At 38.4% G+C, this 144,179-nt stretch overlaps 4 protein-coding genes across 4 annotated transcripts; 2 read left to right on the top strand and 2 right to left on the bottom strand.

The window, feature by feature from the left end:
• The first annotated feature begins 10,092 nt into the window (after nt 1–10,092).
• LOC104479174 (opsin-5-like) lies at nt 10,093–18,483 on the top strand. Its single transcript, XM_010119756.2, has 5 exons — nt 10,093–10,180; nt 12,857–13,019; nt 13,757–13,884; nt 14,414–14,748; nt 17,872–18,483. The coding sequence occupies exons 1-5, from the start codon at nt 10,093–10,095 to the stop codon at nt 18,481–18,483; spliced, it is 1,326 nt and encodes a 441-aa protein (XP_010118058.1).
• Nucleotides 18,484–79,014: 60,531 nt separating this feature from the next.
• Nucleotides 79,015–112,458, top strand: B4GALT6 (beta-1,4-galactosyltransferase 6). Its single transcript, XM_086742283.1, has 9 exons — nt 79,015–79,600; nt 94,428–94,544; nt 94,880–94,993; nt 101,263–101,387; nt 101,917–102,033; nt 103,542–103,729; nt 106,476–106,598; nt 107,466–107,567; nt 108,831–112,458. Exons 1-9 carry the CDS (start codon nt 79,486–79,488, stop codon nt 108,976–108,978), a joined length of 1,149 nt encoding a protein of 382 aa, XP_086598409.1. The 5' UTR covers nt 79,015–79,485; the 3' UTR covers nt 108,979–112,458.
• A 1,013-nt stretch (nt 112,459–113,471) lies between these two features.
• On the bottom strand, nt 113,472–119,856 carry LOC104485598 (transthyretin). Its single transcript, XM_010128005.2, has 4 exons — nt 119,726–119,856; nt 118,307–118,437; nt 115,567–115,702; nt 113,472–113,805 (listed from the first exon to the last, which is right to left on the bottom strand). Exons 1-4 carry the CDS (start codon nt 119,792–119,794, stop codon nt 113,698–113,700), a joined length of 444 nt encoding a protein of 147 aa, XP_010126307.2. The 5' UTR covers nt 119,795–119,856; the 3' UTR covers nt 113,472–113,697.
• A 1,971-nt stretch (nt 119,857–121,827) lies between these two features.
• LOC104485599 (transthyretin) lies at nt 121,828–129,402 on the bottom strand. The gene is made up of 4 exons (XM_010128006.2): nt 129,246–129,402; nt 128,303–128,442; nt 123,518–123,653; nt 121,828–122,110 (listed from the first exon to the last, which is right to left on the bottom strand). The coding sequence occupies exons 1-4, from the start codon at nt 129,312–129,314 to the stop codon at nt 122,003–122,005; spliced, it is 453 nt and encodes a 150-aa protein (XP_010126308.1). The 5' UTR covers nt 129,315–129,402; the 3' UTR covers nt 121,828–122,002.
• Nucleotides 129,403–144,179: the final 14,777 nt, after the last annotated feature.

The following is a 144,179-nucleotide window of genomic DNA, read 5'->3' as shown; positions in this document are numbered from 1 at the left end:
TTAGATTCCTAAGAGGAAGAGAGACTGATTCTTCAGCTGTTTTCTTTGCCCTATTTTTGCTACTGTAAGGAACAGCAGCTTAAGGAAGATGGGACTCTGGCTTGGCAATGAGATGAAAAAGCTGTTCTTTTGATCATCTTTTCCTGATGTTTTCTGAAATATTTTTCTGAATTTTTCTGAATGAAAAGTTGCTCTCAGAATGTGGACTACAGGAAGTGCAGGACTTCAACATTTACGAAGTGTCAAAAGGAAAAAAAGAAAGTGCAACCAGCTAAAATGAGGGTCAGTGTCAGCTCTCCTAGTGCCTGTCTGTAAGAGGGATCTCCTGGAAGTCTATCCACTTGATTCTGTGTTAAGTGTGAATGTAAGCACAATTTACCAAAGTGTCAATATTTTCACTAAGTCTGTCCTAGAGTGAGGGACAACAGTCCACCCCTTCACAGCACCTTTTTCACAATACACTGCTGGAGTGACAGGGAGTTGGAAACCAATCTGCTGTACTCTTGAACCAAAGATAGGCCTTCTTTTCTCCCCTCGCCTTCACCTCTTCCCTAATCAAGTTCAGTAAAATTCAGTGCTGTGTGCGTCACATTCCCAGTCATTCACACACAAAACCACCTGGAAGGGAATTATAGTGCTGCTAAATAGGTTGATCTTTATTTTTTTTTTTGACAGAAGCAACCTATTGTAGAAAGCCAGACAAATATGTGTCAGTCCATCAATTCACCTTGCTAACCAAGGCAGACGCCAGGCAGGGAAGGGGTGACAACGTCTCATGCTCCCTAGTCTGAAATGTCTTTGAGCTCAAATCACTTTAATAAACCCAAGTCTGGGAATTTTTCTTCTGAGGTTCTACATTCTGTTAATATTGTAATTACATTTTTTTTCTGTTTATCTGCTGAATACATTTGGTGCCAGGGAGCAGTTGTCTCTGCCATAGCAATGAACCAACTCCTAGACAATCTTGAGCTTTTATTTGCTTTCCTATTGTTTCATCTCACTTCCAGAAATGATAGATGACTTAATCACTTTAGCTTTTATATATACTATTCTAGTTAAACATGCCCTTTCTTCTTCAAGCTCCATCAGACCTCTCAGGGAATGCTTTTGTTAAGAGGCCTGTTGTTTTGTTGTTCTTGTAGATTCATACATCCTCATACATTGTTATCATACATTTCTTGTATGATGTAAAGTGCTGTGTGTATATAATTGGAAAATACTCTTCCTCAGGCAGAGTTCCTTTGGCAATTATGTTTATATATATTCCTAAAAGTTTATGATCTTCTGTGAATGTTACTAAATATCCAGCCATTAATAGACCACCACTTGCTGATTAGAACAGAAAGTTCTAAGAATTCCTGTGCTCAGAGAATAAGATTTAGCATTATTTATTTAATAATTTAGCTGTAATTCATGTTTTCTCTGAAGACCAATAGGAGAAATTAATTTCCTCAAGAGAAATAATTTTTTTTTAGGCCTCTGTATCAAACAAATACATTCTGTCATTAATTACAATCTCAGATAAAGAAGGAAATAACAGTAGGATAAGCACTATGTTTTTTTTAACCTTAATTTTTAGTATTTTGTGATATGGCAAAGTGCAAATAATTAGAAAGGAAAACTTGACAATTTTTTTCTTCTGCTTACTAGGAGACTGCAAGATATTCAAATAAGTTCCCTACTGAAATTAGTTTGGAGAATTCTTCAGTTGATACTTCTTGGAAGTGCAGTCCACACTGTGCTGGTTAAATATATAATCCATGAAGCATTGTTCCTATTCTTAATTGAGCATAGCAATTTTATGACATAAAATGGAAATTTAGTAATTAAAATTGCAATTCAGTATTCTTTTTATGTAACTCATTTATTGGCCAGGTCTGCCACTGATCTAGTGCAAGCAGGTAAATGAAAATACTGAAGTAATTTACTGTAGCTATAGAAATAATCATCTGAGGAAGCAGCTCATATGTTGCTGCTTCTAAGAATTTGTTTCAGACACTGTAGTGCTTTAATGTTTGTGGGAAACAAAAGAAGACACTCCAACAGAAATACATGTGAAAGTTCGTTCAGAATTTTGCAAGAGTTAAATTATTTCTTGCACAGTGCACTGTTTCATTAAGAGCAGCAGGTACTAGGGCTTGGTTCTTTAGTAGTACAATCTGGCATACGTGTAGTGACTTTCCTAGGAAGAACAGTAGCTTGAGTAAAAGAAAAATCAATGTAGAATGCATTAGGTTCCTAAAATGGTTATCAGGAAGTACATGAAAGGGAAAAAGTACATAAAGGGGAAAAGAAAAAAGCATTGTAAGCAGGATCTATCCATAGGTCTGCTCCTGGATGAGAATATGTCAATTTTTTAAATATTATTTAGAAGAAATCTTTGCTTTGTTCTAAAGAAAGAGTTGGGTCAGTCAAATACAAAGACATACATGTAGCATAAACCAGGCCAGAATATTAAAAGAAAAAAAGGGCTTAGCAGCAGCAGTAACTTATGCTTGACCGATGAATTCCCACTGTGATGCTGTGACTGAGAAGAAGTACTATGTATGCATATCTAAATTGGGGAATATTAAGTGGGAGAAGTTAGATACTGCACTCATTAAGTTATTTTGGGGCTAGAAGGCTTATGTCCCAGCAGGAGAAATGCAGACTGAACAGTTGGGAAGGAGACAAGGAAAGCTTCAAGAATGATTAAAAAAAAGAAAGTTCCATCATAAGAAAATTAAGAAACTCAATTTATTTTACTCAAGTGATGAATATGACTCATGAATGAATGAATATGAATCATACTTTGCAACTATGCATTTTGGAAGTAGATTCCTGGTACTGGAGGGTTTTTCAGTGGAAAATGGTACAATGTGAGTTAGTGGTTGGTAGTTGATAATAGACAAATTCAGGTTAAAAATGGAAATAGAAACATGTAAAAAAATCCGTATTGAGAATAATTAACTTTTAGAAAATGTTGGCTAGCGATATTAATCTCTTAAGTTTCTGCAAACAGAAATTATAATGTTTATAACTGAGGAGGTTAGCCTGGAGGATGGTAGTCCCTTCACTGCTTACAGTATTCGAGCTGAACAAATTTAAATCAGATGAGGAATTAGCTTCTATATATAAATAGATACTAAAAGGCATTCTTATGCTGAGTATGGAACATTCCTGCCACAGGTTAACAGTTTTTTTTTTCTCACATAGTGTTGCACCATGTTTTTTTTTTTTTTTTTGTCTGAGAGTCCTTTATCTTCTGATAAATAAAGCAGCAATACACAAACAAAACATCTGTTTCTCAACCCCTCCTATTTTGCTCAGTTTGCATATATAAGCAAGGTTTATGAAGCAATATTAAACTGTTCACTGCCAGAGTAGGCATAAGTAATTTCACCTGTAAACTTTATGTTATAAATTGATTGCAAAAGAAAAAAAGACAATGAGGAGAAGAAACAATGAGGTAAGGGAGAAATAACCTTACTTTAGAGGGATGTCTTACCTGAAGAATAGAAAATGAAAAAAAATGGGACTCTTCTAGACCAGAACTTCTTTGTCCCATCCTATTACTTTATTACTTTTAACATGAGATAATATGATGTAAGGGCATATGCTTAAGTCATGGCTTCTGTACAAAGTCTACTTTTTATCTCAAAGTAGATGATGAAAACTTCTGCCTTGAAATAAATAAAATTATTAGTGCAAATGCAGACCAATTCATTATTTGAATTGTCATAATAGGCATTAGTAGCTGCACTGAATGGGCAAATGCAAGTTTATTTTGTATTTTACTTTTAAAGTGCATAGCAATAATTATGAGTATTTTTACTAGCCTTATAACTATGCAATATTATGGAAGTGTCTGTAATTTAATTTAATTTTTCTTCATAGTATAAGTAATTGATCACATTAGCTGTTCTGACGGAATGAGCAGCAGTTCATCTTGTTTAACCTATCTGATCTATAAATGTCCAGAGGAAAAGGAGAGCAATCCATATGCATCTCTAAGTCTCAAAATCTTACGAGAAATCTAATGAGTTGAGATGCTGGCAGACTGATAGGGAAATGAATTCAAGAGTCACGGACCACTTGCCACATTGGCAACCATTCCATGTGCTCTAGAGCAATGATAGTAATGAACAGCAGTTCACTGCTACCTAAAGGTCTTCTTGCAGGGAGGGAAGAGACTTTTCAAGTAATCAAATTGCAAATATCTAGTCATCCAGAGAGTATAAAACCATATGGAGTGTAATGAGTGACCTGCATGAATCACAGACACTGAGGTAAGAACTTTGCTATTAAGTACTTTTTCAGTTAATTTTGCAGTGACGGAAAAAAAACAGTTGAAAAATTTTGCACTGCTCTGTAATTTTGATAAAATACAGCATTCAGCTTCCAAATCTTAGGAAAAATGAAGTAAATCTGGAGGCAATATATCAAGCACCATTAGATTAAACATATTTCATTAAAGTATTGTCCCTGGGTTTTTTTTTTTTTGGTTTTTTGTTTTTGTTTTTGTTTATTAACTGGGTTAGTAGGAAAACCATGTGTTTTTTGAAAAAAAAAAAAAAGAATATTGGGGTCAACTAGAACATTTAATAAGATTTTATCAGACATTTCACACAGCTGTAGTTAATGTGTTTGAGGATAGGATTTTGTGCCCATTGTAATGAAGCCACTTTTCTCATCAGCTTCTGCTTCTTGCTTCTCTTCCAATGTAGCCTAGTTTGCTAGGTTAGAACTGAACTGATAACAGTAGCAGCATATATTTGTGTGAGTAGTAACAACCATTTCACTAGGTAGAGGTGAAATAAATTCTGTTGGATCCAGTTGTTCCCTGGAAACCTATGACCTAATCAGGATTAACGAGACTTTTTTGTCCTGTGAACTTGAATCAATTCTGTTTCACTTCTTCAATTCTTTGTTATTAGTCAGTTCTCTTTCTATCAAGCAGTAACATTCCTGCTGTATATACTGATAATTTATTTTTAAAACTTTGGAAAGATGTTTCAGCTTAGAAGACATGGCAGTATAGCAAATAGTCTTCCTTATGACCTCTTGAGAGAAAAAATTAGCAAGTTAACTCCTGTAACTTCTAATTGAATTGTCATTGTTTTATTCTGTATATCTGCAGCATTTGTATCTCTACATCTGTGATCTGATCAGCTTGCACAAACCTATCCCTGGTCACAAGTGCAGGATGTGTTCAGTAGAGTATTATGAATTTCTAAGTTTCTCTTTGTTGATTGGTTAAATAAAACCTCCATTCATCACACAGAAACAAAATTACAGAAAAATTGTAATTAAACCAGGTGGACAGTTTGAATTACGTTATTTGTTAATATTCTACACTTAAAGTTAATATTTGTGTATTTCTAATGTTCAGGAATGTTTTCAGGTGCTCAGTGGGAATAGTTTGATTGCTGTAAAAGCTGAAAACAAGTTCAGAATATAAAGAGTAGTTGTAAGATTTGTTTCCCTTTTTTGCTTTACTTTTTTACTTATTAATCCCAATCATTAAATTTTTATTTCATTTTACTAATCTTGTCCTACAATCAAATACTGAATGCTGTTTATACTTTGCTTTGAACAACTTCAGCTTTCTAAATAGAAAGTGACTGAATTATAGTAGTTGAGTGTGAAAGCTTTCAGTATATGCAATAGATTTATAGCATGAATAATGATGCGCTACAAAAAATGATTTTCCTTTCTGAGAATTACCTCATCCTCTGGAAAGGGCTACATCTAGGAAATGAGACTGCACACTGCACATTCCATTTGCATAACACCTGTGTTTCTGGAAAGTGAGGGAATATATTATGTACATCCATTCAAATTTGACCCCTTGGGAGGCATCAGATCTAACATGAATTCAGGAATATCATGGTGGGCAGCTTACCTTGCCAGTAGAAATTTTGTGTCTTGCTCAGGTGGGAAGGTTGACCATCACTTCCCTCAAATATCAATATTTTAGTCTGAATGCATGTAAGTGAGGTGGAAAAGAATGACTCAATTAAACAGCGCTAAGAGAGGGCATGGGGAGTGTCCAGCTTTGATGCATGAGCTGCGTGAGTCCAGCTAGACTGATGCCCCAGCATTGGGCAGGAGTAACTGCAGGTGAACTTCATGGTTTTAATGACCTGATGCCATTTTAACTTAATCAAGCTGTAAGATCTGCTGATTTCTCCCCTGGAGTAGCCTTTTCTCAGATTGAATGAAGAGCTGAACTCATTCACTACACAGTGGTGCTTCAACCAGGGGTGTTGGTGGAAGGACATCTTCCATCATTGCAGTGATGGAAGCTTTTGATCTTGTAACTCCAGTTACTCAAATTTGCACTAAACTTTCCTGTTGTTGTGATCACATTACACTGCAGCTCAGAAAGGAGAATTCACTGAATAAAAGTAGCAGTACAGCTACACTGGGGCTTAGGGATTTGTCTTGTCACATTTCATTCAGAAGCACATAGGTTATCATTCTCTTTGTACAACTTTTCTTGTCTTAATATATTTGATTCATGTGGATGCTTTTAATGTGGATAAATAGAAGCACATTACCTGGCATTCAACATTTGAAGAAAAAAAGAGTAATTGAAGGTAACTTATTGATTTGTAATATCAGAATGTTTGAAATGTATCCTTGTTTTTTGTTGCAGGACTAGCCCTTGTACATTCATGGATAAGCTACTGCACACGAGATACCATGCTCTTCAACTTCTAATTAGTTCTTCCAGCAATTGTTATTTATAGAAGGTGGAGTGACATGATGTTGGAGATGAGCATGATATCAGTCCTGTGCTCCAAAAATACAGCTTTCTATAACCAGAGCAAAAACCAAATTAATTTCCAAGAGGTTGAACAGTGATAGGACCTCAGTGCATCCATGCATACATGCAGAGCCAGCTCACTTTACGATTGCACGCTGAAATGGCAATGGGAGTAAACAAAATGAGAGAGTAGAAATTTGGATACGCAAATGTTTATACATACACGTGAGTGAATGATTGTGGTCTAATACAGTTTTGCAGTAGTTAATGACTTCTAAAGTCTTCACAAGCATGGCCATGTCAGAAAAAGAAAAAGTTCCCATGTTTATTTGTAAAGGTCTCTAAATGCTCCTTATTTCAAGAGTCTTTCATGCACTATGAAATGATCAAAGTTACTGTGTGTATCTTCTATTGTTTTCTTTTTTTTTTTTGGTCAGAGTTACTGAGGAGTTAATCTTTTTTTTAAAAAAAAAGATTTCTGAGATATTTTTTAAACTGGAGCACAGCAGTTTGGATAATGGATACAGGTGATTAAAAAGAGTGCAGAACTCCTTCCAAAAAAGCTTCGTATAGGACTAAATATAATGCTTCTTAAGTATAAAAATATAATAATTACAGAAAGTTCATTTGGAAATTTTTCTACTTCAGTTCCTTCTTAGTCATATATTGATGTCACTAAACTGATTTGAAATTCAATAATATCTACCAGTTATCACAAATACTTTACATTTAATGTTGAATTATTAGTCTATATTCATTTATTGGCTTTACTTCCTCCTACCCTGCTGCTCCATCTGCCTCATACTTTTGCTACTAGGCTATTTTCTGCCTACCTTTTTAAGCTAATATATACAGCGTGGGGAAAGAGCAAAGCAGTGAATACTTAGGGAAAATGTTGTCTGAGGAAGATGGAAGAACTGAAGTCAATAGAAGACTATCTGAAGGGAGAAAATGAGAGATTTGTGACCTATATTAACAATGACAATAGTTTAATTCCTCTTGAGTGAACATCTGGTGAAGAAACATGTAGCCCCTTTAGTTTCAGTGGAAGTTTCCTGGATTATAGCAACTGAGGAAAGAGGAGTTTGTCTAGAAAGAAGCGATAGACCACTGAGAGAATAAGCAGCTTATAGGAAGCTGTAGGGAAGATGGGCAAGCTGAATTTAGATACCCTGTCCTATTACACTGACAGAAAGAAATGCAGCTACAAGATCATTATTTAATGTGGATACACACCAGTTAGCTAAAACGCAGTGTGGTTAAGTGCTATGTGAACTACAAGCTTTAGCTGTTCACTAAGATAACTTCATTACTCCAGGTGCTTTTTCTCTGCCATTTCACATGTTGCCCTCAAGCCACACATGTAAAGCTGTGCTGCTGCTTCGTTGTGAGCTGCTGCTGTGCTGGGGATGGAGCGAGAGCCTGTTCCTGTCCACAGTGGTCAAGCAGCAGACAGGAGCTTTCCCTTTGCAACAAGAAACTCAAGGGAAACAAAGAGATAGTGAGAAATGACCAGTAGTGGAAAAGTATTTACCATTACCCAAGGCAAAGGCCTGTGAATGTATCTGGAGGATTTTGCTGAGCTTGTGTCATCAAATTTTTGGGGTAACTTTAGTTTACCAAGAACAGCTCCAGATAATCTCTAATATTGCTTAAGACAATATAGCAACAGCAGGACAAAAAGCAAGCAAACAAACAGATTAGCCTTAGCTAGATGTCTCTCTTTCTTTTTGAGTTTGTTAGACTACAACTCCACCTGAGGGCTTTGCCTTTAAGTTGTATGATGTGTTAAACCCTGTACATGAGAGTGTCTATGTGTCTGGGTTTGGCTCTAGTAGGTGTACAGCAGTTTTATCACACATTACTGTCCTTGCTTTGGCCTTGCACTCGTCTGCATGGGCAGTAAGGTTTGGACTGCATTACAGGGCTGGACCCATAGCAGGCTCCCTGAGTACAGGAATGGCAGATGACAATAAGTGGTAACTTTGGCATTTTTCTGAGTTACGCCAGTACATATCTCACATCAACATGGAGACAGCTGACAGAAGCTCTTTTTCATTAGTGTAACTCTCTTCACAAAGGATTTTGCTAGGAAAAGCTGAGCAATATCCCACTGACTTGACTTGTCACACAGTCTGTTTCCAAGCTGAAGACTTTCTACCAATGCCTGTGGTTATGTTCGGAATTGAAACACAGGATACCTGAAATATAGACTCTTTTAGATTTTATAACCCACTTCCTGAAATTTGAGAAAGTTCAATCTGTTACATTCTAAGGGAGCTGGCAGGAGCTATAAACTGAAGGAAGGACTGTTGAGTTACATTCATATACTTTGCTAATTTCTGGACTGGAGAAGCACAAATTTCTATAGACAGGTTTACAAATGTCCTCAATGAGACAGATTCAGAAAGGTGGAAGGCAGGGATGGGGAATAGAAGTGGAATGCTTGTGGAAGACAGAAAGAAACCCTATGTAAAGTTGCAAGTTAAATGGTATAAATAAGTTTTAGAATAAAGTGCCTACATACACATATCTCATACATTCTTGTCTGTACTTATGAGTTATTCTGATGCTCTTCCTACATTTTTCTTTTTTGTAGGTTTTTATGGGGGAAGTGGGTTTTTTTGTTTGTTTGTTTGTTTTGTTTCACGTTTATATTTGCAGTTCTGTACTCCTTGTTGTTAACATTTCCTACCTTAGTTCCTCTGGTTGTTGTAAAAGGATGATGGATAATATTTTGTAACAAACTTTACTGAGCCAAGTCAAGTTTCCTAAATTAAATGCACCCTTGATCACCAATTAATGTTGTGACATTCTAGTATTTAGATAAATCCCTCCAATTAATAGAAATTGATTTACCTTAGCATCAGTTCTAGGCTGCGATTTCATCTGTAAATTACACAGAATCACAGAACGATTGAGCTTGGAAGGGACTGCTGGAAATCTTCTGGTCCAACCCTCTTCTTCAAGCAGGGCCACCTGGAGCCAGTTGCCTAGGACTGTGCTGAGATTTTTTTTTGTACTGTCTCTAAGGATGGAGACTCTACAACCTCCCTTGGTCATCCTCACAATGAAAAAGTTTCCTTATGTTCAGAGGGGATCTCCTGTGTTGCAGTTTGTGCCCATTGGCTCTTGTCCAAGCACTAAGCATCATGAAAAAGAGCCTGGCTCCTTTCTCTTTGCATCCTCCATACAGGCAAATTAATTGTTAATTCAGAAAATAAAATAAAATTAAATACTCCCTGTCCTTTCCCCACCAAACAGCTTGTAGCTTTGCAGAGAGTTCTCAGGTGTCTGCTTGGATACTAAATGTCTAATACTATGTCCTGTTTTGTTTTCAGATGCGTCCATCTTTTGAGAACTCATCATTCCAGTCCAAAGTAACAGAAGCAGCTGATATTGTTGTTGGAATATGTTATATGGTATTTGGTAAGTGTGATTTCACATTACGTGTGTTTACAGAATTTTGGCCATATTTGATGTGGTAAGGAGACTTGACTGTAAGTGACAAGTTTGTTTCTGACACAGATGAACTTGTCTATATTCATAAAAAAGAGGAAAAAAGTATAGAGTAAACCAAAAGTTTTTTAACCTGTGATTTATGTTAGGTATGAAAAGTTTATTTGATATTAGGAGCATAAAGCTAAACAGGAATGCTGGATTTTGAGACCCTGGCTGTTCTTGGCATCTGCATGATCGTTGTTAAGTATAAACAGGAAAGCATCTCTTCCATACATCATTGCAAACCATAGAACAACATATCCTGACTCCTCATAATGCCTAAAGTAAAATACCAAAACCCATAGCTATAACATGTCTGGGAAAGGTGCTGGAAATATCAGGTTTATGTCCAACGTCCGGTCACTGTGAGATTTCTAGGGAGCTGGCTATGCTTTTAGACAGGAGACTAATTTATCCTCTGTAGTCCTGATCTGACTGAGAAGAAAAATCCATATCCAATCCTGAAGGTACTGGTCAGTGTAACCATGAACCAGAGGCCAGGAAAGGCAACCCAGACATCTGGGAGAGCAATGGCTAAGTTCAGTCAGTAGGCATGGCTGATGTCTGGTGCTTCAGAAGATGGTGAAAATAAAAGCACAGAAGCCAAATGAATGCCCTAACAGGAAAAAAAATCCTCCTTGGAATTTTCCTTCCCTAAGGCAACCAATACTAACCCTGAAATATGAGATTATTGCAAAATAAATATGGCACTAACAAAGAGTGAACCTGTGTCTTTTATCCCCATTGATTGTCAATAAATGTTGGCATCCTAGTGGATTCAAAGATTAACATGCTTTATTAACATTTTGACTGAAAAGTTTAAATGAATGTAGGCCTATTTCTTTTAGAGTGTAGCTGTATATGGATAGCTGAGTTTGAGAGGAGACTGACTGGACAATGCATATCAATTTAGAGACTCCTGAATTTGCAGAGCTGGTTCAGCTAACGATAAGGTAATTTCTCCTCAGAAACCTCATGTTGTTTTCCTTCTGCCAAATGGACTTGAAATTTTCTGGTGTAGCTTTATTTTTTGTTCTGGTGTTTTCTATGTGTTATCATCAACAAAATCATACAAATCTCTTTAATGACAACACTGCTGATAAAATAGTGAAAATTTCATCTGTGTCTGTCCCATGTTCTCCTCTCCCATCTTTGTTCAGCTAATCATACAGCATAATGTTGCCTCATAACTTTGTTTTTAACTTTTGCTTTCTGGACCCTATGATTATCAATCACGCTCAAATCACTGAGTCTCTTTTCAGGATGTATCTGTAGTATCTACTGTGTCAGTTGTGCCAAAGCTGTTGAAGAGCTCTGCTTAGATGCAGTATGTTCACAAGGCCATAGAAAATGGAGCTTGGAGTGACACTAACAGAGCATTTTGCACGTTTGCTGAACACTTACACTGTTCCTGACCAAAATTCGGCAAGCCTTCTCTGAAAAACTTTCCATGAACTCACTAAGCAGTTTATTCCAGTGTTTGCTAATATGAGGAGGAATCGGAAACGTGGAAAAGAGGTTGCCAGTAAGTGGTATTTTGTAAAAGTTGCACAAAATATTTGAAAGAAAAAATATATGCTTAAAATTGAATTATTTTTTTTTTTTATGAAACCTCTTTCCATCTCTCCCTCCAGGAATTTCACAATGGAAACATATGTGAACAGGGATGGCTTTGACAGTTCACTAGATCCCAAAGTGACTGTGATGTATGCAGGAACAGGCAGTGAGGCCCACAAAAACTCTTGGTCTCTCTTCAACAGTTTGACTTTGCATGGTATTAATTAAGGGACCCCCCCATTCATTAGGCATTCTCGGACTCATGGCCCTCCGAAGCGTTTATGTTTGAAAGTGTTCTAGTGTGTCTACAAAAGGCTGCCTAAAACCTTGGGTTTTGACTGTTGTCTGACCTTCTAAACTGCCAGTCACCTAACTCTTATCTAATTTCGTGTATCCATCATAGGTTTTGATCCTGTTAGTTTAAAGTAGAAAGCAAATTGCTTGTCTTGTACTAAACAACTTGCAGCCTTCTTAAGTTTCTTAGCAGGTCTCACAGTAAAAGTGGCATTTCCATAGAAAACAGTTCTATCTACACACAGTAGAGACATTACTCAATTACTTTTTTTGTTTTGTTTCATGCATAATTCAACATACTAGCTATATTGCCTATTATTACTAGGAACTATAATAGGCATCTCTGAGAAAATGCTTTAAACAGAAAGGAAGAAGGGTTAGTGAATGGAGAGCTCTAGACGTAAAATTGAGAAAATGTGTTCAGTGTCAGATGGATATTGTCTTTGGCTTAATTAATGCCAGCTTCCTGCAGGAGAAATGGGTTTTTTGGCAAGTCATTTAGTTTAATGGATAAAATTCTTCTTTAGATCTTTATAGGTAGTTTGATGGACAAAACAGGAAGAAACCAGGAAAAATATTTTATAAATTAAAAAAAAATTGAAATACAAAGAAGAGAAAACCACAAATACAAATAAGTGACATGTTTATCTGAGAAATGCTAGCCGTGATGACAATACATTATTCCTGTGTGGGAAAAAAAAATAAAGGATAGCTGAAAGTAAATTTTTCCTCATATTCTGTGTTTCTCTGCAGGAATATGCTCCTTATGTGGGAACAGTATTCTCTTATATGTCTCCTACAAGAAAAAGAATTTGTTGAAGCCAGCAGAATATTTCATTATTAACCTTGCCATCAGTGACCTTGGTATGACGCTGACATTGTACCCTCTAGCTGTAACTTCCAGCCTTTCACACAGGTTTGTTCATTACACACGTGATCTAGTCAGGGGAGTCCCTGCTCCTTGCAGGGGGGTTGGACTAAATGACTTTTGAAGGTCCCTTCCAACCCTAACCATTCTATGATTCTATGATTCTATGATATTTGACATCCTCCACAGGGTCTGGAGCTCAGTGTTTTACCACCTTACTTTCTGTGTTGAAATATTGCTAAATATAGTGACTAATGGAGATGATACCTTGAACATGTAGCATGAGGCTTTTGATAACTGCTGCTGTAAGTTATGTAGACGTCTGAATAGAAAGGGAGGAGGTATAGTGATTCAGATAAAAATTTTGTTCCTCTGGAGAACCTTCACAAGTGAATGTGTTGATTTTGATGAAAACTAGGTTTAAAAGTATGCATAAAGATAGCAGCAGTAATATAAGCAGTATTAATTTATGACATACCCCTACTACTGATGAGTATTTTAATTTTTGTTTTCAGAACGATTATCATTGAGATTAACTGCTTTGTTTTATAAAAAATGGCTTAAATATGGATCATAAAAATAAAACAGAATATTACTACTTTACTAGCTGTAAGTTTTTAAAATGAGAATATCTTTTGTAGTTGATCATTGACCAACAAGTAATTTCATCATGCATTTTTGTTGAATTTTTAAGGCTACAACTATAAATAAATTTCTGCCATTTAGTATTACATTTAAAAAAGATGGATAGGATCTAAGAACTAACTGTTTGGTTTTTTTGCCAGGTGGCTGTATGGGAAACAGATTTGCTTATTCTATGCATTTTGTGGGGTGCTGTTTGGGATCTGCAGTCTCTCAACACTGACACTACTAAGCACTGTGTGCTGCCTCAAAATTTGTTTTACAGCTTATGGTAAGTGAGCGTTTCTGTCTTAGGTTACTCATTTTTTTTTTGCGTGAACATAGATCACAATTTCTGAGTTGCATATCCTAGAGAGTATTTTTATAGAAGTGATCTTCTGTTTCTGTGATCATCAATAATTAACTGTAGGGCTAGATGTATGCAACAGATTACTTACAAGCTCTTTTAAGTGAGGGTGATAATTTGGAAGCATGGAATAAGAGTTCTGATCTGAAAGCAAGGCTAGCCTGAGTAAACTATTTTTTTCAGAGTTTATTGCTACATTTTGATAAAGATTTATTCGATACAGATCTATGTTGTTCTATGTATACTAGATGTATCAGAGAATTCAGCTACCCATTTTTTTTTTGCAAATTGTTGTGAACCATGCCCTATTCTTATAAACTTTCAGTATACCATAATATTTTGAACATCCATTAAAGTTATCCTTCCTACTTATCGTGTTCAGCTGCCTGCATATGGGAAACTCCATTCAGACGTGTCAACTATGCTGAACTTCAGATTGTTTTGTGTCTTCCAGGGAACAGGTTCAAGAGAGAACATGGACAGATCTTGATAGCCTGTGCTTGGACTTACGCAGCAATTTTTGCCTGTTCTCCCCTAGCTCACTGGGGAGAATATGGAGCGGAGCCCTATGGTACAGCCTGCTGCATCGACTGGCGCTCCACCAACGTAAATGCCGTGGCCATGTCTTACACCGTAGTCCTCTTTGTTTTCTGTTTCATTCTCCCTTGTGGAGTAATTGTCACTTCCTACTCTCTTATTCTGGTAACTGTGAAAGAATCCAGGAAAGCAGTGGAGCAGCACATCTCTGGCACCACCAGGATGAGCAACGCGCAAACCACAACTGTCAAGGTATTTGAAAGTTAGTCTTTTGTAAGCCATTTTTGGCACAGGTGGGCAGCACTATTTAAGGACGATGAAAGTTCCTGAGAAGGGAGTAAAGATGGAAAAGAAAATTGGTCCTTACTGCATTTTCATTTCAGACAACAGTATTGTCTTGTGCAGATTCGCTGCATGGCAATGAGTTGCTAAACATGCAAACAGTATCTGTGTTGTTTCTGAAGAGTGATAATTAAACTTATAGAGCTTCATTACCTGTGAAAATTAAGATTTCAGACTCTTGATCAAAAGGAAGGTTGAAAATTGGAGCACGATGTAGAAGTGAGTTGGGGTCTCATGCTCTTGAACTATTGCTTATGAAAGCCAGTCTGGTTTTGGGTGAGTGAATTCTGTTTGCCCAGCTACAGACTTCTGAGGAGATCCAGGCTTTAGCTTTATATAATTAAAGACTTTAAATAGTAGTGTACAGATCAAATTATCTTGTATATTACTGAACAAAGGACAAAAGTCACAGAAAAGTGAATTTCTGTAAATACTTATTGAACCAAAACCTCTGAAGGTTTGTGTTTCACTAGCTTATACAGTAAAATTAAACCTATGGTTGCAGTATTTATTATGGAAATTGTTTCCTGCTGCCAAACTATGTCCCTGTCCTTTCCAGGAGAAAATAAGCATCTGGTTTTTTAATATACCAAAAAATAAGAAGAGGAACTCCATAGCTAACATTGTGTGCGCTTCACTCCTTAAACTCCTTACCTCTTGAAAGACATGACTGTTACCTCTTGACTCTGTTAATTATCTTCAGTGAGAAAATCTTTGTTTTTTTTCTTAATTTCAATGACTGTAACAGTAGTTTACCATTTTTACTTTTTTCACTCTTTTATGCTTTGTTGAATGCAGGGAGGAGTAAAATTCATTACATGAATTTTCAAAGCTTAATCTGTGAATTTCTAATTTCTTTAATTTCTTCCTCTATTTTATCAATGCATTGGCTCACTGGCTTATTATTTTTCAGAAAAACAAAGTAGAGGTTGTAATAGTCCCTTGAGGCATAAAAAATCAGTGGAATTAATTTGTTGCTTATAAGTATGCATTTGGAGTAAGTCTCATAGATTTTGAAAATAGTTGCATTTACCCTGTCAGAAACAATTTGTAGGAAAAACTTTCTATTCTCAGCAGAATAGCTTCACCCATAGCAATTCCTTTAAAAGTGAAAGGAAAGAAGAAAGTATCATTTTATTGGCTTTGTCATAACCTTATCTAATTACCTTCTGAGAGCCCATTTCTCCTTCTTTGCAGCCTCTGGGAATGAGAGTCCTTTACGGCTGTGCCGCGTTAAGCGTATCACATAAATAAATTGAGAAAAGTTAAGCACTTGCTGCAAATATTCTCTTCTGTTTTGCAGACAAGAATGAATTTGACTGCCAAAGTAAGCAAAAAGTTCTACTGAAGAGACAAATGGTGGACCATATATGATTCACAGCAAGGACAACATGTAGTCCTCTTAATTTAAATTACATAACCTCAAGAAGGTTTGGTTCTTCTAATTCAATAATGCTTAAGAGACCTTCTTAAAAAAATTTTCCAATATATTCATTAAGAAGCAGAAAATTTACTTCTAATTTTGTATTCCAAACTCTCTTTATTGTTAAAGTGAAGTATCATTTATTAATGATTTTGTAACAGAAACATCTACATACTGGCAAGGTTCTCTGTTGTATGAAGAGATACTTCAAGTCAAGACATGCAAGATGCTGAATACACTGAAATGCCACTTCCCAGCCTATTCCTAGCATTGGCCTCGGGCATGTTGGATGGACTGGCCCTGACAGCATGCAGGTTTAGTTCGCCTGTGCCTACAGGCTAGAATCGTTCATAAAATCGTTCATAAAAGATCCGTAGGGGCACAGAGTTGTATAACAAGGCCTAACTCAAAACTATCTTTCTTGAACTTGACCAAAACCTCTCCTTTCACACTGCGTCTGTGTCATTTATGTAGGAAAATGAGTGATATCACCTTGTTTTTCCAGCAAGAAAGTAATAGCATTTGGAGGAGCTCTCTATGCCTTAAAAGGGTCTAATGTGTGTTCCCTTTCATTCTCACTTTGATACAACAATATCATGTCTCTTAATAAAATAACCCATGATTTTTGCAACCTTGAATCTATAGCCAGAGCCTCACTGAGAAAAGTGCTGGATTTGCAGTTATCTGAGCTAGTTAGGAGACCTGTACTCCCATTTGCAGAGGGCAGCTCAAGCAGGTGGTATGATTAGCAGCTGAAAACAAAAGTACTTTCCTTATCTATTTTCTTCTGTTCCCTTGGATCCAATACTACTCTAAATAGAATGGATTCTCTACTTTCTTACTTATTTGGAAACACACACTTTTGGAGAAAAATAGACTTGTGAACCTTCTTCAAGAACATGAATATTCTTTTTTTTCTGTCTTTATATATGCATTTCAGTTATAAGCAGGACTCAGAATGATGCCTCGCAGGTTAGCCTTCTTATACAAGCTGATGCTTACAGTTTACTTAAGATTTCTTTAGTTTTATGTTTATTGCAGATCCGAATATATTCTTGCATTTTATGTATCTCTATGATAACTGATTAAAAAAAAATGAATTTTTTTTTCAAAGGCCTTTCAAAGCCTCTTGATAGAGAATTGATTTAAATTAATGCATTGATTCACTTTCAGGATTAATCTAGTTTTCTGCTGTCAGATGTGTGTGTGGCTCCAGTTGAGCACCAACAGTAAAATTATGGAAGACATTCTTTAGCCAGGAAGACCAATATTGCTTATGAATTGGCTTTGCAATCCAGACAACTGTTTCCCCAGAATGGCATCTTCTTCTTTAGGCTGGCTATCTTTTTGGTCTAAAAAGAGTTTCCTTGTCACTTTAGTGAAGAGGAAGAGAAGTGTAGGAGCTGATAGATTTTAACTGAAGTTTCAGGCAGAACTAAGTTTCAGACAGAATTAAGTTGCTAGACAGATACACTTTTGGAAAGCAGTTGAGAAAGACTTTTAACAGGGGGGTTCAATTAGGTGGTATTTCTATGCATATTCTATTTTGTTGGCTGTTTTTCTCATGCATGCAATTTTTTAACTCACTGTTTTCTCTTTTTCTCTGCAAGCTGAGTGTTGCTGTATGCATTGGATTTTTTGCTGCCTGGAGCCCTTATGCCGTCATTGCCATGTGGGCAGCTTTTGGATCGATAGATAAGATTCCTCCATTAGCCTTTGCTGTGCCAGCTGTCTTTGCAAAGTCCTCCACACTCTACAATCCAGTTATCTATCTCCTCCTGAAGCCAAATTTTCGAAACACCATTGCCAAAGATTTTACAGTTCTTCAACAGTTATGCATCAGGAGTTGTTTTTGTGTCAAGGCATCGCAGAACTACAGATCGACTTTGAATATCAGCCTGAGAACATTTAAGGGCAAAAATGAATCCAGCTGTAATTCTCTGCCAACTGCGGAAGAATGTTCTTATTTCCCCCGTGAAAAACACAGTGATGCTTTCGAATGCTTTCAAAGCTATCCAAAATGCTGCCAGGAGAGGCTCAGCACTATGGAATGCCCTCCTCAAGAAACTGTGTCCTTGGAGAGCAACTTGCAAGCAGAAGGGAGTCAGGCCAGTAAGAAGTCAGTGAAGGTGGTTGTGCAGGGAGAAAAAGGCGCTGAAATCGATACCTTGGAAATCTCCTTGGAAGCAGAATCTGCACATCATACACTTACAGACCTCTAGAACTGCTTGCATGAAGCCCTCTGATGGTACTGTTATTATACTGGATTTATGAATGTAACTGTTTCTGAAGAGTCCTTCTACTATCCCATTTTCTGGACTATTTTCCTATTTTTCCTCATACTCTTTGATGGGACACATGCTACAGCATGGACATGCTATAAATGCTCTGTGACTCTTGCCATGTCACCTTAAGTATGTTGTGCTAACTGTGTTCACATCATGAACTATGTCAGACAAATTGTGTCTGCATTTCATAACATCCTTTCACTCCATTTTCAAGAGAACACACAAACCATTTACAAGTTTTCCATAAAGCGTTATTACTCTTTCTAGACTATGTACTCTTCTGTCTGTTCAGAAGAAATAACTCAATTTAGAGTTTTAAAAGGACAAGCTCATGCTGGCTTAATTGTTATAGCAACTGAAAAGGTAAATGCTAACCAAAATGCTTGTTTTCCAAGAAGCAGTGGTGAATGACAACCTATGTTGCTGTTGCTAGAAGGTATAGGTCACTTTGTTCCTTGCTTTGAGATGAACAGGAAGGTTCTGACCTCGTTCCACATGAATGAAATTAAATATTTCTGGTAATTCAAGATAGCATATAACTTTTGTTTATCCGTTGGTGTAATTTTAGAACTTGCCCTAGGACATAATTTATTATTCTCAGTTTCCTGTATAGGATTTTGAAATTAGGAGAATGAAGACCTGGCCCAGAAATACCATAAGAGGCAAGAGTCTATACTGGTACAAACCACTGAAATCTGTGGAAACAACCCCACATGAAGATATTAATCCTCCAGGAATTCTTGAATTTGACTTAGAAGGAGAGTAGAATAGATATCGCTCTTCTTTCCCTTGTTCTTGGGCTCCTTTTATTTTTTTTTTTTCCCTTGGAATGGGAAAGAAAATAAAAGAAGGGAGAAAGGGCTTTTGAAAGGGTTGCTTCTACTGGTTAGGGAGTATTTGGTTGAACTGCTGCTCTGTTTCATAGCTTGTCAGTAAGAAGCACTATATCCTCTGCTGCTGCCATGAGAGCAAGGGCACAGGCTTTTTGGCCAGGCTACAGCCAAAATTACCACAGGTTTGTTATTAAAAGTGATTAGAGCTTTGCTTTCCAGCTGGAGTTACTCTGGGCAATAAGGCAGTCCTCCCTGCAAGGACTTTGCCATTTGCAGGGCCAGGTTATTCTCCTCTCCCCAGGAGACGCTGACAAAGCCTCAGGGGAATACGTATATCTTTATCATGATAATGATTCAGCAGCAGCATATTTTGCTGCTGTTTCTGACGTGACTTGAAGAAAAAGTACCTGATTGCAAAAGGGACAGAGGTATAAAACTCTATTAAAGTCTCCAATTAGACACTTCAAGGGATTTTTGGTTGCTGTGAGTGCATTTGGCATATTTACTTGGGACATAGAGTTGTCTGTCCTGTTTTTAAACTGCCCTCACCCCCATCCCCAAGCCTCCTCTTATCCTCAGTGTTTTTGTATCTGAACAATAATTAACATACATTTTATTGGATTTCCACAGATGCATTTATGTTTAAAATACATGACCTAACAAAGGCAACAAAATATTTACAGGGCATTAAAGAAAGACATCCCCCTCCTCAAGATGAAAAATACCATGTTTCTTAAGGAACCCTGAAAAAGCAATCGGAAAAGACAGATAGACTTTGAATGCTCAGAAAGTCCTTTAACTGCGTGTTTTCTCCAAGACTTCCCAAGACACTTGGGTCAGTGGTGCAGCAGAAACAGGAACCTAGTTCTGCGGGGCTGCAATTACTGTGACTGCTGTCTCTGACTTCAGATGAGGTGGGATCAGGCTTTGAGGACCTTTAGGCAATGCTGCCCTTTTCAGATGGTGAATCAGTGAAAAATAGGAGTGGAGGCTACGTTCAGAGGTCATCTGGTCCTTCCTGCTCCAAGTCCCATTGACGTCAACGCATAAAGCTGAGTATGTGAATAAATCTCTGGAGGACTCACTGACAGAGGCATGTGTTCAGGGGTTTTAACTGGCATATCATTGCAAAGCCTAAAAATGTCACGCTATCAAAAGACAAAAAACTCTAATCTGCATCATGCAGAGGGGGTGTGTGCTCAGCTTCCCTACAGATGTTTGATATTCCAGCTGTAACATGCAGCTTTTTAAAATTATGAGAAGAATGTTGGGCATTTTTGTGCTGCGACTGCTCTTTGAGCTGTGCTGCTTGTTAGCTACATGGTGAGATAGTATTATAAGCTATTAGCCTAAGCCGCAAATATCATTTTTCTAAGGGATCTACATACACATCTTAGGAAAGTAAGAAAGTTTGGAGTCTCCATACCTGGATTATAGCCACTTTCAGTTTAGCATTCTCTATAGTGGAGGCCAAGGCTGACTTGCACTAGATGCTACTTTTGTTTTAGTGGAAAATACGTGAAGATATATTTACATAGTGTCCTTTTGTTAATGTCAAGAAAAAAAACCCACTGTATCTTCCTAGGTTGCTGCAAATTGGACTTGTCATTGGACTATCTGAACCTGCCTGTCAGCTCTGAGTATAGAGTAAAACATTTACATAGAAGGTCACATTCAATTTTGAGTAGAAAATGTAATGTTTTAAAAATTACTGTAGAATCCATGCCAGGTCCTTTTATAAGTTAATGGGAGTAACACTGTGCATTTGCAGAGAATTTCCCGTATATTAGATATTAAGAATGACGGTGCACTCAATGTTCCCACTATGTGGAGGGGCAAAGGTTAGCTTTTTCTGCAGCAACCACAATCTCCAAAAAACTTTTCAAATCTGCCAGTTTCTGGATTTTCCCATCTGTTGTTCATCATGGTTAGTCATATGTTACTGCTAGTAAGGGTAGGTGTAAATTAAACACCACAGATTGCAGAAGCTCTTTATTATTATGCATTAAGGTCTAATGAAAAAGTAAAAGGATTATTGGAATTAAAAAACCATATTCTGTTCTGTAGGCAGTTGATATAACATATTTTGGGAGCATTATGCGTGCTCTTTAAGCCATTTCATGTGCTGGGCAGTGATGTCCTTGCAGCGAAGGGAGAGTCTGTCAGAGGCTGTAGAAAGCAAGTGCATGAGCTGGCTACATCCCATCTCAGCCAGAAGAGCTGGAAATAGCTCTTCATAACTTTTCTGCCACCTTCTTGCTTGTCTTGTGGCACTGTTCCTTCCTTACCCTGTGTCCTTTCCTGCTGTGCTCTCTCATTCCTCTCTGCTGTGCTCTCTTCCTTCCCTCAGCTTTCTGTTTCTTTTCCTGATCTTTCTTTTTGTCCTCCCTGCTCCCGGGCACTCAGAGCATCCCTGGGGAGCTCTGCAGTAGGCACCTGGCATTGTCATTACACCCAGCAGAACAGTAAAAAGCTGTGAACTGCCTAGTTTCTTTGTGCAATGTCAAACCTTTGGGATTGATGGCTCTTGCTTTTCCAGTCACTGTCAGATTTGAGCTGGTCTGTGAAGGCCAGAAGCACAGGCTGTATGTTTCAATTTTTTCGTTCTTGTTGGCTCTCTGGTTTATTTTAGCAAGGTACCAAGAAAGCTTTTTTTTTGTAGCACATCTGCCAAGATGACATGTTCTTGCAATGGGATTGGAAGGGAGATTAGGCGATGCTCATTACTTTTTCCTCTTTAGACAAAAGTACTATCTGCAGAGAGAATTAGTCAAGGCATTACTATGGTACGTGCTTTTCATGCTGTGGTCCCTCTGTAAGAGAAATATGCCTTTTTTTTCTGGAGATGGGCTTTTATCAAAGAGCTCAGTGGTGTTCCTCCTGTCATGTCATGGGTAAAGGGCATCTGGAAAGAAAAGCCAGGAATACAGGCTCTTTGGACAGGAAATCTATGATTGACATGCTACAAGTTTAGGCCCCTAGGAAGGCTAGAAATAGATGCTTTGCTCACAATCTTTATATAAGCAAGTGAGAGCTGTACTTTGGACCAGTTCTGTGTGCTCAGGCAGTGGAAGTGGTCTGCCGATGAGATAGAAGGACACTGCACGCACCAAAAAAAAAAGGACTATAATGTGTGGTAGATGTTTTTTAGTGAATTGCAAAATGCAACTGTGAGATAGGTGAGAGCATTGAATAGTTTTGGGTGGTGGGGGGTTGGAAATACTGCTGGAAATGTCAAAACTGTTCAATACAGCAATTTTGAAGTGAAAGGCTTTGATTTTCTTGATCTGGAATTATAAGGGTGTTTTGGTACCATTCAGAAGGTGTCAAAACAGACTAATCCTTTGTCCTTGGGTGATCTTGATGACTGAGGGTGCCACATGGCAGCCCCACGGTCCAGGGGGGCCTGAAGCCTGCAACACACCTTGGGGAGCTGGAAGGGAAAGGATTAAAACTGCACTACCATGCACTACTACTACTACTACTACTACTACTACTACTACTACTACTACTACTTCATGTCCACTCCTCTGCAGGACACCTCAAAGGCCCTGAGACCACAGCTAGCCCCAAACCTCCTCAGTGAGCTGAAGGATGCCCTGGTGCAGCACTTAGGTAAGACCCATGGAGACCATCAGACCCCTGGAGATTTAGATGTGATGCTCCTCTGCTGAGGAATCACTCCTCTGCCAGTGCGCCAGCCTTGAGGAGAAGCAAGCAGCTGCCCAGGCCAGGAAAGCTGAAGAGCCAGCCAGTGATCCGGGCTTCTCCCTGGTCCATGGGCTTAGTGCAATGAATATATTTTGTTCCAGATGTAAAATATCTGGGGCCAATTCTGTCCTTCTTGCACTGTGGTGATTGCATCGTTATTGCCAATTACACTTTGCAGTTACTCATGGACTTTAATCTTATTGTTTTATGAACTGCAACTAACTAATCCTCTCATTCCTCTCAGCTCAACAGACACTATTGAGAATTGTCTGCATTTTTGTTTCAGATGAAGGACCACAGCAGAGATTTCAGGAGACTTCTCAGTGTAATTAAAGGAGTTAAGGTGCTGGAAATTGGTCTCCCGTCACTTGGAATCCAGGAACAGCTCTGGCTATGCATCTGTTATTTGGAGGAGTCACACCGTAAAATTAATAGCTGTGAGCTGAAATGAGGATGAGTCTTGTTGTCTTTTGTTTGATGTGTCTCACTTTCTGAAGAGGGTCAGGGCCAACCTATTCCATTGACAGAGAGACACTGGCAGACACTGTCTGCCAGTCAGTTGTTGAGATTTAGTTCAGAGAGACTGGCAGAAGTCGTCCTGAGTGCTGAAACATTTTACTTTTCAATTATCTTACTTCTCTGCTAAGACACTCTGCTTCCTATCAAGCTTCATGCCGAGACATGACTGTAGCTGAATGCTGATTACCTGCTGTTCAGGGAAAATGATGTTTTTTCTACAGGCAATTTTTCCAGTTCTACATGCATGAACACAGACAGCTTCTGTATGGACTGTGGTCACAGTCAGTGTATTCTCTGATGTGCAGAAATATACAAGGGAAATTACTATGCTGTTCTAAAATACTAGCCAAGTCTACATCTTAAAAATGCTTTGCTTTTCATTCACTGTCCAGTCTATGGTTCCGTCACTGTAGTTCATCACACTTGGATTTTAAACAGCTTTTAATGTCAGGCCAACTCCAAATGGCCCCAAACATGGGGAGGGGGTTCCTTGAATATGCCTTGGCTGCACCTCCAGTCGAGAGGCAGAGCCAGAAAACTGGAAGACAGAAAAAAACATTTAAATACTTTTGCAGGGAAAGTTTGGTCCAGGCTCAAGATACCAGGAAGCATTCTGCATAGCTTGATATAGGTGACATATCTCAGCTCATATCCTTTCTCCTCCCAAAATACTTTATTCTTTTCAGGTTTTACCTGTGTTCAAATCTGTTCCACTCCCGATTGCAAGTGGATTTTCTCCCTTCATTTTTACCTACAAAACCCACAGTCCTGAGTCAGGATATCTGTGGCAGCAAAACTGCATGACAGTTTTGTCATGCTTTTTTTTTTTTCAGTTTTCTTGAAGCAGTGACATTGCAACATCTGCTCTGAATGTGGATTTTCTGGGTGAATTTCGCCCGCCTTGCCAACTGGCCACTTTGCAAGGCAGAGGGAATCCTGCAGAAGGTTTACGCTCCCATGGTGCCTGCACCAGGGTGCTACCTGCTCAGCAGATCAAGACAAACAGCAGTCCCAGCTAAGGACAGTGAAACCAAGGTGTTAACCAAAGCATAAGGCAGAGTGATTTCCCAGAAGATACACCGTTAACTCCTATTTTCTTTTCAGTCTGGTCCCTGCCCAGCCCAGTTGAATGGGAGCTTATTTTGTTTTGCCTCTTTCAATTATCAGCTCCCTACCTACATCTGTGGTCTTGTGCTTGCAACTCACTCTGCACTGGCAGATTGCTGTATCAACCCAAACGCATTCATTGGTGCCAGCTTTCTCATATCAGTATTCAATGGACTTAGGTAAAAAAAAAAGTAACACAGAATTGAAATAAAGGAAAGATGTTCTCACTGTACAGACTGCGTCTGACATAGGAGAGCTTCATTATGGCTTATGTTACGAAACCATTATTTCTCTTTGTTGTAACACTGTGCATCTTCTGATGTTTCCAGTGAGTGTCTCCATAGTGAGCATAATTATCACCTAATTTTTAAAAGCTGTATATGCTACAACATATGAGGGCTATGATAACTGGTTATAAAGGTCGAGTAAAATGTAGAGCTGCTGAGTGATCTATATGATACATTAAAAATCACAAAACTGAAAATAGCAAAACCATTTTACTTTACTTATGTATTCACTATGTAGCTAGTCTTAAAAAACAAAAACTAGAAGAAAATGTTTTCCCCAGGAAATTCCTTTGGAAATATGGCTCACTATTCAGTGTTTGTGAGAGAAGTGAAGACAATGTCTTTTCTTTTGGCATGGATGGAGAATTTTAAACTTCCACCCTGTCAGGTGGGCTCTCATGTATAAAGAAAGAATATGTGAGATCTGCAAGGACATCAACAGGAATTTTGTCTTGGCAAGGACTGTGCTTTTTGCCTAAGCTGAGGACAAAACCCCTCTGCCTTTATGATCTGCCACAAAAACTTGATTCAACTCTTGTCTTTGTTAAATCTTCAACAATGTGTTTCTGATTTGAAAGCCCGGGGGTTTATGTGCCTAGAAAATCCCAATACCTCCATGCTGGGAAGACTAGAAAACTTGGCTAGTTCCTTTCAGTGGTAAAGGAGAGGAACGTGTCCTCATTCCCTTTCCAAGTCTTACAGAGTGCAAATGAGGACTATACTATTGTTATCTGCATGTTGATGCCTGAACATTCACCCTGCCTCTGAGACATGTTCCTGAATTTGTTACTTCTGTGTGAAGTGACTACTTCAGGCTGATACATTAAATAGGAGTGGATTTGGTGTCCAGTCCTTAGGTATGTGAATAGATGTTACGAACAAGGCAACTTAATTTACTCCAGAGATTTTGAAGGTTATCATAGGCCCATTGGAGATTAAATCACCCACATAGTTCAGACCTCTGCAGAACCATATTTTCCACATCATTCTGCCTATCACAAATTTTAATTGAGGGTTATACTGCAGGGACTCCAAAAAGACTGAATTGTAAGTCATTAGCAATGTTAATTGTTTTTATTTCCACTAGACTGCAAAGGATATGTTGACATTATTGAAGTGAAGAAAGAGAAGGGACCTTTTCCTCCATTGTGCTGCACTGGTTTTAGGCCATTGTAATTCCGCTAGCAGTAAACTATGATGGAAGAGGGGGCTCAGAGATGTGCATTTTCACCGCTCCATCACGCTGCTTTAGTCCAGGACACTGAAAAGATGCAAGGCTTTGGCATCAGGATCCATTTAGCATGGGAAGGGAGGGCTGTCTTTTTGACCCTCTGACTGTACTGATCCTCCTTAGTTTGGAGAGAGCCTGGAGCATCTTGGCAGCTTGGCTGGATTATATTGGCTGGCTCTGTCCCTTGCAAGACTCCTGGCTACTTGAAGATAGGCTTGAGTTGGTCAATGTTTGAAATAACCTAAGTATTTTGAAACCATTACTTTGAAATACTAATGACATCAGTCATGCTTTTTATTGAAATATGAAAGTAAAAAAAAATTGGAAACTTTCAGTTTCTAGTTGCCTGAAATCAAAACTTTAACTATTTTCGAACATAGGTATTTTAATAAAAATGTTTGTAGATATTGTTTGCAATAGAAGAAAACCTAATTTTCAAAATTTTAAGCGTTTTTAGAAGTTAGGAATTTTTTTCCTTTGACATTTAAAGCAGCTTTTTGGAGGAAATCACATAAATGGACTCTGGAGACTTTCCCTTCTGTGAGAGCAAGCTCCCAAGAGCTCGACGCCAGTGAGGAACTATGGTAATTCCATAAAAAATGTGGCTTGTATGATGCAGGACAAAAAGTTCCCCAGTAATTTATGCAGCATGGAATTGGATTTACACCAGGGGGACTGTTAGTTTATGTAGGATAGCTCAAGTCCAGCTGCTCTAAATAAAACATATTTGCCTAAGTCTCTCCTTGGGAAAGCTGGTGGCCTCCCTCTGCCACTGCAGTGTGCCCTGAAGTAATAGGTTTTAACTGTCTTTGGAGCAAATAAAACCAATGACAATTTTCTACAACAAACATAATTCTCAAAATGCTTTGTAATTATGCTGAATTTTACTACCAGATACTAAATTAGCATAATAATAAAAACAGTTTAAAGTTCTTATTGGATAATTCACTATGTGTGTGAAACGGTTCACAGAACATACAGATACTTGCATCTTCTGGGAAAATTTAACAGAGGGAGATGGAATAGAAACATATACAACCTGAGGTGATGTGGTAGGATGCTGCATGCACTGTAAAAGATGGAGTACCTAAGTTTGCTGAAACTGCAGCTGTTGAACCACTTCTATGGCATGGACAATGAGTAACTTCACTCTTAGTTCTTTGTAACCTTAATTTGGAAACAATTTGTGCTAGGTGACTTTGATGTCTCTTAAGCTCTGCACTAGAGATTATCACTTGGAAGTCATGGGATGGTTTTACTAGTGCAAAATTCAGCTTTGTTTGTTTAACAATGCCCCAGCAACACTTTGTGTACGGATACTACTAGAGAAGGAAACAGCCCTTCGCACAGATATGGCCTCTGGCTTGAGGTCCAGTGAGTAGCTCTCTGCTATTATTCAGTGGCAGCCTTCAGCATTCCTGGGGCACTAAGCTCTTTACAAAGCAGAGTTTTCTCAATTTCATGTTAAACGTGGAAGTTAGAAGCCAATGGATGTCCAAACTACTTTGTGTGTTTAAAATATTAAACACTGGATGTTCTCATGTAGTGAAAAAGAACCTCTTCAGAGACTTTTTTTTTCATTGTTAGCTAAATACGAATCTAGGCTAAAACAGCTCCCCTAGTTCTCTCACGTGATAAATCCCTCATTCCTGTTAAAGGGTCAGGAGAAAAATAAAGAGGCAGTGTGCTGGCCTTTGAGATGCCTCTACACACATATGGGAAATGGGAAGAAAATGGATTTAAAGGCATGACACAACTGGATCACAGAGAGGTGGGACAATCAACCTGCAAGATGATGGTCTTAGGGGAAGGAATGCCAGAAAAAATAAGGGAGGAGAGTTGTGCTTGCTCTATGTCAAGATGGAAAATATCTCCTTTTTATCTCAGAAAGAAAAAGCTTGTTGAAAGGCATTGAATGAAGGTAAATAGAAAATGCAAATATATAAGATTGTGGTAAGAAACTGGCTACAAACCACCTATTTGGGAAAAAGTGGAAAGTATTTGATTTGGTTAGGGTTGTTTGTTGTTTTTTGGTTTTCAAAATTTGACAAAGTAATAATAATAGAATAAAAAGAACAGATTTCAAAAAAGCAACACATCCATGAGGCTGGGAGGGAGGGAATTTTTTTGATAAATCTGAACCAAACAGACCTGAAAATCAAACCCATATTGTTTCAGAAGTGAAAACAAGCTGTGTTTATGAAGGAATAATTCAAGAATGTAAAGAAAGTGGAGGTGCACAGTAGACCTCAGATAGTAAGGGGCAAACAAATAGAAAAGATTCTGTCAGAAGTGGAAGAGAAACAAAGTACTGGTTCTTAGCAAAAAGAAAATAACAGATAAGAGGGGAAGCAAAGAATGTTGAAGAATTCAATTATTTCTTCACTTCAGTCTTTGCAAAAATTTAATGCAATCAGATAGTTTTAACTAGATGGTTATAGAAGGCAGATATGTTCACAAGAGGCTGAAGAGCAGAATCAAGTACATTTAGCTAATGTAGATGTGTTACAGTTTATTGGCAAAGCAAAATTAAAAAGCATCTTATGAGAGAACTAAAAGAAGCAGTCAATACAGTTTGTGAACCACTAGCACTTACCTGGAGAATTAATAGAGGGAAGGTCTTGGAAGAATGGAAAAGGATCAACATTCTGCATTTTTAAAAGGCAGAAAGTCTATAGCTTTCTGGTTTTTTTTAGGCAGCTGAACTTTGATCACTGGAAAGATTCTTCTCAAGTTATTAAGCTTGATTTGCAAGATTATAAAATGGGTTTATTAAGAACAGAACATAATAAAACAGTCTAATTCCCTGATAAGATGTCTGGCCTGGTGAATTAGAAAAATGTGACTGATGGACTCTGACTTGACTTAGTAGAGCTTTTGGCAGTGTCCTCCATGACATTCTTAAAAGGAGGCATCCTTAAAAGCAGGCAATATATATAAACAAGGTAGTCATCTAAGCTTACGATCACTGTGTGGAAGAATATAGTTCTCAAAGAGAAATGGTGAATTTATGTCAAACTGAGAAGGTATTTAAAATATGGAAAGAACCTGTCAAAATATTTTGTTGTTTTGAGTATTTTCATATCCAGGTTGTACACTAGTTATGGTTGACATGGTGTTGGGAAAGCTATTAGCCCTGCGGAGATGTTAACTGAGTTTGTGACTCCTCTGAAGTTTGGAAAACGAGTGAATTGGTATCATGCCACCAGAGGAGATGTTATTCCCCAGCTAAATTGTCTCATTATCTTTAGAAAACACATGCATTACAGTTTTGAAACATCACAGTTAGATATAGAGGCTACTGATTAATTTGTACAGTCAAACTTGTACTTTTTTTCCCCCAGAGAATGAAACATATATTTTTTGATATCCACTAAAACTTACTTTATCCAAAAGGTCAGTGGCTATGAACAAAATCTCCAGTCCAGAACACCTGCATATCAATCAATCTGGACTGAATTTTATCCTAATTGCTTTTTGCTAATTGTTCTACTTTTCCCTTATGCTCAATATTCCCTTATAGCATTATTTTAATGGACTGCTCTTCAAATGAAAAGCTATTTCATGTGAATTTTCTGATGTTTTTTATCCAACCACTTTACTTTTAAATATATTATCAAGAGCATGAAAACAGCCAATCTACCTCTTTAGCATTCTGCTAGGTAGTTTCAAACAGCTCATAGCTTGATACTTAACATTGATACGTAGGAGGTCTACAGATAGCTTATTCAAGAACAGATATTCATATCTGTGATTAAAATGAAAGACCGAGCAAGTAGAATGCTAATTTCCCTTCATAGTAGTTTTCCAGCATGCATTCCCAATAACTGTGTAATTCTCAGTGAAACAAAATTATTTATTTTTCCTGGAGTTGGGGACTAAAAATTATGACGACTTCAGCTCCAAGGCAGTTCAAATGGTTGGTTTACCTGGAAATAAAAAGTCGGAAGGCTTCCAGTCAATTCAGTACCCTGCCAAGTACGTTGGCAGGCAAGAAGGTGGAGCATGAAAGATGTCTTGAAAACACTTTTTCACTGGTAACCTGCCTGACTTTTAACTTTGAAGTTAATTGAAATTGACAGTCCTCCATAAGGTACTTTGATTTAAAAAATATACAACTGTAGAATATCTAATCAGAATTTTTCAAAAGAACAGTAGCTGGCAAGGAACATAGGAAGTCTTCTCATTTTCATTGTGTTCCTTGCACTATGCCTTTGTCTGAGACTTCTGATGTACAAGCTGGATTGAATGGAGAATGAGTTCCTCTTAAATTTCCATTGCTGTTTTCCAGGAGTGAGAAGATCTAGGACTCAGAGTCTACTAGAAGCATAATAAGCAGATACAGTACATGCACAAAAGTTAAAAAGATCAGATGTAGAAGTGACCTTTTCACAGGCATGTGAATTATCAAACTAAATACAGGTGCTTTTTTTTTCTTTCCTATGTAATGAATTTTAGATAATTTGTTAAAAATGGGTGGTTGAATACTGCCTAGCTCTTCTTATATCAGAACTTTTAATGTGAGAAGAATAGCATAATCTACCACAGCACTGCGGTGGGTGGTGTAAGGAAATAGGAGAGAGTAAATTCTCTGGCGCAAGGCAGACTATTTTATATGTAGTGTCCATGGATTAACAAAGTCAAAACATCTGAGTGCTGAACGGGAAAGGAATTGTTCAACTTGATTCAAGGCAGTGCATTTTACATGAAAAGAGATTTTATTAAGCTACCTTGAAACACTCCTAACAGTGAGGTTGAGTGACTTAGCAGAAATACATTTGAAGAAAACAGGCAGTTCTTTGCAAGAATCTTTCCTAACAAATTGGAATACTTGCAAGTGAGCTGGAAGATTACACGTGGAAAGCTTTGCTAGGTAGGATTTTATTCAACTACAGCAAGCTAAAAAAGACAAGAAAAGTGTAACCAACTCTCTTTTCCCTCCCTCTCACCTCAGATTTTTTTATGAGGCTGAGGGGTCAGAGCAAGGCCAGTTTGACATGCTACACCTTCCCAAATTCCAATTTCTCTGATCTAACTAACAGATGAAAAAGGATGGTGGTGTTTCGTGTGAGAGCTTATTTTCCTTCTGTTTTTTCCTTTCTCTTTTTCCATCTGATTCCTTAAGAGATTAAAAGCACCCCTCAAGATCTATTCGGCATAGTAGATTCTGTATGTTAGCTCAGGTTTAAAACAAAATCTCTACAACATATGCAAAAGGATTTGCCAAACTTGCTCAAACTCACCTTTGCATTTATGTACAGCACCTTCTGATTTTAAAATGTGAAGTTCCATTATATGATTAAACTGGACATGACCAAGGACATCCAATAATCTCACAGTCTTTACCATTTCCTCACAAACTCTGTTCTTCCCTTTTCTTATTAAATTTAAGCTAGCAACTTCCAAGGCTGTCTTTCCCAACATTCTTTAATAACTGGGCTGCTAGTTTTGCCTCTGAGTAAACATATTCCTGGCTTGAAATAACAGGCCTCTTTCCTTAATGTCAGTAAGTGACAGTGGTATTTGTCAATCAGGGCAAATGACTTCTGTCAGCACCCAAACACTGCTGTATTTGTATGGCTCTGTCACTTCTCAGTATTTCACCATGTATACTCTCTATAAAAATTGCCTCTGTTTTCCTGCATTTAAACATTCCTTAGCAGATACTGGTAGCATAATGTTTGGACAACAGTCTCAAGTTTGAGAATATATCAAAAGCTATTATTTTAATGAATAACTGGAAAATCTATCTAGCTACAGGGACAAATCTACAGGAGGTTATACATTTACAGGCAGGTGTTGTGACGGAGTACATGAGCCTGGGAGCGAGGGACATCCTCTTTGATTTTACTGCCATAGCATTTATCATGCAATGTACCACACTGAGTGGCAGTAAGTTCTCAGAGTTAAAGCAGAACACTGCCATCCATTCCTCATTTGTCAGTGTTGTCTGTCATTCATGCTGCAGACAAACAAGATCTCTTTTGTCTCTTTAAAACTTGAAATAATTCAAAAATGTTTGAAAGCATTTGTAGGGCAGAGCTCACTGGGGAATCACTCAGGAGACATCAGTCTCTAATCAAGTACAAGGCTTCACAGAGCCTTTGGACTTCGTAGTCTTACAAAAGAGTATGACTTCATAGTTATACGAAAGAATATGTCTGTATTCGCAAAATAGAATAATTAGGACTGATTTCCCCAGTGCCCTATCACCTATAAACACAGTAACACATTCTGCACAGTCAAATTCATAAAGATTCACATCTGAGAATTGCTTCTGGAGGCAGGGACACTGGCTATCACAACAACAATCCCATCAAGGGCCTTGAAGGCTTCTCCAGGCTGAGGAAAATGAGCAGTTAGAGGAAAGGCTGCTGGCACAGACAAGTGAGGTGTTGGTATTTGAGACAGAACAGGGGTGTCCTATCACAAAACAGGAACCAAACATCTCAGTCAGTCTTTTGGATGTTTAATACATCACAAAAAGTGTGGTAATAAGGTATTTTCCTTACAGTAGGAAAATTCCTTACATCAGCTTAAGGGCTCTAATATAATGAGCACTGTCAGACTTCACTGTGCTGCTCTGAGATGTTTTTCTCCTTAACTGGAGGAAAATCCTGGCAAAGATGTGGGGAAAGTGCACTGAAATGAACTCCAGCAGCAAGTCTTGGACTAACCTGCTGAAGTCAGCGATTGTGGTAAGCAGTCTTTCAATCTCAGCAGAAGAAATACCTAAGGTCCTTTTGCATTAAAACCCTGGCTGCATCTCTCAATAATGACTAGCAACTTGGCCCAAACTGGCTACCTAGCCCAGAGAATATTTAGGCAACTGTAGTTGTATTAAACTCTCAAGTGTTTCTTACCTGCTGGTTTTACATTCAAATGGTGCTACTTTTGTAGATAACATTGGCAAGAAGGGAAGAACACTGCTGAAGAATGGCACTTCTGATTGCTCTCTTGGGACAGGGAACATGAGAAAATTGCATCTCTGCAGGCCTGGTTCATCTGCCTGAAGTGTGAGTGGGGTCAGCAATGGACTCTGGCAGCCTAATGCACGCACTGGTCTGCTGAGGATGGAAATTTGCATGTCAGCTTTACAAAGGGATGTTTTCTCAAAGATATCTGAACATTGAAGTCCTGATCCCAGCCTTTCTTTTCCTTTATTCAGAAGGATTTTAGTCACTTAAACAGACAGGTTCAATAATGTACTAATAACACAATAAAGAGGAAAATAATGTAGGAACTCTGACTGGACAGACATATGCTTTTGTGTCTGTGAGAAAATAGATATTTCTGAGTATGAAGATGCGTATGGGTGTTCAGATACTGAAAGCATGCTGGAAATGCTTTCCTGACTCTTTCACTATTGCCGCTGTGCATTTACATTTGAAATATCGCGTCAGGAGATTTTAATTTTGGTATTTTAAAAGTGAAATTAACTTATTGATTTGAAACAGCAGTGAGAAGAAGAAGGAAAAAGATTTCAGAGAGAAGATACACAGGAAGTGTAGATGTGAAGTACCTCTCCTCTGGTGCTGGGTTGAATGCTCTGAAGCTGAAGAGTGGATGAAGTATCTGAGATCTGTGTGTCTCCACTATGTGTGACATAGCTGTTTCATGATTATGTCACCGTATCATACTAGTAAGTCAATTTTTATGATATGTTGGCGTTAATAATCATGCCTGCCAGAACCAACATACTGTGACTAAGCCTCCAACCAAACTCCAAGAGCAAGCACCCATGCATGTAATGTCTTCCTACAACATCAGTCATCCTGAAACAAAGAGTCTATCCAGCAATGATTCAAGTGGAAGCTGGCAGAGATGATAGGCTGAGATACACTCTTCAAACTTGAAGAGATACAACTGCAGCCTTAGTTTCAGTTAAAAGTGACAGAATGATCTGTAGTGCTTTGCTGCTAACCGAAAGTGTTATTCTGTGCAAAAGCACACTTCAAGTAAGCCAAGTTAGTCCAGCCAGAATGTCCCAATGTTGCTACTGTACAGTGTCTGTAATTACACAGTGCTCCCAGTGACCTGTGCTGGATCTACAGAAAAACTTGGGAGACATTTCTCTGGGAGACACTGTGCTATCTTAAGCAGCAAGCCTATCTGGAACATTCATCAAATGCTGTAGTGATTGATTCAGAAAGGGGGCAGGTGTAGAAACAATGTTGCCTTATCTTCTTTTACTACACAAAATTCAGGACAGAAAAAAATAGTGGTGTTCTTTTTCCACGCTAGTGCATGCTCACTTCCACAGTTTCACAGAAAATAGTGACTACAAAAGCCAACAGCCTGTTACTTCTTCCTTTCTCCATTCCTCAGAGTTTGATTCTGCCTTGAATACTACAAAAGTTTTAGGAAATTATCCAGTCTTGGTACACAAAATCTCGGAGTGCCAGAAACTCTGTCAAGAATGCCAGAACACAGTAAAGAAGTATTTTCACTGTATTAAATTAATTGGAAATAAAATGTATTATTAGAATCACACCTAAAACCCCCTCATAACATAAAGAAAAGCCTACAGTAGTGATCACAGTAGTGATAGGATTAAAGACGTGATGGGAAAATTAAGTGACACAATTTGTTGCTATTGAAGTTTTAAAATTAGATGGAATCTGATTAGTCCTTCATTGAATGAAAGGTGATGAATTACATATTCTGCTTAATTGCTTGCATTAGAAACGATTACAAGCCAGGAGAGATGTTATCTGCTTTGTTCTGCAGCAATGATAGCCTTTTTCTTAAGCAATGACAAAAACTAACTAGTCTCTTTGGTAATCAGTAACTTGTTTTGTAATGTTGTCAAGGTACTCTTGGCACATCAGTTTCAGTATTTTATAATGTGTTGACCTTTCTCTTCAAGGAAGATTAACTCACATTTTTTCTTCTCATTTATAATAACATGTTTTAGAACATACAGTACTTGTAAAGTGTTTGGCAGGTGACCAACTTTTACTTCTGGGCTTGTTTGGTCTTTACCTAAAATGGGGGGGATCCAGCTGTTACAGAAATACAGATCCATAATGGTAATGGATTTTTTAATTTTCTCCAGTGTTATGAAGATTCATTGTAGATCCTTTTAAATTGAAGCAGTGTTACAGGAGCCAAGTGTCTGCCAGTGTCTGGGCTCAGTTCCAGCAGCTTAGACTCTTAACTCCCTGCTAATACTGCTCAGCTGGTAAAACTAGTTATTACTGTGCTCTGTTCTAGTGAGTGCCACTGGATTAAATATTCGTTAGAAATGCAGTAGTATCCTTACAGATTTGCCAGCCTGAGAGCGTGCAGGCCAGTATCAGTCTGCTCTGCCTGCAGACTGCCACACAAGGAAGCAAGTCAGCTCTAATCTGTAGTGCAAGTGGCTGTGATACCCTGCGATAGAGTCTGAACTACTAACTCCATGCAAGGCTTATAACGTCAAGCTGGGTGTGGTAATACAACCATGGGTTTGCTCATCCCAGAGAAAACAATACTAAGGAGAGGTAGTTTTAAGTGTAGTTTTCAGTGACCTAAGAAGGGGTCATAGTGAAGATAGACTCTTCTTGGCAGTATAAAATAAGCAGACATGGGGGAATGAGCACACATTGCAGCAAGGAGCAAGGAAAATTCCAGTTGGACACAAGGAAAAAAAATGTTCATCATTAAAGGGGATCAGCACTGCAAGAGGTGTACCAGAAGGTCCTTGGAATCTCCATCCTTGGATACTTTCAAAGCTAGACTGGACAAGGTGTGAGCAACCTGCACTAACTTTGAAGTTGGCCCTATTTGAAACAGGATGTTGGACTAAAGGACCCCAGAGGTCTCTTCCAGTCAATCTCAGTAGCTCAGTGGGAAGGGGGCACATCCTACAGATCCTAATGTTAGACATATTGCCTCTTCCTCTGTCTCCCTCCAGCGCACTGTTTTTTAGGTAAAAATAAATTTTTTTCAGCATAGCAGTATTTAATGTAGAAAATGTTTTCTAATGGTAACCCTTCTTAAGGGTTGTAACAGTATGAGTGCAAAATGCCCTAACTCTAGGGTCCGTAATCCCCAGGGAAACAAATTTGGGAGGAAAAAGTTGTTCTTGACCCTCCTGTCATGCCACAGAATTTTGAGCTGGACAGCAAAATAATAAATGAAGTTGCTCTGCTGCGTATAGGGCATAAAGGAAAGACAATTGAAGCTGTTACAAGAATAATTACCTTTCAGGTCATCCAAGGAGAGAGGCTGTTTCATAGCAGATCTTCTTCTTCTCACAATGCTAATTGTTGTTCTAGCACTAGAGTCCCTTTGGAAAAATATAACTGGTTTTCCTGGCTACAATCTAGATCAGGGGTTTGGCCTCCCAACTGGGAGGTTTTTCTCTTTCCCTGGTAAGACTCAATGTTTTGTTGCCCGTATTCTGTATGTTACATAGCACCTGTCTGCAGAGCATCTTATCTTGCTCTGGTATTTAATCTGCATTAGGATCAAAAAAGCAGGAGGGAAATGACTTATATGAACTGGAAGACTGTCATTGCCTTTGTAGATCTGAAAGGCTTTCAGAATGACAACAAAATTGCTGATAAATGTAATATTGATCTTGAAATTTTAAACAAAGTATGTGTGAACCATCCACCTTTTCATCTTTAGGAAGACGTGTCTATCTGTATTTCTGCAGTGCAACAGTACTTGCTTTTCAACTCCTTCACTGACACCTTTAGGTACTGCCTCTAGCATTAGAGCACTGGTGGACCTTATCCAAAGGTCGGTATGAATATTTACATTCATTTCAGTGGACTATATGCAAAGTCAGTCAAGAAACGTTTATCTAATAGTCTTACGAGTCTTCCTCATCTGAAACAGCCTTCTTTTTCCTGCCAGCTGAACTGACCATTATCAGTAAAATGTCAGACATCAGCCACGATAAAGCCAACTGGAGCACAGATACATTCATTTCTACCTAAGTAATGTCTTTTTCCTGTATCTTTTCATGCAAATTGCTTTCACTTTAAGACGGTTACAATTTACAATGTGTATTTCATAAATTGCTTTAAATGCTGTTGGCTTGTCTGGCAAGAAATCTTGTTCATTTACAGAAGGAGAGGGTGGATACAGTTAGGAAATGGAAATTAAAAGGGGTAGCAGCAGATCTCAGTGATAATAAAATTTAGATATGTGAGTGTATGAGTTCCTATTCTTCCATAAACCATGACACACAATCTGTAGTGGTAAGTTGAAATGCTGCTTGAAAAAAACCAAAAAACCCCAACCCCAGGATAATGTTTTATTTCTCCCTACATTGGTACAAATTTTCAGTGACATGAATAGCATTGTATCTTGATGGGAAATGCAACCAAAGTAGAGATACTGCCTCATTTTACATGTTTCTTGTGAAGTCAGGCTGGACACACAGGTAGGTGCAGAGAGGGAAGATGGGCAGGATCCTTTCTAAATTGAATGCAACAGATACTTGCTCAGAATGCAAGCCAGTTTCATTAACTAGAGAAAAAGAGAAATACTAGAGAAAATATTGAAGCAAACAGCACCTGGACTGCAGGGAGATGCTACGCTTTTTTTTTGTCAAAGGGTAAATTTTTAATGCAATCCAGGTGAACAATCTCCTCATTCAAGTCCCATGTTTTTAACAGTGATCAGGATCAGGTACTTTAAGAAAAATATAGTAGGGCAAGTATATACTTCTGCTTTTCCATATCTCCTTCCAGTAATCTGTCTCTAAGGCAATTCCTAAGCCAGAGTTTGGATTTATAACACAGAGTTTCATAGCTCTTGATGGATTCTTCATCCATGAACTTGTCTAGTCCCTCTGTGAACCTTTTCACACTGGGTCAGCATGACCTGATGTCATGCTGATGCTGTAGCAGGGAATCCTACAGGTAAAAATAATTTATTTTTGTTTGTTTTAAATCCAACTACCCAATAAAATTATCTTCTGTGGTAAACTCATGTTTCATAGAATTAACTTGATGGAAAAAAAAAAATTCTATGTAGAGAGCATTTCATAACTGTCCCCTATGCAGGGAGAAGTTTTGGCTTTCCTAAATGAGTTACTGAAGTTATCTGGGAAAGCAAACCCTGAGTTTCTTATTAAAATGACAAAACCAGACATTTCCAATGGTCTTTTGTATCAGGAGCTCCATGGTAGAGTTTTGTGTAACTTAAATGCATTCTCTTAACCCATGCTGAGATTTTCACTGTCTCTTGTTAGGCCACAGTGGTTTCTGGGATGAGTGGAACAATTATACCAGCCCCAGTTCCTCCAGTGGAAATGCCAAATAAATAATTGCTGATATTTTTTCAACTTTCATGTCATAGTAGGAAAAAAATTCCATGGTGAAAAGATCCCTGTATGTGCTAAGAAGAGAAAGATTCCTGTGAAGGTTCAGGAGGGTAACAAACTCTTAGTGACACATAAGACTAACTTCTGATAGAATAAACTTTTTTTTTTTTGTAGATTCATATATTTTTCTTTTCCCCTGCCTTGATTCATCTAGTTCACTAATTTTTCTGCTTTCTTACATATTCTCACTCTTGCGATTTTCGCCAGCTTCGTTTCTCATGTTTCTTTTTTTTTCCCCTGCCTTTTTCCTAACTCCTTTTTTACCAGAAGCAGATCTATTGATAACTAGATATCTTCTTATCCAAGAAATGCACTTATTGGTTGCCCTTGGCAGTTGAACGCCAACTCTGACAGACTGAAATGGACATTATGACTCTTTAAAAACTCTAGTGCATCTTTGAGTACTTGAGATCATCTTTCTACACATACTTTCAAACTAATATTCATTTACTTGGCTTTGTCTCCTTGTATGACTGAAACACATTCATGGTGCAGGAATCAATGTGGTGACATCTTATGGCTGGCTAATACCAGACCAATGCTTGTACCTACTGCTTTCCTTCTGACTTTCAAACTTAATAAGAATGTTTGCATTATAACTCATCTCAGTGAAGTAATTATGTGTAATTGCATAATTAGCCGTTACAGCTGTTTGACTTACTGGCACTTATACTAATTAAACTAATGTGATGCACAACCACAAGTTAATTTAAACCAAGGAAACCATAGAACAAACCCTCCTGAGGGTGTCTACACAGGCAGCGGTACTGAGGATGAACAGAAAGTGAAATGTGGATCCTACATCTTTTTTTTTAATCTACTACACAGTTTACTTTTAATAGGTGACAAGGTACAGAACTAAATCATAAACTGTGTAATAATCCTAAACAACAACAAAAAAAATAAGGCTCTGGAATGAAAATAAACTCTCTCACTTAAGAACACTTGCCACACTCTGACTAGTAGGAAGTAAAATTTCTTGCAGGCATTGTTTATTACATTTGTTTATTATAAATATTTCTCAGTGGTGGCCAAAGCTAAACTTGGATTTAGCTCAGTACCTTGTGGTATGTTTTATGTTCCTCTAGCTTAAAATTAAGTATTTGAGTCTTGTGCTCAATCAACTATTCTGATATGCAAATAACTTTAATGGATTAACTATTTGCTTATACAGTGAACACCCGAATCGTACGGACAAGAATAAGATTCAGAATATGAACTTAAAAAAATAAAATTGAAGGATTAACATGATGAATACCAAACAGAATGCTGTCTTTAAATCTATGTTTTTGGAGACATTCATAATCCTACAATTACTTTACTGAAAAGAATGTGCTGCTTAGTTTTGACTTAGAAAACCACAATTTCTGTACTTACCTACTTCATTTGAAATTTGGTCTATGCATTTCTTCAAAGCGAAACATCAAAAGCCACTCTTGCAACAGATGAGTAAAATCTTTATTCTGTTTTTCCCCTCAGACTTTGCATACTATTGAATTTTTTTACTATAAATAGAGACTCTGGTCGCTGTGATGCATTTTATTCATAATAGGGATAAGCAGACAAGCACGTGTCTGCAGTGTACTCTGAAAATTTGAAAAACTTTCCTGTAGTGAACTATTTTGGAAGTCTAAATATTTCTCTGAGGAGGATAAAGCTTTTCTGAGTTCCTGCAGACTTCTGCCCTCTGGATTTGAGTCTGGTGTATATTATCACTTCATACATCTAGGAAGCAGGTTGCCCAGGTAGAAGACACTTCTTTTGAGAACTCTGTGCAAGAGAAACAGAAGCACTCGATTTCCTCTGGGGAGAAAATCCACGACCTGTAGTAAAATTGTCTGCTCTTTACAAGAAACTGTTCAAACAGTTCACTTAAAGAGTAAAAAAAAGATATAGATGTCCTTGAGGCCTAAGTTGCTTTTGTAAACTGAGAGTTGCTTGGAGAAGACACCAGCCACAAGAAAGAGGAGGCACCTACAATTTCATGATTCTTACATCTTATTTTATCTTGTATTATGCTTTTTTATATCTTCTACAGGTTCTTTGCCTGGATTTAACTGATAACCACCAGAGGGTATTAAAAACGTGCAGTACTTTTCTCCCAAGATTTTAGCCATTCCCCAAACTTTCCTTCACAGCCACTCTTTCTGAGGGGTAATTCAAGGCCTTCTGCTACACTTGTGTGCCCCAGATGATCAGAAGGTTTGAATGTTTCTTTTGGAGACAGAAAGCAAGTATTTTAATAGACTGCTTCAATCTGCTGTTTTAAGCTGAGAAATTCTAAGATGCATACCAATGTCTTTTGACAGTCAACTGCCTAATGCTCTATCAGCAAGACTTTTTATTAGCTAGATGTTGATAGTGCAAGTATTGATTTCTTTTTCAGTTTCTTTGAAAACTGAATGGAAATAGTCCTGATTGATAACATTGCAATTTAAGGCTGCTAAGACAGCAAAAAGAGGCAGCACTTTTTATCTCTGAAAAAAAAAGATTTTATCTTGCAATGAGCAGATAAAATCGTTCTAGTTTAGTGTATGAGAATCCAAAAAATTAATTTAGAGATCAGTATTTTTCTCCTCAGATGCAGGTTTTCCACTGCCAAAATAATAGAATTGACTAGATTTGTTTATAGAAGTCTAACATTTTTAGAATGTTATTTCATAAACTATTATATAAGCTTGGATTTCAAGTCTGTTGTAGTAGATTTCAATCAATGACATTATAGAAGTTTTAAAAAAAATTTGTACTATAACTGGGACTCAGTACAATGTTCATCACCAGCATCCTCTCCTTGAAAAACAGTATTTCTGCAGAAAAGAAAAATAGTCTCAAACCAGACTGCTGGTATGATGCATCAAATGTTGATTTTGTGTGTGTCTGTGGTTTTTTTTTTCTTTTTTTGGTTTCTTCTTTTTTTAATAGTCCTGAATTTTTGAACTCAGGAAACCGAAGTGTGAGCTTTTTCAATAGAAGGCTAGTAAACTGTAAACTTAAAAAAAAAAAAAAAAAAAAAAAAGAAAAAGAAAAAAGAAAGTGACACAAATCACAAATCTGCCAATATTTCCATTTTTCAGTTTTTTATTTGGTCTTTAGAAATCAGCCAGCTTTTGCTAGAGGCCTTCAGATTCAACAAATAGCTGAGATGTTCTTAATACACTTTTTAAATTAAATATGAGAATCTACAGACACTGAGCCTAAACTGTTCTCCAGCTTCTTTGCACTGAACTGTTGCTGCCATAACAGACTCAGTTCAGCCCAGTTTATAGTATACATGTAGTATTATAAATATTTGAACTCCTGTTATCCTGGCTTTTAAAATGGAGAATCCATATTAGTTCTTGCTGGCATCATAGTCTGCTAGGGCATATTAAAAGAGGCTCAGGGACTACTCATGTGAGATCTAACCACAACAAAAGTATCCGACAGTTACTGACCGTACAGATCCACTCTGGACTGGACTGCAATATCTTTTCTCATAGCTGATGGCTGGATCTATGAATCAACTTACAAAGACTATCTCAAAAATCTCCCCAAGTATATGATTTTGGCTGCTTCCATGCTGAGGAGTCCTCTCTAACTAGAGGTTGAAAGACTTGCTTGTATTGTGCAGATGACCTCTTCATCTTGATATTGAGGAGATAGCTCAGAGAGTTCACAAAGGGAAACGTCATCTTGTTCTTACCACCCATGACAGAATAGAGTGGAAAACTACTTTAAACCTAGAAGCTGCTTGAAGATGAAAAGGAAAGCTGCATACAAAGGATGAGAAAGTTTCTCTGGTCAAAGGGTTTCTTTTGCTGCAAAGCTTCTGCTACTTTGGGATTTTAACACCGTAAGGGGCCCTAATCAGCTTCTGTACAGATGCACATTCACTCACATTTTTGTTTGAATATATGACCATGATAAGTGCAGAAGAAAAGTTGCCATCAGCTTTGAGAATTAACTCTCCTGACACAGCCCAGTGCTTGCTTCACACCAAGTTATCAGTGTGGATTCATCTCAGCTTGGTCACACAGAAGGCAGTTGCTACTTCCTAGGCAACTGCCAACTTCCAGTTCCACCACTAATTCAGGTTATTTTATGCTGTGTGCAATTCCTGTGTTAGGAAAAGACAAGCAAATCTCAGAAGATTAAAGATATCGAAGAGCTGTCCCAATGGCATATATTTGTCAAAAATTATTGCACTCTAGCTGCTTGGTTATTGCAAACAAGTTAGTGCAGCCTAGGGATCAATTAACGTTCTCCTGAGAAAATACTGACATCCAAAACCGCTATATCCTATCCAAACCTGAAGCAAGGACAAGAAAATTTATGAGTTTTTTGCAAAGCTCTCACAGCAGGTTTTGCATAAGGAAGCTGCAAAGCTGGCACAGCTGTTTTTTGTAACTCTTCTTTTTACATGTCCTTAATGAACAAATCCTTCTCTGGGAGAAGTCAGGGACTTGACTGGCTGTTACATTACTCCCGTGCTGCTCCAGAAGCTAAACCAGAGGTTGGATCACCTCTATCAGAAAGCCATAAGGGCAACAAGCAGTCAAATATGTTGAAATTGAACTTGCAATGTCTTAAGCCAAGATTAAATGTTTTAGCATCATTAACAGTATTTTATTGCATAAATGCTATTGGCAGAGTAGCTGCAAGTCTAATGCAAACTTCTCCATAAGTAGAAATGACAGTATTCAGGACTGGATTTTTAAAATTTCAGCTTACTATAAATTTTGTGGGTTGTAGGCATAGCATTTTCAAAGCAATACAAAAATGATACTGAGCCCTGCAACTTACACGGGTTTAATAGCAATCATGCGGTTCATTCCATGATACAATATCAAAATGTTTTACACACCTGGCTCTTAATTTTGACTATGCAGTGCATTTTCCAGACTACTGGGCAAAGATTAGTACATTCAAAGTTATAGCTGCTCCCTTACATGCAGTTAAGTTTAACAGTACACATTGTATTGAAATAATTAGCATCAAAGCATCAATTTATTCACATTAAAGTCCTTATTAGCAATTCATTCCCATAAAAACTAAGAGTTTCTTTCTTGTCATTAAATTTCACGTTACTGGTATCCTTTCATATTTTTCCTTAAATGACGTGGAACACATAGTTTTAATGGGACTATAATTAGCCATTCTCAAATGGCTTGAATTTAGCCACACATACTGAGAATGAATCTGTTCTACGGATGTGTAACTCCGTATAGTTTGATCAACACAGAAATATTTTTTGCTTGAGAAACTATTAACCACTGAGTTCTTAAAATCACCTCATACTTCTTTCTCTGAGTGACAGATTTACTTATCAAAGCACTTTATTATGCATATAATGTTTAAGCATGACAATCATGCTACTAAAGTTATTAACTAAATTAGCCTGTGCTCAAGTGTTTGTCTGAATGTCATTTTAATTAGGAAAGCGGTACGTACAGGAGCTAGGTGACAGATGAAGTTTTCCTTGCTGCTAGCGCCTCATTTCTTCCTTTTCTCCACACTAAGGACAGGGCTTTGAATTGGCCTAAGATGTTAAAAATTCTGATATTGCCTGGGTGTAATAACAGTGCCAACACTCGCACAGTGAGTTTACTCTCCTGGTTGGCATCATATCTGTCAGACAGGGGAAGCATGTGAATGAACGTACTTTTCCTTTTTCAGATGTGAAACTCCTGAAATTTCCAAATTTCTTGGAAATTAAATACCTCTAAGTGTTCCAGAGTGAACTCCTCTTACACCTATCACCTTTAGGTTTCACGTGGACCTGAATATGCAGGGTAACATTCTGGCCTCCTTACAAATAGTAGGAGATAGGCCAATGACTTCAAAAAGGCCAAGATCTCACCTGTACTACATGCAATCCTGTTCAAACTGGAAGACTTCTGTGCTTGAATATTTAATCTCCTGAATATAGATTTCAGTAGTAACATATTAAAATTAAAATTAATCTATCATTTTAGTTCTCTCTGTAGAAGAAACTCACTTAAAGAATAAGAAAAGCATGGGTTTTCACTTTTTTTTTTATACACCATGTTATATCAGTTGGAATGGTAAAAATAGCTTTTCTCATATTTGCAGATGTACTATGAACATGTACTTTCCATGAGGATCTACAGTAGGTACATATTTTTTTGTGGCTAAATGTTTCTGTGGGGATCTACTCCTGAACTTTTCATATACTACCAAACATACTCTTCTTCATGAAAATGTCTTCAAGCTCCAGACGCCATGTGTGCCTACTGGCAAGCACTCCTTTTGTTATGCTCACCAACTGTAACAGGCTTATTTGTGGATTAGCTGTGTCTCAGCTGTAAAATTAATTCAGGAGCACAGCCTGCTGTTCCAAACAAACTTGCAACAGAAGGAAATGTTGTTTCCCTGAGTTTGTCTTTTAAAGACTTGTATAATTGGTTAATTCTGTTTTGTCTTTTTGGTTTTTTGGAGACAATTAATCAATACTTTGTCATGTGTAACTTTTATTTTCTATTTTCAGTACATTGCAGTATACAAACAGCAAAGTCAGATGATCATGTCCTCTAGTGTTCAAGGAACCAGAGAGCCCTAATTAACTGATCTTATTGTGGCAGCAGTTTTAGCAATTAATTTTGAGCTACAGACCCATGAACCAAAGATTTCAGTTTTCAGCTTTTTGGATTTTTAAAAATTTAAATCAGTTTTTGCAGAATAAATGTATATTTTCACTCTTTTCCCACTCTCAGTTAAATAGAAGACAAATGGCTCAGTGCCTAAAGCACTGCCTTTGCACTCAGGTGCTGCAGGCTTGGTTCCTTCATCAGCCTTTCCGCCTGACTGTGGGAAGCTGTGGGGAGAAAGTTGAGACTTCCTTTATGAATAGCTTCTTAATGCACCATGGATGACTTTTCAGAAACCCTGAGTCTGCCCTCAGTTTGTCAGGTATTTGCTTACTTTAGGCAAATAGAAGACAAGTGCTTTGCAAAGGGAACTACCTGCACTATGAAGGCTCTTCCTTTCTCTTTGTTATGTCACGCATCATTTTTACATACACAGAAGCCAAATGCATAATACTTGGCTTTAGAGGTACTTCCCCAGCTATCAAGTAATTTTCCTTTGCCTAGTTAACAAGTGTTAGATTTTTTCCTACAATTCTTCCTCCATTTGTCATATAGCCTGTACTAGGACAGAGACCCTGTACCAGCACAGTTGTGGAGTGAACCTTACCATTGAACTATGGCCCTGGTGTGATGTGATGTCCTTCCTAGCACACTCGGTCTTCGGCTTAAGCCAAAGAGCTACCATTTTTTGAAAAGCTGCTCCCACTTTTAGTCGATCCAGCCTGACAACTTTTATGGCTGCATAATCTTGAACAGTAATCTTAGCGCCATTAGGAATAATCTACATTGCTTTTTCTTGCAGTTCTATGAAAAGGAAAAGCCACTGCACAGCTATTTTACGGTTTCTTTCACTGAGTTGCTACAAATCATCACTTAAAAGAAAGCAGGTGAACTTCTAGATTGCCTTCAGGAACCAACTCACATGAAGTATGGAATTGTAGAAGAAGGAAAGGTGGGAGAAAGAGTATATAGACTGTCTAATGTATGTGTAGGGGGGCATATCCCTGGGTGGGCAGCTGAGGAGGTGGAGAGTAATTATACAGGGAGAGAGGGGACACTCAAAGCTCCTTGTATGTGTAGGGGGGCATATCCCTGGGTGGGCAGCTGAGGAGGTGGAGAGTAATTATACAGGGAGAGAGGGGACACTCAAAGCTCCTTGTATGAGTAAGAAGTTGAAGGAGGATACAGGGGAGTGGAGGAAGAGGGAGATAAGGCATTTCCAGTAGGATGCAAAGGGGTGGAATGAGCTGCAGTGTTTAGTTTCTTATGAAAAGAAACACATCAAAAAGTACACAGCTGTTCAGGCGATCATTCAATGGCAGCTAGCCACTTAATGAAAAAAATCTTAATGGCAAAGCCAAAGTATGAGCTAAACTTCCCCCCCCTCCTTGGCGTTTTCCTCTTAGATGGCATTTTTTAGTCTCCTCGTGTTCAGCAAAGGTACACTTACTACTGTGCATCAACAAAATGAAGGCATAATCTGATACTTAAGTGAGCCCCAATCCCTTGGGCTGCAGCAATTATATAATGATCGTTGGCAGCAGGGCTCAAGGTAATTTAACAAGAGCGCAGGGTACTCCGAGGTGAGTTATTAGAACCAGCCATCTTTTCATGTGCTCATTAATTACAAGTAACCATAATTTTGGCAATTATACATGTAGCCCAAGAGACTGACTGGATCTCAGGTGCACAGCAGGAAGATCAAAAGTTCTAAAGGTTTCACGCACATGCACTCACATACACTTTATATAAAATAAACCAGTGAAAACTGATTTATACTCTAAAGTCTCACTTGAGCCCTTTCCCAAGTCTTTAAACCACCTTGCACAAATAAACTTCACTTTATCTGACTGGCATTGACAACGTGGGAAATTCTTGCCCATCATAAAAGCCTGAATTTCTGCTCTCAGTACGAGGATTCTGGTGACATGGCTATGCCTGCCAGGACTGGGGAGAAATATCACTTCTTCCTACAGTGCTCAAACTGGGTGCTGTTGGCCTAAAACCTAGAGTTGTACCAGCTGCCCAGCAAAACAATGCCATTGCCCATTGTGCTTACAGCAAGGGTTATAGATCTTGTAGAGGTCTTGTAGACCTTGGAGAGGTAGAAGAGCTAAATGTGTGAAAAATTTTTTTCCTGCAAATATTGCATCTCCCCAACACAGCTTTTTTGGTACAGCTACACCAGAAGCATCTTCTCCGTAACAAGACGTAAAAATGGCTCAAAGCAGGGAAATCTGACCATGTTGAAGAATCCCATGTGTATGTCAGAATTTCATTTAAGCCTTAGTTAGCTTTAACTATGTGTAGGTGTAAAGACAAAAAATATTTTGTAGGCCTCTACAATTGCTAGATAAAGCCCTGAATTACACTAACGGAGAAGTTCTCTTTGCTGAAAGAATAAAGCTTTTGTCTGCCAATCGGTCATGATTATTGCTTGAAATTATGATTGTCTTTTTATATAGCACCACACTGATGGATTCTGTAAATTTAACATGCAATATTTCTGAGATACTTTCTATAAATTGCTGACACTTAAGTGTTTGGGGTATAATAATTTTGCTGCCAACATTAAATTGACAAAGAGTGACAAATAAAAATGTAAAACTATGCAACAATTCTACTCTCTCTCATTGGAAAATTATGTAATTAATCTCTTTGATTCTTGTTTAGCTTCTGATAACTGCTGTTAGGAGGATAATTTAATCCCAAGAATTTTTCAATAAGATTATGAATGTTATATCAAAGAGAAGCTATGACTTAAGAAAGAATAATTTAAGTTAACTTTGCTAGTTTCAAATTGCATGAGTGCAAGTCATGAAAGTTAGGACAATGGCTCTGTTTTATCTCATTGAAAGGCTGGGAGATAAAAACATCTCACTGTAACTGAAGGATTTACTTTTCTTCTTTGTATTTCTTGCCTTCAGACTCTCTGTTCCTTTGTTCCCCTTGCAAACAGCAGGAGAAACATTTTTATGTAATAGAATCTCATTTCTGTAACTCTTCCTTTTACAACCCTGAAATATTTCAGTGGTTCAACTAAGACAATTTCAGGCAGAACTGGGCATGGCCATTCCTGGCCAATCTGTTTTCTGGCATACACCACAAAAATCATAACGAGAATTTTAAGCTCAACCCCTGCTCCCCCTCTGACCCACACAAATGACTGGTCCAGTTGGTATGGAGATGTCTCCTTCCAGAAAGGCTGAGTCCCTTGTCAAGAAGGCAAAATGCAGAACACACCTTCCAGATGTGCAGCAAGATTATTAATTACCGTCATGCTCTTTTAGGAAATGCAGCACCTACCTCACATCTACCAGAGGAAATCCATAGAAGCAAAGATGAAAGGAAACCTCATACTCCATTTTCAATCACTAGAAGCAACCTCTAACACTCTGCAGGTTGTCTAGGAGAACCCTGTGTCCGACAATATTTGGAAATATAAATTATTGAAATGAAGAATTAGCTGCATGCATGAATAAGGTCTTTGCACCTCTCTAGTTTGAGACAAATCTATGAGTGCTATCTACCAGTGAGCTACTGTCAACAGTAAATTTGTGCTAATTTCTGTTGTAAAAATAATTATTAAACTGCAAGTTTTTATTTTCTACATAAAACATGACTAGGTTAGAAGTGTACCTTCCCTTACTGCAACAGTATTTTCTCCTTCATCTCCTTTATCATATGTCAACATGTATATTTTCATGGGAAAGGAGTGGTTGCACAATTTAAGAACTGAATAGAAATGCATAGGTTTTAGGCTGCCGCCACGTCCTCCATAAAAAAAAAAAAAATTAAGTAACTTTATGCGTAGAAATTTTTCTGCAGCAACCTAACTTCATGGACCTTCTAAGTAGCTGTAAATCATCAGGTGTCACACTGTAGGTTTGCAATGGTTTATAAAAATGTTTTTGTGTCTATATATAGATCTACTTAAATTATAAATTTTAAAATTGCAGTGACTCAAAGATGCCATATAAGCTAGTATAAGCTTCATTATATTTATTAGGCATTCTTTTTAACTGCTTTGGTCATCAGCTGGCACAAATTGTGTTCACTTCTAGAACAATATGCAATATAATATCTTAGAAATTAATTACATGGACACAATTGTTTACAAGACTCTACCCGTAGTTTAATGTTTCTGCCACTCTTTCTTGCTACAGTAGTTTATGGATTACCAGGAGAAAGATTTAATCTGTCATAAGACCGGCCAGAAACAAAAAATGAACAGAGAAGTAAGCTCTCAGTGTGTGAATTTCTCACTATGCTTAGTTCAGTTCACTTTTGGTTCATGTGACAAGCTGGGTTTTGTCTAGATGAAATTGAATTTTACAAACATTTTTTACAGAAAAGTTTTCTCTAAAAACATTTTTTTCTTTACATTCTCTGTGGGCAGTTTTTCTGTTCTTGATCCATGTCAGATGGAGCCTTGACTGCCCTCAGCTGTCCTTCAGTTTCCGATGCTACTCCCCACCTCTCTACAGACCAGCTTCTAGGAGACCTGCCTAGATTACCTAAATCAAAACCAGCTGGGTTTACTGAGCATTCTTTCATTGATTAGTCGATTTAAAATAACTGATTTTGATCATCATGGATTGCAGATTTGCACATTTTCTTCTACTGAATGGGAAGTAGGGGATAATTTCCAGTAAAGAGCCCTGAACAAACAAGGGTGGGAACTTCTTCAGCAAATACATCGGCTACTGATCTGTAAAGAGAGTATCCAGTCACGTGCAGGAGCTTAAGGTAATGTTTCAACAGGAGGAAAACTTGAGGAATTTAATGATTGCGATATCAAATAGATCTAGCTGGAAAATAGCGATCTTATACCATGGGGACTTCAAAGGGAAACGAATGAGTATTGAAAGCAAGGGGAAGAAGAAAGAGAAAAAAAAAAAAGAAAAATATTATAACAATGGGCTGGCCTTATCCCTGTCTTCATCCTCTTCAATCTTGAATCTGAGTACATGCTGACTTGCTAATGTCAGGTGCATGTTTTAGGCCATCACACCCACAACAAAATACCAGCATGCAGAGGAAGAACCTTAGGGATCAAAGAGCAAAAGCAGGCACCAAGAAGAGAATCCTTTTGTAGTGAGTTAAAACTGGACACCCTACAGAATGCCCTGCTGTTATGTCCCTGGCAGTGCCCAATCCCCCTCCAGCTGCAGAATGATGGCACCATGTAATGATGTTTAATTCCTCTGATATGCATAATTTGAAAAGAGATTGAATTATCATTTCTGAAAAAAACCCAACCTGTTATGGCTTTGTTTCTTGTGACTACTCATTGAAGTAGCATAATGGTCATCAAAGTTGCATAACATTGCTCTTGAGCTTTCCTAGGATGGCTGATACAATAAAATAATAAAGACTAATTCATTTTCAGGATGAACTTTCAGGCAGTATTCAAACATGCTAGAATTTATAAAATCTTTGAAATTTTGTGAACTCACAGTGGCTGGTTATTTATTGAAATTCCACAGACAAGTCAATGTAATGTATGACTTGCTTATCCTGTTAATCACTCAGCTCCAACAATTTTATAGATTTCTTTTTGTTAGAACACTGGAACACAGAATTAGCTGCAGCTGCAATGAACAGAGCTTGTAATAGAGCAAGCATTTAGCTTTTAAATGGAAACTCAAAAGACAGGTAGGTAGCAGTTATGGTAGAAAATGCATAAGTTCAAAGAAATTATTTGGTGTGTTAGAATGACATCTAGTGACTACTTCAGGTTCTAATGCTGAGTTATAAAAACAGAAACAAAAGACCTACTTTAATCTTCTGATTCTTTCTTTGCTGCCCCCTAATGAAAGACATAAATATAAAGAACTGCAAACCATAACCAGAGACAATAAAACTTGAAAGAAAATCAAGTTAAATTAGGGCTAAAGACAAACGGTGCATTAGTGTAAGGGGAAAATGTAATAAAAGACTTCAAGCTTCTGAGACTCTGGGAATTCAAAATTAGGATTGCCCTCCACTCTTCAATATGAATTTATTGCTCAGGAAATAATCTATCATTTCTCTTTTATATGGAATATATCCAGGGACAAATTTCCTTAAAGTCCCTTAAAATAGGCTCCTGATCAGGAACGGAAATTCACCTACCTTGTGAAAACACAGTTTGACAGAGGCCAAAAGACTCCCTTTTGAATGATAATCGGCAGTCCTCTTCCATTCAACATAATCATGCTACTGACTCACAGAGCAGGGTGCAACAGGGGGAGAGTTCATAAGGCATCTCATGCATGTTTAACATTAAGAGGAGAAAGACTGTATTTGGTCAAAACTAAGAAAATAAAAACTTTTCTTTTTCCCATGTCTAATACTGGAGACAGAGCTACAAGCTCTTGAGAATGGAAATCTGAGAGACAAATGAGATATAAGAGAGATAAAAAGTCACTTCTATACCTCAAAATAGAGACAAAAAGTAATTTTTACTCCGATTGAAGATTCAAATTATATTCATTACTTATATCATTTCATATATGGCTGAAAAACACTGAACTGTGCTTTTCTCACTGAAAACTGCAAGTATATTCATTACATTACAGATTTTTCCAATCAAGTTTCTTCCTCTGCACACATACCAGACCAGTGTTCCTAAATTAGGAGAATGCTTCCTTTATAGGATAGGACACCTGCACAGAGCCAAAGATTATTCTTCTGATGCTCAGCTTCACTTCAAAGAAAAAGCTTAAAAGCAAACTATGAGAACACATCAAACATAAGCATTACGTGTATATCCGACTGAATCTGTAGAGAATTGAAACAATACTGATGAGGTACAAATGTCAGTCATGATGTTCTAAAGAACATTGTTAAATATTTTTGTGCTCATTAAAGTATGGGGAAAAGAATACGTGAGGGAGCTGGCATTTTCTCATACCTATGCATGGAGTACTTGTGTCACAGGGAAAATGTCTTGAGGACAAATTTATAAGGCATAGGAAGGTATGCTGAAGTTACAAGATTATGAGGGTTGGTTTCATATTCCCCAGACAGTTTCTCCTAATTTCAGGCAATGCTATACTGTCTCAAACTTTGAAACACTCAGCTATAGAGCTACACCAGACTATTTCACTGGTGCTAAGACTGAAATGTAAGTGATCTGGTGGCATTATGAAGGTTTTAGATTTAGTACTTTGCCCTGAAATTGGTAATCTCTATGGCATCTAGATTTTACCTGGGGTCTTGCTTAGCAGGTAAAATATGTTTTCTGCTCTGGATCTCCAAAGCCTTTTGGTAATGCACCAGTATTCTTATCCTATGATAAACCTAATTTAATCTCTTCTTATTTGTTTAGCATGTGGAGATATTACCGGTGGCACTGGTATTGGCACATCTAGGGTGGCTCAGTGTTCAAGACTGCCATCAGCATCTTGTCTGCTCAGCGCTTTCTGGTTAGATTCATCTAGGAATACTTTGTGAACCCCAGCAATGTAAAATTCTTGGAGAAGCATTCAGCTTCTGGATCTCATTTTTTTTTTCTCAATATCTCAGCTACTTGACACTGGAAAGACTTGGATGATTTGGAGCATCCTCAGGAAAACTCAGTTAGGTATCTAGTGACCTTCATTGTACCAATTTAGTTATCTAAGGACTTTATGTGTTTCTAGGGCTAAGCAATACATGAGTAGAGACTCTAAATTAGGGTTTACACCCTGATATGGCTCCTAGAACATTTTGATAGTAAGTTCCTTTGGCAGATCTAACCCTTGCTATTTCTATTCCTCAAATTTCCATCTGCAGAGTAGAGGGAGTTGTAAAATGCAGGGGTACTGAGGATAAATATATTCAATATCATGAAACATTTGCATACAGCAAGGCTGGAGAGATAATATATGATTCAGATAGAAGGCATTCTGCATAGTCAGTGCACTCAAAACTTTTTTTTACCCTTATTCATTTTGTAAGTGACAGCAATGAACACTGCAATGTATGAGAGACAAAGAATTTACAAATGAATAGGCAGGAACACAGAAAACGAGATGTGAACTGGAAGCCTGGAAGGAATATATTGGAATTGTCTGTATTTTAATGTTTGCTTTGATTCACTTTGTGTGGGCATTGCTTACAAGAGAACCTGTCACAGAAAAGGTCAGAAAATGTCAGTGTCAGATAGTATGGGTCTGATCTGACAGGTTTTCAGAGAAAAAATAATGTTCTATGTTAAGGGTGAGGGCAGAAAAACTCTTTAAATTTTCAGTAAAAACATTCTAGGATAAGTTTCTGTTCTGTAAACCTGAAGCTGAACTTCAGTGGGGCAGATATGGAAACTGTTTCCCATGGCATATTAAAACCTGGTGATATGGATACAGACAGGGAATCAAGAGTTTTGTTACAGCTATTTTTAATGCCTACTACACACTGATTAACAAACATTTTTTTCTACAAAAGCCAATTTGTCTACACAAATTCTAAAATGCATGCTCAGCTGGGTATTTGCATGCACTGGCCGGCTTCTGTAGGGGTTTCATTGGGATAATAAACCACAAGGAAATGATGAAGACTATGAAAACACAGAGGCAAGACACCACCAAGCTGAAACTGAGATGCCATTCTGCTCGTCTCCTTACCTAATTGCCAGATAGGCTGGCCCTTCAGCTCACCACAGTGCTCAGCATTGCACTGATAACCAACCCCGCTCCATTTTACAGTATGAAATATTTTAAATAAAAGTTCAATTTGGAAATATATATGCAATCATCTATACATATACAATCAGTATAACGTCTTCTGAGGAACTAATCTTTGGCCAACCACCATCTGTGGTAATTGCAGTGACCAAAAAAATGCCCTATGCTGTTACTGTTTTTGGAATACCGTGAGTGTTTCTGGTCCCTTATCTAGCCCTTTTCTGAAGTATAAACAAGAGTATATGAAGAAGGTCTCAGAAACATTCAAACCTTACTTCCGAGCCACCAGGTACTTCCAGATTTTTTAACATATTTGTCTCCCAAAATATAAGCCTCACTATGCTGGCTCATGTTGGTAAAACTCAATTTGGATCACGTGATGAGGTCATTAAAATGAGATGAGGGAGCACTTATGACACAGGCCACACGAGGGAGTGAGCCAAGGCCCCTTTGAGAGCACAGCTTTCCTAGAGCACGTTGGCTGTACCTACCCGCCACTTTCTAGAGAGCAATGACCTCTTTGCTCCAACAGGCAGGGTTGTTCAGGGAACTGGCAGGTCTCCTGCATCTTCCTACATGAGAGCCGCAGACAGGCCGCAAGCCTGCACTGCACTGCAGCACACCACAGTAAGGTGCAGACGTGGGGGTGGTGGTGGTGGAAAAATGTAAGAATACAGGCAGACCAGTCAATCTCTCTTAAAGCTTGTGACGCCTGACAGGTCTTTGGCAGCCAGAGAGAACTGACTCTTCGTTTCAGTCATGATCTGTTCTTTAGTTAATAAATATTTTTTAAAAAGATTCTGATTCTAGTCACTAGCACACATGGAAATGGGACTCTTACTAGAGGAGAGAGTCTCACAGGCTATTTTCCTTAATTATTCTAAATTTACCAGTTTTGGTTTTATATTTGCTTGTTTGTTTTCCTCAGATAGACACAAGTCACTGAGTTACTGCGATCTGCAGAGAACAGAATATATCCAGAGGGTTCATGTTAATAAATACTGCGTTGGCAGTCTCATGCTGGCATAACGGGTGGGTCTGTGCTCTCTGCAGTGCCCCGCTGAAATCAGCTACACTCTGTGTGGGTGTATAAAGCTAAAATTAGGGGTTTTGACTGCCACAAAGAGAAATGAGTGACTGGGTTTGTCTGAATTACCTCAAAATAGTTCATGCTAAGTATTTATTTCCTTTATCTAGAAGCTGGGATAAATCTAATATTCTATCTGAAAACTTTCTGGCAGTTCAGGTAAAGCATTGTTTTATTGTATATTTTAATCTTCTTGCATTGCTATAGGTTTTTTTAATAAGCTGAAAGGAAATTAATGGCCTGGACCATTTTTATTCACTGACCACAGAAAACGCTTATTTCAAGAACAGTACAATAAAGTGAAAGATTGCTAATATCCTGGACCTATCTTATATATTAAAGACATTTACATATTTTCCATCTTTTTAAAAGGAGAACAGGATTGGCTCCGTACCACCGCAGTGCTGCAAAGCTATTCTGCTTGATAGGCAGGCAAGCTGCCTAGCTGCAGTTGTCTTAAATCATGACTTTCCATTTTCTTAACTCAGGTGGGAGCCATTTGAAAACTTCCACAGAAGTTAGCAATAGCAAATCCTGTAATAAGCATCACACGCTAAGCTGTAGAGGCTGTTCAGCACCTTGAACAGTTTGAAACAATTAATATGTGACTTTCTAGTTCTCATGTCAAGTAAAAAGACCATAATTGAAGCTTTTTAGAGAATGTCTCTTCAGTGAGTTCAGCCAGCATAAGCAGTTTTGTCAGTTAATTACACGTATACTCTAATCCTCTTGTTTACAGCTCTTGAGCCATGCCCAAGTGTTGTTTTGGACAGGTTTTCTGTGGCTATAATTCAGAGTTTCTCCATATAATTATACCTGGGTGCAGAACCGATGCGTAAGAGGAAGTTTAATTTCTGTCCTCTTTTCCCTCCTTCAATCTACCCAGGTATAATCTTGTGGCATTTCTCAACTGAAATATAGATGGAGAACATGTCACTCCATGAAGAGTGTTCATCTCTCTACATCTGATTTTTAAGTCACATTGGTTTTTTTGGTTTTTTTTTTTGAAAAATAGTGGGGTCCAAGGTGACTGGGAACTGAACATGTTTTATTCCAACGTAATGACTTAGAGCAATCCTTGTGCAAGATAGCAGCATTTAGATGTAATCAAGATCTGTGAGCTGGCTACTTAAAGACAATCACGGGAGCTGGTGGCTTCCCTTAAATCCGATAATGGAATTAGCTCTCGTGCTGCCTTTGGCTGGTGATGGGGACCAAATGAGAAAACTGAAAAAGCTGAGAAGTATTGATTCTCTTGTGTACCATGGATGTAATGGGGATAAAGCTAGATCCTGCCACTTTGGTAAGTGGGATGAACTGTTCTGAATGTGGTGTTCCTGCTTTCCCTGGCAAAGAGGAATGTACAATTACTAAAACAAACAACACCTTGCACAGCTGTCTGTTTTCAATAGTTCCTGTCTAAACTGAGTAACGCTGTTGCTGGTATCTCCTGTCTACCTTGATACCTTGGAAAGAATTAGAAGATGTTTCCCTGCAGAGCATAAGCAGGAGAGCTGCTGCTCACTCTTACTCTAATGGAGAGGGAATGAAGGGAAGATGCATTCTTCTTTCATTAGAAATTGGGAGTAATTCCACAGAAATTAATGGAGCTCCCCAGCATAAGATAGATGTGAAAGAAGAGTCTCACCCAGAGGCTGTAAATTAAGTGTAAGTGAAATTCAGAGAGAGAGATTTGTGCAGTAAGAAGCTATATAAAAATAAAATGTATTCTACTCAACTGGCTGAGAACAAAAATGAATCAAAATATTAATGAATACTGCAGACTAAGAAATAACTTCTGCTTCAGTGCCTCTTTCTGCCTCTCCTTCTTCTGCTAGTTTCACACTGGTTGAGGTTACTGACAAAGCTAACTGATATGATCTTCTTCATGCAAGTGATTAAGAGAGCCCCTTTAGACATGTCCCTGAACCTGAAAGGAAGGGACGTACTAAATAGTTATTTAAAATAAACTCTGAATTATGAATCTAACTCATCAAAAAGAAATGACTATGTTCTAATTAGATGTGTGGGTCTTTTTGTTTTGGCAAATCTTAAGGTATTTTCAGGTGATGCTGTAACTGCATTGTTGTGGTGTATGCCAGATACTGTACTCCACGAATAACCAGCATTCATTTCAGCCTGATGGGAACAGGGAAGCATACAAGACTGTGAATCAGTGCTTCTAAAAATATCCCCATCCACCCCTTTCCTCCTCAACAAAAAATACTAAAAGTTGAAAAGGATGAGGCTGATGAGAACAAAAGAGTAGCTGAGTGAAGAAAAGGGGCATTTGCAAAAACATCCCACTTTTTATAGAAAGTGATTCTTGCCTGCATTAAAAGAAATGCCCTGTGCTGATTTAGTCACTGGAGTGGTGTTGAGATGGTACGAGAGGTCGTATAAACCTAGAAAGATGCAGAAAAATACAGAAAATCAGAAACCGTCTTTGGCTGGAATTGATTTTTATTGAAAATTTTCTCTGCAGTGAGCAGCTGCTATCCTCTAAAAGAAAAAACTGAGGAACTGCTCATGTTCCCATTGGGTATTTTATAGTTGTCCTGTAGACTACTATTGTGGGTTGATTGTTGTTCCTGAGTGACTGAATGGTATGCTCAGGAGACACTGAAGTTTTCAGTTCTCCGTAAACAGATGTTCATATATAATTACCTTTAAGAGCTTGCACTGTGTGACTGTCTTAAAATATGTGATATACCCTTTTTGCCAGACAAAAAAAAAAACCCTTTCATTATTTCTTGTTTTATTTCAAGGCTACAGTTGATTAGTCTTTCTTCTTCATTATACATAAGCATATGCTTGTTCATATAGCAATCAACTTGTGCAATACTTCCACTTCGTCGTGTCCATGGCCTAATTGCTCACTGGTTACAGACCAAAGCAAGGTGCAGTGTTGCACAAGCAGGGTAATAGAACCTGTTTCTCTTTCCCAAGTCTGCCAAAAGGGACTTTGCTGAGAGGTTAAATATATCTGCTTCATTTGGAGGGGAGTTTTTATTACTTCTCTGTAGTTCCTTTTGCTGATTTATACTTGGAAATGAGAAAAGAGTAGGAATATGTCTTTTTACAGAATCTAATTTTATGCCTATTTCAGCAATCTTGAAAATACACTCAAGCAAGCATATTAAACAGAACTTAATTTTCAGAATATCCCGGTTGTGTAACCAATGTGACATCTTTTATTAATTGCAATATCTTTGTAAATATTTTTTTAAGTCCTAGCTGACAAGGTTCTTTATGAGTAATCTTCTTAGCAGGCAGAATGTTTTTTTATTCTACCTGAATTTACAGAAAGGGTAACCAAATTAAACACAGGGGACTGAGAAATGGTATTGCTGGTCTTAGAGTTTTCATGGATAGTTAGAGAAAAGTTATCTGATCCCTTTCATAGCTGGGAAATGCTAAAACTGCTACTGTTATATTTTCATTACAGAGTTAATCTGGATAACTGGTTGAACTGAGTGAGAAACAGGTTTATGACCTGTCATCTTCTGAACTATTCACGGATTTACCCAGATTCTTATTTGGGGCAATACTGGGATGCTTGAACCTGAAGGAGTGTACCAGACTGTTTTGGAGGACTGTTGGCTCTGCACAAATGCTCCACCTTCAGAACAAGCCACACTCAAAACTATAAACTTGGGGAACTCAAGTAGCCTAAATCAGAAGCTTTTCAGTGCCCAGTAGCCAGGCTATGGACAATGCACAAGAAACATCCCAGATTAACTTTCTAGACAAGAAAGATATTAGTACATTTGACACTATACCTTAAAATCACTGAAGGATTTTCTCAATTACTAGAATTGCTCTGTGCCACTGGAACATTAATTGCATCTTCCACTTTCATATAATAACGAGTGTTTGCCTTGTTCATTAACTTGGTCTTAAAAGTTTATGTGCCAATTTGCAGTCTTCTATACACATTTGATTATACTTTTCAGAAGTGCTGGCACTTAGGTTAAGTCCTGCACCCTAACTACCTTTTGTTAACTTCACGTAACAACAGAAGTCCGCAAAAAGGCTGCAGCTGCTTGAACCACTGCTTCGCTCCATCTCCAGTCCCAGTGCCATGCTTCAGATATTTCTCTGGAATTAACCTGCTGATGAACATGTCCAGAGCTTGTCACCATGCTTTCCATGTTTGACCAATACAATTTATCCACTTTTAAATTAACAGATTACCTGTGTCCTCTTTGCAGCTGAAATAAACTCATTCTTGTCAAATCCAAGCACACAGCAACTTATCCAGAAAAAAAATGGTCTCATCTTTCAGACAAATGTAACAAATATTTGAAAAGTAGGGGATTAATTTGTAATACTACTGATTTTGTATTTAAATACCTCAGACACAACATGGAATAACCAAATTCAGAAAGAAATTAGCAAATAACATGACCTGTATTTTGGGAATTTCCTCCAATTTATTTAGCAGGGGGAGGAAACACAACCTTTTTTTATTTGAAAAAAGGGATTGTACATAAGGACCGCGAACAATCTACTTTGTCAGCAGATAACACTTTTTAAAAAAAGAAGAATGAACCTATGGTTGGTCTATTTTTGGAATATTTGCATATACTTTTTAGTTCTGCTTTGAGTTTTCTGTCTATGAAATAGGAATAATATAGCTTTGTCTGGTTTTCAGCTGTTGACAATTATATTTTCTTCATGACATGACTTTGCTGAGAAAAGTTAGGGAGGTTTTCCTACTTCTGAAGGTTGCAGAAAGAAGTTTTTAAAAAATCTTTTTTTTTTTTTTAAAGAGAAAATGGAAGTCTAGAATATTTTGGATTTGATTAACTTTCTTTTTCCATTTGAAGGCAGCAATAAGGTCCTTCCTATCAAACAAAAAATTATTCAAGGCAAATTCTATTTTCTGCATGGCATATGACAATTAATATTGCAATGAGATTTCAATTTCTGTTTGATAATAAAGTAATAAATATGATGATAGGCCTGAGAAATCTATCTTTTACCTCCTTAACATTATGAACTACAGCCTTGTATATCTGGGGCTAACCTAGTGAATTTAACCACTTGCTTTCTTCTCAGAGTACACAGTATCTCCAGCTACTTACTTAATCTTTGCTAAAAACAAATATACATGTGGGTGGATATATAAGCATATTTTAGTGCAATGATATCTAAATGACAAATAAACTAAGTGTTCCAAAAGTCTCATAAAGATCTGTGGAGTCAGGACTAGCAACATGATTATAATCAATGTTGATAAGAGATAATTTTTCGGTCAGCTTACAAGGCAACCTACATCATTCCCTTGTAATTAAATTCAAATGGCCTCCTCTACGACTACATTAATATATTACTATATTTTAAAAGACTCTACTCTTCCAAATCATGTATCTGAATTTTTTAAGGAAAAAATCAGGCACATGTCTTATTAAAAAAAAAAAAAAAGAATCCTGCAATTTTTAATAATGATGTATCCATTATCTGTTAATAATTTTAATTTGAGGAATTTCATTTTAATGGAAAAAATGAGTTTAATAAGAACAGACAATAGAAGGATATTTGACATACAACTAAAGTAGATGTTCCAAATTTTCAGGTCAGTTGTCTGTTATTGGAGTTTGTAATTAATTTTTAGGCTGGTTTGTTACTAAGAACATAATTTTTCTGGTTGATTTTGAAGAGCTGGCATTTCCGTTCTTGCAGATGTTATTAAAATGAGTTGCCTAAGTTACAAGGGATCATTAATACGTGGAATCTAGATGACATTTTGTGTTGGGTCATTAACAACTGGTTCTTGCTGCAAATAACTCCTATAAAGTGCTTTTAGAGTGTCTTTTATGCTTTAGTCACCTTGTAGTCTATTAAAGAGTGCCTTGAGGTTATGAAGTGTGACCTGTGACCATGAATTCAATGTTTTTTCACAGGAACTTTGCGACGAAATTGAAATGCAACAAAATCTATATGGCAAATAAAACACACTTTTAGAAATGGTACTCAGTCTGCTAATGGTAGCTGAGAAAGGCCAACTGAAAGCAATCGATGGAGATTATGGGATCAGAAGTGAAAGAAAGTTCTCATTCTATTGATAGGACTGGCCCTAGAGTGAATTTCACTCAACATACAGCCGTTCTCAACTATTACACATATAATTTATTTTGGCTAATTTTCATTTTCTTTCATCCTTCCCTCAGTCTTTCCAAAAAGTCTGATGTTCCCTGGCCATCTATTAGAAAAATCTAAAAATGACAGATGTAAAAATCCTAAACTCTGAAGAGAAGATTAAATTGCTAATGTTTAAACAAGTTGTTTAGACTTTACAGTGAGTAGAAAGACAGAGAGAGCAAAAACCCCAAACATTTCCTGAAGGCTATTTACCTCATTCTAAGTTAGATATTTAAAATATTTCTGGATTCTAAAACCAGAAATGTGAAACTTCATTGCCTTGTTCATGAAAGAGGCAATTAATATAGGTATGATTTGCATTTATGCAAGCTGAGTGAAAACAATCTTTAATTTAATACGTCTCTCTGTCATTCCTGTTGGCCTACAGCCAGTTGGCATAAGGTAATGGAGTCAGGCTGCTAGTTTCACGTTGATTATTCACCACTAAATAATTTCTAACTTTTAGCACCCTGGAGAAATGGGGTGCTTTTCTCTCCTTCAGCTCTCTTTTCAGCTCTCTATTAACCAAAGGGTTTGTTCCTACATTTTTGCTGGTTATGTACTCTTCAGGCAATATTTTAATACAAGAACCTAGTCTATTTCCATAGATTGAAAGATAGAGATCATATTTATCCTGATGCTTTGCAGGAAAATGCTCCAGTTATCTCTGCTGGAAACCATAGCAGTATATGCACAATGATGCTGTTCAAGAATACACTCTCCTTTTGCCATTTAACAATTTTTTTCCCCCCTTTTTTTATTCCTAATGTGTGTACTGTCTCTGTCACAGTTTTTTTTTTTAATCTCACTTTGAAGCATTCTGTAATAAAGATGACAAATTTCACTCCTTCCTTCTTCGTATTTTTAAAGGCTATTCCCTTCTATTCAGACATTATGACATTTTATTGTTTTATAAACTAAGGCAACAGCAAATATTGACCCTTGCTAAAGAGTGGATTTCTGTTTGTCTTCTATAATCTGCTGAATAGGCTGATTGATCTGTGGCTTACTGGAACTGTGACACTTTACAGCAGCTGAGAGTCTCAAGTCTGTTCTCTGGTTTGTTGTCAGAACAGCTAATGCCATGTCTAGGAAATGTCCCAAAATGCAGTATTCACAGAAAATAATTTGACACTTACTACATAATTTAGGAAGTGGCATAATACAATAAAACATTTAGAAAGATAAGTTAATACTATGCCTTTCCATCTGAAGACCTCCATGTGCATTATAGCAGTGCCACGATGTCCATTTTGCAGGCCAGAAGCTAGTGGCCTGAAAAAGGAGCCAGCGGAGGCTGAGCTGCCCACTCAAGGATTAACTACAATTCGTGTCTGAGGAACAGATTTACAGCTTTGTTGGATTATGAAGACATGACAGTTGTTACGCAGTTTGATATGCACTTTCACAGCACTTCGCCCCTGCTTATGATGTACACAATTCCAGATTTCAGTTTTTTCAAAAAAAAAAAAAAAAAAAGAGCACTACTGAGTTATGGCTGGAATTGATTATAATAAAATAACATAATTGTAACAAAATAACAGGATGGTAGTGAAACCATTAGAAGGAAATCCTTAAGCTCTTATTATTTCTGCAATTTTTGTGAATAAGAATTCTGGAATAACTTTTCTAAGTGCTAACCTTGCTGAGTTCACTGCCAAGATAAGACTGCATTCCTGATAGGAGTAAGTTGATCACGTAGTAGGATTTAAAAAAAAAAAATAGAGACCAATGTTTTTGTTTCTTCCTCTCTCCCATGTGCCTTTTAAATGACTGGAATATATCATCTTATTAGAGAACATAAAACCCCTAACCTGAGAGACTGTGATTGTTACAGACATTTCAACCATTTTCTGAGACCCAAAGTCTGTCCATTATAAGGGCAATGGACTAAATGAAAATGCACTGTCACCTAACTGGTCTTGCTGCAACAAAGATTGTTTCCAGGAAAAAGACAATTTAGAAAAGCAAAGCACATGCAGGAGAAAATCTACTCCCTTGCTAGTTCCTACCACTGAAACATCCGAAGCTATATGTCCTTCTCCTGCCTGGACAGGCCATCTGGAACAGAATAAATGAGACTTGAATGACCAGCAAGGTTGACATGCTCAGTTTGTACTCTGATAAGAAAATCTGAATGCATTACATGTGAAACTTGAGAGCTGACAGTTCCAAAAATGATAAAAAAGCCTTCATTGCCATTTTATTTCAGTGACAAACACCTCCACTTTTAATTTGCCCATTAGTGTAGTGCAAGTCTGTTTTTATAGATATATTTAGCAGTATAAAGCAAAAAAAGTATATACTTACTGAATAGTAACCTGAATAGAGGTTTGGAAGCATGGTCATGACTCATGAACAAGCAGGAGGGGGAGAGAAGGGGTAAAGAGGAGGATGGTTCTAATATGCCAGTGGCCCTTTCTTGTCTGTGGTGAGAGATAATCAGTTTGCTTGTGATCCTGGAATGGCATACCACCTTACAGCAACCTATTCTAACTACAGATCCTAAGCACAAATGAAAACATGCTATCAAATGAGTCAGTAGAACCTCCTGAAATAGAAAGTAGGCATTTAAAAGCTATTACTCTATACTGTGTAGCTAGCATTCCTGTACTTAGGTATGGGAAGCTTCTGCATTATTTTATGAAAGTTTGGAAAATCAATCACAATTATGTGTTAAAAGTTATTGCACTTCCTCAGCCCAAGTCAAAAGATGATTGTAACCTCAGCAGCTTAGCTAAGTAAGGGTGGAACAGAATGGATGCCTAGATGCTATGGACACTTGTATCCTATTTCTGTGTGTGGCCATCAGCAAGGTGATGGGGCAAACCCCCAGGCCTAGAGGAAAGAAGAGTCAGAGGGTGGCCAAACTGCCTTAAGTGAATGGATGGGGCAGGTCTAAACATCTTTTTTTTTCATAGGAGACAAAAGGAGAGAATTGGAAGTGGAGACGGACAAACTCTTCTGTGACAGGAACTTGGAAGGATTCCTTCTGATTCTCATTCTTTAGGAAAAGGAGATACGACTTTCCTTTCTCCTTCACATCATCCTGACTTCAGCACGCATACTTATGTGCACCAATAGACTTGGAAGAAGTAGCAGTCTCTAGACACAAAGGCGACCCAAGAGTAAGGGGAGATCATGAATCTGAGCTTTGGCACCCAAACAGGTTTCTGAACAATAAAATGCACTGACCTTGCTGTTTTTTTCTCAGCTGCACAGAACATAAAGCAGGACTAGGCAACAGCAATCATGTGCCTTGGCTTAGACTTCCTATGCAATCCTACTTAGTGTTTTGCGTTTGCTGGGGCTAAGAATGCATATGTATTCAGTTCCTGTAAACCCTCCTAATGTCTAGCCAGTTACAAAATCAGCTGTGTGGATTATAAGTCTGAGCCTTCAACATAGCTCCTCTTTTCAAGCTGTTTTTTTAAAAGTAACCTCATCTTCTGAAGTGATTACCTTTTGTATCGTTTCGTTGTGTGTGCTGAACATAATGGCTTGATCTGAACTGTGATCTTTAATCTCTATGATATTCAGTAAAGCTACAATAATTATAGCTTTGGGTGATGCAGATTCTTAGTTGCTGATCCTTTCAAATAAAAATATTTTAAAATGAACATGGGAGTGATCTAGTCACAGAAGTCACAGCACGGCTCACAGATTCCAAGAGCATAAATAATGCTGGGTGATAAATTTGCAAGTTATTTAGTCCTGCTTCCAAATGTAAGACTTCATCCTTACTGTTCCACTCTGGGGGCAGGTTGTCCAATAACCTCCACTGAAACTTTGGCTCTCCATATCCCAGATCTGTGAGCTTCGTAATGTGACTCCTGTATGTCTGAAAGAACTTCTCTGTTATGCTAAAAGTAGTAACTAGTTCACAAATTTAGGTTCAGAGTTCTACTGTGTTCCATTAACAGAGTGTTTATTTGCTTGATTAACGTGCTGTGATTGTTCATACTGCAAAATTTTTAAATGTTCATAATGGTTGGGATCCATTCAGCTTACTGTGCTGCCCAGACAGAAGGACTATGTCGAGAAAGAGAGTGGATACATTTGCTTCTCCATGACACAAAACTCCTCAGCTTCTGTGGTCAGCAGGTGGAGAGTTACTGGAACCTCAATGATTCAGACAGAATCATTGAGTCCATCAGTAATTATTAAATGTATCTCCTGTGACTTTGACTATTTTTTCTCAAACCACATTAATATTTGCCCCCTATAGCTTCCTGTGGCAGTAAGCTCTAAAATTTAATTTTGCATTGTATGGAAATAGACTTTTGGTATGCTTTAGATTTGCAGCCTGAACATTTATTTGGAGGATTCCCAATTTCTGCATTTGGAAGGAAAAAAAGAGAATAATCAGTCACTACTTACCTGTTCTAGCTGTCAGATTCCAAACTGAAGTGTTCTGACCCATTTAGTTTCCTTTGTACTAAAGCCACCCACAGCTCTCTGTCTCTCTGTTTTCACTTTTCCTTATACTCATTTAAATTGCACTTTTTGGAGGTTCAATGATTGGAACTGTAACCATGAATTTATTAATTGAAAAACAGAAATTTTTTATACAACACACAAAAAAAACCCCATTTCCAACTTAATTCCTCATCCACCAATGAAACCTCTGTGGACACAAACATCACAAGGTTTCCTGCAGGACTGTAACAGCATATTTTCTGGATATTTTCATCTCCACCTTTCTGCAAATTCCCTATGCATCTAGGATAATGAAAACAGCCTTGGAAATTTGATAGTTTAATATTGCCTCTTAAAGCATTTGGGTCATTTAAACTCTTTCTAGACTTAGCTGAACATAAGGAGCTCTAAAATCATCAGCTAAGGATTTTGAACTAAGCCACACCAAATGCAGGAATAACTAAAATAAACATAAGATTTTCAGGAAATTAGAGCTAGAGAGTATTTTTTGTTGAACCACAAATATTATAAATTAATGATTTTATTTTGTGTTACAGGACTACTTATTTTCAAATACTTCTTTTGTTCACATATTTATTTGTGAACTTCTGTATTTACTGAAATGACAATATGGGAAAAAGAAACAGGAGATGAAGAAAATGGAGATCATGGAAGAAAGTAAAGTACTTTCTTTTAAGTAAAGCAATGATTCTATGATTCTATGAATTTAAAACAATTATTGAAAGCACAAATACCACAGCAAATGCACTCAAAACCACCTAAGTAACAAAAGTAGGACCAAAAAAAAAACCGCCTTCCTGTGCTGTCAAGTCCTATTCTCTATGATCACTAAAACTCAGAATTCTTTTGAAAGAGGTGTGGTAGCCACAGAAACTAGATGATAAGTAAGCTAGAGACAACATTTATATTCCTATGTGGAAGGTATTACAAATGAAAAGACCTTCCATTCCTATCAAGAAACGTATTTTTCAAATTGCCTGTATCTGATTGCATGTATATTCAGTGCCATGTCACTAACCCTCAATTTATATAGGATTTCACACCCATTCTTTGGTCTGTTTGATTCTCTCCAAAAGTGTTCTGAGATGCAGAATGTCTTTCGCTTGTATCTTTTAATTTTCTTTTCTCCCCAGTTTGTATTTAAATGCTTGCAATGTCACTCTACCAAAGAATCTTGGGGAAAAAAAGTAGATACTACTCAGAAAATGTTCAGATTTAATAATTTCTCTAAGATGCTGTTCTTGCTTTAGTTTTTTTTTTTTTTAATCTTTTTTCCTACATAGATTTAAATATATTTAAAACCTGACTCTTGTTGGTTATACCTGAGAACACAAAAAACAATTTCATAACCACAGCTCATAAGAATTTAATATTTCTTACTGCTTTTACCACAAGAACTTGGAAAAATTAATGTTACCAAGTTTTCCCTTGTGAAAAATGCTCAGAGCAATAGTACACAACTACAGCATCTAATCAGTTTTTGGCAGACTGATTTCCACAGCAGTTTTTGGTTGTTCTTATCTAGCATATGGAGCTCCATGAACTTCATTTTTGCCATTATGTTTCAGATCAAGATAAATTACTGGCTTTGAGAAGTAGATGAAAAGACTTATATTTTTGCAAGCTGTTTGTGTGTGTATGTGTGTGTGGGTGTGTGTTTTTAAATACCTGTAATGGAAGCACCAGATGCTGAACATAGGACAGACAAATTCCTGACGTAGGGTTTATTTTCAGTTTTTTCCATTTATACAGACCATAGGCTTCTCTTCTGTGACAGGGACTTTCAGGCTTGTTCTTTGTTGTCTTTGGGATAGGAAGCATACCACTGGCATTAAAAAAAAAAATAAAAACCAACCCTTTAGTGAGCCTTGGAGGCTCTCAGATAGTACTACAGTCCTAGATTGGGTCTCAGATTGCTCTAGGTTACGCCAAAGACTATTTTAGCCTTTTTAAGTCTTATTTCTTGAGATTGACGCTATGGTCTGGAGACTGGAAAGGAGGTCTCGTGGCATGATGCAGCAGATCACCCTTAATCTATAAGCAATCAGCCATAATTCGAAATGTACTGCAAGGAAAGCTACCCGCAGAAGTAAGGCATTTAAGTCAACTGTAACAAAGGCAAGCTAGAATTGTGATTCAAAAATCTATTTTAAATCTAGACCTAAGTATGATTTTACGATAAACCAAAAACCCTTCCAGTTTGTATTCTTCTTCTGGTGTCTGGAACATTCACTGGAATTTGTAACTATTTGTAGAATTTCAAAGACTGGGTGTTAGTTGTATCAGATATAATAGAGTATCCTTTCCTCCCAGAATGTTGCAGCTCCCCAAGAAGTAACTGCAATGCTGTTTATAATGTTGGATCTTTTTGCCAAACACACTTTTATTGTCAGTTCTTGAAATTCTGAGAGGTTGGTACATGTTTGGTAGGGGGAGAATCTTTAGAATTTAACTTGGCCTAAGAAATCAGCTCAATTTTTTCAAATGCTTACTACTTGGCAACATTTGGGAAGATGTTCATGCCCATGACTGAGCAAACAGATGGTGTAAAAGGCCACTATTTATCTTTCAAAATATAGATAATTTAAATTATGACCAAATGCTGTTGCTATTTTTCTCTTGGGGAGCAAGAGAGGTTTCTGTTTCTCCTACAGAGAGAATTTTTTCCTAGGTTTGGGAAAAGTTCAACCTAGAAAAGATACTTTACACAGAATTTGTTTATTTTAACAAATTAATGGTTACTTAAATTATAAGCAAATAAAAGGAGATTTTTTTTTTTGTGGGAAGTATAAGCACTAACAATTACGGTCAGCATCACCAGCTCTACACAACTGTCAGTACACGACCTTCTTTGTAAATGAGATTGTATTACTGAAAATACAATTATTCATTTTTAGCACTCCGTTTTTGCATAGCATAATCAGAAAAGTAGTAAGATGACACTTCAGGAAAACTTTAGACTCTATTATTTAGGTTTGCAGTACACCAAAGAGTTTTTCTGAGGACAGCAGCATTGCTTCAGCTCTTAAGAAGGTTCAAACTATTTAAACACTGTCTCACAAACTAAATGAAGCTGGTATGGAGAACCGAACAAAGCAATGGAATTGCACCAACTGTAACCTTTGCTAAAGTTATCTGAGACTTGCACAATTTCTAAATGAGACCGCGATAGAAAGCTTAATGTGAAAACATCTGTCTTCTAAGACATAAGACTCTGCTTTCTCTGAAGTCTGTTTAACAAATTCTGATTGCTTTCTTCCTAATTGCAGTAGAAAGAGTGGGACCAGATTGTTTCTATTTATATATGCAAAGGAATTGCATCTCTAAGGATAAGATTTTAGCCACAAAAAAGAAAGCAAACAAAAGTCCTCAAGCCTTCCACAAAATCTTCTATTAATTTATTTCACCACTGAAGCGATTAACAGTCAAACTGCATGATTTAGTTTTGTACTCTGATTTTTAAGACTTGAATGCCATCTTGAAAAGTGAGGTTATGGAAGCAGTCCAAGAGTGTAAGCTTAGCCTGCCGGCTGCTCTTAGCATTTCTTAGTCAAACTCCTTTTTCAGAAATGTGTTAAGGAACATCTATTACTCCAAATACAGCAAATAGAAGTTTCAGACTAATTCCAATATCAATAATTCAGGCCATTTAACTTCTGATTTCTGTAAAAATAGTATTTGATGTTAGTTAGTCGTGATTATGCCTTCTTTTCCATTTATTTTTCACCTGTACAAGTTACAGTGAAATAACTCACTGATTACCCCAATAGTAAACCTACTCTTTCATTAATCTCTCTTCATACTACACTTTTATAGAATAAAAATATTTTTTTGCTGTTGCATTATCCTTGCTATGTAGATTTCAAACATGCATGCACCTTTTTAAAGGAATTTGTACATAATCTAATGCAACGTACCATATTTTCCATATAAGATGCTTACAATGTTATGACATAATAAATAGTTATATCCATGACACAAAAAATTTATAAATTGCTAATCTCTAGGCAATAATCCTTAGTAGATACACTCTTTTTAAGATACATGACAGCACTGGTTAAGACAATGAATGTTTTCCCACAGCAATGATTGAGTATTTGTCATTCTAGATATCTCATGTACACCTGATAACATGGTGAATAATCACACAGCCTAGTTAACTGAGGCTCCTTATGCCGACAGTAGAGTCTGTAAAATGCAGATGAGGTGCTTCTTTCTCTTGGTTGATGATGTGAGAAAGCCTAAAGTTATGTGACGGCATTATCTCCTCTATCTAAATGCACAGGTCTCTTTTTACTCTCTTTAACTAATATCAGTAAAGGACTACAAAAGAACAGATACCCTGAGGCTCTGATCTGTGCTATGGAGGAAAAGGCGAGAGGGACAGTCAGCCACAGTTTGCTGATGTGTAATGGTATGATAACAGTTTATTTGATCATATGATACCGTGAAATGTCAAGCCCTTGCTCCTACTGATTTTAGTAAAAGACTCATCTGTAAATCCAAAGGTGACAATTAATTCTTTTCTTTACTGTGTCTCCCTTTATTTGTCCCTTTCAGTACTACAGAATTTTGTTAGCGATAAAAACTACCAACTGCTCGGAACTGACTCTGAGAAACTGACTGAACACCAGTTCTTTATCATTGGAAAGACAAGACAGCTATACTTCCTCATCATGATAGATTTAGTCAAAGTATAAAAATGACAAAAGCTACAGTGCACCAAACTCCAAGTCTGCAGAAGCAAGTCTGCAAACGTTCTCATCCTGTAGTAGAATGGATGCACGCATATGCAGAGTCATATGCTCATTCCTTAAATCATCCTGCAATTGCCAAATTGTTGCTTAGTATCTGTTTGACACTCCCTTGAAATTAGGGATATAAGGATTGAAATGTCCTGAAATGGCATTCTGCATTTCAGACACATTTTCGAATAAAAGTTTCACCTAAGCTGGTATGTTCCAATATTTTTGCTTTGATGAACTGGCCTTTTGCTGGCAGAAAATTCTCGACAGATTCTTAAATAGGAATATTTTAACTTTATTTGTTGAGATAAAAACTTAAAACTCCCCTACCTACATATTCTAGTTTATTTCATAAAATATTAATATGGCATGTAATAGTTTATTATATATTCCTGTCCCTTGACTGTATAAAAATGGTTGTTACAACTTGGCTGAAGAGTTTTGCATCTTTTATAGATATTGGTAGACAGATATATAACAGCTAGTAGATTATTTTAATGCAAGTACCTTTCTAACATCTAACACTAAAATTTCAAAAGCAACGCTCCCTTCCAAAATATTTTTTTTCTGATTTTTGTTTTAGCTGTTACCTAGAGAAATTACTTTATTTTGGGTTATCTGCAGTGTTAAAACAACATGAGATCCTAGGGTGAGCCTCTTCATGAAAAATAACAGCTTTCCTCCCTCTTCCGTATGTTGCATGGCTTAGCTCTAAGATGGACACTGCATGCGATCTACAGATTCAAGATCAGCAGTAGAAAAAGTTGTCTTTCTTTCCATGGAGATAATCTAATCTAAAGTAGTATTTGAGGCTTTTTGTAAGAAATGGCATCCAGATCTACTTCAAACAACAAAAAAAAGCAGTACAAGCTAGAAAAGTTAAATACAAGTGAACTATGAACCCAGTTGTTATCTGTTAACTTAAATGAAGATAAAAGAGTATTATGATTTTGCAAAAGATCACAGCCTGGAAAACATATGGGTTGAATGCTCAAAGCAAAGAATATAAGGCCTTGCCTAATGTTTCACTTTTTTCATTCCACCTATGAAAGAAAATAGATTCACCATCCTTCTTGTAACTCTTTTATGGTAACTCTTGTAACTCTTTTATGGTAGCAACTACAACACACTTAGAAACTTACTTTTGAATGTAAAACTCAGAGACTGCAGTTACTAAGTTTCAGGTCCAAAGTTGTACTACCAGAAAAATCTAAAACGTCCTCAAAATACTTCCGATTTGACACTTACTAATGGGATTATAACTGATGTAATGAGGTTAGGTCACATGACCCAAAACTTAAGTACACTACTCGAGTTCTCAGTATTTACCGGTGTTAGTTTTATGTGTTTGCGTGCCACGCTGAAGGACACTAACTTTCCTTGCTAAATTACAGTCTAGATCACCCTGAAACAACTCAATTTAATTTTAAATCAGAATTAATCTTTATCTTGATCTTTAAAAATCTTAATCTTTAAACACCTTACACAGACTGTGCATTTTCTTGGAATTGTCAGGCCTGTTCTCCAGCCTCTCATTCTGAGACTTTTAAGTCAAGGCATTTTAACCCCTTGTTGACTTCGCAAGAAGGATTACATATCAATTATTGCACAAGAACTCAAAATGCTGCTGTCCTATATAACAAAGGGTTATTAATAAAAATCAAGCTGTGAAATCCAAGTAAACGAAAAAACAAAGGTACTTACGAACGATACCAACAAAGTAACTGCTGTATGTAGGCTTAATAATGAAACCACGTTATGCTCATTTATCAATTTTTATTACTGCCATCTAGGAAAACAGAAAATGCAAGGAAGAAAACTAAAGCAGTGATGGCAAAAGATTTAAGAAGCCAAGCCACAGGGAAGATTTAATGGAATTCCCTGTCGTAAGGAAAAAGCTGATCAGGTACTTTTGCCGGTGGCTCAGGGGGTTGCTTGGAACAAAGGATGGTTTGTGGCTTGTTTGGGGAACAGGTGTTGTGAGTGGGAGTGAGTTCGGCAAAAAGAGTGTGAAAGAATTGTTCTGCTTGATGGGGTATTAACTACAGCCTAAATAAGGCTGTTGGGCTGGCTTAGCTGAAAGTGAACACAAAGTGACAGTCAGCAACCAGAGAGCAAATAAACACGACTGTATTGGAACTTAGAGGTAGGGTGTAGGGAAGACACAGTAATGTTGGTGTTAATGATTAAACTTGCAGAAACAATGCAAAAGTTACAAGATTTATGCGGTACTTTAGTACTTTATTGTTGATAAATGGTGTTTTAAACAGATAAATGCCAAAAAAAAAGTTGTGACAAAGTCACACAATCTTTCTGCCTGAACAACAGAGAATATGAAGGCAGCCAAGGCAAAAACTGGCAATGTGCACAGGAGTATTAAGTGGAGGAAAGACAGACTCAAGATAGATCATTACACGGAAGAGAAAAAACTGCTAGTTAAACAAGAGTTTATTACAGCTGATTCAAAGACTGGATATGAGCAATAAGAAATAACATAAACATGCAGCAGTAAATGACCTGGAGAACAAAATATGAGATTTTAAATTAGTATTGCAGAGTGTAAAACTGGATGTTATATGGACGGCACATTCATATTTGTATTGTTTTAACCCCCAGCTCTAACAAATTATTTTAGCAGAAGACCACCTTCTACCTTCTTGAATACTGGAACCTCTGACATAGCTTCAATGACACTTTTGTCAGGCTCAGGTTCTACACTTGGTGACTACAGTAGTTTAAAATACCTTTGCTTCCCTCAAGGTCTTCTGGCAGTCCTTCCTGCTGTTGTCTCACAGCACCCTATGTCCACAACTGTAAAGCCACAATGGTTTGGGGTGTCACTCTTTCAAATGGATTCCAGAAGTGACCCAGATGAAAAATCATCAGACCTCTCCTTCTTCCCCTATCATTTCCAACAGATCAGTGCCCTGATTTTGTTAACAGAACATCATCATGCACAATTGTTCCAATGCAACATGGGGAGCAAGTTAGTTTAGTTTCACGCATGTACTTCCTATGTCACCATTTGTTGGACTCGATGAAATACATGACCTTTTGGAACGACTGAGAGATGTGTTGATTATTGTCGCTTTGGAGACACTGATGGTTTTGCAGTTGTTGCTCTGATGAAGCCTTGTTTGATTTCATGTTTGCTGATCCATAGAAAATTCACTTTTGCATGGTTAGATTGAAAACAGGAATGAGGAGCGAGTTCTGTTGCATGATCATCTTCTTCCAGAGTAAGCTACAATTTTTTAAAAACTTTTCTGCACAAATTCTATTGTAAGATGAAATACAGCAAAGAGCAATGTATACTAAATGGAATTTCCTTTTCTTACAATGAGAAGTACATTGCAATATTGTGACTTATTTAAATAAGTTATCTACTTATTGCACAGTATTTTTTTTTACTGAAGAAAGTAATATTTAAAGAAGATGGAGGATGTTTTAAGTATTCTTTTCAGAGCAGATACCTAGGCCTAGTCGTCTGCCACAACTGTGTGTGAGTCAGGCTGCTGCTCCTGGAGCGTCCTGCTGCTGGAGATTCAATTACACATGACATATCTATCTTCTGAAATTCCATTTTGATATTCTTCCACAAATGTCTCTATGTATTTAAGTTAAGACATTATTCTGCAAGTTTTCTCATGCTCATCACAGTAGCAATTAAATTCTCACAAAACTGCACCTAACAGTCTAAGCAATTAAAAAAAAAATTAATACTGTTGAGCTGAAGACATAGCACTTGCTTTCAGTTATGCAGAGACAGTGATGTGTATGGCATCACTTAAGGTTCCTCCACACAGAAGTTAGGGCCAGTCTTAAGATTTCAGGTACCGTGGACCTCACTGTTGTCTCTGACAAGATTTTGCAAGTTGTCATTGTATTCATCTTCTAATGTTCTCCTTTATGTTTACAGCATAGCAAAACATCTTCTAAAACAACATCAAAATCACTAATAAAAGTAGAATATCAGAGAAGCATGTGTCAGTTATTGCAGTTAAATCAATAGCTATAATACATAAAAATAAAGCAGTAATAACTACATCACATATAAAATAAATTTCACTTTAATGTGAGATAGTAATAAGACATAAATACACAGTACATTTTTGCTTCATAAATCCAAGTTCATGTGCTTAGGGACCATACTAGAGTCAGCTGAAGCTTCAAATTTATACCATATATGTATATAGTAGTTAAATGTTGTATTTTTATAGCTAGTTTTGCACTCTACTCAATAAAACAAATGACATATGTCAAGTTACATAGCTGCTACTGGCAACTCAGAAACAATTTTGTGACAAAATGCATCACTCAATATAGCTGTCTATCTGATACCCATTGCAGTTACATCCATCGAAATATTACTGACAAATCTCTGCTTCAGAGCTGAAGGAGCAGAATTTCTCTCTCCTATGGAAACTCTTACTGGGAAATTCTTATGTCTATACAATGGGGAAATTCCATGATGTGGTTATAGATTGTTGCTGTGTGTACTGTATTCTACTGTCCATAGAAATGTTCCTGTTCAACACCTAGCAAGACTGAAGGCTAGAGGAACTTATTTTTGACTGTTGAAGTAAAAGGTCTTTTAAGTAAGCATGTGGTTTTGTGATTACTATCACTTACTTGCATCACTCCTTCACTGATTAACCAATAGTTTTGTATTTATAGCTCAGACTTTTACGTATGAAGGGACTTAGGCTTTTTATATTTATGATACAAAAATAGTGATATGGAAACCTGCAGAGTGTTTGGAAGCTGTTTGCCTGTGACTGAAGTGAAGTGACAAGGTCATTCCCTCAGCCTAAACAACTCTACTTGACCATGAGCTGTGCGGGATAAAACAAAATGAAGCTATCAATAATGCCTATTGCATAAAAACCACAGTGCAAGTACAGGGATTGAGACAAAATTGCGTTTGGGGGCAGAGCAATTTTGTATCTCATAGAATCATAGAATGGTTAGAGTTGGAAGGGACCTTCAAAGGTCATCTAGTCCAACCCCCCTGCAAGGAGCAGGGACATCCCCAACTAGATCAGGTTGCTCAGAGCCTCATCGAGCCTGGCCTTGAACGTTTCCAGGGATGGGGCTTCCACCACCTCTCTGGGCAACCTGTTCCAGTGTTCTACAAGCCTCAGTGTAAAAATTTTTTTCCTAATATCCAATATAAGTCTACCTCTCTCTATTTTAAAACCATTACTCCTTGTCCTATCGCAACAGGCCCTACTAAACAGCCTCTCCCCATCTTTCTTGTAGGCTCCCTTGAGGTACTGGAAGGCTGCTACAAGGTCTCCCCGGAGCCTCCTCTTCTCCAGGCTGAACAGCCCCAACTCTCTCAGCCTGTCCTCACAGGAAAGGTGCTCCAGCCCTCTGATCATCTTTGTGGCCCTCCTCTGGACCTTCTCCAACTGGTCCATGTCCTTCTTGTGTTGGGGGCTCCAGAACTGGACACAGTACTCCAGGTGGGGTCTCACCAGGGCAGAGTAGAGGGGGAGAATCACCTCCCTTGACCTGCTGGCCATGCTCCTTTTGATGCAGCCCAGGATGCGGTTGGCCTTCTGGGCCGCAAGGGCGCATTGCCTGCTCATGTTGAGCTTCTCGTCCACCAGCACTCCCAAGTCCTTCTCCTCTGGGCTGGTCTTGATCCATTCTCCGCCCAGCCTGTATTTGTGCCTGGGATTGCCACAACCCAGGTGCAGGACCTTGCACTTGGCCATGTTGAACTTCATGAGGTTGGCACGGGCCCACCTCTCCAGCTTGTCAAGGTCCCTCTGGATGGCATCCCTCCCTTCCAGCGTGTTGACGGCACCACACAACTTGGTGTTGTCAGTGAACTTGCTGAGGGTGCACTCTATCCCACTGTCCATGTCACTGACAAAGATGTTGAACAGGGCCAGGCCCAACACGGACCCTTGAGGGACGCCACTCGTGACCGGTCTCCACATGGACATTGAGCCGTTCACCACCACTCTCTGAGTTCGGCTATCCAGCCAACTCCTTATCCACCGAGTGGTCCGTCCATCAAACCCATGTCTCTCTAGTTAGAGAGAAGGATGTCGTGCAGGACTGTGTCAAAGTCCAGGTAGCTGATATCCATTGCTCGTCCCTTGTCCTCCGATGCTGTTACCCCGTCATAGAAGGCCACCAAATTGGTCAGGCATGACTGCCTGTGCCCTGCTGTGTTGTCTCTCCAACAGATGTCAGGGTGGTTGAAGTCCCCCATGAGAACCAGGGCCTGTGACCGTGAGGCTGCTCCTATCTGCCTATAGAGCACTTCGTCTGCTCTGTCCTCCTGGCCAGGCAGCCTGTAACAGACCCCCACTGTAACGTCCCCTGTCCGTCCCCATCCTCTAATCTTGACCCATAAGCTCTCTGTCAGCTCCTCCTCCATCCCCAGGCGTAGCTCCATGCACTCCAGACAGTTGCTGATGTAGAGAGCAACACCCCTTCCTCGTCTCCCCTTCCTGTCCTTTCTAAAAACCTATACCCCTCCATGTTGATGCTCCAGTCGTATGAGTCGCCTCACCACGTCTCTGTGATGCCAACAAGGTCGTAGCCCTGCTCGTGTGCACACGTCTCCAGCTCTTCCTGTTTATTTCCCATGCCGCATGCATTGGTATAGAGACACTTCAGCTGGGCCCCCGACAAAGCCGACTTGCTGGCTGGAGCGACAGGAGTTCTTTTGGACCACAGTTTAAGTTAATTTGCACATACCTGAGATCCTTCCTCAGCTTCTGGACCCTCAGTGCTGGCACTGGCGCCATGCTGACAGCAGTGGGCTGAACTGTGCTCCCCCTCCCCCAGCAACACTAGTTTAAAGCCCTCTGGATGAGCCTGGCAAGCCTTTGTCCAAGCACACTCTTCCCCTTCTCGGTTAGGTGCATGCCATCTGCCCCTAGCAGCCCGGTCTTCTCAAAGCACGCCCCGTGATCTAGATACCCAAAGCCCTGGCTGTAGCACCACTCCCTGAGCCACAAGTTAACCTGCCAGATATGTCTGGCCCTTTCAGGTCCCTGCCCTTCGACCGGGAGGATTAACGAGAATACCACCTGCGCCCCAGAGCCTTTGACTGTTGTACCCAGGGCCCTGAAATCCCTTTTGATGTTTCTTAGGCTGCTGTGTCGCTGGCACCCACATGAAACACCAGTAGCGGATAATAGTCTGTGGGCCGTATGAGGCTAGATATTCTCTCGGCGACATCCCTGATACGAGCCCCCGGGAGACAGCATACCTCCTGAGAGACCACATCGGGTCTGCAGATGGGTGCCTCCGTACCTCTCAGGAGGGAGTCACCTACTACTACCACTCGCCTCTTTTTCTTGGTAGCACTAGTTATCACGCGAGCCGGTCGGGCTACCTTGCACGGCTCCAGTACCTCCCCCGAGGTGCTAGGTCTTACTTCTTCAGTCTGCAGAGCAGCAAAGTTGTTCTGCAGGGGCACCTTGGGGTTCCGGGGAAGCTTCTTCTTCCTTCTGCTGCACCTGCTCCTGCTGCGCCTTGCCCTTGCAACTTTCCATTCATTGGCATCTTCTGCCCGCCTGCTTACCTTGTGTGTCAGTGGCGGGGGGGGTTCTTTTTACCCTATGTCTGAATAAACCCAACACATGTTAACGATGAAGACCTGGATTCTTATGCAACAGAGTCCTGCCGCCATCTCAGGTGTGCTCGGGCACGTCCTGGCCAGCTGCCAACCCCCTGGCACACACCTTCCCATCCGTGACAGCAGTCTGCAGAGGAACGGAGAGATCACCAACTTGACCAGATCACCTAGCAACTTGCGGTAGCCAAGGTTAGTTCCTACAGCAAGAAAGAACTGCTACTTCATGTGAAGCTTATGCTACTGACTTTTAAAAATACTTTTTTTTTTTTGTGTGCAATGGGCTTGAGAGCAAACTACTAATGGAGCGTGCAGATTATCACACATGAATTCAGCCAAACTGAAAGCGTAAGTGTAGCCACGTCTTCAGGAAATGCTTTCTAATCTGCTCCGTGTAGAACTGTTGGGTCTGCTGGCCCTGACTCCCATTTCCAACCGTTCTGCACTAAAAGCAGCCGAGGTACCACGAGATCTGCCTGTGGTCGCCCTTGGCATAGGGGCAGCACCGAGGGGAACAGAGCGGGAGGACAGCTAAACAAGCGGACATGGACTGGGTCGGCCGACCTCCCGAGAGAGCCAGCAGTGCCCCCGCCCGCGGGACCCGGCCCTTCCCCGCCGTGTCCCGCAAAAGGCCGAGGTGGCGGGGCACGGCAAAGACATCTCCCGCCTGACGGCCGGGCACAGGGGAGCGCCTGCAGAGAGGAGCCCCGCTCCCTTCACCGCCTGCTGCTCCCCAACGGTTCTTCCCGCCCTCACGTGACGGCGCTGAGGGCTCCACCGGACGCCTGCCCCACCGCCTCGCACCCCTGTTCTCCCTGCCCCGGTGATACAAACGCCCGTCCACGCACCGGCCAATCGGGAGAGCGCTCTCGCTTCCCCCTGGCCTCCCATTGGTCCGCGCCGCGCGCGCCGCCGCCGCAGCATAGCGGCGGCACCGTTGGCGCGCCCCTCTTTGCTCCCCACCCCCCCGGCCCCCTCCGCCGGCGCGCGGGGCCGGGCGCGCGCCCGCCGCAGTTCCGCAGTCCGCCGCCGCGCCGGGGCTCGCGCACGCTCCAACCGCCGCAGTCAGCCGGGGCTCGGCTCGGTGGGGCGGGGCCGGGCCGCGCTGCGCGCTCCCCGCCGGTGCGGGAGGAGGTGGGAGCGGCCGGGCCGGGCTAGGTTGGGCGCGGAGGTGACGGCCCGCCGGCAGCGGGGATGCCTCCGCCGCCGCTTGTGAGGGGCCAGCAGGCGGGAGAGTGGGCGGTCGCGGCGCCCGGCGGCATGAGCAACGGCGGGGACGTTCCCCCAGCCCCGCGGCAGCGCTAGCGGCCCCTCCCCGCTCCGGCCGCCACCTGCGAGCCGCGGCGGCGGGTTCAAGCCCGCCCGGAGGCGCAGCGCGAAGGCAGGCAGGATCCCGCCGCTCGCCCGCCCGCGAGGGGGGCAGCCGGGCCGGCCACAAAGCGCCGCCGCCCGCCCTCCTCGTCGAGCCCCGGCGCTGCCCCTGCCGGCCCCCACCGGCCCGCCCGCTCCCGGAGAGGCGGCGGGAGGGAGGGAAGGGGCGAGCGGAGCCCCGTCGTCACCTTCTCGCTGCCCGATCCATGGGAGGAGGGGGCCGGCTCCTTCTGGGAAGCGCCGCCGCGGCTCGCCGGGATTGAGCGGCGCGGCCGGCCGCCGGCGCGGAGGGAGGATGCCACTGCTCCGGAAAGTGCTGCGGGTGTCCAATCGCTCCATGCTCGCCTTCATCTTCTTCTTCTCCTTCTCCTCCTCCTGCCTGTACTTCATCTATGTGGCCCCCGGGATCGGTGAGTTGGGAGCCGCCCCCTCGGTTGGGGCGTGGGGGGGAGGTGTGTGAGGGCGGGGGTGGGCGCCCCGGCCCAACGGGCGGGGGGCGGCCTGGGCGTCGTGCACCCGCCTCCCCCCGGCCTGTCACGGCGGGCATCGCGGCGGGCGAGGGGCCTCTCCGATGTCAAACGAAACAGGAACCCCCGCCTCCTTGCCGAGGTAAGGTCGGGGCGGCTGGCAGGGGCTGTTGCGGCGGCGGTAACCTGTGTTAATCTCGGGTCTTTGTTCTGTTGATTGCAAATGCTCTAGAAGATTCATCAGCCGTCGCGAGATAGGTAAATGCTGTTCTTGCTTCCCAGGCCGGACAAGTGAGGCAAAAAGAAAATAGCTTAGCGTTTCATCATGTTATAAATTAATGGCAGAAACCAGGAAAGAACTGCAAAACTGCCTGCTGGAATCACTGGAATGCATTCATATTTTAAATCATTAGTAACTGCGTTAATAATAAAGCACATGTGAACGGAAATTAAGAACCAATTTGTATATTTGTCATTTACTTATGTCAGTGGGATCTCTCTTCACAGATTTTACAGTTTGTTAACTTCCACTTCTGAAAGAACCACTTCAGAGGGGAGACAGTTTCTTTAAGAAAAGCTACATAAAGTAACTGTTTCTGCTGATGATTCTGTGAGAGCGTCAGGCTTTTTCTCACTGGGTGATCCTTTCAGAACTGCTTAGTCTAACCCCTGAGCTAAGGCAAGCGACATCCTGTATGGTGCTCCATGGTGTTTCACTATGTTGGGTGTCTATTGGCTAGGCAATGTTTTCCTTGTTTTCCAGGGAACGTTTACACTTTCTCCTGCACTTCTTGCTTATCAAGTGCTACCTAAATACCTGTAAAACCGTCTCGCTTTTTGTCCTTAGTGCTTTAAAATCCTCGGTGCAGTGATTACTACAAAATGTGCACATTAATTTGGCCACTGAATCTGCAGGAATTGTTTCCCATTGACTGGTGTCTTTATGCGATTTGGCTTCCTCTTGTTCCCAGTCTTCTATTTAGCTTCTAAACCCTTTCAGGGTGCAATTTTCCTGTACTTACAGCACTTCAAACAATAATGACATATCTGTCAATTATTATTATAGTTCAAATAAATATTAAAAAATATTAGGGAATATATTGTGGGTTGAAGTTCTTGAGTTTCTTGTCTGTTAGTGTTTCCCTGCTGAAAGGAATGTGTGTGATCTAGTCTTGTGAGAGAATGATGCTACTAGAGTTCATTTAGACACCTTAGCTCTATGAGACACTAGTGCCGTATCAGACTAGACTTTAAGTACAAGTAGTTGGTGTATGATTTAGAAAGCAAAGTGCAGTTTCCGCATCTTTGTAAGAAAGCAAAACTATTAATGTCTTGCATAATGTATGCAGCTGGAGTTTTACTTCATTATTTAAATGTTTCTTTTTCAACAGGTATCTTTTTAGAAGCACATTCTCTTCTTGCTAAACAAGGCTTATGCAGTTCCTTGTTCAGAATCAAGGCCTCTAGTGATGACGCTTTTATTTCCTGACTTCATCTTGCTGCTCACCTCCTGGGATTTAGATATCTACTAGGTTTCCTTTGTACCAGGAGTGAAATGAAATCAACAGTATCACCAAAAGAATTCTTGGCTAGGTTATTCAGGTCTGATCAACCTTATGGAAAAAAATAATACTCACTTAAACTGGTCTCTCTTGCTATCTCAGACATGTATACTGCTCTTAGCCCTTTCAAGCTGTGGTTTAGCAATACAGAAAAATTTGTGAGATTACAACTCTTTCCGGCAATACTCTGGTGTACTGCCCTAACTTTGTATGCAGTTATGTTGTGAACTCATTCAACTTGAACAAATCAAACCCGTACAATATTTGGCTTATTTTTTGTCTACGGCACTTCTTGGATCCAGTTTGAAAAGCTGCCAGGCTGTGCTGGTCTTACTAGGGGAGGGAATTTAGAAAATGATAAAGAAAAGGGCAATAGGAAAATTTTACACTGGTAATCTAAGCTTGTCAACTTGCAGATGTGATGTGGTTTTCCCAGGAATTTGCTCCTGGAAATGTTACTTTGTAGAATGGAGAGAAAGAAGGTTAAATATTATCTTAAATTCAGTAGGTATCCTTGGCAGTATTATTGGGGAAAATGTAAGTTGTAAGAATGGAAGATTTGCAAAAAACCCACTAACACCCCACCCCCCAAGTTCATAGGCAGATGATTCATCTAATACACCTTTGCTGTATGTTCGTGCCATTTGCGTATTGCAGTTTGTGCTTGCTCCTTTCCATTGTGTGTGGTAGAGTAGGTGTGTCTGAATCAAAGCTGATGGTGTGTGGAGAGGAGGAGGGCTTAAGATTGCTTATGGGAAGTTCAGCTACCTTATCTGTTAGCAGTTTTTCGTGAAATATATTCTGCAGTGAAGTCATAAATGGTTGGGATCTCCCATAGTTTATGTGTACAGAGATATTTTAGTGAAGGTATTTGTTTCATTGGAACACTTTCTTCCTCAACAAGCTACAAGGCACAGTGTCAGAGAGGAGGAAAGTTCTAATTGTGTTGTAGAGAACCGGAAGTGCTCCCTGTCTGGTTTCTCTTCCTGGTGGGTCAGAGGAACTGAAGAGAGAGGGAGAAGTTGAATTCCCAAATGTTTTATGGAGCAGCAGTGCTCTGGAAGGTGGGAAGGGGAAGGTGTAGCAGAATGGCTTCTTGAAATGTCAAAGCTGAATGAAAATCTGAATTCTTATGGGCTAATAGAGTGGAATTCCATCCTAGCAAGCAGTTCATGGCTTATCAAAGGGAGATGTCTACACAAGTGAGCCCTTAGCACTGGGAGAATTCTCAAAGAGGTCATTATCACATTCTCTCTGTCCTTCGTGCTAATTAGAAAACCGAGCTACTGCAATTTTTAGCAGTAAATTGCAGATTTAGTGACAAATGCAGTTTGGGTGAATTTGGAATTCTGACAATGTGTTTAGAAGGGAAAAACCTTAATTACTTATTTTAAGGTCCTTAATTATTTCTGTCTAATATTTAAATGTTTTTATTTGCACAATTTTTTTTTTTTTGTAGAGGCCTCTCAGAATGTTAGTTCACTGGGAAATAGGAACCTTTATTATCCCATGCATTTCAGAATATGAGGAGAGGAAAAGCATCTAAACTACAAGTTTTCAGACACTGTTCTGTGTTTTGAGACTAAGACATATAATATTCCATGTAATATAAAAATACAGGGTTTATGTAGTTGAGAAGAATTCATGCATGATATTTAGGTTGTTCACGTGTCTCCTTTCCCTTCTTCAGTAAGATCGGAAGATGGGGTGGGGTAGAGATGACTGCAACCCTACCTCAGCACACCGGTGGTCTTTGGATAGTCAGGGGAGCTCAAGCACAGAGGCAGATTAATTTATAATTGCTGATTAGAGAGGATAACTGTTTTTCTGGTTTTCATTTTCCCTATTTAATTGAATGGATGTCTTGAAGCAAAACCTAGAGGGATAGGGTGGCAAGGTAAAATGATAGAAAATGTTTTAAATTTTAAAATCTCATTTAAATATATTTAAATGATACTTGTATGTGATAGTTTCAAGTTTTTTTATGTAAGCAGATAACAAGTGCTACTTCTCCAGGAAGACCACTTTTCTGACAGTACCTCGTCTGGTACTCTTTCTCTGGTACAGAAAATGAAAAGGTACAAACTGAAGTTGCTGGTTTTGAATTGGTCAATGAAGATGGCCTGTGATTCTGAAACTTCACTGGAAGTTACAAATATCCATGTACGCTGTAGTTAAAGACTGAAGAAGCTAACTGAGAGCAGGAATCTTTGGGACCAGGATGTTCTTTTTCAGTGTTGTAGATAATAGTACTGATAAAAGGGACCTGAATAGTCGACGTCTGGTGCTGACAGCTGTTCAGAACACGTATTCAGGTTCAAGTTTATGTCATGGAAAGGATCCAAAGATGAGGAGAGTAAGACGAAGTATCAAGGCAATGGTGACCAAGAGAGAGCACTTACTGATCTTATTTTACTGCCAAGCCAATCCGAGTATTGCCAGAGATTTTTTTTTTTTTTTTGCTTTTCCTGTTTTCTGTCAGCATTGTAACTGAAATCACATTGGACAACATAACTGATCTCAGAAAATGATCTCTTACTCACATCTGGGTTCTTCCTTTTTGTCTGTCTCCAGCAGAGAACCTTTACCAGTCTGGGTGGAAGAGTACCTTAAAGCTCTTAATATTGTAGTCAATTACAGTCTAACTTGGACAGCTTGGGTGTGATGACCTTTGTAGTTCTCATAAGAATTGGTTATGGAACAATGCAGTGATCAGGGAAGATGCCGTCTTTGATATCCATAACTAGAAATCCGGAATGGTGGAATGAATTTGAGGAGGAAAAAAACAGCTACTGTTTTCTGTCTTCTGGTCTTCTGCTTCTCTTAGTAAAACTACTACATCTCTGGCAATACTAACCAAAGGGCAGGTGTGCAGGCTAGGTGAAACTTGGAAATATCTCCGTTGGTTTTAGCTCACAATTTGATATTGATCTGTTTCCTATTCTGTTAGTAGGAAATAATTTTCCTAATAGGAAAGGATATCACTCCTTTTTGAACTTGTGCAGAAACTGAGGAAGGAGCTGAAAATGCTATCAGCAAGATAAGTGGTTGTCAGTGCTTCGAGGTTCTGAGCTGTAAATATGGGCACAGCGTTTGTGCTAATATTCTTGATTCCTGGCATCTGGGGCAGTTGTGGTATTTCTAAAGACTTACTGTTTGGTCATAGAATAATTTAGATTGCAGGGACCTCTGGAAGTAATCTGATCCAATCTCTTGCTGAAAGCAGATCCTGCTAGATCAGATTGCTCAGGACCATGTCCATTTGAGTTTTGAATAACTCCAGGATGGAGATTCTGCAGTCTCTCTGGGAAACCTGTTCCAGTGTTTGACAACTGTGAGAAAATGGTAATATGTAATTGTAATTTCCCATCTTGCGCCTTGTGTTCATTGCCTTGTGTCTTCCCTCTGTGTACCTCCAAGTGTTCAATTTCATCTTCTCTGTACAATTCTACTGTATAGTTGAAGATAGAAAAAAAATACATCCTCCCCTTAGCCATTTCTGCTTAAGACTGAACAAACACATTTCTTTCAGTTTCTACTTGTACGTCATATGCTTCATCTTGGAAGCTTTCCTCTGGGCTTGCTCTGGTATGTTAATGCCTGTCTCTTACTGGGATCCCCACACTAGACACAATACCCCAAATATGGTTGGGGGTCACAAGTTGCTGAATAGAGGAGAACAGTTGCTCCTGTCGATACGCTGGTTATGCTGCTGCTAATACAAGGCAGCATACTGTTGACAGTGTTTGCCACGGTTATACACAAATTATAATACCTTCAGGGTTTTGTGATAGAGCCTGTGTCTTCAAGGCAGTAGGTTTAATGCCGCTCAAGGGCTGCACTGAGATAGGAATAATGCAGCTAGCCTGTTTAAAGCAAAACAAATCCTTTGTTACTCTCCTCCTTTGATCCTGTGTGGAAATACCATCTGATAAAAGACTGATGGATTTTGCAGGATGTGGTAGAGGTTCATGTTTTTTTTTTGCTGCAGTCACCTTCTTTTACTCCCTTCTAGGGGGTTGTTCTCATGGATCTCTTACAAGTTTCTTGAGTGAATGTAACTTGTCTGTCCCTTTGTTTCATAATTTCTGTAGTACAGACCTGGTTCTTTGGGAGCTATTTTTAGCTATATTGCTTTATTAAGGTTCACCTGTTATTAAAGGCTTCGTTTGGAGGCAGGAGTAATTTAGTTTGCTGAAGTGGTCTTCATGCTTGCTGTACAGCTTTTCCCTTCAGTTCCACAAATTACAACCAAACCCTTTAAGAGAAACATTTTAGTCAGCTTTCTGATGAATAGTGTCTTCCCTTTTTTTTCTTATGCAAAGAGGAATATAAGGCTTACATGTTCTTCTGCTTAATTACTGATTTGCAATGATTAGAAGTTCTTTGGCATTCTGACTAATGGCTTGAGCTTGTTATGAGCTCAGGCAGTTTAATGGGTAAATTTTCTGCCTTATTCTGGGAGGTGCAAAGTTTTTTCCGTGATGTTGGCCCAGCACCATAATTCCTAGCACCTGATGCTGAATAAATTATTGCAGTTCAGTCAGTCATGACTGTCTTTCACTTTTACGAACAGATAAGCTTTGACTAAACATGCATATTTCAGTTGTTTTGCATCTTTATCTGATAGTTTTTCTAAAGCCCTTAGGTGTACTTAGTTATTAGTCAGGCAACTGGCCTGCATAGAATTTCATGGAGTACTCATTTTGTGATCTTGCTGTTAGTCAGAAAAAGGGAAGAAATACAGGCACTTACAGTGCGCAGCTAAGTTCACAAGGACAAAGTAGTTATGAGACCTTGTGAAATGAGTTTTTCACTTAAGCCAGCCAGTTATATGAATGTGTTCTTCTCATCGATTGAGGAGGAGAGACTATATGCTCTGGAAACGTTTATTTGAACTATGGTGCTTCACTGACATAGCTCAGTCTTTAACCATTTTCACATTTGCCTGGGGTGAAAATAGCTTATCTACTGGCTTTTCATTACTGTGACTATTTCTACAAGTGACTATCTCTGCTTGTTTCTCTACAACTCTTTGTTTTGGGTAATCTTTTGTATTCAAATAATGCAATTATGTTATGGGGAGCAACATGTAATGGTTGTGCATCATGTGGGATCCAGTGCTAGATTTGTGTGAATACAGTGCAGAGATTGTACTGGAAAGCCCAGAATCCAAAAGATGCTTTTTTTTTGCGAGATATTCCCAATGGTCAGTTCACTTTCTTAAGTAAAAAAAAAGAATACACACACAATAAGGTAAAGGTAAAGAAGGACAACTGCGGATTTCTTTAATTTGTGATGATGCTTGGAATATTTGATTTACAGATACTAGAGTTTTATATTTTTCTCAGTAACTGAACTCACTAGAACAAAATTCTGGAAGAATTGGCAAGGCTTAAGCTTAAAATGACACTATAAAAACATTTCATTGTTGGTGTCCAGAGTCATCCTGTCTAGAACAGTCTTCATTGAACAAATGTCTTAATGAAATTTAATTATGTATTTTGAAGTTGGAGTTGAAATTTTGCTAAAATAGTAGAAATTAAAGGAAAAATATTTAAATAAAAATATTTCTTTTCCCAATTGAATCTACCTTGACTGGAAGGGGAAAAGAAAAAGAAAAACGTATATAAATTGCATTTTTAGTGGTTATAGCAATGCTAACTTGTAAATTTGTGTAGGATACTGTTTCAGAATTAGCCATTGAATTATTTCTAGCTTGCTATAAAATCGACTAATAGCCTGAGACTGGAGGATAGAATATTATCAAATGTGTTAACAGTTGTATTAGTTGAATCAAACGTTGTGTCATGTATCATGCTTAAAAATACTTATTGTGAAAGAATTTTTTTTTCTTCACCAATAAATGGAGACTTAACCAATGAGATGTCCTCTTTTACTGGCTCAGGGAAACACTGAAAGGGCATTTATTGAAACCCTCAGACTTGCAGTCAGAGGACTCATCCATTTGGCATGTCCTTTTTTGCACTGAGTATAATTGTCTGGAGTATTGAAAAACACCACTACTAAAAACAATTTTGAAGACTCTCTGTTGTAGCTGATACAGATTAATCCATCTGCACCACATGAATAATCTCAAACCTCCAGAAACATCTGTAGTTGTTGGTACTTTCAGTAGATTGAGGTGATCTGTATCTTCCTAATACATTTTTCCATACAAGGAGGTATACGTACAAAGACTCATATGCAGTCTTCCCATACTCATGAAATAAGTTTGGATTTATTGTTAAATTACAAATATTGCAAAATTGGTATTAAATATTCAACAACAAATCAAGTAAAAAAATACGTTTCAAGGCATACAAATTTTTACTTCTTTCTGATTATTGCATGTGCTTTAGAAACAACTTCTGATTAGCAACAAATGTATAACAATAAATAAAATCGTATGGAAGTTGAACACTTATTATAGGATTTATCTGTATGCTCTGTAGATTTCAGTTTGCGACTAGGAACCCATTGAGTTCCAATAGTCTTATATTACTTAGGATGTGGTCCTTCACTGCAAAATTGTTTAATGAATCTGTTTTACAGACTAAGATCCTTGTCCTGTAGCTCTGGAAAATATTCCTAGCTCCTAAAATTGTGACTGTAATGTTTTAGAAGCAATCTTCATCTGAGCTCTACTTACTGTATATTTAGATAAGTTTGTAGAATTTAATCTTTAATGCTTTTGTGTTAATTTGCAATGCATAAACTCTGCCGGTTGTGTATTTATAACTCTCATATTGCTGAGAATAATATCATATAACCTTGAGATGAGAATAGTTCCATGTAGGACTTGTTCTAGAAATGTCCCCATGAGATGTTTCCCCATTTACAATTACTAGTAGAGAACTTTCTGTAAACCTGTTTGAATTCATGTCAGTTTTTATGCAGTGTGTTGAATGTGCTTTTCAGAAGTGCTATGAAAACAGATGTTGACTGGCAGATAAGCAACTTTAGGGAAATTGATCATTTGGCAAGACCTGTTTTCTGTAAAGCTGTGTTTATTGCATTTTAATTTTGCAGCATCCCTGGATTCTCTATGAAGTATCTTCTACCTGAGCTTTTTAGTATTTTTTTTTTTCCCCTGGAAGATCAGTGAACGTTGCTACAGCTGCTCTGATAATCATCTTAGTTTTTAAGTGTGAGAAGTGTTAACTTTTTTTTGGTAATTGTTTTGAAAGTGTTCTTGATATAAGGCTTTTTTTCTTGTGTACTTTTGGTTTTGTTTTGTACGATAAAAGCCACATTTTCAAATGAAATTTGCAATCTCCAAGTCTGTCCATCTTTTCTTTTTTGGCATGTAAGAAATCATAGTTTGTAATCTCATTAATGCTTTTCTGACTGTCTTGTTAAAATAATGACGGATCAAACTTCCTACTGTTCTTCAGAATGTTAGTCCTTGATCCAGTTTTAAATTCAGTTGTTCTATTGTATACTTTACTACATTGATTGCTTCTAAGTGCATGGCACATTGTTTTGGCTTTGCTTTAGTGTATGTGTGCAGCATGATGAATCACTAAGTTGCTATATAAAGATGAGTTTTGTGCTTTTTCTGTGAAGCTATGAGATGATAAACTAATGAAGCACTTCTCACAAGTGCTTTAATTTCTGGTGTACTGCTGAAAGGAGCTTGATTCCCTAACGGAGAATGACCTGTAAATGGGACTTTTTTCTTTAAAAAATGTGTACGTAGTCCTCAACTAAGACCAAGGCCTGTACATGTGAAGCTGTTTTCATATCTGTCTGTAGAAGTCATGATCCACTTGTTCTTCCTGATCAGATGGCCTATAGCAGACACCCGCTGTAATGTCACCTTTAATCTTAACCCATAAGCTCCCAAATGGCTCCTCTTCCATCCCCAGGCAGAGCTCTATGCACTCCAGCTGCTCTCTCGCATAAAGGGCGACTCTCTCTCCTAGTCTTCCCTTCCTGTCTTCCCTAAACAGCCTATATCCCTCCATTGCAACATTCCAGTCATGGGATCCATCCCACCACATCTCTGGGATCTCAATGAGATTGTAGCTCTGGAACTGCACACAGATCTCTTAAGTCGCAGTGTTAATTCCCCCCATGCTGCATGCATTAGTATACGGGCACCCAAGAACGTTAAGGGTCATGTTCATGACAACGTAGGTAAAGTTTGTGAAAACCCATGCCAAGCTCAGGAAGATGACCAGTATTAAAGTACTAGTGACAGCTGAAAAGAGAGTGGCTGTGAAAGTCATCAAACTCCAGCCCTCAGTATTCTGCTCTCAGTCTTGTTCTCTCACCACCCTACCAGAAAAGATGTATTTCTCTGTTACGCTTCTGGCCATTGTAGATTATCTTGAATGCTTTGTTGCTGTCACTGCTTGTTGATGTGACATGTGAGCTGTGCTCTTTTTCACAGTTTGCTGACAAACCTGTGCCAGTAGTTGAGATTTATTTTTAGGACTAAATATCTTTTGATTTTTGCCTGACGCTTTTAGCTTCTGAAATAATTAATTGGCCACTCATGCTGCTACTACCTAGGCAGCTTTGAATTACAGTGGAATAAACGGGTCAGGTCTGTACTCCTTGTAAGTATGATTGTGCTGGAGACCCAGATAGCTGGGACAGAGAGTGCACAGAAACGAAGATGTTTCATTATGTTTACGTATTTGGGTAGAGCTGGATGGCGAGTTGACAAGCAGATCAGACAGGAAGAGGAGGTGCTGGATTGGGGTGGACTACAAGAATAGCTTGATGAAAACATGGCAAGGCTAGATCTTCATCTTAGCAAGAGCAGCTCTTGAATACTTAGGCCAAGGTGGCAGCAGACTTTACCTGTTTGGTTTTTTTTAATTTTGTCTTTTCATGATGCTTGCTTTTGAGATAAATGTCTTTTCTAGCTTTGTTTCTCACAAAGGTATGGTGTGTTTGTTCTAATTTTTCTCCTCGTCATCGGGAGAAGGAAGTTGTCCTTCAGCAAAGAGGGGATGCAGATGCTTTTGCAGAAAAACATTTTTATCAAGGTTTGTGCCTGCATTTTCTGGGCTATGGCAAATGTTCCCATAGGGGTTGAGAATTATTTTATGGACCTCTTGACTTCTTTCTGGACTTGTTTGAAGATCATCTTCTCAGTTCTGTACTGTATCAGATTCCTAAGACTGCAACAGTAACATGTTGGAGTAGATTTTTCTAATATTCCTTGGTGACTTCTGGAGCAAGTCGTTCATCTCTACCTTATCAGGAGCAATGCTGCAGAATATGCTCACTGGCTGCACAGTGTCTGTAACTTCTGTCACTGTGTGTGCAGTAAGTGACCTCTGTCTGTCTAACAGCTGAAGTGTTTGCAATCAATATGATTTTGTAGCAGCCAGAAAGAAATTCCCAAGGCTGATGAACATGTAAGTAGAGGAAAAAGCACTGATCTTTCTCATTAAGAAAGATGGTATCATTCTTAGGAAGTTTGGAGATAGGGACTTTTTGTGTTGATGGTGAAATAGGAACAAAAAGCAGCTACTTCAATGATTTATGGGCTATCAGAAAGAGGGCTAAGCATAGGTCTCCAGAGACACATGCTTTGGATTTGTGACCAAACCAGTGTTAATAAACACAGTGTTTTGGCTTTTGCTGAACGGTGCTTGCACAGCATCAAGACTCTTCTGTTTCCCACTCTGCCCCTCCCAGTGGGTAGACTGGGAGTGGGCAAGAGGTTTAGAGGGGACACAGCTGGAACAGCTGACCCATAGTGACCAAAGAGCTATTCCATACCAAATAAAGTCATGCTTACCAATAAAACTGGTGCGGTTTTTTCCCCCCTGGAGTTGCTTGGGGACTGGCAGGGCATCTGTCTCCTGGTGATGAGTTTGTTTGGTTTTTTTTTTTTGTGTGGGCTTTTGTTGTTGTTTGTTGATATTTCTTTTTTTTTTTTCCCCCATTGCTTTTGCCCTTTTGATTCTTTCCCCCATCCTACTGCAGGGGAATGAGCAAGCAACTGGGTGGGGGCTTACCTGCCAGGTGAATCAACCCACCACACCTGACACATGAATTAAGATTATGTTTCTGTAACCTCTTTCTATGTTAAAGAGAAGAATATAGCATATGGCCTTCCAGAGGTTATTTCTGAAATCAGTATTAACTAACTGATTTATGTTTAAAAGTTACTTTATTTTAATGTTGGAATAGGAAGATACTGAAGAAAAGGTCTGTACCGTAATGTGTGGGGAAAAGAAAAGGGAGGATACCAATGAAGAAAGTTGTTCTTAGTTATTTAGGAAAATTTTATCCTATTTGAAAGGCAAAAATGCACTTAGGTTTAGTTCCAGGGAAGCCTTGAACTTAGAAGTTGTTTGTTTGTAGGTAAAGAATTGTTCTTGGAGGAACAGATCAAATTGGTTTTATATTAATTCCCAAAGGAGAAGGTTTATTGGGTAGGGAATTTCATTTATGGACTCAAGAATCATAGAATCATAGAATGGTTAGAGTTGGAAGGGACCTTCAAAGGTCATCTAGTCCAACCCCCCTGCAAGGAGCGGGGACATCCCCGACTAGATCAGGTTGCTCAGAGCCTCATCCAACCTGGCCTTGAACGTTTCCAGGGATGGGGCATCCACCACCTCTCTGGCAACCTGTTCCAGTGTTCTAAAACCCTCATTGTAAAAAAATTTTTCCTAATATCCAATCTAATCAAAATCTACCTCCCTCTATTTTAAAACTATTACCCCTCATCCTGTCACAGCAGGCCCTACTGAACAGCCTCTTCCCATCTTTCTTGTAGGCTCCCTTGAGGTACTGGAAGGCTGCTATAAGGTCTCCGTGGAGCCTCCTCTTCTCCAGGCTGAACATCCCCAACTCTCTCAGCCTGTCCTCACAGGAGAATTGTACAGATTGCCTGAAATGTTTAATACAAACACCCTAAAAACCAGAATTTGAATGGAAGAAATCAATTAAAACTATGAATGTAAGAAAATAATTGGAACTCCAGGAGCCAAGTATTGCAGTGAATTCTGTGTTAAAATTTTGAGAAACTTTTGTGCAAGTTTTCTGTAAGGAAATCTGAATGTTATCTGTTGTTTTGAGTCAGGTTGTCTTGGATCTCAGTAAGAATCATTCATGTTGGATTTCCTGCCTCTGTCATCAGGCCGAGGTTGTAATTTGTTTTATTTTGTTTCTGTTTTAGTGGCTGGGAGTGTTGAGACAACTTTAGGATCCTAGCAGATTATTAACTTTTTCACACATGTAAACTCTTGTTAACCAGAACAGCTAGTCCTGCTGGCCAAGAATTTGAGAATTATGCTCACGACATTATGCACCTGACATGTTCAGAGCATGCCTCTTACGTGATAATATTTCTTATTTTATAAGGAGTTCTTTGAAAACCAAGAGACCCCTCTATTCAGTCTTTTAAAAACAAAATCAGTGTTGTAGGTTTTGCAAATAATTTTCCAATATTCTGTTGGTATTTGTATCTCTGTCGGTGTCGGTAGTATTGTTTGCTAAAGTGTTAGAATTAGTCACTGTATTTTTCTCTGGAAATGCTCCAGTCCTTTATAAACAGTTCTCTCTAGCTCTGGTCTCTTTGCATTGGGCTGTAAGAAGATATCAACTGATGTGGAGTTATTTGTGTCATGCCGTTGGTGCTGGGTCATCTGATGAATTGGAGTTCCTGAGATAGTTTTCTAACTTTCTTTAATCTCTTTAGGCCAGATTAATCTGTTGTTTTTCTGGTATGTTTAGTTCTTTCCTCCAAAGGCACAGAGCATTTTTTGGTTAGGGTGATTACTAGTTACAGAGAGCCAAATATCTGCCAGACAAATGGATGCTTAACAGAGATGAAGTGACAGATGATCCCTTTGATCCTCTTTGCTTCCTAGAGTAAAAACTATTCTGCAAACAGGGCTTGTGCTTCCTTTTACACATTTTTTTTTGATCTCTGTGAGTTCTGGATAGACAATTGCTTTCTCAGACATAAATGCAACTTCATTTTGAGCTTACTTACTCTCTTCTGTTTAGGACAAAGAATTGCCTTGAGATCAGATTTGGGGCTTTGAGTGCAAGGCTGAGACAGGAACGTTTCATGCTGTTGTTATTAGTGAGTCTCTTAATTACTCAGAACGTTGATTTACTCACCCTTGATGCCTGTAATTATAAAACATTGATATTTTGAGATTGGCACTGATTTGTAGCACAACAACATGAAACAGCTGTTGTGTGTCAGTTCTGTGTCCAGTTCTGGAGTACTGTGTCCACTTCTGGAGCACTGTGTCCAGTTCTGGAGCCCCCAACATAAGAAGGACATGGACTAGTTGGAGAGGGTCCAGAGGAGGGCCACGAAGATGATAAGAGGGCTGGAGCACCTCTCCTATGAGGACAGGCTGAGAGAACTGGAGCTGTTCAGCCTGGAGAAGAGAAAGCTCCACGGAGACCTGATAGCAGCCTTCCAGTACCTCAAGGGAGCCTACAAGAAAGATGGGGAGAGGCTGTTCAGTAGGGCCTGCTGTGATAGGATGAGGGGTAATAGTTTTAAAATAGAGGGAGGTAGATTTAGATTGGATATTAGGAAAAAAATTTTTACAATGCGAGTTGCCCAGAGAGGTGGTGGAAGCCCCATCCCTGGAAACGTTCAAGGCCAGGCTGGATGAGGCTCTGAGCAACCTGATCTAGTCGGGGATGTCCCTGCTCCTTGCAGGGGGGTTGGACTAGATGACCTTTGAAGGTCCCTTCCCACCCTACCCATTCTATGATTCTATGAACGAATAGCAGTACATTTTGACTGAAAGTCTTGTTAACTAATGAGTAAAAACAGGGACTATTCTATGGGACTAAGAGATTTTCTAGGTGCTTTTTGCCCTGTATTTCTATGATGTATATGCAAATGCATATATGGGGGTTGTAGCTACATATGACAACCTTTTTATTGTAATTTAAATTGTTTCTTGGCGCTGTCAGTTTCTTTTTGTAAGCCAAAGAGAAATGAAAGCATCATATAAAGTGTGTATTGATATTTTATAACTTTTCTGTTTTTATGTAGACCTGTGATTATGAATCCATTTTATTTTTTTTTGTTTTGTTGCTGTTAGGTTTCACTCTGTGTATCTTCAGCTTGGAGAATTAATGTTAACTAGCCATGGATTCAGACATAGTAACAAATATTGAACACACTATAAATGGATGTTAGAATGATTTGGAAATATCTTGTTTTAATTCAAATTCAAAATTGCTTTTTGTTTTATCAGCAAACACATATCTCTTTATGGTGCAAGCTCGTGGTATAATGTTGAGAGAAAATGTAAAAACAATAGGACACATGATCAGATTGTACACTAACAAAAATACTACACTGAATGGCACAGGTAAGAATATTTCTTATTTAATTTCATTTTTTAAAGAGCTTTATAAATAAAAAAGATCCCAAATCTTAATGAAATAGCTTGATTACAAAAACCTAGATCCAAGTCCTACGCTGTAACTGGAGGGAATTCCAAATAGTTAACTGTTTATCTGTTCATTTTAGTATGAAATGTATATTAGTTTAATTATTGTTTCTTTAGTGCAGTAAAATTATTTTTAAAAATCATACTGCTAGGGATTTGTTACTTACAATGTTAATGCTCTTACCTGCATGATGTTATGTTACAAATTCAGGGGATAACATAGATTTTTACAAAAATAACTTCCTCTTTTTAAGATTATCCTGAAGGAAGCAATTCTAGTGACTGTGTTGCTCAAACAACAATGTATCTTCCAGAGAACTTCACCTACTCTCCTTACCAGGCTTGTCCAGAGAAGCTGCCTTACATGAGTAAGTTTTAAACTGACTGTAATGTTTATCTATTAAATTGGATCATGCTTAAAGTAAAATACAATTATTTTAATCTAAAATATAATTGTAAGGAGTCCAAATATATAGCAGAAAATAATGAATAAAATACATCTGAGAATGGACAATAATGCTTAGCAGAATTTTTCCTGTAACTATTGTGTTACTAAAATTTTTGGCCTCTTTACTAATTGACTAATGTGTTTTAAATTTTATTTACGAATCATTTTACTGTCTATAAATGAATTACTAATTTTTTTTTAATTAATATGTAGGAATACTCTAACTTTATAAAAAGTACCCATACAGAATTGTGTATTTTGAAGAATAGTTAAAAATTTCCTTTTTGAGAATAATATTCCTAATAGAAAGATTCATGAGTCAGAAACTAATTCTCAGATCTTCATCACCTAATCACAGTTACCTCAACATACAGGAAACTGAACAAGATGGTGTATTTAAGTGAGAACTGAAGTATGTAAGAAAATGCTAAAGCCCTGTCATAATGAGAAGGTAACAAAGGAAAAGTTATTGTCCTCAGGAAATTTTAAAATTAAGGTTTCAAACCCAGATGTTTAAGATCCCAAGCTATTAAATAGAATTTGATGAGGTTACCCTAACTTTATTAATCTTTAAGCCTAGAATCTAAACTTCTAATTATTTTGTTTGAAAGTGTTTAGTTGGAGAGGAGCATCATGCAGAAACAAGAAGCTGAGTGGAGTACTTTGACACCATTGCTGTTTTCATTTGTTGAGTTTTTAGAAAACCTGTAATATCACAGCTGTCCTAAGTAGCAGTATCCTAGTGTACGTAGAAGATCTTATAAGCAGGTATTGTGCAATTAAAGCAGTTACACAAACTGAGATTGGAAGAGTTCCTTGATGTAATTCAGTGTCCTTAACCTGATTTAGTAATGTGGCTGAAAGGCTATTGCTGTGACTTCATCTTCTTTCTGTAGACAAAATGCAGCTTTGTATGGGAATATTCTTAAAAATTCTTGTTAAGAGCTGTAAATTTTCACGTGAATTCTCCTTTCCTGCAAACTTGCTACTGTTCAGATACAGACAAAATTCTGGGCATTGTTTACTCTCCTCTGGCTTGCAGAGAAAGCAATCCTTGAAGACCAAGAAGTATTAGGTAGGAGACCAGTTTTGAACATGAAAAGGAAGAGGCAGATCACTCCTGGTGGTGACTGCTTTACCTTGACCTTCACCACTGATTGTTCGCTATTAGAGATTAGTTTTTATATTTAACCTTTATGAAATTGTAGTCCCTTGGCTAAAACAGAATTCCTTCTTAGAAACCACTATTGAGTTTCCAGCTTTTTTCATCTGTGTTAGGAATTGCTACATTATCAGAGCTGCTGTAGGGAGCAAGGGATGATTAAGTATAAGTGTGCTTTTGTGCTCTGCATTTGGAAGAAATCATAACTTGAATCAGTAATCCATGGAATTACTTTGGTTATAGTTAAATGTTTTGTAGACAGACAATGTTTTTGACTGAAGAACTAATTAGTAGCATTAGTGTGGATCTCAAAACAAATTAATTAAATTGAAATGTCTCATTTGGTGTCAGAATATACCAACTAGAGAAGAAGAATCAACAACTTTCTATAAATAAGTGTAAACTTATTACTAGAAGTGACTGTTAGTATGTCAGTGTCTGTTATGCCAACGTGTTTATTTTACTTGCTATATTTGAAATTGAACAAGTAAACTACTGATTTTTGTGAGAAAATTTGAAATCATTTCTGAAGATATTTGTGACATCTTCCAGAATTCTAACATCTTGTCTTTTAGGGTAACACCTGATTTAAGCTGTGGGCTGTCGTTCAGCATGAGCAAGTAATGAAGTATTTAATATTGCAGTTCAGATCTATATCATACCATGCAATGTTGCTGACAGCCAGACTGAATTGCAGATCACTTTTTCTTCAAAGAAAAATAATGATTTTATAAGGCTAATCTATGTCCCATTATAACTTCTTTTTTAAGGTCAACAGAGAAGTTTATCCAGTAAAGAGTACAGTAACAGTGCTTGTTATCTGTGTTTCTTTTCAATGCCTCCAAATTCTAAACTTTATCTCTTACACTGTAAAGATGCAGACATATAGCCAAAAGTATGTATCAGTTGCTATTCCTTATGAAATTAAATCATTTTGAAAACTGTCTTCAGCCAAGTAGCAATTAACCATAGTGTGATTATATACTTATTTCAATCTCCTTCCCTCCAGAAATAGGGTTTGACTTTCAAAATCATGTGGATGTTATTTTCTGTAATATTGCACATGTAAACAAATAAAAAGGAGTTATCCCAACAGTAAATATTTTAACTACTTTGGGAAACAAATAAAATTTTTTTAAAATGTCGACTCTGGATAACCAGAGAAACAAGAATCATGATTATGCTGATTGAAAAATGCATATAAATGAGTATTTTTAATGAAACTTTCAAGGGATGTGGCAGTTGAATTCTACCAGATTAGTTAGTTCAAAACTGTATTGGCTTCTGCTACTTGTTCTACTTGTGTATTAGTTTGCTGTCCAGGAGTTTGAGGGATAAGGCAGGTTAGAAAGACTCAGGTACCTTAGTAGGTCAGCCTACTTATAGCCTGATATCTTAAATCATTGATGCAGATTTGTTTCCACTGACAGGTATTTAGAATTGCCAGAGTAGGGATGCATTCTACTCTGCCATCCTTGCTATCAACATCATTGACTGTATGTAATTCTACCAGAATATAGATCTCCTGGTGGCTGCTCTCTTTTCCATCTTTTTTTTTTTATTAGTAATCTCTTTGTACTTATTCTGTCCTGCTGAGTATAATGGAGAAATTGTAATTTTCATGGAAAATAATTCACGGGATAAGTTACTGTTCAGCAAAGAGATGCATATCTCACCCTTTGGTTTTCATGTATACCTTTTTAATAACCATCTGTGTATTTAACTATAATCTAAATAAAACTTCTCGGAAGATTATTTAATGTAGTGAAATTTAGGTGGTCCTGAGATAGCCAGGGAAAGAAAGCTTCTTGGATCATTTATATTTTGACCTGCTTAATAGTGTAAGGCTATTAACAGAAGTCAATTACTCTTCTTTATATCAACTTGCCCGATTTGTATCGTGGATGGAGTATCGTAAAATCATGTTTTGTCCCAAGTACATATGCTCTTAGAGTAGGACCAACTAGTGCCTTTTGTGTGCGTGACTCAGTCATTTAGTTTATAACTCACTGGTTGAGCACTGCTGTGCTAATTCATAAGCAAGACACCTCTACTTCAAGATAGAAGTAGTACAGAATAATATTTAATTAGCATAATTTTAATGCTGATGTGAGAGGTAAATGGAAAGTAGATTTTTTTTTTCAGTTATATGACATAAAACCGTCATGTTAAGAATTTTTAAGCAGTCTGCCCAAGTCACTTTGTGATTTGTCTAGCAACTGGCTCTTAAGCTGTAAGAAATATCCAGGTCTTCTAGTTTGATCCCCTCAGTACACTGGGGTTGAATATACCTAAACTATTTTAAATAGATATTGGAAAAATCTATTTTTTATTTTAAAAAAATATAAAATAATAAGTGGAAGAAGTTCTATTTTCTCCAGAAGTAGTATATTGTAGTATTCCATCAACTGAATAGTTAAGCTTTTCTTAATACTCAACCTATATTTACTTATTTCTTCCTGCCCCCTGCAAGTTATTCAGATTTCTCCTTGCCTTTCTTGATGCTTGGAAAAAAGTTGGGTACCATCTATGTACCAAATTATTCTGTCTTGCAAAAGACTTATGTTTTTGTCAGTCTCCTCCTTTGTAAATAAACCAGTACTTTCAGCCTTCCCAGACTACATAGTTTCTAAAGTTCTTTTCATTCTTGATTTTTGTGCTTTTGAAGCATCATAGCTAGCTAAAAGCCTGGTTACAAAACAAACTAGTGATTACCTTTTCTGTCTTTCATGTACCAGTGGTTAATGTATTCCAGAGTGAGATTTGTGATTTTTTTTGGTGCAATTGCATTACAGTTTATTGTCTTATATTAATAGGCTATCCATCTTAAACCGTCCAAATATCTTTTTGCATGCTGCAGCATAGCCAGATATTGATAATTTTGTGTGTGTATGCTTTGTTTCTCCTTCAGTAACAATCCATACTTTTTAAAAACTAATTTCACTCTATTGATTTTAGTATTTATCTGATTTGTTGAAATAATTACTTTCTGATTATGTTCTTCAAAATACTTTTTGCTTCCTCAGCCTTCTTTTTTTGCAGATTGTGTAAATATGTTTTATTGCGGCATGCTGGACAGTAATGGAAGTAGTGAACACTAATTTCAGATATTTACTGAGATGCCTTCTCCTTCCCCCCACCAATGGCAGGGAAATACTGCTGATTTCTATTTGCTCATCTCCTATGTACTTTTGGTACTACAAATATTTCAGGGTTTACTATAGCTACTTTTTAAACAGTCTGGAGAGAATTTCATCATGTCCTATCAAGTCAAAAGCACCTGCCTTATATAAATACTGTTTTACTATTCTTCTTTTTAAAATTTTTTTTTAAATTGAAACTGTAAGCGTCTGATCACATCTAAACTTTTCTCAGAAGACTAAGGCATCTAGGTCCTTTGTGTCATGTGTTGTTTGTTTTCTTTTCTTGTGTAGGAATTGACCTTTATTTATCTTTATTTTCCTATTAGATTCTACAAATAAACTGAAAGGTTCTTGTTGCCTCTCTCTCTCTCTTTGTAGCTGAAATGGATTTAGTGTTTTATTTATTTTTTTTTAATTAAGTTTCCAGATGTTTATATACTGGTCCTTTGATTGCCCTTGTTTCTGCTTTTTGTAAGATTTCTGTCTCAGTTTATTACTTATTGAAGAGTATCAGATACAACCATAATGATCATCTAAGCATCTTTCTTCTTTTTTTTTCCTTATTCTATTCCTGATCCTTTTTTTTAATAATTTTTTTCTTTTTTTTTTTTTTAAAGTTACCTTCTACATTTACAAGTAGTTCTAGATTTAATCATATCCAAAACTAAAATAGCACTTGCAGTATCTTCTGCCTTCGTCTGAAATCAATAGTTATTCCTGGTATGCTCCAAAAATTTCTATCTTTCCAAAAGGTTTAGATAGCTAGTCAGTTCAATTCAGTGTTAAAAATCAAATTTTTGGACACAAATAGGATCTTTTGGGTATGGACACAGGGGAGAAAATGAGAGTGCTTTCTTTCATTGACTTTAAAATTCCAGCCCTCACCAAAAGACTTAAATTTTTTAGAAAAAAAAAAAAAAGTAGAATGTCTTACGGTGTTTGTCAGGTGGTTATTGCAAGATTTTTGTTTGATCTAGTATAGTAGTTGCTAGAGTTACACTGTTACAGTATTCTTATTGTATTCTTAGTTACTGTTACACCATTCTTCTCTCCATATTTTCTTAATGCCTTCTGCTTCTGCTTTTGACAGTAGAGTATTTGCTATGAATCATTATTTCCAGTTATGAAATTGATACATATGCATAAGCTAATGACAGACAACTTTTAGCAATCAACTAAATGTAAATATTTTCTCATAATGAATACTAACCTGATTTTTTTACTGCCATATTGTGGTCTTTATTCAGTATCTTACTGAATTCCACTCTAATCAATAGCAATTTGCAAATGCTTTTCCCATTGAACTGATTAGTTCTATCAGTGGTAAATCTCAGATCTAGCCGATTGCTATAAGTTGCTTTGATGAAGACAGTGGTGAATTAATGGATGAAGGCTGTACATGAAATGTGTGTAATTATCTAGAATTTAAACTGAGGAATTTTGTTGAATGTAGTGACAATGCATTTTCCTTTTTTTTTTTTTTTTTTTTAATTTTTTTTGGCGAAAGTGCAGGTAGGAAGACATCCAGAATTTGATTATCAGTTCAGTAGTGCAGATGATGTGGAATTGTTAACAATGGTACTTGAAATGAAAGATTACTCTAATTTTCTGGAATATATACAGAACTCAAATTACTTTGCTTGTTCTTTGTCCTCTGAAATGAGTATTTTGCTTATAGGATTTATTGAACCAAGGCTTAAATAGGGAAATACAGAAATTCATTCAATAAAATTGAGTATTAGGAGGATAGTATAAATTACTTCTTTTTTATCTTTAGGTAGTGTAAGTACAAATTTCTGATGCTATTTCTCTATGATATATCTTGCAGCGTTCGATCTGTTGTCTTAATTGAAATGAATAAATACATTTTTTTCCTCTGTTTAGGAGGCCTTATTGATGTCAATATGAGTGAAATTAGTTTTGATGAAATTCAGCAATTGTTTTCAAAAGATTTAGACATTAAACCAGGAGGACACTGGAAACCAAAAGACTGTAAGCCACGATGGAAGGTGAGATGCTGCTTTTCTGGGTTTCTTTGTTTTTTTGTTTTGTTTTGTTTTGTTTTTTTTTCCTCAAGCACTCAGTCTTTTACTGCTATATGTTTTATATAATATGTAGTATGTTATAGTACATGTATTGTGCTATCTGTGCTCAAGAAAAAACTAAAACTTGAAGAAAAACTTGAAATGGATTGTCAAGAACCTCTAAAGGTTCATTAGCTATTGTTACTAAATATTTTATCATATATCTGCAAAATTGTTCTATGTGTCTGTTGCTTAAAGTATAACTAGAAGTAAGTAAACATAAAAGGAAGATCTTATTTATATTTTACTCAAAATTTTTTTCTTTTTAAAAATTTTTGAGCAAAATTGCAACACAGTGTCCTACTAGGAACGAGTGTGAAAAACATTGGGAGAATTTAAAGGTAAAATTTGAAAAGCTTGTGTAAGCCATGGAAGACTTGATCTTTATTGAAATGTTAAAGTTTAAAAATGCTAATATGATAGCTTAATATATATGTTTATGATTTTTTTGAAGGTGGCAATTCTTATTCCTTTTCGGAATCGCCATGAGCATCTTCCAATTTTTTTCCGTCATCTAATACCTATGTTGCAGAAGCAGCGTCTGGAATTTGCCTTCTATGTCATTGAACAGGTAACAGCATTTACTTGAAAATATTTACTCTTCAAGATTTCTTACTGAAAGGGATTTGATAGTCTTATCAGATTTGGATAAATACAGAATTTTAAAAATATTACTCCACTGTTCTAATCCTTTGAATGAAAAAGGATAGTTCAGCTCCATTCTCCAGTTTAATCAGTGGCCAGATACATGTTGCTTTTCTTCAAATATGGGCTGATATTTTATAGGTGATAACAAGGCCTCTTTGAATTTATTGTCTTTGTAAGTTTTCAAGGAAAAAAAATAAATTGTGTAAGAATTGGAAATGTAATTTACAGAAAGCCATTTCACAGCACATACTCACTGAAATCCAATTGAAGTCAATGGTATTAAAGTGTATACTGTCCAGTTAATATATGTGAAATATAATGGAGACATTAATGATATGAAATTACCAACTGGTACCTTGGCTAGGGATGTCTTTTGAAACAGACAGCAGTAGATATAGAGGAAGATTTTTTTACGATGAAGGTGATGAAGCACTGGAACAGGTTGCTGAGAGAGGTGGTGGATACTCCATCCCCGGATACATTCAAGGTCAGGCTGGACAGGGCTCTGACCAACCTGATCTAGTTGAATGTGTCCCTGCTTACTGCAGAGGAGTTGGGCTAGATAACCTTTAAGAGTCCCTTCCAACCCAAACCATTCTATAATTCTATTAAAAAACCATTTTTTTAAAAAAGTAGTTTCTGCAAGCTGCAATCAAAGAATAAAGTAGTTCAGATAGGTAGCTTAAGGTATTTGCACCATTGTTGGCTGTAGTACCTAGCAAGAACCCTAAAGAAATTACAGAACTTATTTTCCATGGTTTATGCAGTGCAATATTTTCAAGTGATAAAGTGAAAAATTTGCAGAAAACAAAAAGATCCTCTAAATAGTAATTTCAAAAGCATGTGGGATGCATTTGCTATATCAAAAGGTCTTATGCTGTCTTGTTTGTTCAAAACGGACATGAGTTTTAAATTGTACTGGAAATAGAATTATTTGAATCTGTCTTTATTAAAGTTTCTAAGAAACTAGAAATAAGTTCTAATATAAAGTTAATTATAAATATGTAACCAAGTTGTAGGCATTTTCACAGGACTGGAAATTTTTTGGTAGTTCACTGTTTTAACAAGAAACAAAACTTAATGTTTCTGTCTTAGTTTGTATCAGTATTTTTTTAACTTGTAGTGTCAGAATGTATTAATCCGAACCACCCATATTTTAATACGTCAGAGTTACTAGTGCTATAAGTTGCTAGTGCTTAAAGTTTTTAGTGCTTTAAGTTACTAGTGCTATAAGTTTTGTGTAAGAAGGGAGAACATCTAGACTTTTTAAATCACAAAATACAGTTGATGTATTTGGTGCTAACCAGAGCCATTGCATCTTTGTCCATGCTATTTTTTTTTTTATGTAGTAGAAAATTTATTTCTCATCGTATTAAATTTTGTCTCTTTATTCTTGATTCTTACAATGTCTGCTTTGTTTTCTGTTTGAAGACAGGTACACAACCTTTTAATCGTGCAATGCTCTTTAATATTGGTTTCAAAGAGGCTATGAAGGATGCTACCTGGGACTGCATAATATTTCATGATGTGGATCACTTACCTGAAAATGACCGAAATTATTATGGATGTGGAGAAATGCCACGCCATTTTGCAGCAAAGCTTGACAAATACATGTACATGTAAGTAATTAGTTTTATTCATGTTGTTTGATAAAGACAAAGAAACATTCTTAAAGTATGGAAAAAATTGCCTTGCATATTAGAAGTCTTCTAGCTACACAAGTCTTTGTGATGGCTGTTAACAAAGATAAGCAGATAATCTGCAGCAAAACACTGCAGGAAAAATGTCTTCCTTAATTTTCTCATAAATTTACAATTTATTTCTGCTTTGTACTACTTTTTAAACAGAAGATTTTCTTACTGTTAGACCATTTGGTATGATGTATTCAGTCTCTATTGAAATTTGTTGAAAGTAGTGAGTCCTGCAGTTTTGATAACCTCCTTTCCTTCTGCCATTTTAATGATGGTTCACTTGCTTTTTAACACTCTGCTATCTCGTGACACTCTTCTAATGACCTTATATAAAGCTCCAGCTTATTGCTTGCTACATGTATGTATCTGCCATCCTGAAATTTTTTTTGTGAAGTTTATCAGCTTGACAACCCAGTCAACCTGACAGATCAAAAACAATGCATTGAAAACATGACTGTGTGTTCGGACTTGAGGTTGTCAAACAATTAGCAGTCAAACTTCTGAAGATTTTAAAAATATATAAATAAACACATATAAATATGTAAGAGGTTTCATCTGTCATTGTATGCATTTATAAAACATCTAAATACAAATATTTACAAAATGTGTTTATGAAATAGTTATCTATATAAATACATATTTATAAAATATAAAAATAAATATATATTTCTGTATATATACAAAAAGTGCATGTTCACCACACACATAAACACATGTGAATAAAAACCTCAAACAGTTCCATAAATTGTCATACTCTACTCTGCCCTGGTGAGACCCCACCTGGAATACAGTGTCCAGTTCTGGAGCCCCCAACACAAGAAGGACACGGACCAGTTGGAGAAGGTCCAGAGGAGGGCCACGAAGATGATAAAAGGGCTGGAGCACCTTTCCTATGAGGACAGGCTGAGAGAGTTGGGGCTGTTCAGCCTGGAGAAGAGAAGGCTCCGGGGAGACCTGATAGCGGTCTTCCAGTACCTCAAGGGAGCCTACAAGAAAGATGGGGAGAGGCTGTTCAGTAGGGCCTGTTGTGATAGGATGAGGAGTAATGGTTTCAAAATAGAGGGAGGTAGATTTAGATTAGGTATTAGGAAAAAATTTTTTACAATGAGGGTTGTAGAACACTGGAACAGGTTGCCCAGAGAGGTGGTGGGTGCCCCATTCCTGGAAACATTCAAGGCCAGGTTGGATGAGGCTCTGAGCAACCTGATCTAGTTGGAGATGTCCGTGCTCCTTGCAGGGGGGTTGGACTAGATGACCTTTGAAGGTCCCTTCCAACCCTAACCATTCTATGATTCTATGATTCTATACCCAAATTGTTTCTATTCTTGATTGGTGGGTTGCTTTTGGGTTGGCGGGTTTTTGTTGGTTGTTTGGAGGACATGGGGTCTGGTTTTAGGGAGTTTTGAGGGGTTTTTAGAAGATGTGTTATTTCAGTTAAATATTGAAAGGGATATATAGTAACAGCCTTTCCCAAGAACTATTAAGATTTAGTTGAATCCTCTGTTTCCACAGAGATCAGAAATTACATGATTGTATTTTTCTTTGCCCTTGTATTCTGGAGTTATTTGTCCTTCAGTATGGCACTTGTGTCCTAAGCAATGGTAACTCCTTTTGTAGATAGTCCTAACTCCTTGAAGGTTCCAGTTTCGGAAGGGTCTTCTGAGAGATATGTTCAATTACTTTTATTTTTATGAAATCGTGTGTTGTTTCTGAAAGAGGAACATGCTTTCCTGTAGCAGCTTCTGGGTTAAGGATTGTCATAGTTCAGCCCCGATCGGGACCAGACTACGCAGTCTCTCTCTCACTCACTAGTGAGGCCCCCCCTCACTCACAAAACCACAACAAGGATGCAAGTTAATATTGACAGAAGTAAATATAGATACTTAAATATATATCTATATTTTTTTCTTTAGATTGACAGTGTTTTGAGGACTGGAAATCGCATCATCTGGTCCTTAGTATTATGTTATGTTATATAGCTATAGTGGCTGTTCGTGTTGGCCAGCTGCTTATTCCTTAATAATATGTGTTAGTGATTACTTACTGGCATTACTGTGTTAGTAATGCTTACTGGCAAAAAAGCCTTTAGATCCTTCTAATTGAAAAGTTTAGCTTCTAAAAACTGGAAATTTATTTTTTTAAAAATAAATATGTATTTCACTGTGGTTGAACATGTACTGTTAAACTGTTACTATCAAGTTTTAACAGTTCTATAGAATATAGTAATGAATTAAAATTACTGAATTAATGCATTACTGATTTTTTATTTTTTCAGTTGATTAAAGGGAGTTTTCTTTCAGTTTAATAGTGTCGAAATACAATAGTTTGAGGGCTTCACTTTACACTTCAAATTTAAGTCTAAATCAGCCATCTGAAATATGTGATAGACGTTTGTTTCATGTGGTGATACTAATTGAGACTACAGTCTAAAAGTGCCTTTGATGCAAATCAGACACTACTGCATGCATTTTGTCCAATTTCCATATATGTTACTTAATGACAGCTATTCGTGACTCAATTTCCCGTAGTGAATACATTCAGCATCCATTCATGTCCTTAGTTTGAGGTTGTTCCTTTTTTTTTTTTTTTTTTTTTTTGGAGGGGAAAGGTGTTTAAAAAGAGGGCTACCTATCTAAGTTCAATTAATAATACAGAATTTGTCTTTTGTTTTCAGTCTTCCATACAATGAATTCTTTGGTGGTGTAAGTGGACTGACAGTGGAACAATTCAAGAAGATCAATGGGTTTCCAAATGCCTTTTGGGGATGGGGTGGAGAAGATGATGATCTTTGGAACAGGTGAGTGTTCAGTGCTTATGTCTTTCTCATTGTTCTGTGGTATCCACCCCTTGAGATCAGTTACATGTTACCTTTTTAAAATTTGTTTGAAATGAACAAAATCTAGCATTTCTAAAGAGTTCACTTTAGAAATATGAGAACATATCATTTGATGGGGTAAGTATGGTGGGTTTTTTCTTGGCCTAGGGACAATTAACAGACTTTTAAGAGATAGGTTTGTAACAAATAATGGATATAACAACAGATAACAGTGTGAAGCATATTTAGTCTCATTTCTTTTAGTCTTCTTTGTGTTGCTTTTTGATTTTAATGGATGTCTGTATTGCTGCTAGCATTGTGGAATGCAATGCTACAGACGTGTAGAGTAAGCATGAGTTTAAGTATCTTTCATGTCTTAGGAGCAGTGTTTGAGAAAGAGGTTAATTTGTGACTATATTGATAGTCACAAGTTGGACAATGGACAACATTGTATTACTAACTGCTCACAGTAAAGAACTGTAAAATGATCCAGTTAAGCTGTTGAAACTAAGTGTCTGCATAAGCTTTATATATAAAGAGATACTTTTTAAAGGAAGAGTTTGTGTGTTTTTATTCTTTTTCCTTACTATTTTCATATTTTTATGCTGTTGTGCTTTAAGAACAAAGCAGGAAATATGAAGTATGGAATTATTACTATTTCACACTTCATTAGTTTTCCCAGCTTTTTTAGTTTTTGAGTTAGGAGTTCTTTGGGGATTTTTAGGGAGAGAATGTCAGTAAATGCAAAGACTTGCTTTAAAAATTTGATGTGTTTTTTCACTTTTGCTGTAACTTGTAAAAGCGTATTTTTAATACTGTTCATACAAATGTTTCTGTATTATACTGTAGGGTTCACTATGCTGGATACAATGTAACAAGACCAGAGGGAGATTTAGGGAAGTACAAATCCATTCCTCATCATCACAGAGGTGAAGTCCAGTTTTTAGGACGGTAAGAAAAACAGAGAACTGTTCAAATATTAGAGCTAAAGAAGTAAATTTTTTTCTTACACATATGCAAATCTTCCAACATGCAAATAAGCAGTTAGTGCTTATCAGTGTTATTCCCTCTTTAGGGCTAAACTTTTTATTTTCTTAAACGCGTTATGTTTGGTGTTCAGATATTTCTTATTTAACCATGAGAGTGACTGAGTTTGTGTGACAGAGATGATATCATCATAATCTTTGATGCGGAATGTTACTGTTCCTTAATTTTTTAGGCAGTAGTACTAGCAGGGCTCCATTAGTTGTTTAATTTGGATATTGTGCAAAAGGAGGCAGTACAGCTAGGGAAAACTACTCCTGCATGAAGAGAGACTTTAAAACTCCTCAGGATTGGCTTCTTCCATCATATTTAATTATTTGCTGAGATACAGGTCTTATGATTTCCTGCGTACGTTGACATGAGCTTTTTCTTTGGGGGTTCCTTTATTTTGCTACAAAGATGTAAAACACTTTAACTAGCCAGTAGGTTCAGTCTGCCCTAGATTGGAATAGCAACCAGAATGCAGCAGATCAGCTACACCTAAAAATTAGAATGTGAAACACAAAATGAGGGGTTTATTTCAGATAATTTCAGGTTTATTTCAGATAATGAGAAATACTGATCAATTCTATTAATGAGTGTCACTGTTTCTGGGAACGTCTTTATTTTCTGGTTTATTCATGATTTTAAAATAGACATGTACAGTAGACATGAGTAAATATGTGATGTGAAACTAAAATGTACATACTGGTAACCTAGGGAAGGGGGAAGGTGAACTGTTTTTCTAATCGCATCAAATTTAGATGTTTGCAAATGCAGGAGTCTCAAGAATTAAATGAAAAACAGATCAGATGTTTAAATGTATAATGATGAACAGTGAAGGTTCCTGAATCTTCTGAGTTTTATAGCAAAAGAACATGAAGGAATTGAATGTTCTTTAAAAATCACTCTAGTTTGAGACCATTAAAAGTATATGTATTAAATGCCGCCTTTGTTATATACAAGTTAACATTAAGACTAAAAGTGAACATAAAATCTAAGTGTATTAAAAACCAGCATGTGGCTTATTTTTAAAATTTAGGTAGGTAATTTGGTAATTACAAGTGCCTGAGAGGTAGTTTCAGAATTTGAAGCATATCTCAAAATTGACTGTTACAGTATCATGTCTAATCAATTGAATTGTTTCTTGCAAATCTTTCTCATGTTTTCTTCTTCCAACTCCCTCTGCAGGTACAAACTTCTGAGGTATTCCAGAGAACGTCAGTATATTGATGGGTTGAACAATTTAATATATACTCCTAAAATACTTGTCAGTAGATTGTATAAAAATATAACTGTTAATCTCATACCAGAACTTGCTCCTGTTAGAGATTATTGATGGAAGTGGAATGACAAGCTACCCTACTAGGATAAACTTTTAACACTGGAAGCTATTAATAGACACTATAAAACAAAACAAAACCAACAAACAGCAGCTTAGAATTAGAGATTTTTGACCATTTGATGATACTTATTTGGGATGAGAAGTAAAGTGATTGTATGTACCATGCGTTCTGTTCTGAAAGAAAAGCCAGCAGCTACCACTCAGATGTTTACAGCATGAGACTACTGTTCAAGCCTTCATTCTTCATATTCTCTATCTTAACCACTCAACTAAATAAACTGCAGAAAACAGACTTGTAGCTTCTCTGGAAGTAGGGACAGAGGCCTCTTCTTCCAATAATTTTTTATACTAAACCACCCCCGTGTATTTAAATGAATGCTTTTTTTTTTTTTATTTTTAAATTGTGTTTTGTAAATATGTGATGTAAATTAATGTGTGTACATTGCTTTTAAATTGCTCAATATTTTATGCTTCTGTATGTATTTGAGTGTGTTCTTGTTTGAATTCTGTAGGAATGTTTTTGTTAGCATGAAAGAACAAGTGTAAAATGTAAGTATGCTTAAAAAAGGTTATACCTTATGTGAAATGAAGGAAATATTAATTGTTGGCCAGCTATGACTGTAAACTGTTATACTAGTTTTGAGCTCTAGGCCTTCTGCATATCTATATAGAAAAATCATTTTCTTATATGAACTTGCTAGAAAGAAAGCTTTTAATTTTATTTATTGCGAGCAAAATTGTATGATACCCTGCCTGCCATCTAAATCCTATTTATATGCATATTGCATGTGTATTATGGAAAATCTTGCAGTTGTTACGTATTATGATCTACAGGAACTCTTAACTGTTTCCAAGTGTGCCACTAGTGTTAATGTCAGGGATTTTAATGCCTAAAAAAATGTGTCTGGGTGCGTACAGTATTTTGGTATTATTATTTTTTTTTTTTTTTTTTTTAATCCTAGTAAACAGCACTTTTATTCTTCCAAAATCAGAAGAGCCAAAAATGTGTCTTCATTGGAAGAATATTAAAGTTAGATTTTTAAGAAAATAATAAAACAAATAAAACATAGTTCTAATAGTTCTGATGCTTGCAGTGTGGGATTTTCAGAACCACTGTGTTGGTCAAACTGTTCTGATGATGATGATAATGGCATAAGTGGAACTGAAAGCAGGCCAATCCCAAGTGCTTTTTAAAATTCCACCAGTAATATATTAATCAATATAGCTATTTAAGAGCCTGTTCTAGTAGAGTGCTGAGTGCTTCTATGATGCACTAAGTATCCTCAAGTCAATGACTTTAAATGAGATTGAGGCTGCGCATTCCCACTAAGGATTAATCTTGTCTGTTTCTCTATTTTTGTGGTGTTGTATGTATGACTAACTAGCCTTTTTCCTTGGCTTATAATGAAAAACTTATCTTTTTATTTTCTGTTTGCTTGTAATGTTATGCTACCTAAAAGTATCCCATCACTAAGCATTATTATCTTTTCCTAATATTTTTTTACATCCCTTGTTAATACTAAGGAAAAGGACCGGATAATTTATTTTCTATGTTAATGCAAAGATATTGACCAAGATCTACTAAACTGTTTTGTTTGTCACAGTTACTCAACTCTTTAGGAACCAAAGACTGACTTCTGCTCCCATGAAGAATGGAAAGCAGTACATAATAAGGATTGTTTATCCATAGAGTGTTCTGTAAGAGTGTTGACAAGGAATACTAATGTTAACTCATTACTATGTGTTGGTTTCATGAATTACTGCCACAGATGGTGTGGTGCTTTGTATATTTGAGTTTGTTTGCCATAACCACCTTTTATTTCTTTGACATCCCAGCAGCAAATTTTGCCCTTGCCATTATTCAGTAAAGTTACGAGCTTATAGATATCCTAGATATTTAGTAGAAATGTAATGATTTAATTTAAGTAGTTGAGAACAATTTTAAGGGATATTTTAAACCGCATTGGAGTTTCCTTAAAATATACTGGTTAATCTAATATGCTTTAGGAACGATGTAATGCAATGAAAATAATAAAAAGTGAGCATAAAGTGAACAAAACATCCTTCAAAAGCATGCTTAAGTGGTTTGATCACCTCCTGATATATTTTTCTATAACTGAATGTATAGAATATTCTGAAGCATATGGATAAAGGGGAGATAATTAATACACTCTATGAACAATTATATCTTCCAAATAAAATTAGTCTTCTTTCATAACGGATTAATACAATTCTTTAAGCACTATTGAATAAATTTTTAAATCCCTGGTGTAATTTTGAAGTGATTTCTGGTTTTCAGTACAAATTCACCTACAATTTAACACCTGTGATTATGAAACATCCTTTGGTACTGTAGGTCTGTACTGTTTTCTGAAGCATGCTTTTGTGCCCATTTGTTAGACATCCTGTGAAATTAATGTGCAATTTTTAAAAATTCAGATGCATATATATGTATATATACATACATATATACATACTATATTACACATATGCTGTGGCTAAACTAATATAACTTTACAGCTCTAAGTGATTAATCATGTATGGTCTTAGAAAAATGTGACTTAAACCAGTATGTGAATGGATTATGACATATAGCTGAGTTCTTAAAAAGTTTACATTTTAGTGCCCCAAAGTGATGGATGTTAAGTTATGAATTGTTAACAAACACTCTTCTCTAAATAGCTTTTATCACTTTGTTGGGAAGTTTTAAAAGTTGCCATCTTAAATTACATCAAAATAGTGTTTGTATACTACCTGCTTGAACTCAGTATTATTCTGTAGTGAATTTTAACATAGACAGTGCCTTCAAACAAAATAAATGCGATGCAGAACTAAGAGTTGTGCACATTCCTTTTGATATTTTCATGATTCTTGTAAAATGTAGAGAGAAGCAGGTCATATTGCCTTTTACATTGCTGACAAGGCAAATTAAGGACGTCTTCTCTTCAAGGAATTAACATGGAGGGAGAAGAAAGAAGGGGTATTTTACAAGATTCTGAAGGTCTTGCAAATTAACAAGTAAAAACATTACAGAATTATTAACAGTGGAGTCTGGTTGATATGCTAAGATACTCTTAACCCCATTTGCTGTATTTCAAATTTAAGTAGGAGAATATAAAATATAAAATCCATTTTACAATAGACAGTATATTGAAAAGCAAGTGCAAAATGTCCTTTTTCTTGGATCTTGCCAGTATATTTTTCTATCATATTTACTAATGACTATGTTGTAGTGGGTTACTAATGAGCCAGTTATTTAAAAATATTAAAAGGATCCATTGCATATCAGCAAGAGGAAGTGTACTTAAGATTATTGTATTTATAGAGGTATGCAAGATAGGCTTAATGAAAAATGCACTGAAACAAATGCTGGGAATTTCCTGTGTACTGTCATAGTTCTGATTTTTGTTGTTCATGAAAATGTTTGTACTTTTTTATCATTGTCTTTTATGAAATACAATGTTCTAAAGATTGCGTTCGTTTGTTTATTCTGAGGCTCTATGGAGAACGTGTCATCTTTGTTTTGCCTATAGACAATGTGCTCATTTTTCTAGTGCTCAGTTCCTCAAAGTAACAAAAAAAGGAAGGGACACCTGGCCAGCAAATACATCAGGTTAGGCTGTGATGGGATTAAGCCTTAGGCTAACAAATCGTTTTCCCTTTGTTGGTACTGATGTACTTTCAGCTTTTGGTTTTATTAGGCTAAATGAGTCAACGTTTTTTTACGTCCTTTTCCAAGATAGGGTTGCTAATCTGTTGAATCTCCTAATGGCTCTTTAATGTCTGTTTAGGAGTAATCTTTGTTATATATGGATAACAAGAAAGTGAACTAAAAGGATTCATCCTTATTTCTTCTGGCATTAAATAGGGAGCTGTTTTTCTCAGGAATCATCGATTATCCTTATTTTTCTTTATCTCTTACAGCTGTTTAAAAAGTGTCTGATGGTTAGAGGGAGGCAAGTAATTTTTGGAAGTACTTCAACTGTGGACAAAGCTATTTGCAGAATTTTATTGAAAATACACTAGTAAGTGTCAAATATGTTTGATGGATATACTTTCCTCCAACACTGGATACAGACTCTCCTTGAAAGTGTCACCAGTGATAATATATTGGAAATCTTGCTGTCACTTCAAAGTTGCTTTTGCTTCTATATCTTAAAAATCAGAATTGGGAAGTGAATTTATCTGATGATTATGTGGGGCCCTGGGTACTATTCCCATGTGAGTTCATCTGTTGTGGGCTTCACTAATAAAGTACAGATGATGGTAGATGGTGGATTGCTTTTCCTGTGTGCATACTTTTCGTGAGACACCTTTCAGATGTGTTTTGTTTGCTTTCTTTGCCAGAAGGAATGTAGCTTGTTAACTTCATAGAAGACTTTGGTTTATTCTCAGATTCTCAGTAATGGAGTTTCAATGCATTTTTTTTCTAAGCTTAATGTGTTTTTTCAAACCCTAAACTTCTATTCAGAAGAGCAATGCTTAGATAATACAGAAATACAGAATACTTTTATTCAAAAGAGTATTTGAAAACAAAGTCAATATGCGTTCTTCCTAAAGTTAACAAAGTGAATAAACAACTTGACTGTTACTCTTTGTGATTTGCTATGAAATGTAAAGCTGATACAGACAGAAATGAAGTTTTTATCATTTTTTTATCATTTTTGGAAATTTTAATTTACATGTCTAAATTTTCATGCTTAATGTCAGCTTCTATTCCACTGGCTCACTAACTACTGCTGTAGTTGAATAAGAAAAGGGGCTGAGGAGAACAGCAATGGAATAATGTCGATAACCAGAATCATTAGCTGTGAACACCACCTGGAAAAAGAAAAAAAACAAATACAAGTTGAATGAGAAGTGATCTCTAGATAAGAGCCCAGATGGAAACATTGGAACTTTGGAAATACCTTCTCTTATGGTGACTTGATCAGTGTGATCTGTGACTACCTGTCATACACGGTTCTCCCACATAAATGTCCTTTCTTAAAAGCATACATATCACTTATTTAAAATTTTATCAAATATATTTATTATCCAAATTGGGATTTCCTTGTTCGTATTCATAAATGGCAACAAGTTTTTTTTTTTCCGTATTGAAGACCTACATTGAACCCCATTGATTTTCTTTAAAAAAAAAAAAAAAAAGGAAATAAAAAAGCATTATTTCAAGTATTTGAACATTTTTATTGCTCTTATGAAGTCCTGAACTTTGAGGAACAGAATTAAACATAGTGCTACAGTAACTATCATGAGGCCAAAATATGGAGCAATGAGTTTCTTTAATCCTACTTACATATCTAGTAGATAGAGAAGGACTGCATTAGTCTGTTGACCACAATGTGATAATGACTTTACGTATGAATGATTCACAACAGCTCTTTTAACATCTTCCCCACTCGGCTCATGTCCTGTGCTTTGATTTCTCCCTCTACACAGCAGATTATTTTGTGTTGTGAGATGATGGATGACAACTTTTAAAATAGGCCCAGTTTAATAACATTCTGTGATGCATAGCTTGGGCTCCTTTCAACATTAATAGAAAAGATGCCTATGAAACAACCCGTGAACTGGGCAAAACATGATCCTGCTGAGGCTTATTTTTAAGAAAGGAGGCTCTTGCACTCTGGATTAAATTCATTTTTAGTCTGGAATATAAACTGAAACATTATCTTGATGTATAATTACTTGCACGCTGTAAATCTTTCGTCTTACCTCTTTTTATTTCAGTTGTCACCGAAGGCAAGACTATCCAGCATTAACTTTCGTTATTGTCTGGAATAAGAATTTCATCTCTCATGCATTTCAGGGAGGCAGAAACAAAATTTAACCCAGGCATTTGCCACCTTTTCTCCAAGGAGATGAGGAATGGCTGCCTGAGCAGCAGTTGCAAACTGTACAGCTGGTGGTGCTTGCTGATCTGTCACAGTCCTGCAAACAACTTTGCAGGACTGCTGCTGAAACGTCATATGAAAGGGCTAATGCTGTGGAGGGCGACAGCGCCTAAGGAGTCCCAGACCCTGCAGCTGGCCTCAGTTGGTACCTAGTTTCAACCACCTTCATCAAACCAGTTGATCTGTCCCATGCAAACTAAAAATACCTGTAATACTTTTTTTTTTTCTGTTATGAACTGAGGATCCAAGCATCCAAAACATGGTTCATACTTCCATTATCTTTAAAAATCTAAATTATAAGCTTTGTCTGCAGCCATTCCAATACTGGATCCAAAAGACAGAAAAATCCTTTTCTCAGGAGATTTAACAGAGTACTCCACCTGTTGTTGTCCCTCAGGTGTCTAGAAATAGTCACAAAAGGAATCACAGATTTAAGTAGAGGTAGAAGGATGGAAAACCTCTTCATAAGTAGTGCATTTGAGAGCTTATTGAGAGTTACGGGGAAGCTAGTAATTAGATTCGTGAGTATGTTGTTACAAAGCTTTGAGACTGTGAATTGAAAGTGTTAATGTGAAAATATTTTAAAGTGAAAAGAAGGTTCCAACATGTGTGATTAGTAACTGAAGCCTAGACATAAAAGATATCTTTATTCTTTGCAACTAAAGTACAGGAGAAAACGAATACTCACATCAGCATGGTGATGGAAGGGATTCAAGCCCAGTCTTTTCCAATAAGAGGCTGTATCAAGCTCAATCTTGTATATCCCTGTTACAAATTGTTCTTTAACTGTGAGCTCATGGAGCTCTCCGTTGGCATTGGTTTGTCTGTGTGATGGCAGAAGAATGCACTTTTATATTTTGGTTAGAAGCCTGAGAAAAATACAGTTTTTAACAATTGAACTTGAGTGATGTTGTGTAGCTTAAGTAATATGATGAATACTCCTATTGATCTGGAATGGCTTATGTCCATCTGCATTATGGATGCTTCAGAGCTTGTCTTGGCATTTGCTGCTTCCATGATCGCCACAGCAGATGGCTGCCTGCCATGTCACTACTCTGCATAGTCTGGGAGCGAGCCAAAAGCTGGCATTATTGTTCTTAGGCTCTTGGCAGGGTCTTGGAGTTAATTAAATGAACCCACTCAGAGGGAAAACTTCACTGCTGTAAGCAATGTGGAAGCTCTATGATGCATTTACTGTGCAAGTAAGTAGGGTCAACTCTCTTGATTATTCCGTAGTTTTCTTATTTATTTAAATACATTGAGGTTTTTTTATCACTATGAATACTTTTTACAGTTGGCTGTCTGAAATTTGAGATCTGCTATTTGAAATTACTGTAGGGCAGCCAACAGTGTAGCCTTATGGAATTCCCTGTTGTCTGTATTGATCAGTTGGTTTTCCATCCTTAACAAACAGATTGTTTTGTTTGATATGAAGATGCTATCAGCGCTATCCAAGGCCATAGTACTGGCTTGAAACTATAGACCTTTGAACACCAACCAATTTGGGGCTCCAGAACCAATATTGAATGCTAGCGCTCAAACATGTCTAATGGTTGAAACTTATTTCTGTGAAATATTATATAATACTAAGTTTTTGATTGGGTAGGTTATCCACAAATAACAATGCTACTAGTGTCTGATTTTAGTAGTCACAAACCAGTGTTTGGTGTTTTAGCTGCGAAATATTTTTCTGAACATATTTTATTCAGATTGCAGGCAGAGAAAAATAAAGAATTTAATGTTTTTTAAGTTATTGTCCAATGCATTACTTAAAATTTTTGCTTTAATATAGCTTATAAATATGAAGTCATAAAACACCATTTGTGTCTTACAAGATGCTCTGTAGTCAGTTATCAGATTTTTTCTTTTCTTTAATCCATTCAAATGTCTCTATTTTTTCTTTGTGATAATTTGGTCATTGTTAGATAACTATTCATTTCTCTAGTAAGCTTTCTCAGCTAAAACTAAATGTATCTTTAGCTGAGAACAGTCATTTCAGAATTACTTGCTAACATTCAATTACTTACAAACTAACAAGGCTGGAGAGGTTGATTTAGTATTATGACTTTCAGAACCCTCATGTTAAGATTAATTTGTTCTTTGTTTCAGATGTTAAGTATGTTTTTAAGGCTTCAGTCAACATCCAGTTGTTCAGCCAAGTATCGTTATATAAAGCCTCTAAGCTCAGTTTTGAAGATAAGTAAACTGAATTCCCTCTTAATGGAAAATCACACGCATTCCCAGTGCCAGAATATGTGTGAAGCTATCCTCTCATTTGAGGGGTGGGAGGCAATTTAAGTAGGACAACATGAATAGATTGCTCTTTCTTCCCTTGTAAAATATGTGTAGCCTTTACTGTAGTTATGTTTTTCAGGAACACATATGAGAGCACCGTTGCTTCTGCTAACCCACTGTTCTACAAAACCAAAGAGCCCCTTACCTACAGTTTCTACAAATGCATTTGAATCTAGGGTCCCACTGGTTGAAATTCATGCACTATGTCAGCTTTAGCCCTGTCTCACTTTTTCAGGTAGAGTAGATGGTTAACAGACCTGGAAAGAAGGTCCTGGGTGAGACTTCACAAATATCTTGGGGAAAGAATTGTGGAAGTGGGGTGTTGCCTGTTGACTAAAGAATGTTCATTCTGTGTAACACTAAGAATTTTTTAAATTTAATTTCATGTTATACTTTAAAAAAATTGGTTTTGAGGTTTTAAAAGTGTTAAAATATATTAAAATTGAGGCCAATTTTTAAAAAGTTATCTACATTTGAAATTATACAGTTACATTTTTTAGACAACATTGCAACATTTAAATATCTGGGAGACTCTGTTTCTTATTTTAGATGTAATTGCTTCTCTGTGGGGGAGGCGGTGAGACAGCTTTATCCCCAGTTTTTCTCTTTTCAGCTGATGCCTTTTTCTTGAGACAAGTAAGGCTATCAAATATGATGTGGTATATGTTCAAAACAGTTCAGTGTTTTCTCTTTAAAGCTGTGGTGTTGTATGAAAGGAAAATCCAATTAGAAGCAAGGAAAATAGCCAATAAAGGTAAGGTTCTCAACCAGAGTCTTAGTTTCAAACAAGCTAAAAGAGTCTCCCTGATTCTTCTGGTAACAATGCAGCAGTTCATTGCTAAGTACTAGAAAGTAATATAATTCATTGTAATGAAATTGAAGATAGGTGGTGATTGAATTAAAGGATAGTTTCTTATGCTCACAGTAATTATAAAGCATTAGAAAACCATTTTGGTAGTTGAAACTAGTACAGTTAAAAGACAATCTGCAGCAAATAAAATGTAATTCATTCAATATTACATTATCTTTCCTGTGAGTAAAAAAGACATCTTATGTTAGAGAATGTTTTTCAATTATTTGGCCTCTTCCCATTGCCTTTCCCTTCTTTCACTCATTATTTTGGTGTGACTTACTTTGAATTTAACAGTTCCCAAGATCCATCTGCAGTTTCTTTGTATAACTTAACTGGAACATTTGGAGCTGGAATTCCTCGGACTGAATCCAGAATTTTTATAAAAACAGGATGCTTGGAGTCAGCAGAATCCTTCAGGTGGGAAAAGAGAATTTTTATGTTGTAAGAAAGGTAAGTAAGGCGCATAATAAAGCTGAAAGGAATATTCTTTAGATCTACAGCAAATATCGTATTTTCCTCAATAAGATCACTGGGCACTACAGAAATGTTGTTTGAAGCTTTCTGGGAGCTGCATATGGGGGAGCTGGGGAGGAAGATGTCAGGAGCTGTCGTGGGGAGTGTAGCCATGTGTGCTGGGGAGGCACTGCAGCTGTGTGTGAGAACACGTTTCTGTTTCCTCTTCGGCATGGCTTAGCTACACATAATCTCTAGCATGAAGTTGCAACTAAATTGTGACCTCAACAGGAAATAATTAAATCATCAAGGATAGTACAAATGTTAAAAAATCTGGCAGCTCTTTCTCTGTGTTTTGGAGAGGCAATTCGAGTACAGCTTTGTGGATTTGAGAGCCTCTGATGTCTTGTTGCCATAGAGTCATCTTAATTTTGCTGTAAACTTGATAAGCACCACATATGGACTCTCTCTTAACACCATATTGGATCAGATTTGTCAGCCCCTGGCAGCTATGCAGGGATAGGAGAGGAAAACCTTCCTTCAGGGATCAACAATCCTTCAATGAAAGTCTATGTCCTCACAAAGTTTGGTTAGGTATTCATTTTCCTGAAGATCTGAGTTTGAGAGGAAGAATGAGTAGGGGGAGAGAGAGAGAGAAGTCTGTTCCAGGAGAGTTTCAGGCTGGTGTGTCTGCATCTCTAGCTTGCTTTGCTGGAGTAAGTGAGCCATGTGGAAGAGGAATCTTGGGTTTGGCTCTGTTCTTTGCTTGCATCAATGATTGTTGAGATCCCTTCTTGCTTGCATGGGATAGAGCTGTAGTGGGTAGAGCAGTAAGGGAGAGGACTACAGAAGGCATTTCTCCAGCAGGAAACAAAATCCCTCACAACAGGAGCTTGTTCATTTTGTTACAAGGGCTATTAGCTGTTTTTCAACAGGCCCAAGGCTTTTGTGTAGTGAATATGATGTTTTTTTCCTTTCTTACACTGTTTTTCATGTAGTTGCTGAGTCTAATGACAAGTACTGCTTCTCTAGCCGTACAGCCATCTCACTAATCACTGTAGAAGGAGAAAGAAGGACCAGAGAAAGAGCAGTAGGAGAGAACTACAGTCAATACATACCATAAAATCAAAATACTTGCAATGAAATGGACTATTCTATTTTTCACTTACACTAATTAAAGTATTAAAAAAAAAAAAAGAAGCTATGACTATATCAGTATGAAGGACCTCAATCCTAAGACACTTACCTGTGGTGCGGCTTCGGAGAAAAATGCCAGGCCAGCTAAGAAAACAAGAAATAGAGAATGAAAAGCCATTTTGCCTACCACTAGGAAGTCTCAGTGTCAGCACGTAGAAACTAGTAGGATCTGTGATTTTTATATCAAGGCCTCTAAGCTGAGGCTACTTACCAGAAAACTCATATGACTTTCAACATGCCAATTCATACTATTTACTTAGTAAACAATGAGAAAATAAGTAACCCATACAAACATGAACCTTGTCTGCAAAATAAGTCTTTTCTATCATTGCCTGTGGAAATATTGTGAGTATTGCCTAGCTCAACTGAAGTGATCTATTTTCTCAGAAACAATGTCTATTCTATTTTATTTTTCTCTTTTTGTTGAGGAATATGCTATATAGATCTCATATAGTTGAGAGAAATACAAATTTCTTGTCAACTTGTCAATTTCAATTTCAGTGAGAATTTCTCTCTGGTTATGGCTTGGCATAATTGACTCACTCGTGTTTATCTATTAAGAGATTTCTCTCTGTGGTGGGTGGCCTTCTCTCCACCTCTAACAAAAGGTAAGTGGATAATGTGTGGGCTATCTACTTATCTTACACGTTCTGCTGGAGGAAAAATGTGTTAGTTGTGATTTCCAGCATGATAACAAGCATATCCTTGTCTGAAGCACAGTTAAACAGTGTTTTAAGTCCTATCACTGTACTTGTCCCTTAGATTCAGTACAAGCTCAGGAGTTTCCCTGTACAACTGCAAGTCAGCTCCCACCGGAAGCATCTGCTTCGTTTTAGGGAAATGTTACTTCTTGAAATTAAACTTTGCCTTTCTGATCTTTGGTTAGACACGTGTACATACACTCTCGTACTAAGTTTATCCTGTGCTCAGGTAGATGACTACATGCAGAACATAGTTTGGTGGGTTTTTTTTAATAACTACATTTGCATGAACATACGTCCTATTTTGAGGGCTGGGCATTGCCCACTGCAAATCAAATCTACTGATTTTTAAGCTCTTGGAATAGCAAGGTCCCATGAAATCTGCAAGCTTTAATATGGATGCTGTTCTCAAACTATTTACACTGCTTACAAGAGTTGTGTAACTGTGGTAGTGTCCAGAAATCGAAAAGTAACCAAATACTGAAATATTAAAGAGAAGCTTTTGTAACTTGTGAATTCACTGGGTGTGTAGTCATCCCAGCAGGCTCTGGGTGTAGGGATAAACTCCAAGGTCAGTGGCAGATGAGTGCTGATGGTTTTTGAATGGCGTAATTTCAGTAACAATCTCTGTAGTTTATGTAATCCCCTTAAATAACAATCCTCTGCTTCAGGATATTTTAAATACAATAGGCCATCAGTCCACAGAAATCACTGCTGAAGCCCTCAAACTCTTTGATCAGTTTATTAACAACATTGTTTGAATCACAGTCACTCTACAGCTTACCTTTTACTGTTTCTAAAAATGTGAAGAGACTATTAAGATGATGCTTCTATTTTAGGACTTTTTAAAATAATGTCTGGAGAATTGACTTATTAGAGATTTAATTGGAATGCACCTGAATACAATAACCAGCTGGGTTAAAGATCAAAGTTGTTAAAAAGGGTGCTAACTGAAATTGCTTCAGAATTCCCTAGAATGATTGAGCAGCAAACTTCCCTCTTGAAATGGGGAGTGTTGAGGTTTGCCTGAAGTTTTAAGTAAAGGTGCACAGGCTTTAACTCTTTTTGCTCTCTGTGTGTATGTGTATAAATATTTCAACAGTCTTTCTGCATTGTTTGTTCTGCTGCTAGGTACTCAGGATGTTACCTGCCTACTCTGTGACCTAGTTGATAGTGAGACTAGCTTCTCTATGTAAACTATGAGTAGCATAGATGACTTTCTCCAGTACATGTGTTTGTCAACACACTTTTTTAAGGTAGCACGACTCAATAACTTTCATATTTTAAGCCAATGCATTTGGTGAGACTTTTTAAGGTAGTGAAGGAAGATAAACAAATCAAGTGTTAATTTGCTTCCATATGCCATGCTTGGTTTCCAAATGTCCTTTGCACTTGAGTACAAATCATGACACCTTAGAAGACAATAAAGCTTCACAAATAGAATCAAAACTGTTTTAAAGAAGTAACATTTTATTGACTTGTCTGAAGTTTGCCAGGTTACAAAATGAAAAAAAAAAACAACTAACGTAGCAAAAAGTTATGCATTAGTAGTAGGAAAAACCTTCCTCCTCAAAGCCTACGATAGTTCTAGTGGAGGAGGGTATTTGTGTAATGACAGTACATGTTTATTCCTGGGGATCAGTGACAACAGCAGTGGTGGAATAAGAGAAAGGACTGAGGAGAGCAGCAATGGTATAGTGGCGGTGACCGGAATCATTAGCAGTGAACACCACCTGGAAAAGAGAAAACTTATGATCACGATGAACAATGTACATTCAAAACTACCTTATTAAGAAATAGGAAGCACACTCCATTTCCTCTGCAGACTACTTTGCCTGTTCTGTTCAATTGATTACTTTACCCTTCTGAAGGGTAGTGCTCCCCATTACTCTGTGATGCTCGCTGAAGACTGAGACATTTGTGAGATTTGGACCCAGGTCGACAAAGAGCCTTGGATCTGGTGAAGCTACGTGGAGATACCTAGCACCTGCGTCAGGCATGCATGTTTGTGATACGGAATGGGAGGATGAGGGGGAGGTGTCTTAAATGACTAATAAGACAGACAGAGAAGTGAAATCCCATCTAGTGAACCTAAATACAACCTCTGTGTGAGGTGTCCAAGCAAGGTAGGCAGTTGGAGCCCAAAGTTGCTGTCTGTATTTCAGTGCCTCAATCTCGTTTTTTAACACAGCTGGTGATGTGTCAGTTCTTGCATTAAAAACTGAGTAGCTAGACTTGCCAGAACAGGGAGAGACCATTATCCTAAGATAATTCATATTTGCTGCTCTCCAAATCAGTACCTGGAACTTGGGATGTCCTTTTCCCATGAAAGTGCTGTCAGCTGGGTTAAGTCCACACTTTCTTTGTCTGTTTTTAGCCTAATGTTTGAGCTATTTTCTGAATCATGACTTACTTTCTATAAGAGAACTACTCAGTTCCTTCCTACATCCCTGCCCTGACAAAGCCTAAGCTGCTGGGACATGAGGACTGTAGGCTTCAGTTACCTTGTACACAGATAGTCACTGAACTCTGCCCACTTTGCAGGCTAATTTGTTGACCTGTAGGTTATTATGTAAAAAAAAAAAATATCTTCAGCAGCCTAGCTGGAACCATCTTAACAAGGTGCTTTTCAGCACCTTTTAAAGTGAAGCCCTTTCATAGGCTTTGGCAACTTTCAGACATCCCAATATTTAGAGGATACTTTTGAGCATTGTTTATTTGACCTAAATGACTGAAGTCACACCTCAGACTTATGGACCTGATGGTTTCCAAATCCCTATATTCCTTCAGCAACAACAAAAGCTGTCTTTTTCTTTTTCCCTTGTTTTTTTTTTTTCCTTGTTTATTTTTTAAACACTGTGTACTTTTGAAGACTGTGGCTCTTTTTGAAAAAAGGTCCCTAGTGGTCTGAATGAGCACAGCTCCACTTTGGGAGAGCTGTACCAGTATTTACAGGGAAGTTGGCTACATCGTTTGGTTTAGCCAGCTACATATGGTCTTTATTTAGCCAGTCTTAATGTGGTAGTGAACCATTTCACTGAACGATGCTGCTCCTTCAGTATTAAAGGACTGTATTTGTTCTTTCCAGCTGATGCCACTACACAGTATATAGGTTATCAGGTATGTTTGCAAATACTTACATCAGCGTATTCATGGAATGGGGAAAGGCCAAGTCCCTTCCAGTAAGAGCTGGTGTCAAACTCAACCCTGTAAACTCCTTCTACAAACTGTTCTTCTGTTGTGAGCTCATGGATCTCCCCATACTCTGTGGTTTTCCTGTAATGGTAAAATGTCTACATAAATGTTTTATACTGTCATTTAGATGCTAAACAGAAACAGTCAATGTGGAATATTAAATAGCAGAGGTGCTGCACAGCCAAATTCTATATTGAATGGTTTCTAATCATCTGAAATAATTCCCTCCTCCTATGTAGTGTATGTCTCCATATTGCAGAGCCTGTCCTTGCTACCAACTCATTCATATACATCACAAATCAAACCTGGATGGCTTTTGTTAGTAATTTTCTTTGCTGTAGTAGGGATTATAGTTAAGGCTCGTCTTTTAATACCGTGTTTAACTTGTACTGAGTGCCGCCTGGAACTGAACATTAGTGGCTTAGGAAAAGAATTGTCATGATGAAAGGCAAGATGCCAAATCTCAAATTATAATTAAAGAGAGAAGAGAGATTTTAGGGGAAAATTATTTTATTCTCTGGTTACTAGCACTGAAGCTATAAGTTTTACAGCTATACACTGATGCATTTTTATGTGACCCTGAGTGGTAGTGTCTTGGAACAGCAATTTAGCATCAGAAGATTTTATTAAATTGAATTACAATGCCTTGGCCAAAGAGCAGGGGCCTCTTCCACTGGGTGCCATGTCAATGAACAATAGGAATTCCCAGCTCAGAGAGATTATGTACTCAGCTTGTAAGAAAAACAAACAAACAAAAACCACCACCCATCCAAAACCCACAGCTGTGGGTGAATGAAGTTCATAAGCAAAAAGAAAATATAGATGGTGTTGCATCCCATTTGTTTGAAAAGGAGCAAGCTTTACAGGACAGCTTTATTTACGTACTTAGCTCCTAAACTCCATTTATCTCTTTTCCCTGCTTTTATTTTATTTCTGACTCTTTTACCAGTTTTTATTTCTTTTCTGCTGAAACTATTTATGTGCTATTTATAGCACTTCATAGCCACATGATGCAGTTGAAGGAAAAATGAAGAAAGCCTTGACTTGAAGAACTAGTGGAACTTGCCTGTCTCATGGCAAGGAGTGGTCGTCTAGGCAGAAAACAGAAAAGTTTGAGAAGAAAGAGAGAGAGAAAGAGGAGAAAGCTGTGACATGCTACTTATCAGAGACAAGAATCTGTTGTGCTATTACAGCTTTTCTTTCACAACTGCTGCCTCGTCTTTAATTTTATTTGTCATCTTTGGTTAATGGTAGTGAATAAAAAAAATCTGAATAACAAAGCCTTTACTTTAATTAAGAAGTAACAGGATGGGAAATCCCATGCTAATTTTCAAGTTTTCTTATATTTCAAGTTTAGCACTGTGAAAACTATCAAAAGTCTCACTGCCCCAGTACAAGTGAAATCAACTGTGTTCAGGACAGACCAACACTTCAGGAAACCCAAGCCCTGTTTGAAACATGGCTCACATGCAATTTGTGCCGTGTACACATCTATTTTCTTTTGGTTTAATTAGTACTTCCTGGCTTAACCTATATTGTTGTAAGAAAAGGTGAAAAGGTGAAAGGACGAAGAATCCATTGGCAAGTGTCCTTGAAACTGTGAAACAGAATTGCTGAGATCCTGCAGAAGGGTTCAGAGTGCAAGTTAGCAATTCACACACACCTGCTTATAAGTTGGATAGTCTAGACACAAACCAATGAAAAGGAAAAATGGCCTCTGCCTCAAAATCTTTGTTCAGGTAAACAAATAAGTTTTAGTTTGAGAAAAGTGTGGGTGCAGTTGAATGGTGCTTTCCCTAATGGGTGCTGACCCAGAGTCGCAGATGTTAACCATCTAGAACAGTTGGGAAAATGGAAGCAAGAGTTCACTTGAAGACTCTCACCCACAACCAGGAGTTAATGGCACTTCCGTAATTTTAGTTATTTAGTGGTAGCCATTCAACGCAAGTGATCTCACAAGCAAACCCTTCAGCATTGCTGCTGCCTTGACATCCAACAGGGCAGCGTGTGATTCAGAGCCTGAGTGGGATTAGGACAAGGCAGAGGATTCCCTCCGTTCAGCCCGGGTAGCAAAATGCTACAAGTGATTCCTTCTGAACAGCACTTGTATTTCTGTCTGAGTAGGGGAATAAATACATTGTAGTTGCTTACTCTTAATAGGATGTGGAAGGCCAGTGTCTGCGGTAAGATGGACAGTTAAGTTAAAAAAGCTGTGCTTTTCCAGAAAAAAAAATTTGTAAACCGCTGGTTAAGTTATTATGGCTCCTGCCTAGACTGCAGTCCTGATCCTCTTTTTCTCTAGACCTTAGTTGTATATTGTGATCAGGTTACATCTACACTGTCTGTGCAATGACATTTATGAAGTCTTGGGACACAAAGTGCACTGAAATAAACTCTGCCCTCAGATGCAGACTGCTGAGGAAGTATCTTGGGAACATTAACGGTTATTTCAGAGTTTTTTAAAAATAGAAGGATAGGGGGGAACCACTTCAGATATGTTGCAGTCTTTCTTTTCTTTTATTACGATTTACAAACTAGGTGACATGAGAACTATGTTTGGTGAATGCAATTCTTGAACTACGTGGTAAGACCTAGATTTCCAAAAACATGTGAGGAGTGAGAAGGTCGAAGATAGTCATGAGAGGAGCTCATACAGAAGCCAAATCACATGCTTCCCAGGTCTCTGTGCCCTACAGCCTTCCTTGGAGTGCATCTCAGCTTGGGTTATCTCTTCTTGCATATTTTTGGCTAGACTGATTTTGGAATAAGCCTCTTTAATAAAGTCAGCTGTTGCTATGCTAACTTCCTCCCTGCCTTTTAAATATTACTGCAAATTCAGTAGTTGCTAGGTGCATTTGCTTAATTCATTAAAATGTGTTAACAAAGTAAACACAAACAACAAGGTACAAAAATAACTTTTTATAGACATTTGTGCAAAACATAACTTTTCCATATGCATCTGCTAGGGTACTGTAACTTAAAAATATTACTAACCTGACAGGAGTAGTAACAGACTGTGCTCCTTGATTGCATTCAGATTTCCATATTGTTTAACCCAGAGAAACTCTTAATTTTCCCAAATGAAAAAAAAATTGCAACCACATGTGAAAAAACAGTTCAAGCAAATGTCATCGTCTAAAGTCTGTTGCTGAAAACAGCCTTGGTTAAAATGCAAGTCAAGGGAAATGTCAAAATCTTTACCTGCAATAAAAATTGTGGTTTAATGTTCCTCCACTACCTTCCCCCAGCAAAATACTTCTTGCTTGCCTAAGGTTAATCTTCTCAACTTATATTTAAGAAGTAGTGATTTGATTTTCTCAAGGGTGTACTGAACCAAAGTGTCAACAGAGGTTGGATAAGAACATCTGTGAGGTTTGTCTCCTTGGGCTTCTTGAAAGCAGCATTTTAAACTGAAGAAGAAAACACTGTTATGTCCCCAAAGTGAAAGCATTTAACACTGATGTTGCATTTATTCTATTCCTCTGTAAATTCTATTGTGCATTACATGTTCAAGAGCACTTGATGGAACATTTGAAATAATCTGGGTTTCCTAATAATGGCATAAATACTCACTAAAGACTCCACTTTCCTGGAAAACACCATGTCATTTTTAATGGGTTTTCTCCATTCGTCGAAGTATATAACTCCATTCTGAGAGTCATTTGTTCCTAGATTAACACTCAGCATTTGGGAGTGGAGGTGTTTCTTTCTCCTCCAATCTCCTAACTTGACTTGTTCCTTTTCAGTGGGGAAAGTTTTGAGCTTTATAAAAGTAAACCCTCAGATGGATAGAAAGGTATCTCTCTCCTTATAGTCTTCTCCTCTATTTATTTCTGCAGCTTTTATGTAAATCATGCTATAAAAATCCTCATAAAAGACAGCTGGATGCTCTGGTGGCTCCTGTCCATGCTTGTGCTGTGTTTGAATATCCTGCTGTTACTAGAGACTTCTCTTATTTAAAAATCAGATTCAATGAGTTGTTGAAACTTAAATGCCTAAATACCTTACCTATTTGAATTTTAGTAAACTGTACTCCTCTGTTACCTCTGTTTTCCTACAGACTGAAGATGATAATATTGTTGCCTGCTCCTTAGTGATGTTCTGAGGATGCTTTGTAAGTATTAAGCTGTCATTATAGCAAAAGCCATGCAGATCTGTAGAAATGACCACAAACAAATGCCGAGATTGTGCTTCTGTGTCTCTGTGCTTCCGTGGGACTCTTTAAAACTTTCTGGTCAAGGAGTTTCTTCCAACTAGCATGTTTTCTACCCAGGAGAAGATGACTAATGCGCTTATTATTTGCATCTTTACAGACAAAGCTTATAAAGAAGATTTTGTATGTGACTGCAAATACAGCTCTGTATCCATTGCATATGAAGAGAGTAGGTTAGTCTGGATTACTTACAAAATTCTGGTAAATAGACTTTTTTTTTTTCTTTTTATAGAAAGGAAAGATAGTACTGAAGCTAGGAGAAAAATAAATTATTAAACCAATTCCTTTAAAAGATGAGATAAGCATCTTAACATTGCAGTTAGCATGTGTTTCAGTCATGCATAAGTTCCACTTGAATCTGATGGATTTTTGACTGGAATTCGCATGCTATTAACAGTGGTAGTGTGACACGTGCTAGAAAACATACTGCTTTTTTGATCAGAGCTCCATTCCCTTTGTTTCTCAATTGTTTGTCTGAGGCGCCTTGAAAATGGCTCCATAAGACCACATAACTTACCCGGTAGCAAAGTCCTGCCAGCTTCCATCTGCAGCCTTTTTAAAAACTTTGACGGCGACGTTAGCTGCTGGACTCCCTCTGACTGCATCCAGCACTTTCACCATGAGAGGGCATTTCGAATCAACAGAGCCATGGGAGACCTTGGGGAAAGCAGGAGAGGTTGTAAAGGAGCTGTTCACCAGCCCTGCAAAAACCCTCTTTCAAAGAAAAGATGGATTCTTGTTGCGGAATTAACATTGACTTAAAAGCAAGTTCTTTTTGCCAAATGGTATCCAAAGGTAGTTGGCAAACACCTGTTTCTTAAAGCAGAGTATCTTAGAGCTTTGTACGGATAATTTTATTACACACACCCCCGAATGGATTGCTTGATAAATATCTAGAGTTGCACATGGCCCTGGGGAAATGTTATAAATTATACCTTTTTTAATGAGGTCACAAATAAGAAAATAGTAAATTATTAGAAGTGCGGGCAAGTATGTTGGCCTAAGAAACCAAGAAAGTAATACCCATGACATCCCTAGGGCTGAAAGAATATTGTTTCTTAAGCCTCATTGTACTATAAGGAATCCTTAGTCATATTTCAGAAGTATTTTTTTAGTGCTTTAGAGAAGCACTTGTTTGGTGAAGAAGGTAAAGCTACCTCTATATTGAAGATAAAGGATGTGAGTCATGAACTGACAGAAACAGAAATAAAAGGTCAAACCTCCTAGATCGCTGATGCTTTCCTAATATCCTAAAATAGATGGGTAAATGGCAAAAAAAAAAAAAAAAAAAAAAAGAATTTTTAAGAATTCTTAGGAAGCTACTTGAAAAATGGTAGTAAAATATCACTTCAGCAAAGCCTAATGGCTATAGAATTTCATGGATGACGAGGATGCTAGTCAGCTAGAAAATCTAGATTATCATTCTTGTAATGATTGAGTTTGAATAAAAAGAGACTCACCAGTGGTGCAGCTTCAGAGAAAAATACCAGTCCAGCTAAGAAAACAAAGAGCACAGAGTGAAAGGCCATTCTGCTTGCTGTTAGTGAGCCTTGGCGCCAGCAGCTAGGAACTGAGGGGATTTGGGATTTTATATCCAATCCTACAACAAAACAGGCTGCTTATTGGGTGCCCATATGACTCCAAATCTGCTGATTCTGATTATTTGCTTAGTAAACAGTCCAATCCTAGAGTCAGTCCATGAATAGCGTTGCCATTGCAGTCAATGGAAGGACTGCAGGATCACTAGAGCAAAGAGAATAAGTAATGGACACAAACATGACCCTTGCCTGGGGAGATTAGACTCGTAGAAAGCCCTCCACAAAATAATGCAAATGACCTTCATTTGCCCAGAAATCCAACCAGTTCTAGGAGATCTTCTTTACCTTGCCCTCAGGTTGTGCATGATAATGCCCCAGTGCTATCTATGTGCCTGCTCCATGTTTCTTCTCAAGGTATTCAATGCTTTCCAAAGACCAGTTACCACATATAGATACAGACTCAGTATGGCTGAGGAATTTGTTCATTGTCTGGCTCAAGCAGTGCTAATGGTCCATGCTGGGAGACAGGTTCCCAAGCAGTTCCCTGGCTTGCTTAAAAGGAGCAATGTTTCTTTTTGCAATCTAATTTAGATAGGATCTGACAACATGTTGCTTCTCGCCAGAAGTTCCTAAGGATTCATCTTGCCTAATCTTCAGGTAGACATTGAGGTTTCCTCTAAGTCACTGGGAAGAGACCTGGAGAGATCTGTCCCCTTGGGAAGATAAAAGTCTAAGAAAATTGAAATGAGTCCTCTCTTGATTCATGTATCCCAGAAGGAGCTAAGACAACTAGCATAGACTGGTAGCTTAAGTTAACATCTAGCTAACATTCTTGTTGCCAAACTCCTATTATACTAGAAAAGTTATTGTTACATTCTGAAATGTACATTTAGATAAGAGGGTTTTCGGGGTGAACTCGGTCCCAACCTAAGTTGGAAGGGAGAAGATGTCAGTTAGAGGAGTAGGCATGGCATAGCTGGGTTTCTCCAGCTGCATCACATAAAAATTGTCCATACTGCACCCTGTGCTAGTTGAGAGAAACAGCTCTCTGACATTTCCTTTTGCCCATGTCCTAAACAACCCTGAGTTTACACTTCTGTTCTCAGGAGCTGGCACACTTAGTTTTTACTGATTTTACAGTGTTCTAACAAAAAGCAATTTTGTCTCTTAACTTGAATATGATTGTGATGGAGGTCTTGGAAAGAAGTCATGGACAGTATTCTCCAGTGGCTTCCATGCCTTCAGGCTGCTTTATGCAGTTGTTCTCTTTAGACAAATTTGTTTTTTGAAAAAAATCTATATTACAGTAACCTCCTGAACTGGGATCAATGTGCCCTTTGTACTTACAGCACTGTGGGCAATACGTAGGGAGCATTTTACGCTCATTTTGCATGCACGTATAAAGTCAATGCAAGGTGCCTGGCAGTAACAAATCTTGCTGCAGTCTAGTGCCGGGGGCGGGGGGTGTGGGGGGATATATTCAGATCTTGGAATTGTAAATACTGCTCTTAGATCTATGCATTGACAGTTTTCTTCATTATTTTGCTGTCATTGTTTGTAAATATTTCTTGGACACAGTAAAGCTTTTTTATGTCAGGAAGAGAAATTATCTGTATTCTAGTGCAAGTAAGCTGTCCTCCCATTTGCTATCAGCTGTTCTGCAAGGAAATAATGCCAAGGAGCTATGATATTGGCACCTGCCTGCACCTAAAATTGCTCCCCGATGGGAGAACAACTTCAATAAAAATTATTTTTCCTAGGTGACCTGCAAGGTAGCAGTTTCTGAAAAATCAGGTCTACGTGTATAGTATGTTTCAGCTGCCCACATTATCTATTTTACTTTCCTTTTTCATAAAATTGACCTTTTAGCAGCTAGTTTTTAAAGTGAATAAGGAACATGGAAAATTATAACCCCAAACGCTATTTTCTTTTCTTGTCCTTCATTTGCTTTTTTTTTTTTTTCAACTCTCCCCATCCCAAGCATAGCCTAGATAGGGATCCTTTGACTATTAGCAGAGGCACCATTCTGACAGGAAATTAGACTGTGTTTGTGAATCTCCATTAATACATATTGCAGATAACTAGATTATTGCTGTAGGTTCTAAGATACGAGTAGATTCAGTAAGAAGGTTAAAAAAAACAGACTTTAGTATTTCTCAGATCTGAAGGGCCATGGAGCATCTAGAATTTACACAGAATTCTATTAAAATCCCGTGTAAGCCTAACTTAAAATTAACTAGAACCTAGTGAAACCAATGCTAGATAGATGATCTTCCTTCCATTGTCAACCTCAAACTAAGATCACAATTTCGTAATGCTTTCTGTAAAATGAATGGGAGGGCTCAGGAATTGGGAATGGCTGAGAAGGACGATGAGCAGAGTATTTGCTGAAAGAAAAAGGCATCTGAAATCAGAAGAAAACATGAAACCAGAGAGAAAGAAGAGGCCCCTACTTGGCTGGCTTTTAAATGGAGAAGGACAGGGTGGTTCTTGAGCCACCGTCATCTTAATTATATTTGCTTGGTACTGGCAGAGTTTGATACATTTGGATCCTACTGAATTCTCAAATTTTACAGAATGTACCAGCCTCGGTGAACTGAATTTTACTGCCTTGGGGGAGGATCAAAACATGTGATTGTAGGAGGGAAAAGGAGAAATGGGATGGGTAACCGCTAAGCATTCAACAAGTGCTGTTGTCTGTCTATTGTTGTTAAACCTTTCCTGTGCAATGGGAGTCTGAAGCTTATAAACTAAATAACTTATCCCAGATAAAAAAAAAAGGGAACGTGAAGTGACAAGGGACCCAGCACTGACAAGTAACTAGGGCTGGGAAAATCTAGGCCTTCTGAAGGAGCAGAGAAGCTGCCTTGAAGAGCAGCTCCCAGAGACTGCTAGCAGGATACACGCCACAAGGAAATTGGTGCACCACAGAGCCTCAGGACAGAGGAATAACATAAAAGCCCTACTGTAAGAACGAGTAAATGGAGTCACTGAAAATCCCTGAGAAAGTGATATTTAGGAATCTCGATGTGGAAGAAACGGTAGGGTTATATAGCTAATACAGAGATAGCGTAAGGCTATTTGGGGTCCAAGGGGCACACAACCCAGAAGAATGGGTGATCACCCAGCTTACAGGGTGGTTAGGGGGCCAGAGAAGAGAATGGCAGAGTCCCTGGTGTGCAGAGTAATCCCAACCTCATGAAAGCCAAGAAGTATGAGACCCCCAGTTACAGAAAAATCTAGATAATCCTCAAATATGTAAGTGCTTTCAGGCTTAATCTGAATTCCAAATCAGTTGAAGTTCATCTCTGAAGAATTAGAATTAATACCTATTTTTAATGAAGGCATGCTCCCTGCTTGGAAGCATTACAGTGTTCAGGTCAAGAACAAACATGTCCCGCTAATGCTCTTGTTTATGTCAAGGATTTTTCCAACTGCACTAAAGCATTTGTCTCTCTCTTCCATATAGTCTCACACAATTGTGCTTGTTTTACATAGATAAGCTCCTTATTCTCTCCTCCATTCCCTTCTGTTTGATTTTATTCATAAAGACAGCTGCTTCTACACTACAAAATGCTCAGACAGGCTGGAATATCTGACTTTGACCATAGAAACCTGTAAGCTACTCTGTGACATTGGAATGAAAGGGGCTGTTAGATGGTAAACTGTTCAGTATTCTGAATAGATTTCCCTAGCACCTTCCAAAGAATAAATTAATTCCTGAGCTCTAAAAAAACCCTCCCCTTTCTATAGTATAGAGACTTGAATGTGACACCTTCTTCCCTTTTTCTGGAGTAACATTCCATTAGGACTTACAGGAAAAGACCTGAGATTTACCCCTTGAAGAAGTTTGCCTAAATTTTCTGAACTAGAGTCAAGAACTCTTTCAGTTTTATGCCAGGCGTCTGTCACTGAGTTGCTGCGGCAGAGCTCTGACACGTCAGCGAGTGCTCAATACAGTAACTGCTGAAGCCAGCGAGAGATTTTCTGTTGGTTTCACTATTTGCTAATTATATAACATTCTCCCTCTCCACAAAGCCAGGGATAATTCTTTTCTAATTAAAAAATGTGCTCAGGGAGGTTCATGTTTGAGCTTGAACTTCAATTTGTAAAGAATTGCATTAAAAAAATAGTGGCATTTCAGGTGTGTGTGGTGGGTGCATGTTTGTCAGCCTGCTGCCCATTTTGATTTTCTCTGAGGAAAAATGTCTGTATTTAGAGTTTTAACGATCATTCTCAGATTTCTTTGTTCATAGGACTAACACTGGCTATTTTAATAGGAAGTAAGGAAACATTACTGATCTTAAACAGAAAAATAAGAAAATCATCCTATAAGATAATATCCTATATCAAACCAATTAACTTGAAAATGAGAAAGTGTAAACCGTTAACAAACAGTTTAGAAGACAGATGGCTTGGATTGGGCTTCAGGTTTTTGATCATTTCAAGGTTATGTCCAAGGAGCATCCTGGGACATAAGTCAAAAAAACGAAGCATCTAAATAAATGATTTTTTCTTTGGGGCATTTATAATGTATGAATTCACCTGGCACCTGCTCGTCTCAGCAGTCTTTTGCCCTAAAGTGTTTAAACTCCAAGGTCACTGGGCACTGATAGCTATGAGGTACTACCCCATTAGCTACCTCTGTAGTCGCTCTGATCCCTCTAAAAAAAATTTCTGTTCTTCAACTTTAATGTGTATTCATATCTACATACTAATCCATCAGACTAGACAAGTGATTGCAAAAAAAAAAAAACCAAAAAAAAACCCACCCAACAAAACAACAAATCAATTTAAACACAAAGGTAACTGAATAACCTTGTGCCAGATGCTTGGAACTTGCCATAAGATCAATATTTTTAAAAGTCAGTTTCTTTGTTAGCAAAATGGTTAGATGGTTTAGGTTATACATTTATTTTCTATCCTCTTTTACAGTAAGAGGTACACAGTAAATCTACAGCATGATGTTTATGATAGCAAAAAACACTAGCAGAGGCCACTATTTTCATAGGGTCTTGGCTAGACTCTTTTGGGGATGTTTGACATTTTTTAAGGGAATCTCCATAAACTGCATATCTCAAATGAATAATTAGATCAGACATGACAATGAAAATCTTCCCCTAGCTGTTATGACCATTAAAAAGATTCTGTAGGGTTAAATTATAATCTTTTCTTAGGTTGTATATATATTTGCTGAAGCTATTGCAGCTATGCACTTTGCTCAGCATCTTGCTGTTCAAGATTGTAAAATGCTGAGTCTGAGGCACTTCATTCTGGTACCTGAATACAAACAGATGTGTGGAAATGCCTGTTTTTCCAGCATGCAGGGCCAGCTGGGCAGTCTCTTCAAAAGCTTCTTCAAATTTGCACAGGACCAAATCAACCATTGGTTAACAACTAAGCATCCTATAATGTCATTTAAATTACTCAATTCTTTCTTCAGTGTAGATCAATACACGGATATCACCGTGTGGACTCGTCTGGATGCAGCTTGGATGTGAACTGTCGCTGGGGTGCCCGTAAGTGCCTTCACGCTCTGCCGTGCATCCTGGGCTGCTGATCTGCTCCACCTCAGAATAAAATCCCTGTCTTCCCTGGAATAAAATCCACTGGGCATGCTTTTGAGCTGGAAGCTACCGAGTTACAGTGATAGTCACACATCTATGCCTTTCTTTTTATTAACTGAACCAGTGCCTGCTTCCTGCCAAAAGCTCTGAGGAAATGCTGTACTTGCCTTTTGATCTCATAAACAGTGTTGCTATATCTGCCATGGGCTTCACTGAACTTTTGCATCAGCTCCCAAGTACATTTGCCAGTTTCATTGGTCTGGCAAAAACAAATGTGCACTGCATGAAAACAGACCTGAAAGGTAACAGCCTTGTATCTTTCCAGGGAAAGAAAGAAAAAAAATTATCTCAAAAGGGGAGGAGCCCAGCAGATTGTGACCATTCTCTATATGGTAATAACTTCTGGATTTTCTGTTTTTCCTATTTTACTCTTCCTCAACTTTTAGGAAGAATAAGGTAAATGATGACATTTCAAACAGAAAAAACTGTTGAAGAAGGGGTAGACAATTTTGTGCTGTGGAACCAGCAAACTGTGATGCATAAGCAGAAGAAAAGAGTTCATAGCTGTTGTAGACCCGCCACTGCTCTTAGACCCAAGCCAAAAGCTATTGGGTTATACCTATAGTAGATGTGAAAACTAATGCTGTTACCACATTGCCAGTAAATCAAGTTAGTTTTGCACTATATGGGACAAAAATAATCTGTACACATTGAAAAGCTGTGGGCTGTGTGAGTCAACAGGAGATTAACTGGCAGGCATGGTATATTGCAAAGGAAAATCTAGTTTGTGTATGTTTTCTTATATGTAAACACAGAAATTCTCCAGTATGCATTCTGTATGAAGTGCTGCCTGCCTTACATAATTGCAAACACAGATTGCCACTTTAAATGGGTGAACAAAGACAACACGTGTACACTTTTCCCTGATTAAGCCTCTGTGGTTATGACCCCCTTTACCTACTGCCAGCCAAGCTGGGAGACCAAAATCTTACTCCTGTAACAGGTTTACAGAGTGCAAGCTTGTGAATAGTTCAGTGCAACAGTTGGTGAGGATAAAAATAGCAATTTCTTTGCTCACTCTCTCTGAACTAGGTTCAGAACACCTCTTGCAGCACAAAAATGAAATATGTATCAGCTAAGGCTACAACTTAGCTGTATGTATGGCCGTTGCGCCACTGTTCTCGATCTACAACTGCAGCTATTATAAAATCTGCTTTTTGCAGTTGGGGTATGCATTTCATCCCTGTCCTGTGTCTGTGTGTGTTCTTCCTGGGGAACATAAAGCATCTCTTTCTTGTTCTGCATAGTATATGGGCCCACCACATACCACTGCTGAGAAATTCATCACTCACAGAACTCTTTGGCCCTTGTTCTGGATCTGGGGATGCTTTATCAATAACAATAATGAAGCTGAGGTCAGCTGTGTTTTTAGGACAAGCTCAAGCAGAACAACAGTCATCTTATCCAGCAGAGCCCTGATGTGTCACGCAGTATGTAGTGTTCAGGGAATGAAACAGTAGCTGGCTCACAGCAGCCAAGTGAATCTCTGCTATAGTTAGGAAAAAAAAAAGATGTGTACCGGTACTCAAGTCAGAGAGGTAGGAAGTTTGAGTTCCTGACTCCAACAGCTTGTTTCACAAATCTGGAGTCCACATAGTGATTTTAAATATTGTGTAAAAAACCACCATGCAAGTGGAGTGATCCACAGTACTGGATAAGCATGGAGCTGTTGGGGAATTATTCCTGCTGCTCGCTGTCATGGGAGGTGGAGGTCTCAACTTTCTATGAAGGCTCATTTTCCTTGCTTGCAGCAATTCAAGCTTGTATCAGAGCTGTCCAAAGGATCACTTGATGCTGGATATTTGTCCACTGAGTGCTATATATAATGCTATATATGACAACTTCAATATAAGCAACAGGTCTTTCATATTCAGGCAATTAGTCTAAACCCTTCTCCTTGCTTGGCTTTAAAATCTATAAATACTATAATGCAGATTATGCTGTAGAATGTACCAGTAAAACATGCCTAGGTTGTGTTTTACCTTTTGGGACATTTTTTCCTCCAGAGGTTGAATTTGAGTTTTTCAAATCTCTGAGGAATTCAGTGTTGCTTGACTAAAGTAATCCAAGAAAACTTGAAGTCCTTATAGTATGAACTATGACTGTTGCACTGGCCTTTCTAACAGCAGTTCCCAGACCAGAGCTCATGGACCACTCCTGCTCCTCATCACCCCAGTGTTCACGCAGAGCTGATCTGGGGGCTGGATGCCTGAAGGCATCTGCCAGGTAGTGCCCTCCCTATTTGTAGGGTGACACTACGGTTCCTTTGCTACTACAGGATGCAGTGCACAGCACCCCATGTCTTCCTGAACCCGTATCACAGCCCATAATATTGGAGCCACTGGAAACCAGCTTAGGGGAAATATGTACTGCTAAACAAAATTCGCTTAATCCTTTTCATCTCTGTGATTTTCTCCTGTATGCATGTTTCAAAGGAATTTTAATCCCCCTTCATGGGGGCCAGAGAAGGCGCCAAGGCTAGCAGCTTGTCCACACCTAGCAGAATAGTTCACATACTGCCTTAGCTACCTCTCAAGTGTGGCCAAAGAGACAAGTCCATAGGATTGCTGGAATCCCTCAAAATGCTTTGAAATGCCAGGTCGAAAGCCTTGTCCACCCTTGCTAATTAGCATTCTCTCCCAACAGAGGACAAAAGACTGATGCACTCCAGATTATTTTCTTTATTCTTCTTTCCCTCACGCCATTTAAAAGATTTCCTCTGTCCTCAGTATTAGACTTCTCTATGCTATTGGCTACTCTATGTTGTACTGAAGATTTCTCATGAGCTTGACAGCGCTAGCTATTGGGCTCCTGGTGACAGGGAAAAAGTGAATTTTAGCTTTTTCTTTCAAAATAATATGCAGCAAGTAGGTGCTTAGTCTTTGAAAAATTATGAAAGCATAGTCTGAGGTGGGCAAAACCAGCAAATAACTCCAGCCCACGACTATTATCTGGGGAATATTCGACTATAGACAGAATTGTAGATCTTTTGTTAGTATCAGCTTGATGAGTCTATTGAAGTTCCTCCGCAAAGTACGAAGAATCACATAAAAAGAGGAACACTTACTAATTTTGCTCCTTCTTTGTACCATTATGTGAGGAAGGCGGTAAATAGCAGGAAAAGTGTGTAATTGCTAGTCACACTCCTTTCTGTTGAGCAATTAGTCTTTTCTTTTCTTTTTTTTTTTTTAACCCAGAGTTGCCATGAAGAAGGGAAAAAACTCAGTGCATGAAAGCACTGAGCTCTATGTGGCTTATTAGACTTTTTCCCTCCACTGCCTGAAGTGGCATGCACAACCGCACACTGCATACATGCAACCAGCTTGTAGATGGTGGCTTTATTTCCTGCAGAGGTCCATAAGTACTCTGGTAACATCTACTAACGCAGGTGTAACTGCTGTGAGAAACCACCCCCTGGGCTCTTTTGAAAGCCAGAACTCCTCCAGCGCTGTTCCTTTCACTCAACCACTCAAAAAGCAGAGGGGAGGTAGCAGAGTGCCCTGTTCTGCCTATTCCATTCACTGGCTCTCAGTCGGGCATCCAGCGGTCCTGGAGCTCTGCAGTCCCCTTGGCCAGACCCACACCACCGTGGTTGGTTTGGCCTGGGAATAAATGGTTCCAGCAACCTGGAGCAGCAGTACAGGTACGGTGGTACTTTGTACCAGACATGGCATGGTACAAGGTGACTCTGTTAAAGAGGGTTCACGGGTCTGGACTAGGCAGGTCCTGGCTGCTCAGCTTCAGAGCAAAACATCACTGTAAAAAAAAAAAAAAAAAAAAAGCCATGTCCTTGGCTGAGGATAAACAAACCCGACAAAGCAAAGTTAATCCTTTTAAAATGTAAATATTAAATTAGACTTTCATTTTAACAGCACCCTTGGGTCTGTTGCCCTTTGGCTGGGATACCTCCCCTCTCTCCTCTGCTGCTGGGCAGCACCGCTGGGATAGGAACCCATCCCTTCTGCAGTATGGGGAAAAAAATTGCTCAAGAAGGGAGGAAGCTGTCATCGCTGGAGTCTTGTCTCTGAGGATCAGGACACATGCAAAGAAAAAGGCATCTGAGCTGGACTATGAGGGAGAATCTGCTGATGACAAGCAGACCGTGCAGTCTTACCAGCCGCTCCGAGGTGCGGCTGAGCCTGGCTGGCAAGCAGCTCATAGCATGTCTTCTAACTGCCTCTCTGCCCCCAGATTCATAGCCACATTGCAAAAGACAACAGCTTGTCTGGCTGCTCCAGACTCTTTAGTTAAAAAGCACAGGAGAAGAAAAAATTATAAGAAGAAGGAAAGAAAGGTAAGAAGAAGATGGGAAAAAAAAAAAAAGGCTAAGATGTAAAGAGCATTGTGGTAGGCATCTAAATCTAACACTTTTTGTGATGTTCATGAAAACAGCTGAACCTAGGAGAGGGCTGAGGCAGGCTGGCCCTCCGTCAGGTGCGGAGTGTCTCTCAAAGACAAGATGGTGAAGGCTGGTGGCTCTGGGTAGGGATCATTATAGTAGGGTAACACCCTCCTGCTCCGTTCTCTGGGCATCTTAGTGACATTGTGGATCCTCAAAAGCTCTGACGACTGTTGTTTTCATCTACCAGTTAAGAGTAATTTCCAGTGCAGCAGTTTTGGCCAACTGATCTCTTTTTCCACATTCCTCCTGCTTACAACATATGATCTTAACACAGTCTGTGGATGTATTTGTTTGGACTAATCCTGTTTCTGTGAGTAAAGTTTGCTAATTCTTATAAACAATTTTATTTGCCCAGCTGTGCTGGACTTTGGGCAACTTGAAAGTCAGGTGTCTGCATAATGGAACTGAAAGGCACAATACAGCCAAGTGCCTGGAAAACCCATTGTGCCTGCCCAGAGGGGGACCTCTGCTCAGCAAAGAGAGGAATTTTAAGTCACCCTGCCTTTCCATCCTCAGTTTGTAATTCTGTTGCTAAGTGGCAATGAAAGAAGATTATTGGATCACAGATTAACAAAAACCTCTATTCAGTGCTCTTGTGTAATTATACATTTCAGTCACTTACTTGACAGCTGATTTTTAGCTGCCGTGCTCCTACCTCACCCTCACCCCTCCATAGATCTGTTATCCCCAGGGGCTGGTCAGGATCCTGAACAACTGGCCCTGCCTTTCCGTGCTCAGCCTCTGAGCCTTCCATGCTCAGCCTCCCAGCCTTCCGTGCTCCGGAGTGGCTCTGCCTGCTAGGGTACCCCAAGGGTCTCTGCTCTTCGGGGCATCTCAGAAACTCAAGTCCTACCCTCATCCTTCTGAATTACTTGTTCTGGGAGAAAGCAGGAATGAGTGTATAAAATGGTTTAGAGGGCTCAGATCTTTCAGAGGTCACCCATTTGCTTCTCTCATCAAGAAATACCCCATGTCTATTTCTCTTCTCCCAGCCAACGTGGTTTCACCCCCTCAAGCAAAAGTGGTCAAGCAGCTTCAGAAAGTGGAGGAGGAAACAAACCTGAGCGGCCGAGGTAATTGTTACATGTTAAGGGTGAACCTCTGGCAGAAATTGGTTTGAGTGGGGTTTGAGAGGGAACCAGTGAAAAGGGCACAGAAAAATCAGGAAACAGCACAGCTGGCCAGTGTTGGGGATGCAGACAGAAAGGGAGCCAGGGAAGGAGAGGTAATTTGTCATCTGTGAGGAGAGGGCGGTTGTTCACAGCATGTGCATTCACAGAAGCATGAGGAGCAAAGGCCTTGTCATGTAGGAAAGCAGTCAAAAAAACTGGTGTAGATTAATTTAGGCAGAAAAGCTGCACCGAGGAGAACCATGTGAGGAAGAGAAGACAGAAAGGAGTGCAGAGCTGCATGAGGATCCATCCCCAGGACTGAGGGGGAGGAAGAAATGTGAGCTGAACACATAATAAGAGCAGGGAAGGGGAGGAGGAGAATTGCTTGGCTAAAATGGAAGTAAAAGGTAGGATTGGCATGGAGTGATGGTTAGAAACAGGAGCTGCAAAAACAACAGAAGGGAAGGATGTGTGGAGGGAGAGAGGGTACAACAAAAGGGTACAGTTTCAGGAGGTGATGGACACAGACTGCTATGCAAATAAAACACAGAAACAGAAAGTAGCAATGTGCAGAAAAGCAATTCTGTGGGCAGGTCAATGTACCTGCTTTGTAGAGGACTGACATTTTCAATGTATTTTCTGCTTGAGTCTCCCAGGGAAGCAGTAACTCAAGAAAAAACAAGGCTGAAATAATATTTTCTGGGGCAGTCTCTGTGTTTTAAACTGTAGCTGACAATAAACATGTGCTGCCCATGTGCCTACTCAAGGCCTCATATTTGATAGATATCCTGCTCTACAGAGCCCCTTGTAAAGGAGACACTGGGGTTTATTTGGTGTCATTTTTTTCTGAAGAGCTTGTGTAATTCTCCTGTCACCTCACTCTGCCTTAGCTTTGTACATATTTTCTCTTTGGAGGCAACTGTGCTCTTTTCAAACAAGGCAGTGTTTGCCAAGATCGGATTCAGCTCAGCAGCCACACCAGGGTAGCTGGTGGCCAGAGCAGTGGATCCGAAAATGGAGACTCCTCTTGCTGGGATGTGCTAATTCAGCTGATCAAACACAAGGCAAACATTCATTTTGCAGTTCCTACCCCGGAACAGATTTTTCCCATGTATGTTATAAGACTCCTTTGGACTTGAAAAGGAGAATCAGTTTTGATTTCTCTTCATCCTTAGCAGAAAGCTGCAGGGGGTGTTTGCTGCCCTTGCAGCTCTTGTTTTGGCACAGCACCCTGGATGAGGACAGGAGGTCGCTCCCTTTCTTTCCTTCCCACCTGAGCACATTGGGATCTTCAGCTTTGAGTTACAGGTTTTTTTTGGGATTTCAGTCTGAACGGGTAGCATTGACTTCATCATGGCAGTGCCAAGGGACGACTCCAGAAGTAAAGGCCTGGGAGAGCTTGCCATGGGGAGATAGTGGAAAGCAGAGAAGAGAGCAGGCTGAGGGACCAGCGTCTACTTCTGAGCAGGAATACGCACAAGCCTCTGCTTTTGATTGCTGTCCCCATAAGCAGTCTATTTTTGGGGGAAAAAAAAAAAAAAGGTTTTGCCTAAGATCAGGTAGGGCCCTTCATCATTCTGGAAGGAGGAAAAATACCCTAAAAAAATAGAGACCATTCTCTTTTCACTCCTACAGACATCCTACTGTTTCTGTGATTAGTCATCTGTGGTCTAAACTCCATCTTTGACCAGAGTTATAAAAAACTGAATTCCTTGCACCCGTGAAATCTAAATTACTAGAACTATGGCAGCTTTGCTATCTGTCAGAATATCTAGTTATGACAGGGTGAGTAATTTGTCCCTAACCTTGTAATTACATACGTAATTACATTACGCTGTGATTAACCTAGCAGTTCCCATTAGACTTACATTCACCTTTCATCTCAGGCTGATCTCTACCCAGAAGGAAAAGGAATTGCTGGACTGTCTCATGGTGCCCTTGCCTGGATGCTGAGAAAACTACCGAGTGAACCCTGATTAAGCAAACATAACCGTGCCCTCGTGGCACAGAGGATCTAGTCTTGACCCTAGGTCAAGTCTAGGCTCCTCTTATGACTCTTCCAGCATAGTGGGATGGAAAAGATGGACCATGAAAGAAAGAAGCAGCAATAGAAGAAAAGCACCTTTCTGTGGCAAACCTACACACCAAGGAGAGAGAAAAGGAGTAAAAAAATGTACAGCGTTGCGTAACACATAACAAGACTTTCCTGAGGGAAGGAACCTCCTGTGCTTCTTTGCATAATTTTTTGCTCTGTTATCATCTTAATTTTTGCTGTTAAAAAAAAAAGCACGCATAATAGGTCTCTTTTCTAAACTTGTCACGCATCAGTTGTTCCCTTTGAGTTATGGTGACAGTCATGCAGAAAACCATCAAACCGTGAAATGGGATGCTGGGATGTCTTTTTTTTTTTTCCTTTTTTTTTTTCCCCCTGTAGCTTGACTGATCACCTGTATAAGCCCAGCACACTAGTAGAGCTGCCTCAGGTTAAAACTATGCCAAGTTTAGAAGAAAAGTGAAGGAAAAGAGGATGGACAGGTGCTGCTAGAGACTTTGCTCTGGCAGCACTCAGTGATAAGACCAACAAGAAAAGTTACTGCTCCCCCAGGTGCCTCTTCTTAGCTGCAGTTCTATTAATTGGGTTGACCATTGCTTTTATTTTCCTTACAAAAAGTGTCAAAACATCTGAAAGAAAAATGCCGTGCTTCCTAAGGGATTTGTCCTTTCAGAACAGGAAAGTGTTGGCATGTTGCCAGAGAACATCTTATTCGTAGAATCATAGAATGGTTAGGGTTGGAAGGCACCCTTCAAAGGGCATCTAGTCCAACTCCCCTGCAAGGAGCACGGACATCCCCGACTAGATCAGGTTGCTCAGAGCCTCATCCAGCTTGGCCTTGAACGTTTCCAGGGATGGGGCTTCCATCACCTCTCGGGGCAACCTGTTCCAGTGTTCTAAAACCCTCATTGTAAAAAATATTTTCCTAATATCTAATCAAAATCTACCTCCCTCTATTTTAAAACCATTACCCCTCGTCCTAGCACAACAGGCCCTACTGAACAGCCTCTCCCCATCTTTCTTATAGGCCCCCTTGAGGTACTGGAAGACCGCTATCAGGTCTCCCCGGAGCTTTCTCTTCTCCAGGCTGAAGAGCCCCAACTCTCCCAGCCTGTCCTCATAAGAGAGGTGCTCCAGCCCTTTTATCATCTTCATGGCCCTCCTCTGGACCTTCTCCAACTGGTCCATGTTGGGGGCTTCAGAACTGGACACAGTACTCCAGGTGGGGTCTCACCAGGGCAGAGTAGAGGGGGAGAATCACCTCCCTCGACCTGCTGGCCATGCTCCTCTTGATGCAGCCCAGGATGCGGTTGGCTTTCTAGGGCGCATTGCCGGCTCATGTTGAGCTTCTCGTCCACCAGCACTCCCAAGTCCTTCTCCTCAGGGCTGGTCTCGATCCATTCTCCACCCAGCCTGTATTTGTGCCTGGGATTGCCACAACCCAGGTGCAGGACCTTGCACTTGGCCATGTTGAACTTCATGAGGTTGGCACGGGCCCACCTCTCCAGCCTGTCAAGGTCCCTCTGGATGGCATCCCTCCCTTCCAGTGTGTCTACGGCATCACACATCTTGGTGTCATCAGTGAACTTGCTGAGGGTGCACTCTATCCCACTGTCCATGTTGCCAACAAAGATGTTGAACAGGGCCGGGCCCAACACGGAC

This window comes from Chlamydotis macqueenii, chromosome 2 (assembly GCF_036417535.1).
Source record: "Chlamydotis macqueenii isolate bChlMac1 chromosome 2, bChlMac1.mat, whole genome shotgun sequence".
NCBI classification, from domain to species: domain Eukaryota; kingdom Metazoa; phylum Chordata; class Aves; order Otidiformes; family Otididae; genus Chlamydotis; species Chlamydotis macqueenii.
This window is presented reverse-complemented; position numbering and strand designations above follow the sequence as displayed.

Excerpts from the sequence above, each read along its gene's own strand:
- LOC104479174 (XM_010119756.2), top strand. The coding sequence starts at position 10,093 with ATGCGTCCATCTTTTGAGAACTCATCATTCCAGTCCAAAGTAACAGAA. Across the intron at positions 10,181-12,856 it reads AATATGTTATATGGTATTTG|GAATATGCTCCTTATGTGGG; the intron begins GTAAGTGTGATT and ends GTTTCTCTGCAG. Across the intron at positions 13,020-13,756 it reads ACTTCCAGCCTTTCACACAG|GTGGCTGTATGGGAAACAGA; the intron begins GTTTGTTCATTA and ends TTTTTTTGCCAG.
- B4GALT6 (XM_086742283.1), top strand. The coding sequence starts at position 79,486 with ATGCCACTGCTCCGGAAAGTGCTGCGGGTGTCCAATCGCTCCATGCTC. Across the intron at positions 94,994-101,262 it reads AGAGAAGCTGCCTTACATGA|GAGGCCTTATTGATGTCAAT; the intron begins GTAAGTTTTAAA and ends TCCTCTGTTTAG. Across the intron at positions 101,388-101,916 it reads ACTGTAAGCCACGATGGAAG|GTGGCAATTCTTATTCCTTT; the intron begins GTGAGATGCTGC and ends ATTTTTTTGAAG.
- LOC104485598 (XM_010128005.2), bottom strand. The coding sequence starts at position 119,794 with ATGGCTTTTCATTCTCTATTTCTTGTTTTCTTAGCTGGCCTGGCATTT. Across the intron at positions 115,703-118,306 it reads TGGGAACTGTTAAATTCAAA|ACAAACCAATGCCAACGGAG; the intron begins GTAAGTCACACC and ends GCCATCACACAG. Across the intron at positions 113,806-115,566 it reads CCTTCCATCACCATGCTGAT|GTGGTGTTCACAGCTAATGA; the intron begins GTGAGTATTCGT and ends TTCTTTTTCCAG.
- LOC104485599 (XM_010128006.2), bottom strand. The coding sequence starts at position 129,314 with ATGGCCTTTCACTCTGTGCTCTTTGTTTTCTTAGCTGGACTGGTATTT. Across the intron at positions 128,443-129,245 it reads TCTCTGAAGCTGCACCACTG|GTCTCCCATGGCTCTGTTGA; the intron begins GTGAGTCTCTTT and ends GCTTTCCCCAAG. Across the intron at positions 122,111-123,517 it reads CATTCCATGAATACGCTGAT|GTGGTGTTCACTGCTAATGA; the intron begins GTAAGTATTTGC and ends TCTCTTTTCCAG.